General features: G+C 42.5%; 2 protein-coding genes across 8 annotated transcripts; one reads left to right on the forward strand and one right to left on the reverse strand.

The window, feature by feature from the left end:
• Positions 1-20,331: 20,331 nt before the first annotated feature.
• RBM47 (RNA binding motif protein 47) lies at positions 20,332-96,271 on the forward strand. Of its 7 annotated transcripts, none has more exons than XM_065737127.1 (6): positions 54,983-55,001; positions 55,599-55,652; positions 89,639-90,798; positions 91,840-92,046; positions 94,499-94,701; positions 95,537-96,271. In XM_065737127.1, the coding sequence occupies exons 3-6, from the start codon at positions 89,670-89,672 to the stop codon at positions 95,789-95,791; spliced, it is 1,794 nt and encodes a 597-aa protein (XP_065593199.1). In that variant the 5' UTR covers positions 54,983-55,001; positions 55,599-55,652; positions 89,639-89,669; the 3' UTR covers positions 95,792-96,271. The 7 variants fall into 7 exon arrangements, with proteins under 7 accessions (XP_065593203.1, XP_065593200.1, XP_065593199.1 ...); XM_065737125.1 differs by lacking the exons at positions 54,983-55,001; positions 55,599-55,652 and adding exons at positions 55,460-55,598; positions 76,709-77,418; XM_065737131.1 differs by lacking the exons at positions 54,983-55,001; positions 55,599-55,652 and adding an exon at positions 20,332-20,491.
• A 25,140-nt stretch (positions 96,272-121,411) lies between these two features.
• On the reverse strand, positions 121,412-125,316 carry CHRNA9 (cholinergic receptor nicotinic alpha 9 subunit). The gene is made up of 5 exons (XM_065736134.1): positions 125,247-125,316; positions 124,019-124,164; positions 123,095-123,249; positions 122,427-122,959; positions 121,412-121,968 (listed from the first exon to the last, which is right to left on the reverse strand). The coding sequence occupies exons 1-5, from the start codon at positions 125,314-125,316 to the stop codon at positions 121,412-121,414; spliced, it is 1,461 nt and encodes a 486-aa protein (XP_065592206.1).
• Positions 125,317-144,179: the final 18,863 nt, after the last annotated feature.

The raw sequence follows: 144,179 nt of genomic DNA on the forward strand, positions 1-144,179 counted from the left end.
GCTGATCCTGCAATCACTGCTATTGTAACCCACATTGTAATCATTTGAGTTTTTAACTTTGGAGATACCTATTGATGGTGACATTACAAATGAATATTTCCCAAGGAAGAGAGAGCTCGCCTTCCTAGTCTGTTCCTCTCCAGGTCAAGAGGAGGTGGTTAGAAACCACTCAGAAGTTGTGACACCATAAACCAGCTATAACACCCTCTGCTAAGGAGAAGAGGATTCAGGAAACCAGTGTGACCTTCTACCCCAATCCATGGTGAATTTGAATTATCACTAAGTGTGTCCATGAATCTGTGTTGGTTGATCACAAATATTTATTAAATATATCTGTCTGATACAATATATGCAGAGAAATAATAGAAAACTATGTTCCGGAGCCTTCCCATAACTGTTTGTCTTTGTGTGCTTTCCCTGCATGTCACTATGGCTCTGCTTTGAAGTCTTGGACTGGAATTAACATTACGCTGATTTCCAGATAATCTGTGCTACATAAAGAAGTTGCTAATGATGCCAAATAGGACTAGTAAATTATTAACTTCACAAAGTGGAATGAGATAGGCTTGAAAAAGGTTCCCATTCAAATGTGTCCTTAGGAAACAGGAGGGACTTTGCATTTGAAGAGCCTGTGTTCAGTATCAACCAGCAACGAACAGCACGCACTTCACTTTGCACTCAGAAATCCACAGGCCTGGTTTCCTGTGCATTTAAATTGTCTGTGATCTGATGCTGGTGAGGTAGAAGACCTGCATTACCTAGCTCTCATCATAGTTTTTGACAGTTTTCTAAAAACATGAACTTATTTAAATATCTGAGTATCAGAGGAAAGACCCATTTTTTTTACAAATTAAGAGAATGAGATGGGGTTTAGTACTATGCCACTAGTACACTATATGCCTGAGAAGAACTATATTTCTAGTAAAGTTTGGAAATCTACTTGCAAAGCAGGTTTACTGAAACAGAGAATGTTTCATTTTACATTTTCTGATGTTTTGAATCAATACAGCACAGCTCCAGAGGAACAGAAATTTTTAATTGGATCTAATCTGCATTTCAGATTTTCTTCCTGCAGAGATGTAGCATCTGCTAAATAAAATTAAAAATAAAAATATACTTGTGGATACTTGTGTTTAACCAGACTTTCCTTTGTCATGGTCATAAATGCATTCATACTGGATTTAGCCAGGAGGGAAAGCAAGGGAGAGAACAGTTTGGGAAGAGAAGGAGGCAAGGACTATCAGTGCTTCCATTCTACTCACTGTAGGAAAAAAAAAAAAAAAAAAAGAGAGAGGGAGAAAATCTTGTAATCCCTTAGCCTGTGGGTTTAAGGACTTTACTCAGGGTAATCTGTGCTGGTTCAAGCAGCTCCCTCTATCTCCCTCACAACAAATTTCACAAAACTTCCTAAAATGCTGAACTGTATTCCAGTTCATCAAAGCATGGTGACTTCTGGAAAATAATGAAGTCACTTCAAGTCAAAATTCAGGGATATTGATTCAGCATTATATTATGGCAGAATTTTGCCTTGTTGGGTAGCACAACAACCCCATAAGCAAAGGCAGACTGTTATACTACTAATCAATGTACTTAACTTCCAGTATGTAGATAGGAAATGAAAAATGGTAGCATGCTCAAGGAGCTATGAAGGCACTCACTTAGCAAAGCTCCCACTGGCTGTATGTGATGCAGAGTGACACCTCAGGGCAGTGAAATCCTCTCACCTGCCTGTGTATGTTGGATGCATTTACACATTCTGTTTTCTGAACATTGTTTTGCCTGCAAAATGCTGGTTAGTGCACTCCTACCATAGCAGAGAATCCATACGGCCTTCACTGTGGGTTCTAATGTACAACAGAGGTGATACTAAAGTTTTGGGTCATTCTGACAGCTCCCTCAGCATCTTACTTCATTTCTCTTTTGCAGAGTGTCCCTCCTACTCTCAGGCCATCTCCTTGGAATGTCAGCTGTGGCTGAACTGCCAAAACTGACTGACAGCTGGTACCCAGCCTTGAACCAAAACTTCCAGGAAAAGCATCCTGTTCTGAGAAATCACATTCCAAAGCTCATGAAGAATTGTGTGTGAGAATCTCACACTGAGGCATATGACATTTTTTGGCGTTACCGATGTGTTTTCTGCAGTTCAAGACGTCAAAAATCTTCAGTTTTATGGATTCATTTTTTTACTCTTTTTGTGGAGGAAAGGTAAAGAATTTCTTGACCCATTTTGCCTGACATTGATTGACACAACATGTGCTCTTCTTCCATTAAACTTTATCTTCACTACTTTTGTATAGGATGTAGCAGGATGTGTGACAAGGCCTTTGCTACTCCACTGGATCAGAGGAATCTGTCCTAGAGCTGTCTTTGAATAGTTTGCTTGTCTGCATTCACCATCTATCTTTCAACAATCAGCAGAAAAGAAAAGAAGCCGAGTAATGCTGCTGATTAGAAGTTTTCTTTACTGTTCAGTGAAAACGAGCACATAGCCTGAAGCCAGCTGAGAGGTCTGAGGAGAGTGAATACAGTCTGCTAAATTGTATGTTCCAAAAAAAGAGGTGGCAGCGTAATTTTTACAGCCCTGAGAAGTAATTTAATAAAGGTATTGTATGTCTTGTGTGCCTTTTGTTTTTCTTTCAATGAAGCTTCCCCAAATACTTCACAAATACTTTCTTTAGCTGGGGAACTTGACACTATTGTTTAATACAATGATGTGCTTGCCACACTGGAAAGTAATGTTTTTCTACAAGGAAGGGGTTTTTTGCATGGCTGTGTTTTCACTTTTTGATGTGAGAGAGAGGTGATCTATACCCAGGTCAATGCTTTGGAATGCTTTTTAAAAATGTTTAAAGGAAAAAAGAAAAAAGAAGAAGAAGAAGAAGAAATAAAACCCCATCTTCTAGATTTCCTATATAGTAGATCCCTTCTACTCCTTTGCAAAATGCCAGGAACCTAAACAAAAGCCTGTCTATAAACAGAGCTATCAAGCCAAAGAGGGCCCTACTGAGCTTTTATTCACCTGTTCTGTTTCTCTATAGTCCCTCATGAGAGCCATATTTCTGAGTTCTGTCATTCATACACTTTATGGGAATGGCTACCTGGTTATGGATATGCTGAATGCCTGCAGAAAAGCAAAGAATGATCATTTTAACAAATTATTTAAATGAAATATTAAGCTTGTTGTGTTGGTTATATTTCCCCTCTCTATCTAGTTAATGGCATGGGATGCAGGAGGCCTATCAAGACTTAGTGTCTACTGTTCTGGTACTGGATGTCTGGGTGTGGCAGAACACCTGGATGTGGTAGAAATCTCACCTTCCCATCAGAATGGAGGCCTGAGATCTCAGCTTGCTTTGGCTGGGCTGTGCTTACCATTCCCTCTTCTCGAGGGTAGTTTTGAACCTGAACAAGTACGTGCTTTCACTGCAAGAGACATATAGAACAAGATTTCCAGGCTTTTATATTTTCCCCTGATCTTTTTCCATTTTCTCTTGTATTTGTATTTCTGCATCTGTTTGTATTTCTGTCCTACAAAACTTTTGAATCCAAATACAAGTGTCATTAGTGTCTGCTAGTAACAATTTGGTGAGCGATGTGGGGAAGAATATAAGAATTTTCAAAAGGGCAGTGCAGTGGTTTTCTGTTTTTTTCCTGAAAAAGGTGATGGCTGGGATTTGGCGCATGGCTTCAAAACATGAGGCCAGAATGCATGGAAAAAAATTACAGCACTTTTTTTTTTTTTTCCAAAATGCCTTTCTATTTAGGTAATTCAAATGAGATTGCATTCCAAACATGAGGTTTGTATAAGACAACAGGCTCAGATGAAGAGTCTGTACAGGAGACATCAAGTTCAGCTGGAAGGAATTTGAAAATGGATGTGCAAATCAGCAGAGACTCAAGACAATTTCCCAATCCAAAAATCTTGAGGTGCTTGAAGTTTGGACAGCACTGCTGGATCTTTCTGTTCTTCAAGTCATCGGATGTTGCTGGCATTATAGATTATACATGCAAATTTCAAGTGGTCAGGTTTGACTGTACTGTGGTTTCAATTCTCATACCAGCCCGCTAAGTAAATTAGAAGTTATACCAGTACTGCTTGATGGAGTTTGACTGGTGCATGCCCTTTAAAAGACCTTGCAGTTAAATGCATGGATTGTTCTTCATTTTTGTGATGTTTTTAAATATAGGGTGGCATTATATAAATGAACAGCATTGCTCAGCAGTTTTCCACAAATAATAGGCACTTTATTAAAAAAATTCCAGTTCAGATTACAGCTTAACCTCAGTCATTGACAACTCTCATTAACAACAAATGACTACTTTTCAGGGAATGGGACTTATGCATAATATTGAAAGATCAGGTCTGTGACTGACATACTTTGTAAAAGTCTTAAAAATTAGGTACTTCAAATATCCTCTATGAGCTTGCATTAGGATGTAAACGTGTTGAGTTGCAGATTCTCTTATTGATGTAGTTTGAAGCAGCTGGGTTCTTTTTTTTCTGGCATGGTTTATAACTTGAGAAAAACAATCTATAGATAGTATATAGTCAAATAGAAAACCAAGAGTCAGACTGCTGGTATAATTGCCAAACTACTGGCTTTTACTCGCTCAGGCTAAGTCATTACTTTTACACTTCTTAAAACATAGCTAAACTGGCAAGAGTTTCAAACACCATCTATGCTTGTACTTACTTAAAAGATAAAGAAGAAGCATCAAAAAAAATCCTAAGATTTGGAAAAAAAAAAAAAAAAGCCACTGATTTAAAATATTTACTAGCCCTTCCTTTACCTTTTACTTGCATGCGTTCCCTCAAAATCAGTATTTACTTCAAGCTTTTGCAAGAAAAGTGTAGGCATAGAGGCCTTATTTTCACACTGAAGCAAATGGTTTGGCTGAAGCAGGCTGTAGCATTGTGAGATTTTGGATAACTGAAATGTAGATGGTCTTTCTACTCCTATTCTGACAACAGGACCACATTTGTGGTGAGACCATTGCTTGGCAGGGTAGCTGGAGGAGGAACTGCTGGAGAGGGATCTGGGGGCTGAATCATAGAATCGTTAAGGATGGAAAAGACCTCCAAGATCATCTAGAGCAACTGTCAGCCCATCCCCACCATGCCCACTAACCATGACTCTCAGTGACACATCTATGCACTTCTTGAACAGGAACAGTGACTCCACTGCTTCCCTGGCCAACTTGTTTCAATGCAGTACCACTCTTTTTGAGAAGAAATGATTCCTAATATCCATCCTGAATCTTCCTGGTACAATGTAAGGCCTTCATCTCTCATTTTATCCCCATTACCTAGGAGAGGAAGCTAGCTCCCACCTCTCCACAACCTCCTTTCAGGCAGTAGTAGAGAGCAATCAGGTCTCCCCAGAGCCTCCTCCCCTGAGTCTCCTCAGGTTCAAACCCCAGCTCCCTCATCCGCTCCTCATAAGGCCCATGTTCCAGACCCCTCACCAGCTTTGTTGCTGTTCTCCAAACACGCTTCAGAATGTCTTTCTTGCAGTGAGGGGGCAATTACAATTACAATTTCTCTATCTCTTCAGCAAGCTTTGATGTAAATAGAGAAAGTGTTAATTTCTTCACATGGAAACTGCTACAGGCTCAGCATGCCAAAGGGTGGATGTTTCTGCCTTCACAAAAGAAAGCCAGCAATCCACAGTAGTTGAAGGCAGTGGCTGCACTTCTTGTTTTTATTTCTTTTCCAGCAGTGCATCATTCCCGGAAACATCTTGTTCTTGGAATAATCCCAGGAGCCAAGGAGACAAAAATGGCTGCCTGCTGGATGGTGTCCCTGATGGGCTCAGCCTTAGCAGGCCACTGGTGCTACCATTTACAAGGCCTCCCTCTGTGGACAGGCAGTGGTGATGGCTTTGGTAACTCCCAAGTCTTGAACCCATCATTTCTCTTTGAATTGTCAGCAGCGAAAAGCACTGTTCTTCTAGTTTTTCTCATTAATTTAATGGAAAATTAGAAGTAAATTTGCAAATGCAGTTTTTATTCTCAGAAAGAAGAAAACTTCTAGTGTAAGATTTGAATTCATGTTTCCATTTCTGCAATTAATCCTAATTCAAACCTCTTTCGTTAGCTAATAAGTAACTTCAAGAAAATTACTTAGGTACCTGGATATTACAGTGCCTACATACTTCAAGCTTATAGCCTACAGCTGAAGTATAATTTTGGTCACACTTTATGAATGTGTGAGGCCACTGTGTTTCTTTTTCAAGTTCTTTAATAAGAAATTATGACAGTAGGTCGCAGTATAGGTGCTGTTTCTAAGAATTATGAACTTTATCTTCCATTCTGCTTATAAATCTACAATAATATTTCATTCTATTTTTATGTTCTCCCATTTTAGAAATATGACATTGCAGCTCCCTATCTGTCTTTGCAAAGAAGTTCATATATTGAAAGAATACAGGGCAACCTCCTCACAAATTTTGCATTTACAAGGTTTCTAGAAATACGTTTTACAGAAACATCTGTAATTCAGATAAAAGCTAAAAGTTTCATTTCAAATGCATCTAGCAACTCTGAATATCTGCCTTTCCCTGGATGGGCTTTTTCAGGGCAGATCACAGGACCATTTGCTCCTCCACAGCAGCAGCAAAGCAACCAATTCCTGTTGTACTATCACAACCACTTTTTGTCTCTTCATCAGGAAATCTCTTCCCTTGGTTTAGCTGACTCTTCACTTATAACTGAGCAGCTGAGAAAACTCATGCTAAGAGAAAGAAAAAAAAAAGCATATGTATTTCAATGTAGGCTTCAGTAGAAAATCTATACACACTCAATAGGATTTGTACAGTTTGCCATCAGAGAGTTGCCCAGGGAGTCAGGACAATGGCAGAGAAGGGGCAGAGAAAAACACCTTTCTTCCCATGTAATGAGTGCTGAGGGGTGCCCAGAAGCAATTCTGACAGCAGTGGACTTCATGGTCCCCTCTGCTTGCAAGCCAACTCAGTGCAGCATTCAGGCCCTGGTTCTCTCTCACCCCTGGCTATGGCCTCTCTCTGGCCAGGGCAGTGCCATCTGACAGATCAGGGCTTCTGAGCATGCTAAAGAAGCTAAAAGAGCACCATTTCCTGGAGTGAGTACTGGAGCGATTCAAAGATATGCTGTTCCAGTTCCCCAGCATCATTCATTGTCTCAGGTGGCACCCATGTCTCTTACCTTTAGTATCAGATTTTACTCAAGGTAGCATTTTCTCCATCTCTAAACTGGGCTTTAAAAAGAAAAAAAAAAAAAAAAACAGACTACAAGACAAAATCGATCAGTTCTTTAATTACTTCTGGACAGCCAGACTCCTCCCCCAACACCTTACAGCTTCAGCTCCAGCCATGCCCACTGTGCTTGTTTGCTCAGCACATCACACATCCCTTCTTCTGCATCCCTTCTGTGATCTGTAGCACTCTTTACTAAGCAGCCTCTTGTCTGCCCGATATTCATGCTCCCAATCTCCATCAGCAACATCTCCTGTCCTCTTTATCATGGGGAATCAACACCAATCTGTTTGCTGTCTAGTAGCCTCGACACTCCAAGATTACTCCCAACTGTGGGAGCTGTCCCAGAACACCTCTTCTGTTGTGACTGCATTAGCCAGCATCTCTTTGAAATGCAGGCTCCAGGTGATTGACTTCCAAGTAAGTGGAGCTGAATGGGTTTAGGCAGATTAACATTCTAGCAGTGAGTGGCAGTCATTCCAGAGAGCTAAATAAAATTCTGAAGTGCTCATTAGCAACAGAGGGAAAAAAAAAATAGTTTGAGAACATATAAAAGAATCAACACATAGTGAAGAGATTTGGAAGAGGCTATTTTCTTCATTAGACTTTTTCATTGATGGCCATCTCCTTAAAACACCAGGTCATGTGGCACTGCTGCTTAGCATTTTTTATAGCACAGAGCATGAAGGTGCAGCTGAACCAGGTTCACTCCAAGTTCAGAATCAGCCTGGTAAGGTTCGCATGGCACAGAGCTCATTAGCAATACTGTATTTCAGCAGCAGGATGGAAATTGCTGCAGCTCCCATTTGCTGTCTAGTGTTAAAAGGAGTATTAAACACCCCTGAGTAACAAAATAAAAGCTTGCTGTGATGATTTCACTTGGGTCATCCAGGGCACTGTGTGTGCTTGTAATAATTTGTCTGTTTGGAGTGTCCTAATAGTACATAATTGCATAAATCGTTGTGAGGAGGAGGTAAAGAGGATGTTCACCACTCAGCAATCCAGACTCAAAATACTGCTCTGGTTCGGGGCATGCAGGGACAGTGGTTGCACTGCAGGTCTGTAAAGGTGTGGCAGTGCTAACCATTTCCCAACAGCATGCTGGCAGTGCTGAGCAGTAATGAGGAGCAGTGTCTGCTTGCTGGCACTCACAGCCTCCCATTGACCTGCAGCTTCACCCCAGCATTGGCCTCAGTTTCTGGTGGCCCATGACATAAGCGTGAGTGCTGTGCCTGAGTCTTACAGTGAGTGGAGCAGTTTACATTAACTACAAATATTTACTGTTTCTTCTTAAGCTTGTTTTCCTAGAGTTCTAGGAGATGTGCAAACAGATTTTTTCAGTTTAGGCTGCAAAAGTTCACCTGTTCTCAAGAAAACATAATTAAAGACATAATCAGGAAAGATTTGAAATGATTTGCAACTTATCCTATCAAAGAGAAATCGTCTCTAACAGGTTAAGGTGTTCCATGCCCAGCACAGTGCTGGAGATATCCTTGTTTGCCTTTCCCATCTCAGGCCTAGCAGAGGGAAATCCTGCCTCATGCTCTCCCTTGCTGCTCGGTGCACTCCCAGAAATATTTCCTCAGACCACTACATGTAGACAAAATGAGTCCAAAACACTCTGTTGAGCAAAGCCTGGGCTATGCCCAGAATCCCCACTGGCCTGGAGGAGAAGATGGAAATAGCTGAGCCATGGACACAGTCTATTGCCTTCTGTTATGGGCTGTAAAATCTCCTCGGAGATCTTCAGAAATCACTTGGCCATGGGACTGGGTGCCTGCTCTTGTGTCCCCACTGGAGCTGGGGCTGGTCCAGAAGGGCTCACAGATTCCTGCCAGCCTCATCCTTGCTGTGCTTCTGTGAATCTGCCTCAGGGTTCGACCAAAGCCAGGTACTCAAAGCAGATTCTCAAAGCAGTTCCTGCTCCCAGCCTTGCTGGGCTCTCTGGGGCTGCATCCTCCTCCTTCCCTGTGCTCCCACTCCCTACAACAGTACTTGGTGCCAGCAGAGCTCTGCCTCTGCACAGAAAATGTCCCTAAGGGAAGTACCAGGATGCTGGTAACGGAGTCAGTGTGAGACCTAGAGATTGCTTGTTTCCTGACCAGCATCAACATTTTCAGATGCTTTTTTTGAAAGCTGCTTTAGCTTTTTAAAAAAAGCAGTGGAGAGAGCAACATGTCAGGAAATGCTTTTGCTGACTTGATGTGAGGAAAATATTGCTTTTATCCAAAACAACAGAAGAAGCTGAGTAAGCCACTTCACCTTCCTTCCTTTCCTGCTCTCCCTCACTAGAACTTCTGTCTCTGTAAAGGACATTTCTTCAACCCCTTGACATCCTTTGTAGCACTACTCACTTAGTCCTTTTCAACTCCTAGAACTATTCAGAATCTGATAGCATCCTTTCAGTATCTAAAGGGGTGCTGCACTAGACAGACTTTTCAGCAGGGCGATAGTCTGGAACTGGAGCTTGGGTGGCAGCAACTGTTTGGTTAATAGTGCTTGTAAGAACTCAGCACAAGTGGTGGTTACTAGATGGCAGCTGTTTCTCAAGAGCAGGGAAACACTTTTCCTGCTGCTCCTGGCAGCACCAGAGGCTATTTAAGTTGAGTTAGATGCCTTCATCTGAACTACATTTGGCAGTGCTCATGTGATACCCTTTGTTGCCTTAACTTCAAATTGTACTGAAGTTTTGGTAACAGCTGTGAGGGAACAGGTACCTCTTAGAATCCTCTAAGTTATTGCATTTTGTCTTCCTACAATCTTTCCACAGCTGCTCAAAGCCCAATTATTGTTGTCTCCTCTTGCTCTTGTGCAGTATCTGTGACTGCTTTCACTGCAAGGGGTCTGTGATTTACATCACCTCCAACTTAAACTGATGAATTTTGAGATAAACTTAGGTTTGATGCATCTGTCTGGGGAAGGGGGGGTGCAAGGTGCAGAATAAGAGAGAACAAAGACATGAAAGATGGTAGAGATTACAGAAATAGAAGAAAAATGAATTGGAGTATAGTACTATGCTACTCTGAAAACAAAAGAAAAAAAAACCCCAAAACATTAAAAAGTACCTTGGCCATTGTGGTAGCAAGTGCTTCTGGTAACCCCATCACACCAGCATTGACATAGGGGGAGGAACCCCTGCCTCTGGGTGTACCCCACTTTTCTCAGTCTATTTTGCTTACAACTCTCTATAATACCAGTAGATGTTTTGGCTTTGTCAAGGTTATTATTAACAAACCACAAATTACTAAGCTAATAGTATAAAAAAAAAAAACAATTAAGGCCTATAAAATTCATATAAACTCTGTTTTTGTAGGAACAGCTTGGCAAGTGTGGCAGAGTCCATTACTCTCATGGCATGCTTCCAAGCAGCATAAGTCATCAGGTCTGTGGCAACTTCTGAACAGAGCTGGGAGAGAATCTGGGAAACAGGTCAGTGCAAGACTATAAGAGCTAGCTTTGGGTTTATGTTTTGTGTTATAGATGAAGAAGATGCTCAGTTTTAACGCACTTTGATTAGTATTAGGTCTGCTGTAGCTGAGCTGAAGCAATTCCTTCTGATCTAGTTTTCCTTTTGATCAATTTAATGAAGACATACAAGTGCTAATCCAGTGAATGAGCACAGGTAGCTAGCACCGGCTTCTTTTTGAACTGCTAAATTAAATGTAACCACCTTGGCCTCATCTTCTTTGTATTTCTTCTGTATGTGTGTCCATGATGTGCCTCTACTACTGCCTGGACCAAGAGAATAATGTAAGAAACAACTCTTATGCCAGTGCAGCACTGCATTTGCTGGTAAGAAACTATTTTGCAGAACACAGATGTTTGTCCTTTTCTTACAAGGGCTAATTTCTCTCTTAGTGAATCCCATTAATCATCATGACAAATGTTTCATCAGGATTTCTGATAGGAAAACCTATATAGTTATCGCTATCAGTAATCTAGCTTGTCTTGCAGAACTGGAGGGATGTGGTTGTTGATCTGGACCTTGTTGTGCAAAGTGCTGCAAAATGTGGATCACACCCCACGTTTCTACCCACAGAACTTATCTTCTGAAGATAAAATACCTTGTGCTTTGTCAGTCTTCCTCAGGACAGAGTAAACCTGGATGGGAAATGGTATACAACAATAATTACCTTTTTGTTATTATTTATATCTATAAATGTCAAACCAGGAGTGTCTGTGACTCAGTTTGTGACCATGTCATGAGCTGTTCTAGTTACTATGTATAGAATGAATCATACAATCACAGAACAGCTTGGGTGGGAAGAGATCCGAAGGACCATCAAGTTCCAACTCCCCTGCCACAGGCAGGGCCACCAACCTTCCAGATCTGGTACTAGACCAGGTTGCCCAGGGCTCCATCCAACCTGGTCTTGAACATCCCCAGGGATGAGGCATCCACAGCCTCTCTGAGCAGCCTGTTCCAGCACTGCACCACTCTCTCTGTGAAGAACTTCCCCCTGACATCCAATCTAAACCTTCCCTCCTTGAGCTTAAGAGGGCTCAAGAGAGCTATGTATGTGTCAAAAGTCATCCAAAGCCTAAGCCATACCATTATTTTGATCTTGTTCTTATTCTGAATGAATTGATACATGCAATCCTCATCACTGCTTTAAGGTTTATTTCTTGAAGAACAGCGAATTGCAGCAAAGTGTAAAATAATGTATGAATATTAGTGGGCTATGGTGTTTATTTATGTATCTATAACTTTTGGTTCTCATGTTGTCTGGGGTCCATCTCTTCTCCCAGATAACCAGTGATAGGTGGAAAAGTAATGGCTTTAAGTTGCACCAGGGAGGTTCAGGTTGGATTTTAGGAAACATTTTTCTCTAAAGAGTGGTAATGAAGGCTGCCCAGAGAGACTGTGTTCCTGGAGGTGTTCAAGAAACATGCAGATGTGGCACTGGGGGATGCGATTAAGTGGGTATGGTGGAGATGGGCTGAGCAGTGTCTGAGCAGTGGGCAACCGTGCAGGGAGACAGTCCTACCTGCAACCTCAGAGCCTCCCTCCAATATAGTGTGATCTCTTGCTGCAGAGAAACTGTTCTGTGATTATACCTCCCTCGTCCAAGAAGTCATGTGATTTTATATTCTTGCAGGTAATCTGAATAGCAATAAATGTTCTTGGATCTGTTAGAAGTGTTGGTTCAAAAACAACAACAAAAACAAATGAACAAAAATTCCATTAATATTAATGAGAGGCTCCTGCAGGACAGAGACCTCATGTATCTGGGTGACCTTCCTGTTTCACAGGCAGCTTCCCCCTGTACAGCCCTGCTGCCTGCATTCACACTGGCTTTTTGTACATCACATGTTACTGCTGGAGCACTTCTGACTATCGAGAGTGCAGGGGGTTCAGCTCTCATTATTTTTGAGTCACTGAGCCACTTGCCTGCACATTTTCACCCACGACTATTATGGGATGTGTGCAAACACCCCCTGCCTCCACAGGCACAGGCCTTCCTCCTCCTCCTCTGACCTCTGCACAAGCTCACACCCACTGAGTGCACAAGTGTGTACATGTGTATGGCAATACCTGCTGCTGTCTTGGGGCCTCTCATTAGAGAGACAAATTGTGAAATTAGGCAGTTCCTTTTGTTTTCCTTTCCCTCTTTGCAGAGATTAACAAATGGCTGAATTCTTGGCTTGATTTTTTTTCTGTTCTTAGAGCTTGCTTCAGTATGTTATGATAATTTCCTGCTGAAATGCTTCTGCTGCACTTTGCCTGTTTCACTTCCCTCCAACTAGAAGTGACTGTGGAGCACATGGCAGTCCAGCACTCAGGACGCCTCTCAGCCAGGGTTAAACCTAACCATATCGCCTTGTGATTTCACCCAGCTTTCAGTTTCACCAACTGCAGCTTCCAGTTTTGAGCTAGAGTTCCACAAGGCAGAAGACATCTCCAAAATTCTGTGTGCAAACTACTCTTTTCACTAGAGAAAAATGAGAGGAACAATATCACGTTCAGAAATTTTTATCTGATTATTTTCATGTTCTCATTTGATTATAAAGCCTGGAAAACTTTTTCATGTATGTGAGAAATCTCAGCATGGTAACATCAGAAAGGACAGTACTATTATTTCTGTGCTGGAGGAGGTACATGAAAACACAGAGCTGCCTTCCTCCGGTGCCATACTAAAAGCGAGAGGGATAAGGAGCAGCCGCTTGCTGCATTTCCTGGCAGCTCTAAGGTTAGAGGTGCAGTCTGGGTTATCTCAGGGCATGTTTATGTGGAGCAGAGGTGTACCACGCACAGGGCCAGAGCTGAAATGCCCTAATGTGATTCCTCACTTCCTGGGGCCCCCAAGAAGTATTTAGTGGCCAAACGCAGCAGGAACACAGACCAGCTGACCCCTGCTCCCTTGGGCACAAAAGACAAGATAGAGCCTTTCCTGTGGAAACATCATTTCTGTGACATCCCTGGTGCCGCAGCTTGCATGGTGAAGCACTTAAGAACAAGCCAGCATTAGATTTCTTACTTTTAGCTTGGGGACTGTATTTGATAATGAAGTGCTAACTGTAGAAAAGTGAGTATCTGTGTGATCTACACTGGCACTGCTGGAGTCCTGGCAAGGCAGAGTGCCAAGATGGGCAAAGAGTAAGAATGTCTGGGACATGGAGGGCTTAATAGAAAGCCTAAGTGTGGGAAGTGTGCATATAGAAGGGGTTCCTGGGAGAAGAGGGGTCATCAAACTGTCAGGAAATGAGAAATTTCTGCACCCAATGAGATGAGGTATTTTCTTGACCACATGAAGACTTTTTTCCTACCCATGAAACCATGGAATCACAGAATCACCGAGGTTGGAAAAGACCTACAAGATCATCCAGTCCAACTATCTACCTATCACCAATCACTCTTTAAACCATGAACCTCAACACAGTGTCTAAAAGTTCCTTGAACACCTCCAGGGTCTGTAACTCCACCACTTCCCTGGGCAGCCCATTCCAGTGCCTGACCACTCTTTCAGAAAACTAGTATTCCCTTATGTCCAGCCTGAACTGTCATGCCTCCCCTGGCACAGTTTGAGGCTATTCCCTCTCATCCTATTGCTAGTTACATGAGAGAAGAGGCTGACCCCCAGCTCACTACAACCTCCCTTCAGGCAGTTATAGAGAGCAATAAGGTCTCCCCCCTAAGCCTCCTCTTCTCCAGACTGAACTATCTCAGCTCCCTCAGCTGCTCCTGACCCCTCACCAGCTTTGCTTCTCTGGACACACTCCAGGGCCTCAACGTCTTGCAGTGAGGGGCACAAGATTGAACATAGTACTCAAGCTGCAGCCTCATCAGTGCCAAGTACAGAGATATAATTACTTCCATGTTCCTGCTGGCAATACTATTTCTGACACAAGCCAGGATGCCATTGGCCTTCTTAGCCACCTGGGCACACTGCTGGCTCATGTTCAGCCAAGCACTGACCAATACCTCCAGGTCCGTTTCCTCTACACAGTCTTCCAACCACTTCCCCAAGCCTGTAGTCTTGCCTGAGGTTGTTGCGGCCAAAATGCAGGACCTGGTACTTGGTCTTGTTGAACCTCATCCCCTCATCAAACCCAATGATGCAACCTGTCCAGATCCCGCTGTAGCACCTTGCTACACCAAGGCAGATCATCACTTCCAGCCAATTTGGTGTCATATACTAACTTACTAAGAGTGCACCCAATGTCCTTGTCCAGGTCATCAGTAAAGATACTGAAGAAGACAGGCCCCAGTACTGACCCCTGGGGAGCACCACTCGTAACCTGTTGCCAACTGGATTTAACTCCATTCACCACCACTCTCTGGGCCTGGCCCTCCAGCCAGTTCCTTACCCAGAAAGATTGTACCTTTCCAAGCCATGGGCTGCCAGCTTCTGCAGGAGAGTACTCTGGGTGTGTCAAAAGCTTTGCTCAAGTCAAGGTAGACCACATCAACTGCCTTTCCCTCATCCACCAGGTGGATCATTCAATCATAGAATGAGATAAGGTTGGTCAAGCAGGACCTGCCCTTCATGAACCCATGTTGGCTAGGCATGATACCCCTCTTGTCCCTCACATACCATGTGATCTCCCTCAAGACAATCTGCACCATAACCTTTCCTGGTACCGAGGTCAGGCTGACAGGCCTGTACTTCCCTGAATCCTTCTTTCTTGAATATGGGAGTTACACTGACAAGTCTCCAGTCTTCTGGGACCCCTCCAGTTGACCAGGAACGCTGATAGATATTGGAAAGCAGCTCAGCTATCACCTCCACCTGTTCCCTCAGCACTCTCAGATGGCAATATTTCTGAGCAAATCCTTCTGTGGAAGTTTGTGGTGTTGTTTGTGAATTCATGTATCTGTATTTGATCAGTGAAAAAAAAAACATTATTTTATGTTACATTCTCTTGCTCATGGCAGAAAATAACTTGAAAGCAAGATGGTTTTGTTAGTAAGAGACAGTGTCCTGGCCACATCCCATGAAATGGGAGTTTAATAATTCTGGATTGTTACAAGTAGAAAATTCAGTACATAAATTCTGAAGAGAAGCCAAGTATTCACCAAATAGGGATCTCCATCAAAAAGAGATATCTAAGCCTGCAGGCAGAGCTAGCTCAAGCCCTTCAGCCATGCCAACAAACAGGTGATTTTCAGGCCATGCTGGGCTCAGTGAGCTGGCGGCACAAAGGCTGGGTGCTCCTGAGAAGAGACTGAAGACCTGCAAGTGTTTCCTTGGGCTGTCTCTTTCCTTCCACTGTTATCAGCTTGAGCTAGCCCTGCCCTTCATCCTTTCTCTGAACCTCTGCACCACCTGCACCGTATGGAGCTCCTCCCTTCCTCCGACATGACCAAGGTAAAGAACCTCCTGTTTACCTGAAAAAATGCTCCCCTATCTGCCTTCTTTGCCAGTAGAGCTGGCATTGTCCACATAAACACTTCTCCTAGTGCAAAGATGCAATGTCTATGGGGTCCCAAGCAGGACCTCTGTGGAAGAGAAGAAATTGCTGTTCACAGTCACATTGAGATCTTATATTTTGGAAATGACAGTATTTCACCATCTGCTTTCAAAAATGCTCATCTTCCAAACTTCAGCATCCACTTGGAGAAAACCAAACCCTAAAAATTGAGGTAATTACAGCATGTTTTTGCTTCTTGAATTGTGTACAAATATCTAATCATGTACTAGGAAATGTTTTGTTTAGAAAGCTTAAACAAAAACTTAGAGTTGAAATAAAGATGTCTTAACTATTTTTTTTTATGAGAAGTAACAAAGATTCCTTACCTCTCCTATTAGTTTTCTGTTACTAAGAAACATTTCATTTCTGGGTGCCACGCTTCTCACTTGTGATTTTCATAGTTTCCCATTTATTAAAAAAAATAAAGAGAGGGGGAGGTTTCACAATGTCCTGAATGAAATGCAGCCACCAAACCTTCAACATGTGGTTTCTTGCTGCAGTAAAGTCAGCTCTTGGCAGTAGTGATAAACTGTAAAATAGTTATTACACAACTGGCACCACAATAAGCCATGTATAAAAGGAAATGTTACCAACCAGGAGGACTCCCCCAAAACACACTTCAACTCCCAGCTCTATAGCCTGAAATTTTTTATTGCAATTGTAAGATCCGTTTTGGAGTATACCTTCCTTCATCAAATACTGCTCCCTTTAAAGATTAGTGCTAGTGGCCTAATTATGCTGCACTTAGTCGAATTTCTTTTGCTATGGACTCATTAAATTCTTTTATTTTGGCTTGAAACCCTACCATGGCTTGGCAGAGAAACAGGAAATCTCTGCTGGGTGCTCTGGGGCAGTGACTGCTCTTCCGTTTTAACCCACAAACTGTGGGTGCTGCAGAAAACTGAAGCTGGATTGCTCTTCTTATGTAAAAAGCTCACACTAGCCAAGAGGTTGGGACTCACAGAGAGAGAAAAAATATTCTGATATAAAACAATGGCTCAGCAGATCAATTAGATCTGATGTTTAACTTTAGATGAAACATAAACTTAGATCAGACCTAAAAAGCCAATGGTAACAAGCTACTGATCATAAATTTTAAGAAGTGGTTTAATCCCACCTCATCCTGTGATAGGTCCAGTGTGGTTCATGGTTAAAAAAAAAATAGTTGGATACAAGGATGGGAGAGTTAAATACAAGGAATAGTTTTTTACAGCAAGGATGGTGAGGCACTGGCACAAGTTACCTAGAGGTCTGGTGGATGCCCCATGCCTGGAGACATTCAAGAGCAGGCCAGATGGGGCTGTAGCTGTAGATGTCCCTGTTCATTGCAAAGGAGTTGAATCAGATGAACTTTAAGGGTCCCTTCCAACTCAAACTCTTCTATGATGGTTCTGTGATGGTTCTAAGAGATTTTCTTGAATCACTGCTGTCATCTGATTGGGTGTTTGATTGTCAGGTGAGCTACTGCCTGGCATTGGCTCTAGCTGTAATCCCCATGCTGGAATCCCTTTACCTGAAGACGAACTACATTAGGAAAAATGACAAACTCTTTTTATCTTTGGTAACTTCAAAGCAAACTCAACCCAAAGCCTCCACCAGAAAAAAAAAGGCATGAACTCACCTTCAGAAAGGGATCTGAATTCTCCCCAGCCTGCCTGGAAGGATGCCCCATAGTAGGATCGCTGGCACAGCTTGTACTACAAAGGGAAGTTTTTGTTTTCCAGCATTCTGGCTTAGGGCTACTCTTGGAATTTTTGGACAGAGATACATCAGTCAGAGCTGCACTTCTAGCAGTGTACCTTACGGAAGTTGTTTGCACTGCACTGGTGCAGCCACAGCTCTTGGTAATGGAGTTGCATTCTGGATGGTATATTCATATTTCTTTAAAGTTTCTGTATCATGTGTTGTATTTTAACAAAGAATCCAAGTTAAAAGAAACAATCTGCATGTGTTGGCAAAAAACACCCCTCTGCCTATAACTGCTGCTCCCCTGAGCAGAGCAAATGGAGCATGAGCTGTCCCTACATCAGATGGATTGTCTGGGCACACTTATCCAACAAGGACATTGTGGGAAGGCCTTGCTGTTGAACAACTGGATCAGGTTTTGAGGAAGATGCTAGAATATTTCAGAGATGATTCTACTACTGAGACAATTTGCTTTCCTGGACTTCTTTTCCTTAGAAAAATGTAACTGCATAAACGTTTACAGATAATATTGAGTTCTCATTTCAAGTACCTGATGGCAATTTCCCCCATGATTATTTGCACACTGGTACTGGTAAGTTCTGAAAGATTTTTTATTCTTGCCCCAATTGCTAACACTGGAACTGCATCCCTGTATCAGCTTTGAATGATGATAGTTGGGAGAGAACACACTGCTAACTTTAACTTTGCAATGTTTGGCTCCTTGGCTTTGTTATACCCACAGCGGTTTGACTCTTCAGTTCCTGTCCAAAGCAAAACTTTCCTAGGGAGTCAAGCATGGCTGGCTTAGGTAAAGCCAATGAGAGTCTTCTCATCTGAAAAAAATAAATAAAAATAAAAATGAACACGAATATACATTTCAAAAGACAAACTGCTTTCAAAAACTGTATGTTGTAGAATAGTAATAAAGCAGTATACCGTATACTCAACTCTGAGTATTTCTTTCAGAAAAGGATTGAGTTGATAATTATACAAATTATCAGGAATGGAGAAGAATGATTTTGTATCACTGCTTTTATCTCCAATATTATTTATTTAAAGATGTGACTTTCAGGACTGCTGACCTTTTGCTTGCTGGTGGCTTTGTCCGCTCTCCTGGATCACAGGACTGGTGAGGTGCTGGAACAGGATGCCCAGAGAAGCCGTGGATGCCCTGTCCCTGGAAGTGTTTAAGGCCAGATTGGATGGGCCCCTGGGCAACCTGGTCTAGTACACCTTCCAGTGGCTGGCAGCCCTGCCTGTGTCAGAGCTGGAGGGTTGGAACTTGATAATCCTTGAGGTCCCTCCAACTCAAGCCATTCTATGATTCTATGATTATGTCCCTCTGCCTGGTCATAAATCACAGAAGTTCACTTGGGGGGAAAGCAACAATAAGCTGAAGGAACATCCTCCATGGGTAAACAAAACAAAAATTTTAGATGACTGCTTAGGGGAAATGTTGATCTATTTGCATATATATGACTAAACATTTCCTGTATTAAGCTTTCTGGCATCAAGATTGCAGTCCCACTCCCTTGTTTCTATAGGCATTCAAGGCAGAGGGCAGAGGGATCACTTTAAGGAAGGCTCTGTTGTTTTTGTTACAAACTAGTTTCTCTTTTGTTCCTTCTCTAGGAATCGGGTGTAACCTCAGGCCAGAAAAGGGTAAAATGTGGCACTCCCACGAGCTCTGCAGTGGGCTGAGCAGATCCCAGCAGCGCGAGGGCTTTGCCCCCAGTTCTGCTGGATGTGGTGATGCTCTCCTGCCAGTGCATGTGGCTTCATTTTCCCTTCAAACCTCTGTCCTCCTGCTGGATGTGGATGGCCGAAGGGGAGGATTTTCCCTAGCCTGAAACTAGCTGTAAGAGGAAAAATAAAAATAAAATCAAAAATAAAAACTAGCACTGCTTTAGCCCTTAAAGATAAAAAAGAATCACTACCTCCCATAATATTTTCAGTAAAGCTGCTCTGGAAGTTCGCTTCCTTCCTTCCAGCTTTTGCATCTCTACAGGTTTCCCTCTATTTTTTCATCTGCCCTCCTGAAACAAGAGAAATGCGCTGGCCGGGTGCCAGCCAGGGCTCAGCGCGGGGTAACGTTTCACTTCAGATTTACGGGAAGGTGTTGGGAGTAAGAATCTGGTTTGGTGAGTTTGGGGCAGGGAGTAGCCAAGAGACAACCTTGCTACTGTGAGCGCTGGGAGAAGGGGAGGAGAGGGGGGGGACGACAAAAAATAAAACCGCCCCACTGCTGGAGGAGATCCCGATTTTTACTCCCCGGGGTCCGGGTGTGCGCTGAGCTCCTTAGAGGTGAAGAGGCGAGTCGCTGCCCATCCCCAGCCCCGTCCCAGTCCCAGCTCTGCTCCGCTCCGCGCAGGAATGTGCGGCTTAGCGCAGGGGCTTTGGATGAGCTACTGAGCGCGGGGCTCTCCCCACGTCTTACTTCTCAAAAAAGTCTTCTTACGAAAACAAAAAAAAAGAAAGTACAGGGAGCCAAGAGAGGAGGCTCGGCTCGGCTCGGCTCGGCTCGGCTGTTGTTGCGAGCGGCAGCGTTGCGAGGAGTTGCTCAACTCTCACTTAGCAGCGGGGCCGAAGGGACAATGCGCTAGGTCGCTGCCCCGCGGCTTCGCCTTCCCCGGATGGTGCCGGCGTCGGCGGGGCTCCAGGTAGGTGTCGCGTTTTGCTCTGTCGGGACGGCAGCGGAACGGGACAGAAGTTTGGTCAGAATGCACATTTGGAAACACGGGTGTTGATTGTTTATTTATGTATGTATATATATGTACTTATTTTTTTTGTGGGCTGGAGGCAAAGCGAAAGTATTGCTAAGGAGTTCCGGGGGTCCCTTCTTGAGCGTCACTGCGAGCAGGTGGCAGATGAAGGACAGCAGCAGGTACTAGAGGGCAAAGAGTGGGTCACCTGCGGGAGAGAAACTCTGAAACTAAGAGGGTCGTTCGTCCGTGTCAAAGCAAACCTGCAGCCCCGATGTCTTTGGAGAACCTCTGGGAAGGAGTGTTCGGTTGTTTTGGCTGTTCCTTGTTTCTGATACAAAAACACGGCAGTGTGTGCAGCACGCTCAGGGCTGGCAGGTGGGCTCCGGGAGGCTGCTGCCCGGCAGCCAGCTCCGTGCCGGTAGTGTAGTAATGGGATCTGTCCTGGGAAAAGTTTCTGATGTCCGTTTGCAATCTACAGATCGACCGGGGAGGGGGTCAGGCCCCTCCTTTGCTCTGAGTGTGTGTGCCTAGATGGGAAATGCCGGGGGCGAGTTGCAAGTAGCCGCTGTAATGTAAGTTGGTGTACGTTGTTTTGTTTCAGGGGGAAATCTGCACAGCTCGTTTCCTTTTAGGAATTTAAAACAAACCTTCACGCTGAGGCAGTCTGACTGCGATATCTTTCCAACGTTCTCAGCTCCAAAGGGCAGGACTGGGAGACGGGGCTGCAAGCCGCCCACCGGTGCCTCCGAGCCCCCGGGACGGTGCGGCCCGGCCCGCAGTCGCCGGGCTCCGGGCCCCGCAGTGCCGGGGAGGAGCAGCGCGGGGCGGGCGGCCGCTCCCGTCCCGGCGCCCCGATAAGGACGGCCCGCGTGTCCGGCCGGCCCGTGCCAGCGGGGCTGTCAGGCCAACAAGCTGTCTGGGAGATAAACGGAGAGACAAACACTCTCCTTGCGCGCTTGGCCTCCCCGTTCTCTTCCCGGCACAGCTTTTCCCCTCCGGTTTGTTTTAACCCGCCGGAGCCGAGGGCAGGTGCTGCTGCCCTGCATCTCCGCGGTGCTTTCTGTGGGGCTGCCGGGCACTGCGGTGTCCTGGGACACGGCACAACACAGTCCCGCTCTGGGGGTTGTTAGGGAAGCAGTTGGAGCTGACTGCCGGGTCAGTACAGTCGCTAATCGCGGCAGCCTGGGACGGGAAATCTTTGTTTGAAGTTTTAGAATGTGAAGGAATGCGCTGCCTCCAATAAAGCGGATTTAAAAATGTCGAGAGTCTTGGAATTAAAGTATTTAATGTAAGCAGCCTTTGGGGAGCGTTGCTTCAATGGGATCTTGCACTAGGATCTGCATTCAGGGACGGCCACTGTTTCAGGGTGTAGCTGGGCAAACTGTAAAAACAAAACCAACAAATAAAAAAAACCCAAACCACTTGGATATGATGCAGAACAGCCTTTGCTAGTAGCTGTTAAAAATATTTAATCACAGAAAACATATATGGCAATGCTTACTTCTGCCATCATAAATGTATTATTGGCTCTGACAGCCATTCAGACTGATTGTTATGGATTTAAATGTGTTCTGAAGTTGTGGGATTAGGCAACACCGTATTCAAAATGTATTAATGTGTAATTTTTTAAAGAGCAACTGGAGAAAATGGTCTGAGGGTTACTTCAAACTGGGTCTCCACTCATAATGGTCCAGCAGATACTGCAGTCCTATGGGGAAGCAGGAACTTACTATCAGCTTTTCATTCAGTCTGCTGTTCTTGACTCTGTGCACAAGTTTCCAAATCATCAGTGCTCTGATTTAGTGAGGAATTCATTATTGTGCTTTCTGTGAAGAAATAGTGATGGGTATCTGAGTTGCCATATCCTCTTTCTGCTGAAATTAACAGATATCAATGACTATGATGAAAGTAAAGATCAACTTTGCTTCATAGTGTGGAAATAAATCTGATGGTTTGACCATGGAGGGCCAATTCCCATGCCTGTATATCAGTGTATGTAGCTGTCCCCTTAGTCAGGAATTTAGACATCCAAATTGCCTATGACCTACACCCACAAGCTCTCTCAAGTCACTCAGAAATTTATTTCTTATGGGGATTTTTAGGTGTAATTTTCAAGGTTCTAAAGTAGATCCTGCAAACAGGATATTTTTTTGCACAACACTTTGGAAGAAGGAAGAACTCTGACCTTTATCTTTCCAGTGTGAGGCCTAAAATAATATTTCTCTTCTGTTGCATTTTTTTTTTCTCCAATAAAATGCTTCTGGGTACACCTAGCTCTTGCCAAGATCAGGAACATCTTCTCAGTAGCCTTGCAGACACAATGTAGGCTTTGTATAACTGTGGCTGTTGGGATTTTGGTGACACAGTAAACTCAACAGAGCAAAGCAACTTCTTAATAACTGCAAAGCTGACTACCTGATATTTGAGGGCATTTTTGTCCTTTCCAGTCTTTCATTTACCGTGATCACAAGCAAGCTTTCATTTGAAAAGAAGAGAGAGTTTTTTGTTATGTATTTTTGACGGCAAGGAGTATGTTTTACAAAACATACTTAGAGGCTGGGTGTTGTGTTTTACTGAGTTAGGTCAGAAAGCAGCGGCTAAATCAGCAGAGATGGGCACATTTGGCATGACATGGAAAAAACCTACAAATGCATGAGAAATCTCTGCCATGTGGTACAAAAGAATCATGAGACAACAGTAACTTTCAGCTGTTTCTAAAGCAGGCAAGGCTTTAACAGCCACCTCAAAATGGAATGCTCTCTGTCCTATTCATCAATACAAGGACTATCTGGAAATCCACTCTGCAGAAGCACCACCCCAAGTGATGTTGTTCAGGGTTCATATTGACATTTTGCCCCTGAGAAACAAGTGAATATGCTTGAATTTTACCCTGAAATAAACTGAAAACCTTTATTTTTGTTTGTTTGTTTTGGTCAGAGAAACCCATCCTGGTTCAGGGTGTAGGTTCAGCACCAGCAAGTTGAGTTCTCAGTAGAAATAAAGACATTATTAATTATTGCATGGTCATAGTCCTGGGGTTCCTGGCTGGGGTGTACCCAGATGCCACTGCATTAAATAGCTAGTAGGGCAAGGCGGGGCGGAGGACGAAGAATGGTAATCTGGGTTGGCAGGAGGAGGGGTGACTGCTGCCACTGGCTGCTGCTGTGATATTTCAGCAGCACTGGGGCAATGTATTTTAATTCTTAGAGAATGGAGAGCTGACAGAAACACGAAACTGAACTGTTTAATCAAGGCATAAGACTATGAAAATGACCCTTGTTATAGCATTTGGAAGATGGCTGCAGTTACGAAAGTCAGAGAAAAGGATGTTCCCATCATGAAAATAATGAGAGAGCAAGGGTTCAGAGAGGAGTTTTAACTATGAGAACAAGCAACATCTTGTCCAAGAAAGCAGAAAGCTTCAAGGGTGCACCTTGAATGCGAGGCCTTCTAAATAAAAATTGTGCCCTGCCTGGCATAAGTACAGTGATTGTCACTAAGGAAATGAGAGAGGAATCGAGGGTATCCCATAAGATATTGCATGCTTTATGCACATTGAGCAGGAAGCAATGGCTTTGAGCAGATAGCAGCAAAAGTGGGTGAGGGGTATCAGTTGGGTTGGTACTGATGGGAAAGCAAAGCAAAAGAAATCGAACTGTGAGGAGTATTTGCTGATAAACTTGGTAGAAAGAGGGCTGAAAGCAAAAGAGAAGTCATCAGGACTGATGGAGTGGAAATCACAGGAAGGCTGAATGATGAGAGTCTAATGGAGGGTGCTGAATAGGACCACTTGAAAGTTAGTGCAGAGAAAACTCAGCAGTAAAGAGCCTGGAGTCCGAGCAGTGCATGTCAAATGAACAGCCTCTTAATGAGCAGAAGAAAGGAATCAAGGCAGTAGGTGAGGCATATGGGGGTTAAGGTGGACCAGTGACATAAATCCACCACACTGTGAGGAAAGGAAAAAGATGGAGAATCAAAATCAAAGGAGGAAGGTGGAAGAACTGTGTGAGTGGGAGATGTCTGCATGGCAGGGAGGAAACAGTGAGAGATCTTCATAGAAATACTGTAAGAGGTTGGGGAAAAAGATCAAACCACTGGGTACAGTCTGGTCCCTGGTAGGGAAAATCTGAGAGGAGACGCTTGGTTAGGTTTGGAAAGTCTTGCTGTTGGAGCAACAAGGAGGGAAGGGACCTGAAGGGAAGGAAGCACAAAGAAGCTGTGGCTAACAGGCCTTTAAAGCTGGAGTGTGTGCTGTAGTACACACAGAAATAGCGGGTGTGAAGGCTGAGCAGGCAGTATGCAGGGCACAAATGTGGGTGCTTCCAAGGCAAGCAGGGAGGTGCCTGAGTGGGGAAAAATAGTACCAACAGCAGGGAGAGGACATAGAGGCAGACATGAGTTTGCATGTAGGGACCTGTTCCCAAGGTGGTTTTACAGTAGAAGAGCACATTCAGTTTACCTTAATAAAATATTCACGCTGTTATCATTACCTTAAGCCATGTCCACACTACTCTTGTGCTTTTGGCAGTAAAATTCCTGTTGGCTGTGGATACTCCAGTTCATGCTCTGGTATCCATATCCTTATGTGAGTGCTGCTCCTCACAGGCAGCATCGCATTTTCATTAGGATTCACATTAAAGATAGTGCTAACAAGGTGCCTGAAGCTCTCAAGATCGTCACAGCAGGTACATCTGTGAGAGGAGAGAGATTTCATGGGCAACTGTGTTCAGTCTGTTGGGACTGCAGTACAAACTGTCCTTCACTTTTTGGCCTTGTGAAGTGGGCAAGAGCAGGCCTGGCATGTTGGATGGATGGAAAGATGGAAGTGCCTCAGGTTGGATCAAGGTGATCTGCAACTTGTCTCTGCCCTGTGTTGTGTTTTAAATAGGCATTTATGGCATAACTAGATGGTGCTGACAAAGCTGTTTTCACTCCAAGGGCCTACAAGGCCCAGGAGCAAGATTGGTACAGAGCTCCCTCCAGGTAGAGAGGCTGACCTCACAGCTACTCCTGCAGTTCCATGGCTGGGAGCTCTGAATTCAGCACAAAGGCTGAGCAATTAGGCAGGGCTTGGGAAGGAGGAGAGCTGCAAGGCAGGGAGTGCTTTGCTGCAGGTCCCTATAAATGGCCTTAAGTTTCACTAGAAGAGGTTCAAGCTGGATATTAGGAAACATTTATTCTCAGAAAGAGTGGTGAGACATTGTAACAGGCTGCCCTGGGAGGTGGTGGAGTCACCATCCGAGAAGTGTTCAAGAAACACAGATGTGGCAATGAGGGACATAGTGGGCATGGTGGCAATGAGTTGACAGTTGGACTTGGTGATCTTAGAGGTCTTTTTCCAACTTCGATGATTCTATGAGATCAGGTCTCCTCTCAGGCAAACAGGCTTGCTGAGTGTGTAGGACGGTGAGTGAGACCTGCAAAGCACCTGTGTTCTGCAAGCAAGAGACAACTAAGTGACTTCTATAAGAGCAAATTTTATCAAACAATCATAAATAACAAAGCTTCTAGGTGCTCCTTTCACAGCTGAATTACTGAGTGTCATCTTACCTGCATGAATCCCAGGTCAGGCTGGGTGTGTGCAGAATGACTGGTCCCAGACACCACAGGGATGGCCGGGCTGTCTGGTATGTGAAGGTATGGCTCACTCTGGTGTTCATAAGTCCTTCTTTGAGATGTCTTTCCAAGTTCAGGATGTTTTTTTCCCTTGAGAGTTTTTTTTTCCTGCAGGTATCTCTCTTCAAAGTCACACTCTCAGTATGCAGCAAGACAGACTGATAGCCAACATTAGTTTTTACTGTCTGCTAACTGTATGATTCTAAGTAACAAAATTCCTGTGGAAATTCCCAGCCATCCGCACAGACACCTGCCTAGGGAAAGTTTATTGGTCCCTGACCGGACGATGTATGGGGCACGGTACAAAGCCTACAGCTCTCCTGGATGCAGAATTAACTGCCAGAAACCCTTAGTGCAGTTAGGTATTGCTAAACTGAGGCACCACTGGCCTTGGCAGTTGACATTCTCATCACAATGATAAAAGTGCAGGGAAGGAGCTGTTTTGCTTGTGGAACAGTTCCAGGGTGTTGTGGGTTTTTTTTGTTTTTTTGTTTTTTTCCTGGTGGCCTTTCTTATACACTCTTATCAGTGATCACTGACTTCAGTGAACTCGAAGTACTCTCATTACGTCTGTATGTGAAGAGGACAAGGTTTTGGTAAATTTAGCTCTGCAGCTGTTTGGGGAATACCTTGTTTCTTTTAACCATATGTAGACTTCTCTGTATATGCACAACTGTCAATGCAAATGAGTTTCAGTTTTGTATCTTTAGTTCCCAAAGCACTGCCCTTCAGCTGTCAGTGTTTGGTTGCCAAATGTTTGGTTTGATCTTGAGGGATCCTTTTCCACCTCTATGCCATAATTTCCCAACAATAGGTAGGAAATATGTATGTTTTTCTTTCTCTTCATGAAACACTAGAAATGTGTTCTAGAGGAGTGCTATAGGAGGCAGGCTGTTAAAGAACATAGTGCTTATATGTGAGAGATGATAGCAATGCACTTGCCTCTAACATGAAGCATCTTTTCTTCTGAATTTTCCAGTAGACTCAACACCATTCTGTTGTGATTTTTTTAATGTGTTTTTCAAAAATATTTGAATTTCCAGAGAAAATGAAAGCAAAACTGTTGATTGTGTTGATGAGCAGAGTAATAAATGTAGTTTTATGAAAAATCCCATGTATCCAGGGACCTTCTGTAAAATCCTAGAAGTTTAGGCTTGTAATAAAACTTCTTGCTGGTAACAGTGAATATCAGGCAAAGGTCAGAGCTCACCATGAATACTGTGAGTTCTCAAGGCACAGACTGCAGAGGGAAACCAGTGTGCTGTAAACTGGGATGTAAGTTTGCATATCTTTGGACACACCTTCATATTTTTAATATGCAGGCAACTGTATGTTCCTTGGTCTTGCTCTCTAATCAGGAAGGATCCTGCTATAGTTCGAAGTTGTAATCATGCTGCCATGGCACGGGCACAAGACTATCTGCCCCCATGTGCAGTCATGCCCTAGCAAAATACCCACAAATGGGTCAGACAAACCCTTTCCAGAGCTACGGCGAGTGCAAAGAGGATCAGATAAGCTTGGTAGTCATTGTGCAACTTTCTTTCTGAGCTCTGGATTCAAAACAAAACTCAGCCAAAATCACAGGGCTGAAACTCTCTGGTGGACTCCACACACAGCATGCAATATGGCAGCCAGAATGCAGCCCATACTGCTGATTCACTGCTTCTCTGCCCTTCCTTGCCCACCTTTGCTTTCTGGCACGAGAGTTTCTGTGGCCACCGTGTTCTTGTGTCTCTCTGCCTGTGTATGTCGGTGATCTTGGGTCCGTGAGTGTGGCTCCCTGGTCCTGGAGAAGGATGGGTGTTTGCAGTGATTCAGAGCCTAGGGTTGCTCAGACGTGCTCCATGGAGTGCATGGCATACCTACACTAGGACAGTGTATTGCTGGACACAGAGCTGGTACAAAGGAAAAGCAGAAGGGGTAGACCTCCTTCCCACCAAGTCTGGGAATGCTGAGTGGCGTGGAAGGTGAAGGAACAAGGAATCAGGCTATTATTTTCAATTTCTTTCTATACTGATCGTATCAGGGTTCCATATGCAATGCCAAAATTCAGAGGCATGATACCTCCAACCAGAGTAGCTCCGACCACAGACTTCACGTCTCCTAAAATAAATGCTACAACATAAGCTGTGCAAGAAGAGCAGTGTTTCACTGCTGCTTCTATAGATCCAAACCATTCCTATTGCATTTCCTCTTCATCTAATCTTATTTGTTCTGTGTTGCAATCCTCGCTGTGCTTCCCTATTTCCAAATCAAAGCACAAACTTTCTGCAAAAAATCTGAACCCTGCCTCCATTTTGAAACGTGGCCTGTTTTAAACAAAAGGCATCAGTTTGTTAATTCATTGTTAATCCTTACCTGGAAAGCAGCTGGTGCCAAAGCAGTTGCATTCTCAAAGCTCTTGTGAATGTCAATCACAGTTGAAAAGTTTTCCTCTGAACTCACGCACACTATTGTTTGTATATGCGCAACAGGGTGTTGACTGAGCCAGACAAGAAGAAAATGAAAAGCATACAAATGACAGGTTCTGCAGGAAGGACACCAGCACAAGGCTTAGGAAACCCAGCTTCTCAACCCTACCTTTCTAGGGTGATTAGACCCTCTATGAAAAAAATGGCATTTAAGCAGAATATAAGTCTTCGAATATCACAGTTTCCACGTACTCAGTGAAGATTTCAACTGTTCACATCCAGCTCCAAGAATATATTGCTCACACTGCTGTCTGAGAAGACTTTAATTGCCACAGCAGTAAGGGCCTGCTAGGTGCTCTGCAGTTTGACAGCTGTATTTAGGGCACCTAAAAGTAAAGGAAGCAAAGATGCTGGTGCTCTGAGGGTCAGGCTGGAAGAGCAAAGGAAGGGAAGAAGGAGAAGAGGCGTGGTGGTGGGAGACTGTCTGGAAAAGCTGACAGGTAGCCAGAAGAGTGATAGGAAGATATTATTTGATGAGAAAACTCAAATGGATGGGACTGAGAGTTACTGGATGGGCAGGGAGACAGCAAGTACGGACGGGATCAGAGTCCTGGACCTGCACCAGTCTGATGTCTGTGTGTGGCAACATCTCACATGCAGCCCCACCATGTGACACATATCATTGGGATGACACATTTGGTTGTGGATGTTTTTTTTTTTTTTTTTTTTTGTACCTGTTTGAAACAACAAAAATACACCAGTGTAAGAACCTTGGAAGCAATGCACAGATCCGCCACAAATAATCGAGCAATAGAGTGTAATTCAGATCATGTCAGATTTATAGACTTTATAATACTAATTTTCCTTCTGAGGTATATTGTTATGGTATGATCTATTTCCTTTGAAACATTCAGTGCTGGTTTTTGTTTGCTTGTTTGTTTGTTTTGCAAGGCTCTTGCCTTTTAACATGTATGAGGAGAAGGGTACTCAATGAGTAATTTACTTTAGGTTTCTTTCCTGCTGTTCAGTGTGTTAATGGTTCATTCTCTTTCATTGCTTTTGTCTGAAAAGAGTATTATTTCTTCTTGGCTTTTTATATGGGGTTCATCTCTTTAGCATTTAATTACTTCACAAACAGTAATGAGCTAATCTGCAAAATAACCACTTGATACTGAGTTACTAAAAAACAACAGAGACACAGAACGTAGATCGAGAAGTTTACCTTTGTGTTGAGTGCAAAATTTAGGATGCCAGAGACAGGCACAGGAGAAGTTTTTATTACTTAAATATTTTCTATATTGGGAAATGTATTTTTGGACTAGTTACAGATTAATGTCAAGTTTAACAGGCTATTTTGGGTGAACAACAATAAACATATTCCAGTATATTAAGTGCTATATTGATATGTTGAAGTGCTATTTCCACTTTTCCCAAATAAGATCTAGAATGACATTTCATTTAAAAATCTGATTAAATGTAGCAATAAGAAGCAGGTAGATAATCCAGAAATTAAATGTTTGATTTGCGGCAAAACAGATTTCCTCTTTTTGTGCGTGTGTGCATTGCAGCTAGCTGCATGAGTCAGTCACACTGCTCGCCTTATGACTTTCCAGAAAACTGACTTTTGTTTAAGATTTCCATTTCTGAAGTGCATTTCCTAGTGAGACCACTTATAGTTCTCATCCTCCCCGCATCTGTAAGAAAATTGCACATCAGAAAATGTTCCCACACCAAAATGAGGAACAAGCTGTCAGTGGCCATATGCACAAAGCTTGGTTAAAATGACTTGGCCAGTGACAGACAGGAACTGGGTGCAAAGTGAGGACAGAAAGCAGTTATCTAGAGCCAGCTCATCTGCCTCAGCTACATGTTCCTTTCTCACAGTTCACCCCCTGCAGTGTGTCTGGGATGGTGGGGATGGTGGCCACTTGAGCAGGGCCACGAATAGAGGAGGGTGGCATCTGGTTTGCAGCACCCAGCTTTCAAATATTGGGTGCTCCTTCCAACATCTGGTAGGAAGAGCATGTGTGAGGTGCATGTCTAGGGACAAGAGGTAAGGGAACACCAGCCCCAGGCTACTGCATAGTCTGGAGGAGAAACCACAAGAGGTTTCTTCAGTATCACTGCTTTAGGGCTGGAAAGGGGGAATCCAGGCTCTGGTATCATTAGGTCATTGTGGACCAGAGAGCTGCTGAGTTTGACCCAGCAAGGGCCAAGTAGTGTTTTCCACTGACACTGCTGTGGCTGAAAAACAGCCTGTGGAAAAGATAAATGTGTCTGGTGTCCTTAGCAGGGTAAAATAAGGAGGACAAAGGAGACTGAGACGGAAGAGGCTACAGAAGACAAACTGTGGAGCAGGTGTGGTGCCCTGAGTATTACCTTTGTGGGCCCCCAGGCATGAGATATTTCCTTCCAGAGAGAACATAGCCAGCACAACTCTAACCACCACGTTACGCCTCTGCTAGAGGTCTGTTTAGTGGAAGTGGTTTGCAAAAGCTGGAATTGGATGTATAAATCCACTCTGTGTGGCTGAGGTTTGTAGATCTCCTTTTCTTTATTGTAGATCACAATTGCCTGTAGTTGTTTTCAGGTGAGGAACAGAATGTTGTAAGCATAACCATTGCTCTTATTTTATACAATACATCGTGGATGAGACTAGACTGGGGCAGGAAAACCTAAAATAATCAAACTCCCTATACTGCCCTCACTGACTGAGTGCTTTGGCAGATGCGCCCAAAGACTGCACTGTTCATATTGCCCCTACCATGCATGATTTGTGCATTTGTTTGGCAAAGCAAGATGGGTGGCAAAGGGCTTTTCAACTCCTCCTGCTGACTGATTAAGGGGTCAGCAGGAGAGCAATAGGCTGTGGCTGTGGGTGCAGAGGTGCCCATTGCAATTCTAACCCTGGGCTTTGGCAGGGTTTGTGTTCTGCCTTTGGACAGGTGAGAGCTTCCCCTTCTCTAGAGTTGTCCTCAGACCTTGCATAAGAAAAGCCTCGCTGACCTGAAGGGCACATGATCTAAGCTTCTCTATTGATGTTAAATGTCCCAGTGCAAACTAGCAGAAGTTCCTTCTTTCAATATATTCTTCTAAAGCAGAAGTGGACAAATGAAAGATATCTGTTGCACTGGTTATCACAGACTCCCCAGGAAAAGGTGGCCTTTGTTCAACCAGCATGAAATTTGGAGTCAGAAAAGAGGCCTCTCCAGTAAGTGTTGAGGATGAGGGTGAAACCTACTGCTCCTGAGTGGGCTGCAGTGCAGCAAATCACACATTTGTTGAGTAAGCCCAGGTTGTGAACGTGCTTATGACAACTAGTGGATGGATGATTCACAGGCAGAGAGAAAAGGACATAAAAAAAAAAAAAAAAAGAGAGAGAGAGAGAGAGAGAAAGAGAGAAGGAAGAGTTTGCTCCCTTCTAATAGGCGACATGGTGTTTAAACTTTCCCAGCCAGGTGTGGCAGCAGCATGTCCCCTTTCACACACCTGTGCACACACCCATGGGCACTTTCTCTGTTTTTCTGCAAGGTCACCAGCTTTGAGGGCCACAGTGCATTGTGACAGCTTTATAACACACAATGACAGCTTTTCAAAAAGTGCTGGCCTGATGTTATAATTTTATATTTACCTATTCTTCTGCTCACTTAATGAAGCATTTGTAAACAAGGCAAGACTGCTACTTTTCATATTCAAATCTTTGGTCCGGCCTGCTGTGAAACCTTTTGGGTATCCAGTTGTATTTGCCAGACCACGTTTAACTTCTTCTCCTTCCTCTTTTACTTTCCTACTTCCCCATACCAACAGAACCCACCTTACCAGGAAGGAAAATTTCTTTGTGCATCCATAGTTGCATTGCCCAAATTATCTACCTTCGGGAGAATTATTTCACATAGAGGTAGAGGTTCTGGGCAAACTCTGCTGGCCAGATTTTGCATGTATTTTTTGAATGGTACATCACAGAGAGAAACAGCTTGAATTTTATGTGAGCAACTCCAATTTGCAAGAGTGGTTGTCCTATAGCAGCTCGCAGCCTCAGCTGTACCATGGTGGCAAGGATCGTGTCTGAGCCAGCAGTGCCTGGTTATTTGGAATTTGTTAAAATCAGCATGTGTTTTCCTGTCTTTCCAGGTTGATTTGGCATCAGCACCCTTGGAGATAACCCACATTATTAGGGTTGTATTTGGACAAGTTTGTTCCCTTTGTATTTTTTTTCTGTCTGGGCTTTGATTTAATATCCCTTCTCTCTCCCTGCTTTGGTTGCTTTGTGTCTTAGTGCTTAGAGATTTCCTGCCAGTATACTGTGAGTTTTTAATGAAGAATTTCAGCAACGCCTGGCGTTTACAAGTAAAAACCCTCTTCAGATTTTGACAGAAGGAGTTATATGAAATTAATTCTAATCTCTTTATCCTTGTCACACCACTCTGCTATGCAGTAATACACCAAAGAATTTCCAGAAAGCAAAGGCTGGCAACTTGCAATACTTACCTACTTGGCTGAAAGAAATGAAGGAACGGGAAAGGTGAATTCAATCTGCTGCTTTCCTGTAGATGCGTTAGCTGGGGGACAAGAGAGGAGAAAAGTTGAAAAAATAAGTACTTTCTCAGTTGTTTTCTAATAATAATAATTATAATTATAAAAAGAACCTTGAGGCCAAGCAAGCCATTTCCCTCAGAAGCTGAGATCATGTTTTGAAAGTTAAAAAATGGGGCATTTTTGTTGCCTTTATCATGGTGGCTATCAATGGTACATTGTTAAACTAGAGTGGCAAAGCTGCAAAACAAATAACAGTATGTCCTTGAGTGCACCAGATATGTGCCTGACAGGTTTTCATTTTTTCACCCTGTTGCATAATGCTGGCTTACACAGACGACACGTAGCATATGAAAATTTCTGGGTAGGGCTTGATCCTCCTTCCATTCAAGTCAAGGGCAATATTCTTCCAGTTCTCAAAAGATGCAAGGTCAGAGAGTGTGCTGCAGCCTACTTCACCCAGTTTGAAGCCAGGCAGCTGAGCTAGAGAAGAGGTCGGCTGTCTCCCACTCCAAGACCAGTCCCACAAGAGCTTGTGCAAGGGTTTCTCTTTTGAAATCTGATGGCAACTAGTAGCTTTTACCACTTGCCTGCTGTGTTCTTAGACTTTTTTTCCTTAAAAGAGTAAAAAAAAAAGAATAAAAATCCCAGCCACTGCTTCATCCTGAGATGCATACACACAGAAACCAATATACTGATATTTTTACACTTTATGTTTGTCAGTCTTAGTCAAGCACTGTATGTAGGTGTTGCGTGATTTAAAAAAAGAAGATGAAATGTGGGTGGGACTGAAAGTGCTGTTGCTATTATTCATCTATTTATGCCATCATACATGTGTGATCAGACAGTGATCTTGTGTAGCAGCCTAGAAACCTACATACTGTTTGAATCATCCTTCTGTAAGAGGGCCAGGAGATGTGTTATTTAATCCTTCTAGATCAGCAGGACCGGTATATACCAAATCGGTATTTCTTACCTGCAGCCAGCATCAACCCACATGTGTGATGAAACATCAGCACGGAAATCCATAACTGTACTTTTTTTCCCTTACAATATGCAAGATCATCAGAATTCCAATGGGGGGGGGGGGGGGGGTGAACTGTGTAAAGAGAGCTACCAAAAAGTGAAGTTCTTGAACAAATAAAACTATCTGTTTGGATTAGCTTAGTGAAACAATCTGATCTGCATACAAATACAAATTCTAAGGAAAATTTCAGTTTGGAGCACATAATGTGGAAATTGTAGGAAACAACTGAAAATCAAGACAGAAAAAAGAAAGAATAATCCAGAAAAACAAACAAACAAACAAGCAGAAACCCTGAAATTGATTTTATTTTCTGAAGAAAAGCAAGGAAAAAGATTATTTGATTCTTTGCTGTACTTTTTTCCAATGGCAATTTGTGATAGAAAAAAAAAAATAGAAAAAAGAGAGAGAAAAAGGCTGCTTTCCCAAAGAAGTAAAGAAAGTAAAGACGTGGCATTTGATGGCCAAGACATCAAATTTGCACATGGGAGTTCAATCTTGAATGCTCTTTATGCTCTGTGGTAGTGTACCTGTGATATACATAGACCATCTAAAAATGTTAGATACTGATCTGTTATCACGACTTGCAGGCTCAACCACATTCCTGTTCCCACTGAGAGCAGTTCTTCTAGCTGCAGGCAGTACAAACTTGTTGCAGTACTAATTATTTGATCATCTTCCTCAATATTTCCAGATGTAAAAGATTTCTTTATTTTGGTTGCTGAAGAAGGAGTTCAGTTTTCTCTCTCTGTTAGTCATCTCTGATAGTAAATTAAACGTGCCCAGAATTGCACTCTGGCACAGACTCTCTCCACCACCAGAGAAGGATGCTGCCTCTCCCGCCAAAACCAAATGGCTGCACCCAAACTGCATGCGAGGAGCAATCCAGAGCTCATGCCAACCCAAACCAATGCCTGGGAGAGTGGCACTCACTCTCAGTTTGAGCAAATGATATTTACATGACGTGGGCCAAAAGTGTGCCAGGGACCTTATGAACCATTAATTGGAGCAATTGGTTTTCAGCACCTGGAGATGCTCACTGATGCTATTTAATTCACTTCTCTGAAGGTTGTACATCTTTGCCTTCCTTATTGGCATTTATCAGCAGAATGCTCTTCTTTCAAAGGCTCCAAGATCAGGTGTATACTTATTATGTCCCCAGGCAAAGTATTTTCATTCATATAAAAGCATAATTAGTGCTACCAGGATTATCAAACACAATAGAATAAGGATTGTACAGGAGAATGGGATGGATGATCAAGATAAAACCCTACCATCTGTGGGATCTCTGCCCAGGAAGCAGCAGTGAAGGAGGGCAAAATGATAGGTAGCCACAGATGCTGATGTTGAGGGCTGCTGTCAAAATGTATCGTCTCACTGGGACTAAAGTCATGAATTTCTAAGCAAGAATAAAAAAAGAGTGCATTTTCAGAAGGGAAGGAGGAGTATGGAGGCACTAATTTCCTGTTTTGTTGTCTTCTAGTAAGGAAGACAACAATATACTGTGGGTCTAAATTCCATATTGCTTTCATCTACCCCTACTGGGGAATGCAATTGCAAGCAGTTCATTATGAGCAGAAGAAAACAATAGAGTTCTGATTCCCATGGAAACACAAAACAAGCCAATTCCTTATAACTGAGTTCCCCTGGAAGGACAGGGTAGGAAGTTGCTGAAGGTCACTGACTCCATGGCTGGTCAGCATGACATTAATGAGACTCAGCCACTTGATCGGTTTACTAATGAAAAATGAGGAAAATTGGGTGTCATGATGTCCTTATCAAGATTTTGGTGCTATTTGTATATAACTACACCGAAAATGTCTACATAGTAAACCTATAGAATAGTATAAGGTATGTACATTTCCTTCACATGAAGAATGCTGGAGTTCAAATCCTTTCAATTTAAAGCTGTTTTTTCAAAATAGCAGCTTCTGTATGTGGAACAAAGTATTCCAGTGCTACATGGCAATATTAAATACAAGGAAGACACTTTTTTTTCTATGAAGTATGCCTGCCGATTTAACTACTATTTGAGACTTTTGTTTCACAGATTAATTTCTATTATCCACAAGTTTTCCCCGCACGTACTAGGGTGGCATTTTTAAGAACTAACAGCAACAACTTTGTTTCTCAGTTATGTCTAGTTTAACTAACATCTAATCCTCTTAGCTTTTATACCTTCACAAACAGGGATTTATTTGGCTCAAAACTTTTAATTAGCCCAATCACATGGAGCAGGCATTTAACAACCCCAAGGCAAACCTGCTTCAGACATCAGAGGTGTCTCTCAATCAGATTCTGAGAGCTATTTCTGGGAGACCTTTTTTGCAGAACTTGAATAACAGGGTGGGTGAGTGGTTGGCACCCAGTTTTTCTGCATAAGTGGGCAGCATTCTTTCATGGTAGCTTGCTGGCTTCCAACATTGCTCTGTTATCCTTTACTAACTTCCTATCTCCGCTCTCCGTCCAAAGCAGCCTCTCAGTTTGTGCTCACAAAGTCCGTCCAGCTCTTGAGAAAGCCAAAAACCTTCCCGTGGATTTTGCAGAATCATAGAATATTTTAAGTTGGAAGGCACTCTCAAGGATCATTGAGTCCAACTCTTGGATCCACACAGAACCACCCAAAATTCAGACTATGTCTGAGGGCACTGTCCAAACACTTCTTTAACTCTGGCAACTTGGGACTGTGACCACTGCCCTAGGGAGCCTGTTCCATGCCCCCTAGTGAAGAATCTTTTCCTAGTACCAACCTGACCCTCCCCTGGCACAGCACCATGCCATTCCCTCAGGTCCTGTCACTGTCACCAGAGAACAGAGCTCAGCACTGTCCCTCCACTCCCCTCATGAGAAGCTGTGGTCTGCCATGAGGCTTCCCCTCAACCTCCTCTGCTCTGAGCTGAGCAAACCAAGGGACCTCAGCTACTCCTCTTGCCCTCCAGATCCTTCACCATCTTTGTTGACCTTCTGTGGGTGCTCTCTAACACGTTTTTGTCCCTCTTATGTTGTGGTACTCAAACCTGCACACAGTTCTTGAGATGAAGCTGAACAACACAGAACAGAACAGGATAATGCCTACCCTTGCCTGAGTGGCAGTACTGAGAATAATGGACCCAGGGTACAGCCCTTTTGGCTGCCAGGGCACACTGCTGACTCATGTTCAACTTATCATCAACCAGAATCCACAGATCTCTTTCTGTAGAGCTGTTCTCTAGCCACTCATACTCTAGACAGTGTTTGGCACGACTGTTGAAGAACCAATGGGGTGGGCAAATATAAATGAAGTAGCAGGCTGAGCAAAGAGATCAAGGATTGAATCAACTGGGCTTTTGATCTCAGTGATGTGAATTACTTGGGCAGCATGGAGGTCATATCGAGGAACTATGTGGTCACAGCTGCAGACAGGAAAAGCTGGGATGGAATGCTGGTGACTGTGGCACCCATGCTCCTGATGTGCATAAAATCCAGGGGGGAAAGGAGTGGCTAATACAAAGTGGAAGAATGGACACAGATAAAAAATGAACGAGCGGGTGCTTGCATAATATGCAAAACATGTAATTATTAACTTGAGACAGAAATAAACACTAGGAGGGATGGTTAAATCCAGCTTGATATGATAGAGTTGTGGAGCTACACAGGGTGCTATAACTGCCCCACTGGTGGTACTTTAGAAAAAATGAGTGTGGTAGTCTGAAACTAGAGAGAAAGACTATAAGTGATGGTTAGCAGACCAGCCTTGTACTATTCCAGGAGTAAAACCTTCTCTGCTGTGTCTGTCACTGCCAAGTTTTCAAAATGCTAGTGCCTGTAGGAGTGATGTTGAGCAAGTCACTCCCATTAAGGGCGTTGCCATGCAGTTATTTTTGGTTTCTGTTTTAATCTCAAACTCATTTTGGAACAACCCAAAAAACTGCCCCATGGCAGAAATCTATAAATTAGAAATAATCTCAGTTCCAGTCATTTAACTTTCTTTAAAATTTCAAGGAGGTGAGCCTTCGGCATCTGCCACTTGTTCTAGCTAGATCTAAACTAATTTTTAAAACGAATCATTATGATGAATGGATTCAAAACCAATAAAAAATATGTTGCCTGAACAAGACCTGCATGATCAGGCAGAATTTCCATTACAAATCACTTACTGAGCAAAGAAAAGTACAACCATGGAGTATTAAAAGTTGCTCCTCAGCATGCCAGCTTTTAGGAAAAAAAAAAAGTCTGATCTCATCCTGAGGTTTAAGCTGTCAGAGGGCAATTGAAAAGCTCAGAGGGTCAAGTCAGTTGGGTCATTTATCTCAGTAGCATCAATTGCAGACATTTCCAGACCATGATAAGTGTATGAATGCTCACAGTATTGGTCGCTTTCATATTGCATTATTTCATATCATCATTAAAAAATTCCACTTTCTGGCTGACTCTTGCAGCTAACTGGAAGTAAAATATGAGCAAAATGAAGGTCTGGAAGAATGATGTGATGGAAGAGAGACATGATGTTGTGCAGTGAAATAGAAATCTAATGAGTGCATCTAAATGATAGAGGAATCTTAGATTTAATAGCCCAGGTTTAGTACTGCAGTTAAAGCAAAATCTCTGTGATTTTCCAGAGTACCAAGACAAGAGAAATTGTGGGAATTCAGTAGTCACAGTGAAACGAGTGAAATTATCTTTGGAAACATTATCAAGTAGATGGGCTATCTGGGACCCATCCAACAAAGCTGCAAATCCCATATTCAGAAAGAAGATAATATGCAATATTCATCAAAAATGGATCGAAACTGACACTGGATCAAGGCAAAACTCCCTGTTTTTTCAAACGTTGATTCAATTTTCGGAAAATACATGCTTTAATTTAGCAATCTGAGCTCCCCAGATGAGCACTCCAGGGGGCAAGACTGACTGTGGAAGTGGCTTTGAAGGTCACAGCTTGTTTTTGGGGGTTAGACGTCTGCTTCAGGCTCACTGAGGTGCAGGTGGCTGGAACACTGACTACCAAAACAAGAGGTTGGATTTCTACAGATTAAATATTTGGGACACACCAGGCTTTTTGTGACTGTTATGTTTAAGAAGTTCAGTGTCCAACCAATAAATGTGGGCTGAAGTGTTGTGCTGAGGATATGTAATGAGCCTGGGCAAAAAGAACATTTTGCTGAATTCCCTAATCCCTTAGAAACAAGCAGCCAAAACATATGTGTGAATGCTCAGCTTCTGACTGATAGGCTCATGCTCATCAGCCTGGAAAAGAGACCACCAGGGGGGTGAATTGGCTCAGGTCTGTAAAATCCTGAGTGGTGTGCAGAGGATGTGGGGGGGGGGGGATTGTTGCTCACTGTCTCTTCCAAAGCAAGAAGCAGCAGCTGCTCTCAAAATGAATAGAGATATTTCATCATACAGCACAAACTAGATTTGTGAAACTCCTTGCCAAAGGGTGTGATAATTGCAAAAGGTTTTGCACGCACTCAAGGGAAGACTGGGCAAGTACATGAAAGAAATATCCATCACTGGGCAAACGATATCAGTCTCAAGGAGTGCCTAAGCTGAAAATGGTTAAATCTGAAAGAGGGCTTGAAGAAAAGACCAGACATGCTTGTCCTGTTCTTACTCATCACCAGGTTTAGGCTTAAAGTAAACTTAGGTCTAAAGTTTAGGTCACTGCTGCATATTACTGAGCTACCCTGGCCAGATTAATAAGTTATGCAGAACCACAACATTTGGAAAAAATAAAAAATAAATAAACACTTTATGTTTAGGTGGTGAACAAGTTTTGTGCTAGTATTCTGCATGAGCACAGGTGAATTTGAAGCATTCTGCCTTCCCATCTGCTCCTGAGTTGGACAGGGGAATGGTGCTGGGAGAGATGTTCCCATAGTACTTGTGGGGAGAGAGGTCACTCCCACTACCATACCATAGCTACAGGTGCTGGATGCAGAGTAAAAGAGCAGGACCCAGGAGCAGGAGGAGTGTTGCATAAAGGCGTGTTGGCTGGGAGTCAAGCAAAATTCAAGCTAAGCTGCCTGATGCCGTGCTACCCAGATGTGTGGTAGTGCTCACAGTTACTTACTGAGTAACTGCTCACAGTTAGGAAGGCTTTATAATGCTTAAAATTAGCCTGACATATTTGTTGTAGCCAGGAGTACCTTTTCCTCTGTGTCCCCTGCTCACTTTTGCACCTCTTTCTGAGGACAGGGAGATTCGAAATTGAGCTCTGTGCTTTCTTTTGTAAAACTTAAAGAATTTTTGGAGAGGTTCTGGATTAACAAATGGTGCCAAGTTCTTCCTTTATCCTCTCAATAAACAAAACACCCTTCACAGTGATAGACTGTAATTTGTGTTCTTCTTATGCTTAACAGCATATAGGAGGAAACATTACGCTCGCTAGTTTAAATTAACTTAACAGACCACCAGAAAAAGTAACATTATATATCTCTCTCTGTTATACTGCAGCAATGGCCAGCACTTTGTTAAAGCATATTGCATCACTGCAATTGCATTGCCTTAAAGTGTGAAGTTGTGAGAAGAGACTTTGAGTGGCTGATTCTGGCCCACTGTGTTTTGTAGATTTGTAATCTGAGTGCTATATGTTATGATCCAATTTAATGCTAGGAATATGCATCATGAAAACAGAAAAAATAGGAAAAATCACTCAGATGTTCCCATTGGTTGAAAAAAAAAACAGTTATTAAAACGCAAGAGAAGTGATACTGCTGATTTTGTGTATGTATATGTGCACAAATGTATGTGGTCATCAGCCTTGAGTTTTCTTTCTGTGACTGCAAAGAGTTAGGGTGTGTTTTCTTACTAATTTCTGTTTGATTTCCACACATATCTGTACTGCCCTCAGAACAGATTTTTATAAATAGTTTTGTAAATAGCATTTGTGTTCTTGAAGTTGTATTAACTGCTGTAGCATTATTTCCCTTTGTCTCAGAGGGGATAAAGCAATTTATTGCTGATGTTATTCATTTTTCTTAAAACTCTCATGAAAAGTATTCTGATGCTATAATGGCAAGTGTGGTACAAGAGCATATCTGACATAGTACAGCTATGTTGATTGTAGTGGAATTATGCTAATTGGGTTCAACAAAGAATGCAGACTCATTAGGTTTAGGGACACTGTCTTGAACTAAAATCTGATATCACGGACATCTTGGTGGATTCTGACTTATACAGTAATTTGCATGATTGAGCCCTGTATTATTTTTCTTTTTTATTAGAAAAGCGAGGCATTTGTGTGACTGGGGGACATGGTTAGTGGGCATAGTGATGACTGGTTAACAGTTGGACTAGATTATGTTAGTGGTCTATGATCCTATTATTCTACGACTTAACTTAGATATTGCTTTCATGCCTCAGTCAGAAAGAAACATAGGCCTTAGGCACACAGGTTTTCACAGAATCATAGAATGGCCTTTGTTGAAAAGGACCTCAAAGATTATCAAGTTTCAGCCCCCCTGCTGTGGGCAGGATCGCCAGCCACTAGACCAGGCAGCCCAAAGCCACATCCAGCCTTGCCTTGAATGCCTCCAGGGATGGGTGATTTACAGCTTCTCTGGGCAACCTGTTCCAGTCTGTCACCACATTCTTAGTGAAAAACTTCCTCCTGACTTCTAACCTGAATCTCCCCTGTCTTAGTTTAAAACCATTCTCCCTTGTCCTATTACTATCAACCCGTGTCAACAGTCGTTATGTTCACAACAACATGGAAGGAGTGAAATCTTTTTCTGTAAGACTGAACCATTCTTCAATTGACTGGAAAAGAAACAATAGAAAACTTCATTTTTAAAAATAAGTTTCATGGGATTATATAGGATATGCTGGCTCATCCCACATGGCACCAAATGGGGCCGGACAGTGATGCTATTCTCACACATGGGACTTGTCATACTGTTGTCTGGAGATGAATCACCTACGAACACCCACAGGCAGCTTCAGCAGAGCCCCAGGAGCTTGTAGAGATCCCAATAACCAGAAGCATCACAGGTCCCACGAGGATGGATGCAGTTTTGTTTAAACTGTGGCAATTCCTCAGCAAAGTCCTGGAATTTAAAATCCGTTTCTCTTTTCTTTCTTCCCCTCCTTGTTGTCAGTCCAGAGATACATTATCAAGAGTGGGAGATCTGCACACCAAAGGCGTTACGAGCTAATGCTTTGTTTTTTGATCTTTAATGAAGAATACAATCAGCAAGACCTAACACTGAAAGCATTGACTAACACATGATGAAAACAAAGTTTCAGTGAGTGCTAATCCAAGTGCCATTTTCTGCAGAACATCACTGCAGGCTCTGCAGCACGGTCTGTAGACTGATTCACATCCTGGAATTTCAAGCTAATACGTGATGTGATCCTTAACAGCCGTGCCTGGTACACACTTTGTTTGGAATGTACACGACTAGGATTTAGCACCATAAGAAAAAGCTGATTGACATGGATAGTTTACTTAACCTCAAGCCAGTTAAATTGTATTTGATCTATTAATAAAGATGCATTGGTCAAGAACTAGAAGCTGGTTCCATAGCTAGAATTCAGTCAGTAGCTGAACTGCAGTGTCCATCCAGATAGCATCTAAGCATCATACCCACATGTTAAAAACAGAAATAAACCTAACATATCTTTTTTCCTTCCTCTGTGCTTTTATTTGTTTGTTTATCTTGGCTGAGTTGCCCTTATGTCTATCTAGCAGTGACGTTCCAACATGCCATTGCCTTCATTCCTGAGAGAAGCTTGGCATGAAAAACCACCTTACTTTCTCCCTAAATGTGCAAAGGGCTCTTCCAGAATCCTCTTGACCATGGTGGGAAGAAACACTAGGGTGGGGGAAGAAATGTCCCCAGTTCCTCTCACACATGTGCTCAGGACCTGGAAAATATCCTGCAATAACCCTCCTCACCGAGACTCGATCAGACCCAGTGCCTGGTGGGAGATACTGTTATATTTTGGTGCAGCAAAAGCAATTGGCAATTTGGAAATTTACAGACACAGCCTAGGACAAGTAACAAAACAACAGCAAAGTCACTGTTCTTTGTTGTTCTGGACATACTCTTATTTTCTAGTGTCCTTCACTCTGTTATATTTCACAGAATCACAGATTCATAGGGCTTAGAAGGGAACTCTAGACATCATCCAGTCCAACCCCCTGCTAAAGCAGATTCCTGACAGAAGGTTGCACAGGAAAGCGTCCTGGTGAGTTTTGAATATCTCTAGGGAAGGAGACTCCACAACCTCTCTGGGCAGCCTGTACCAGTGCTAACCCCCTGCTAACCAGTGCTAACAGTCAAGAAATTTTTCCTTTCTGAGTAATCAGTATGGAAACATTTTTCATGGCCTAGATCTCTTTTTTGTTTTAATATTGAAATAGACGAGAGTTTTCTGACTTTTCCTATGATTAGGAACATTTCCTGCTAGTACACCTAGAGACAACACTGTACTTTATTGAAAAGATTTTTAAAGACTGCCAAGAGGCTGAGTTTCCCAAGCATAATCATCCCTACCTTTTCAATGAGCAGTCTGCTAATGTGTGAGGTCAGATAAATGTGTTTTCTCAAAATACTCACAGTAACCTGAGCAAAATCCAGTACTGTTTGAATATCAAACTTTAATCATTTCACACTGTATTCTTCTTCAGAGTTGTATGAAAATCAAAAGAGAGGATTCTATATGAAAATACTTTAGCAAATGAGCTGGGATTCCTTCATATAAGGGCTGTGCAACCATAAGCCACTAATAGTATTTAAAAGCCCACAAATATGTAAATGTATATGAAATACTGACTATCCCTGCACAAGACTTCAGGATTATTCCAAAATATCAATCAAGTTCAGGCTTAGAATAAGATGGTAGGTTGCAAATGAAGAAGTGTGATCTGCCATGAAAAGTCACATTTTCAGCTTTGCAGTATCATTTTTACACTTGTTGACACTGCTGAAACACTAACAACTTGTTTGGTTTCAGAAAATGATATTTTATTAGTACTGGGCGAATCTCAAAGAGCTGCTTAGCAGTCTTTCCTGAGACTCTATTAGTCTTTTCTCACAATCCAGTGATGCTTAGAGATTTGGTAGTCATTAAAATAGGATTTGTCATCTCAATTCACAATGACCTTGTGACATCCATTTAGCCCTCTGAATGTGTGTTATTTTGGAGCAATAGAACCATAGAATCACTAAGGTTGGAAAAGACCTACAAGATCACCCAGTCCAACCATCCACACATCACCAATAGTTCTCACTAAACCATGTCCCTCAACACAACATCTAAATGTTCCTTGAACACCTCCAGGGTCTGTGACTCCACCACTTCCCTGGGCAGCCCATTCCAGTGCCTGATCACTCTTTCAGAAAAGATAGTTTCAATACATAAATTTTTATGTGTTTAAGAAACAAGAAAATATAGCTGTTAATGAGTGATGTGCAGTGCCACAAAATGGCCTGGCTAGGAATGCACAACACAGACAAAACTTCTCCCTGAAAAATTAACTTTATATCCACATGGAATAAATAGAGCTGTGTTGAACTTAATACATATTTTCATTTCAGGCATTTAAATCCACACTGGTTAGGAGACCATTCTGAATCCACACAGCTGAAGATCTGTCTCTAGTACAGATGTAGCTCAACTCTAATGCAGACTGTTGTTCTCAGAGAGGTTTTGTTCAAGCAAAGCAGAAATCTTGCAAGAACAAGCTGCTCCTGAGCGTTCCTCTGTCACATGCAAAGGTTACTTAGAGCAAACTGTAATTCCATTTCTAGTGTAAATCAAATCCAAGCCTGCCAAATCAGAGTTCTAGCCTGCAGGTGAGCCAAACCGAAACCCAGTCAACCGCAAATAGCTGCAACTGTACTCAAAAATAGTCAGCACTTTTTTTCCCCCTGAAATAAATGTATACATCAGCTCCCACTTTCATGTTAATGACTACAAAAGAGTTCAGCTATCAAAATACAGTGTCTGCATAATCTGAAACACAGATCTGAAACATCTGAATCTTGCAACATGAATTTTGCAGAATCTTGTGAAAGGCTTTTGAATTGTAAAAATGGATGTAGGTGTAAAATGTATTTTATAACCTGAATCAGAATTTTCCCACCAGTTACACTGTGATCCTCAGGACAGTTATACTGCACAGATCATTTGGTGCAGAAGTTGCTATTTACCCCTGCTCTCAGAAAATGCATCAGTGTGTTTTCTGGAGGTGGCATTACAGATTTTCCCTTAAATCATTTATTTTCATGGAAAAACAGATCCAGTGAGTCACTTGAGCATTAATGGAAGATCTAAAAAAAACAGAAATACCATAAAGCTGCTCTGGGAAACTGATACAGTGGCTAAATGCTGCAGTTTTCTGGTACAGAACATTGTGTTATTCAGTTCTTCAGCTTTCATACAATAGATGGGAACACTGAGAGCATAAAGTATTACTGGTTGTGTGTGCATAGAAGTAAACGATATCTGGTTTTAGCCTTTACATAGGGGAAAAAACAAGTTTAGCAACGTATTTTTACTGCACATATGATGTACAGAGGGTATTGCTGGTTCTCCTAGGCTCCTTTTATGTGAAGATTTTTGGTAAGAAATTCTCCTTGCAGCTAATTCTGTCACAAACAGGAAAAAGGTGCATTGTTTCCTTCTTGCTGAACCATTACCCCTTAGGTTCCCGCTCCCCCTTCCCCTGGTGGGACAAGCTCTGGCTCCCCTCAGCCCTCCCCACTGCTTTACCAGCAAGACAACCCTTATCCTTCTGTGACTGCACCGCAGGTCCCTTCAGTACCCAAGAGTCACATACTTCTTAACCTTGTTTTTCTCCACTGAGTTACACCAGTCACAAGCATGTCCCCAGCCATTCAATTTCCCCTAGGAATCTTGAAACACCTGAGCTATCTCCACTTGGACTTTTTCATCAGTGCCTCTTGGATGTTTGCCCCAGAATCTGTTTTTCCCACAATTACTTTCCCTTCAAATTCATGGATGTCCTTTGATTGCCTCTACAAACAAGATACTTTCCCAGCTGTGCTCCACCTTCCCTTCCAACTACCACCACACTATTCCAGCTACTACTGGAGTCTATATCTCCAGTCTATATCTCCTGTTCTTCCTGAACCACTCTTGTATAGCTCTTAATTTCTCTCCAGAAAATGATCAAGTCCTGACTACATTCTGAACTTCCTAAGCATTCTACATTTTCTTGTGCTTGCCCATCAAGCTACATCCTAGCCACACATACTAGCCACAAATTTCATCTTTCTGTTCTTTTAATTGGTGATGAGGTGGATATGCTGTAAGAGGCACCTGTCTACTGAAGCTGAGGGATATTTTGTTGCATGGAGATAATTAAGAGCTAAATAATAGCTTCCAAATATTTAAGCATAGCCCTCAGGAACTGGCCTTACAGAGATCTGAATCAACGTATCTGCTGAGATTGTCAGTAAAACAGATAAGAAGAAAAGATATGTCACAGAATCACAGAATCGTAGGGATTGGAAGGGCCCTTTGGAGATCATCTAGTCCAATGTCCCCACCAAAAGGGCACCCTGTTGGCTCATGGTCATCTGATTGTCCACTAGGACACCCAGGTCCTTCTTTGCAGAGATCATTTCCAGCAAGTCAGCCCATAATCTGTACTGATCCATACAGTTTTACCTCCCCACGTGTAGGACTCTACTGCTCTTGTTGAACCTCACAAAGTTCCTTTGCACTCAACTCTCAAGCCTGTCCAGGTCTTGCTGAATGGCAGCACGACCTTCTGGTGGGACAGCCACTCCACCCAGCTTCACATTATCAGCAAACTCACTGAGAGTATGTTCTATCCCTTCATCCAGGTACTAACCCCTGGGAAACACTATAGCTACAGGCGTCCAACTAGTCTGTACTGCTAATCACAACAGTCTGAGTTCTGCTGGTCAGCCAGTTCTCTAATCCTCCTCACTGTCCACTTGTCTATCCCACACTTCCTAAGCTTATCTATGATGATATTGTCAGAGTCAAAAACCTTGCTGAAGTCAAGGTACACAATATCAGCTTCTCTTTCCTCATCTACCCAGCTGGTTATGACATCACAGAAAGCTACCAGCATACCAGGCATTATTTCTCATTGATGAATCCATGCTGACTACTCCTGACTACCTTTTCTTCCATTTGCTTGGAAACAGCATCCAGAATAAGTTGTTCCATCACCTTAACAGCAACAGAGCTGAGGTTGATGGGACTGTAATTTCCAAGCTCTTCCTTCTTGCCCTTTTTGAAGACTGGAGTGCCACTGGCTTTTCTCCAGTCCTCATGCATCTCTTCCTCTCTCCATGATCTTTCAGAGATGAGGTAGAGAGGATCCTCAGTGCCTTTTAACAGAGAGTCACCCACTGTAAACAAACAGCACTTCTTTTTACTATATCCTCTTCAAGCTGCCAGTATGTTTTTTCATGCAAATCTTGGTCATGGGTGTTTATATCTGTCTGAGCTTTGTATCTGTTTCTGGTAGTGAAACTGAAGGGTGGTAATTGAAGTGGAGTCCTGCTTTTGTGGGTCACCAGGGACCAATATGCTTCCTACTCAGTAGCGTCTGCTGCTGGAATATAATAATTAAACAGCCCCTCTCTCTCTCTCTCTCTCTCTCACACACACACACACATTCTTAGCTTTATCTGCTGGAAAGGCTGATTCAGCCCTAGCTTTTCCATTTAGTTATAAAATCTCCATATGCGCTATCTTCCCCAACACTATTTTAAAATAAAGATGTTACTTGTCTCCTGGGGTTCATTCAAATCAACTAGCTGCACTTGTGGGGTTCCATAAAGCCACGTAATCAAATGTTAAGCATGGAATTAGATGGCAAATTTTTGCCTAAATTTAACATTGGGTGCTAAGGACAGTACTAAAAAGACTGCTTACTGCTAAAATGGACACAAGATTTTTCAGTTCCAGTGTTAAAGCCCATGAAAGTAGACTTTAAGTATTGTTAGCAACATATTCATTTTAAATTCTTAAATGTTACTGCTCCACATAGCCAGTCTAAGCTCCTAGAGCATTTTAAAATCTAATGTAATGTTACTAATGTAAATGTAATGTTAAAATGTAATGAAAGAAAGAAAGAAAGAAAGAAAGAAAGAAAGAAAGAAAGAAAGAAAGAAAGAAAGAAAGAAGAAGAAAGAAAGAAAGAAAGAAAGAAAGAAAGAAAGAAAAGAAAGAAAGAAAGAAAGAAAGAAAGAAAGAAAGAAAGGAAGAAAGGAAGAAAGGAAGAAAGGAAGAAAGGAAGAAAGGAAGAAAGGAAGAAAGGAAGAAAGGAAGAAAGGAAGAAAGGAAGAAAGGAAGAAAGGAAGAAAGAAAGAAAGAAAGAAAGAAAGAAAGAAAGAAAGAAAGAAAGAAAGAAAGAAAGAAAGAAAGAAAGAAAGAAAGAAAGAAAGAAAGAAAGAAAGAAAGAAAGAAAGAAAGAAAGAAAGAAAGAAAGAAAGAAAGAAAGAAAGAAAGAAAGAAAGAAAGAAAGAAAGAAAGAAAGAAAGAAAGAAAGAAAGAAAGAAAGAAAGAAAGAAAGAAAGAAAGAAAGAAAGAAAGAAAGAAAGAAAGAAAGAAAGAAAGAAAGAAAGAAAGAAAGAAAGAAAGAAAGAAAGGGAGGGAGGGAGGGAGGGAGGGAGGGAGGGAGGGAGGGAGGGAGGGAGGAAAGGCAATACATTTTAATACTCTCCCATACAAAATAAACAATTTCTTTTTTATCTTAAAGGAACTATAGGGGGGGAAAAATGACCTGTACCAAGCTGTGACTTACATTAATGTGATTTGTATGCATAATAAATATATTTAACAAAGTAATTAATTATATTCTTAGTTGAAACATAAGCAGAATTCTGTCTTCCTATTAGTACACTTTAAAGAAGAAAAATAATACAAGCATTATACTTAAGTTATACTTGTCTAATTTTACAAACTTTTCCACTTTGTAAGCAGCAGTCACAGACATCTATATCCACTCTAGCCCTAAAAGTTTCATTTTTATCTCTATGCCTGGTAGAACATCCCTATAGTAATAGCACCTGTTGGGAGGGAATCCATGTGGTCTTTTGCACTCTTCACTGCAGTTGGTTTGGCATGTCAAACCCCTGAGGCCAGGTTGGCATAATATAGGTTTACCATGGCTGCATATGGTCTACACAGTGGTTCAGCAACATGCTGAGGAGCATTCTGAGAAGCATTTCTGTCACTAGTGCAGCATCCGTAGCTGCTCCTTCGCATGGGAGCTTGCCAGGCAGCCATATCTCTAGCCACGAGTGCATGGGCAGACACAAGGGTTTTGAGGAGTGCACCAGGAACATCTCCCAAGCACCCAAACTGCATAGATTCCTGACTGCCTGGCAAGAAACTCAACTAAACCAGCAGTGCCAAAGCCTGTTCTCCTTGTCCAGTAACTATTAGAATGAAAACCCAGAAGCAGCTTAACTGGGGGAGCTTTGTATTAACATCAACCCCGTGCTGAACGCATGTCTGTGATTTTAAGCTGTCACTTTTCTAATAGTCCTTTTCTAAGCGTGACTGTTGGTGGCACCATGCAATGCAGCAGTACATGTAAAAGCGGTCGAACAGCTACAAAGAAGGGAGCATTTTGAAATATTTGTCTGCAGTAAAAAGTTGCTAAACCACAAGCACAGTGTGTTCATACAAAACACAGTAAAAAAAAAAAGTCAAAACAGGTCTCAAGAAATCTTTGGGTGATAAGGTTTTGAAATGTCATTTTTGCAACAACAACAAAAAAAAAGAAAAGAGAAAGAGAGAAAAGCTACAGAGAAGTGAGTGAATGGCAGAAGGTTGAGGGAGGAGGTGGTTGAATGATTTTTGAGCACAGCTTCTTCTTTTAGGGAATTTTCTAACCTGGCATTATATAATTTTCTATAAGCATTGTCCATACCTTGCTAGCTGAGTATTTAACAAATCAGCTCTACTGAAAGTGCTTGCATTTTTTTTCCTACCAATATTCAGTTTCCCTGTGAATCATGAACAAGTTTTCCTACATATCTTGGGTATTTTGCAAGGTCTATTCCCTCCTAGAGAACAGCAGTGAGTGAAAGTGCCCAGTTAAACCACTAGCAAAACAGTTCTGGGATCAGCCAGCGAGGCATTTTGTAAATAGTTTTCTTGTTACCTCTTGTAACTGGGGAGCGCTTTATCTGTCTAGTGCTGAGGTCTCGTTCTGCAATAGATGAAGATTTGCAGTGCATTTTGCTCAGCCCAAAACACTAAATGATGGGCCAAAGGGAAGGCAGATCAAGGCCGGTAGGATTTCTGAGAGCCCAAACGCCCAACCGCAGGCACAGCTGGAGGGAGAGGCGTCCTCATGCATGCCACCTTCAGGCCACTGCTGAAAAACTCTCTCAACTGACATTTCTCTGCTGCTTTCCTGTACTGCAGAGATCGTCCAAGATTCGCAGGGATGACTTTCCTCTTCCACCTATTTTTATTTCGCAGCAGGCACCGGTAGTTCCTCTGTCCCAGAGTGGGGAGCGCAGCTCCAGTTGAGGGTGATCAGCACAGCTCCAGCATCTCTGAGGAGATGGTTTTGAAACACAGCTTCGGGATGGGTCTGAACATATTCCTCTTTGCACCATGTGCTCAGGTACAAGAAGCTGTTAATGAGAATATAAAATGTATAAAATCTCTGCAACAGCCTGTGCTGCCTCCAAAGTGAGTGTTAATACCATACAGGATGAAATACAAATGCATCTGTTGAAAGGAAACTATAATGAAGTTAAAACATGCTTCAGATTTATTGGGTATTGCAGAAGAGAAATTTCCCCTTCTGATCCTCGTGTTTTAGTTTTGTTGCTGATCCCTTTGTTGTTAGGGCTGCTAACACTTCACTATTAAATTGACATTTTCTTGAAAATGCTTAGTCCCAAAAACCTATGTATTTAAGGTGCTGGGGTTTTTTTCTACTTTTAGTATCCGTATCTTTTATGTTGGTTGCTCCCAAGCCAGCCCAAGGATATATAGTTTCCATACTAAATTGACATTTGAATTTACAGTCTGTATGCTTTGAAACCCAGCACCTCCTCCTTTTGCAGTAAGTAAATACTCAAGTGTTATGTTGCCCTTGAACCCTGTGCTCTGTGATAAAGGTTGCACACTGAGGGGAAAATAAAACGCCAAGTTTCTGTGGGTCACAGTTCCCTCTGGCAGTGGTGCGTTAATCACAAACTTGCCCTCAGTTATCGGTGAAAGCATAGTGTGGGGAACTTTGGACCAGATGACAAAGAGTCAGGCTTGGCCTCCAGAGAAGCATCCACCTCTGTGAGAGCACCTAGTCTGCTGTTGTGAAAAACTTTGAAAACAGAAAATAAGGAGATGCTTGTTAGGCTTGGGCTGGCCAGAAGCTGTCTGTATTTGTTTGAGAAGGGTGGGCAGCGATACCTGCAGGTCTTGTTGCAGGCTGCATGGCCTCTGCGACATTACTCTCTCAGCCTGTTCCAGTCTTTGAGAAACTAGAGGTATCAACACTTGAGGGAAGTGCCTCTCAGTGGCACTTACTTCAGTCTTCGTGTTCATAACTTGCCTTCAGATGTAATGCTCTGTAAAAACTCTGATTTTATTTCATTACAAGGAATCTGAAAATGCATGGGTTTGGGATGACTTTTATTCAGAGGTTAGTCTTCGAAAAGCAGAGAAAAGGTTGCACAAGCTTACATGAATGGGAGAATGAGCTTTCAGAAAGCAGTAATTATATAAATGCACATAGGGAAAAAAATCTCTTTCTTGTTGCTTGTCAATAATCAAAAGAAATTTGTTTTGTATTATAGCAGCTTGTCTACCAGGGCAGATTAGGTGGGAGGACCGATCAGATTATCAGCATCGTATTAGTCCAGCGTGGCTTGATACAGCTTCAGCAGTAGTAAGGCAGAGCCTCCATTCTTCTATGATAGCTACATCTGGGAGTTATGACTGATCACTAAATTTTCTTGTGAAATCTGAGTGGCTCCTAGGCCTGTACAGGGCTTCCAAGCAATGCCGAAGTATTAGCACCTCAGAGAAGTGAGTAGTTGTGCAGCCTTCCCATAGCAAGCAGCAAACAGAGGCCTTGTCTGCCCTACCAGACAAAGAAAAGCTGAGCTGATCCCATAACCTGAGTACCAGTGTAGCTCTCTGCCACTTCCAAATCCTATTGCTGCTGCCTCAGCTTCCACCCTTGCTAGGGCCCGTGCAGCAGTGCTGCTACACAAAACACAACAGTGATAAAATCTAGATCTAATGCAGATGAGTGAGCTGCACTACTTTTAAGTCTTCTGTTGAAATGCTTCTACAGCCCAGAAATACCAAAGAGGCTGAAAAGAGACCTTTTGACAGAAAGGGATCTCCACTCCTCCAGGTGTTGTTAGTAGGGTCTGTGAGATCTTAAGTGGAACCCTTCAGCAGAGACAGCATTGCGATGTTCCCCAGAGCTAGTCAGGCAGGGCTTCCAAAAAGGATAAGCTCTTTCAAATAAGGCCCCTCTTTTTGCATGGTGATCCTACAGCTGATAGCCATAGCTTTGTGGGGCTGCTGTTGTTATTTCCACTTGCACAGGTGGAATCAGTGAAGCACCAAGAAGTTAACATGATGTGGCAAGCATCATGCTGCAAACCTGGGAAGAAGGTGGCTGCTGCTGGTGGGTTTCCCCAGCTGTGTGCTAGTCACAGTGCTCTTCCTTGCATTCAGGAGCAGATGCTAGAAAGCAGCTGTGATTTTTTTTTTTCTCTAGAGGGAATTCAAGCTGATGAATTAATAAGGTACGTGTAAAAGACATGGCCAGATAAGGAAGTTTGTCCTACTTCTAGCTGTGTAGGAGTCCATATGGCTTCCATACTCATGCCAAGGGCCTGTCCTGTCAGAGTCACAGGCAGCAGCTATGGTGGCCTTACATACCAAATGCGTGAGATTCCCCATCTGCTTCTCCTTTCCCTTTCCCAGAGGAAGGGGAGGGGAAGTGTGTGTGGGTGGACCAGCAGGAGGGATGCCGGACCTGAAAACACCTGCAGTGATTGGTGGTGCAACATAGAGCTGAGAAGGCCTGGAGCATGTAGCATGGGCTGCAGCCACAAGGCTCACTTCACCACCATGGCAGACTGAGCCTTGGCATCCATGAACTCACCTGGGGAAACTATCTCAGGGGTCATGGTCCTCACCAGCTCCAGAGGCCTGGCATTGTATCACTTCAACAGGTAGGACTACTGGGATACCTGGCAGCTCTCTGTCTGAAAATCTGAGGACTGCAAAGGTAGATGTGGGAAGCCCTCTACATTTATATTTTAACTCCCTTCACTTACGCTGCTCCCCCAGGAGCATGTCATGAGAAATATTCATACTTCTCACGCTACTGCTTGAATCTGGGTGCTGGCACCTGTGGTGCCACACGTGTGGTGAGCTGGGTCTATCTGTACCCCTGCCACCAGTTACAGAATGCAATATGCTAGCAAGCAGAGATAGCCCCTCCAACCTCTTGAGATTTGGCTGGCAGCCTTCAGTCCAGTGTCACTGAGCATGGCCGGGCAACCTCAGACCCATGCTCAATCATGTGTGAGGTCCAAAACAGCAGCAAGTCCACCTCATGAAAATGCTACTTGCTGTTCTACTAGCAAGTAGCTGTTCTACACAGCTAGAGCAGCCATGAGGTAGACTTTCTTCTCAAACAAATGCCATTAAAAATACATTCTGCTCAAGTCAGAGAACCTAGATTTGACAAAATGAAACAATGTTCCTTAAACCAGGAAAAGGATCTGACAGACCAGGCAGTATCACAAAACCAGGACACGTAGCATAGCCCATATATCCCTCTTGTCCCTCCATGAACACACACCTGCCAACCAGGCCCCCAGAGGTTCTCTCATGACAGATACGATCTAGACAGTCTTGAGCAGTGGGCCCAAGTGAACCTCATGAGGATTAATAAATCAAAGTGCAAGATCTTACACTTAGGTTGTGGCAACCCCCACTATCAGTACAAGCTAGAGGATGAAAGGATTGAGAGCAACCCTGCCAAACAGGACTTGGGGATACTGGTGGCATGAGCTTGCAGTGTGCCCACGCAGCCAGGAGAGCCAACTGTATTCTGGACTGCATCAAATGCAGCATGGCCAGCAGGGTGAGGGAGGGGATCCTGTCCCTCTACTCTGTGCTGGTGAGGCCTCACCTGGAGTGCTGTGTCCACATGTGGAGTCCTCAGTACAGGAGTGACATGGACCTGTTGGAGTGCATCCAGAGGAGGTGAAAAAAATGATCCAGGGGATGGAAAACCTCTCTTATAAGGACAGGCTGAGGGAGCTGGGACAGTTCAGCCTGGAGAAGGGAAGGCTCAGGGGAGACCTGGTAGCAGCTTTTCAGTTATTTGAAGGGGAGTTACAAGGAAGAAGGGGGCACGTTCTTTAGCAGGGTCCGCTGTGATAGGACAAAGGGCACTGGTTTCAATCTAAAACAAGGGAGATCTCGATTGGATATAAGGAAGAAATTTTTTATGAGAAGGGTGGTGAGGCACTGGAACAGGTTGTCCTGAGATGTGGTGGATGCCCTGACCTTAGAGACATTCAAAGTCAGGCTGAACGGGTCTCTGAGCATCCTGTTCTAGCTGTAGACATCCCTGTTCATTGCAGGGGATTTAGACTAGGTGACCTTTAAGTGTTTCTTCCTGCTCATAAGATCCTGTGATTTGATGTTGGGAGCACCCCCAAGGGAAGATCTCGGAGCCTTCCCTCGTCCTGCAGTTGCCCTCTCCTCACAGGGAGTGGCAGTGGCACCTTGTCAGCACCATGCACTGGTGCCAGCCCGTTTCTGCTGTCCTCTGCTTGTAATTGTTAACCTGCTGGGAAGGTAAAAGCTCTGTTATTGCTGGTAGAGCTTTAACTTTGGGCACTCCTGAGCAGCTGAAGCACGTTAGCAGCGACTCTGCCTGAAGGTAAACCATTTGGTGTTTCTTTTGCTTGCTTTTCTGTTTAGACTCACTCCATGTTATTTTGTTCTATGGTTTCAGGGTACAGCAAAAAGTCTCCTTGCTGCCATTTTGTTTTTGAAGTTTTAGCTGTAATTTGAATGCCTGTTCTCTTAACGCTGAAGATTTATTTGGAAATTTGTGTACTCCCATAAATTACCTGTTCCCTCTCAGCTTTCAGCTGGCACGCCTAGGCTTGCAAGCAGTTTCAGAACAATACAGAGAAAGGTTATCATGACTTACCTGCCATTAATAATCTATAATAATAATCTATGCATTTATTTAGTTTTGTTTTTTCTTTTTCTGTGGCGCGCTTACCCCCACTCAACAGGTTTCCCTCTCTGTGCTTTGCTTTCCTGGGGGAGCACGAGGCAGTAGGAGTGGGGCCATCTTCCCAGCGCCACGTCCCCATATGGTGTTTGCAGGGCGGGTGGGACAGAGGCTGCCTGGTAAAACATTGACCTGTGCACAAAGCCGTGGCTGTGGAGGTACAGGGCTGTCTGGGGACGAGAGGGGAGCCTGGCAGCCACCAGCACACACAGGAGCACTTTGACTTCTCCACAGGTACTGTGGTCTGCTGACCTTCCTTTGGTTTTCAGAAGCAAAAAGGAGACAGAGGTTAGTTATAACATTCCAAAGATTTCCCTGGTAGAAATCCGGGGAGGGAAAATGCTTGGGTGGGGAAGAGCACTGTTCTTTGTTGCTTTTTTTTTCCAGATAAATTTGAATGCGTCATCTCATCTAACGCTTGGGTTGGTTAGTAGCTAATTGTCTTGATTTTGTTCTGCTCTCATTTAAAACAAAATCTTCTGCCATTGCATTTGAGTGCTTCATTCATGGTTTTCTAATTAAGTTCATGTCAGCTGGCTTCTGCTCATCTTCTACCCAGCAAGCAAGAAAACAAATCAAAGTTTCTGAAGAAAATGTGTAACCAAATTATTGCAGCAAGAATGTGGTTGGTGACTCACACTGAAAAATACTTACTGATAGTTGAAGGAGCTTTGCAAATATAGACTAATTTTTCCAGGACTTTTTCTTGTAATCTCTACATTCCAAGAAAGTAGACATAAAAAAGATTTCAGGATTAAGTTCCCAGTAAACTATTATGCATATGTTACCAGGAGAAATAAAGCTGAATAGGTTCAAATAATTGCTTTAAGTTTACCCAGTGATTGAACATCTTTAACACACGGAGGAAGGTGATTCATCCATGCAGGATCTGTTCCCATGTGTAATTTCCTGGTTTGGATTTGTCCTTACATAAGTCCCTATGATGGCTCCCAAAAATCACCTTTCACACCCCAGGTGACTATCAAGTAAACCCAAAGGGGATTTTTCACTGCATGCTAGGTGTAAAGTGACTGATGTGTATTCAGTATTCACAATGGAGCTACAGTGTGTTTTGTGTGCAAAACAAAATGAAGGAAAGAGATTTTTTTCTTATGTTTGCTTTCAGTTTCTTCTTGTGGAGAGTGTCAGTGTCAGGTCATGGCTGTGCTTGCTGCTTGCTCCCTGATCTGACAGATTTTCTTGATCTGTTTGCTAACTGGGCTTGCACATTACACACTGTTTATGCTTAGTAAATTCTCGATGGAGTTATGCAGCACTGAAGCGTGGTAACACATTTACTTCATTAAAAGTAGTCTAAGTGAAGTGTGACTTCTATTCTTAGCAGCACTACATCCCCTCAAGAAAAGTTGAGGGAAAAATTACTGGAGAACAAAGCAATCAGATTCCCACAGGCATCTGCTGTAAATAAATGAAATATAACTCAAGAAAAATGCTGGTAAAGGCTGCACAGCGCTTCAGTTTGTTGGTGAATTCTTAGATGTAAAGCACTGATTATGATTGAAGCATGCGATCTTCATGTATGTGATTCTTACTTTCTCCTCCGAGGAGCACTAATACCAGTATTAGACAGTAAACTGGACAGATGTAGAAGTTTCCTGCACAATAACTAAATAAAGAGTTCAACTGTTACCTCAGAGCTCTCAGAAACTGAGTTTAAATAGAAAAACAAAATCTAAAACAAAACTGATTAGAATGTTATCTCATCTGCTTTTGTACAATGATAAGGTCCTAGCTGGTGACTGTAAGAAAGATTATGTGGCTTAAATGGAAGGAATAGGACATCTGGCAAGATCTGTTCAGTCTTTGACCCCTGTTTACACAATGGCAGACTGCTTTCAGAGCAGCTCCAACCCTTTTCGATCTCCAAATCAAGGAGTCAAGGAAAAATGTTATCAGATAGACTGGTTTCAGGACAAGAGGGCCATAACGATTTAAAGGCAACTGAATCAAAGGTGGTACAGCACGTGCTTTACGACTAAACTAAGCTTCAGATGGTTGTTGTTCCTGCAACAATTTTATTTTATCCTGAGGGATTATGACTGTGATATCAACAGCACAACGAAATTGAAAGAAGTCTGCTAAGTCCTCATCCCCTGACACGCTGTGGTCATGGCACTGCACATGCAGTATGCCTGTGACAGTGGGGAGTAATGCAGCAGCATGCAGTGGAATGGCTGAGCCATGCATTTACAGCGACAGGGCAGATAAAATTTGTCAGAGTTGTAGGAAAAGTTTTTGTATTTGTGCAAAATACCCTTTTCTTTCCCAATGTTGGAATATGGAAGAATCCACTACATCCGCAAGACCTGTTTAACCTGACCCTACTAGTTGCTTTTTGGAAATGTGAGCAAATTTTCATTAGAGAGCTGACTGTGCTAGTGGGAGCCCTCAGCAGTTCTTCTCTGTTGCAACTGGTTTTGAGGCACATTTCATTTTTGTTTTAAACAATCTGATAATCTATAGATTGTGAACAACTTAGACTATTGCCATAAATAACATATTGCTATTTGCTAAAATAGAGCAATCAGATTTCATTTCATGGGCTGTGTTTCCAGCAGAGCAGTTTACCAGGTCTTGGTTAGTTAAACTTGAGTAAATACGGTAAAAGAAGCAGCTATCATGAGGGGCAGCTTTGTCTGTGAAACCTTTTTCTGGATATACAAAGTGGAAAGTGCAGATTAATGCTTAGTCTGGGCTGTTACCAGAAATTCTGTTTAGAAAGAAATTGGTCTTCACTCTTAAAGGGAATTCTTGTGGCATAGACATTAATGCTAGACTTATGCACAATAAAATGTCACAGATCCTACAAAAACCTTACAGAGACACTTTCCAAATTGTCACTGTGGTAACTCTTCATGGCTGAGAAGATAGGTTTATATTTGAAGAAATGGGCAGAGTAAATGGATATACTAAAAAGTGAATGATCTCAGCAGAAATTTTGTCAGGAAGTGATGCTTTCTCTGTAGAATTGACCAATACTTGGATGGCAAGTAATGAGTGTTGCCAAACACAGTCTTCATATAATCAGTACTAGAGATACCATGAAAAACTTGGGCATTTCTCCCCTGAAATTATCTTTCCTAAGTGAGCCTGGTCTCAGAATCACAGAGCAAGAGGATGGCTGAGGTTGACAGGGACCTCTAGTCCTCTCAAGCAGGGACACCCACAACAGCGTGCCTGAGACCATGCCCAGATGGCTTTTGAAGATTTCCATCGAGGAGATGTGCCTGGTCCTGTGAGGTTTAGCTGGATCACAGCTGTACCTGTCAGTGCCTTTGTAAAGGAATGCCTGTGGACTTTCCACATCCAGCAGTTCTAGGAGGACTGGCTGTGACCAGCTTGGGAAAGAGCACTGAGGAAACACGTGGCTCCTGTGCCATGGAGTTGGAGTTCAGCTGCTCAGCAGGCAGAGATGGTGGGAGCAGGAGTACTGCTCTGCCTCCTGCCCAGGGATGGACCTTTTTAAAGACATCCCCATGTGGAGATATTCATAGTCAACAGTTATTTTTTCATCTGATACAGGAACTGTGGAAGGCAATTGCTAATGTTTTGGGCTTGAGACAGAACTACCTTAGAAATAACTTCATTTCTTCTACAGTGATGCAGCTCTGCATTTTTCTGTCAGTGAGTGCTGGAGAAGCTTTTCTCTAGCTGCCCACTTGTACAATACCCACATGGCAGGAGTAGCTCCTGCACATTACTCTAGGAACAATTTAAACAGTTAGCATCTAATTCCCTTTCTGAAGGCAGAAGTGTGAATTTTTCCAAAGGTATTGTGCCTTTTATAGAAGTAAGAGTTTTCTAAGGGGAACTAGCTTTTAAGAGCCAGATTGCAGAAACATATTTTTGTGACATTAAACTGTTTTTCCTCTTTCTGTTGCAGTGAATGAAATGATCAGGAAAAGTGCAAGCCTTAAAAGGCAGTGATTGCAGGCAGGTAAACGTACTCTTGCACACTTCCAGCTGAGCAGAAGAATTTGAGTTGCACTGAAACCTCATCTTTTTTGCTAAGACAACACAAGGTGTTAATCCATGAATTACAGCTGAATATGAAATATCATTTCAGTGAAATGAAGTTAATTCATTATTTTAATTAACAAAATTATTTTGTGCTGAGTGCATGTGTATACAGTTCCCACTGATTCCAATGAGAAGTGAGTGCTAAGATCTTGATTTAGTTTTTCTGCCCTGTGATGTGTTCTTCCAATGAAAGTACTTCTTTCTGCGATTTGTTTTCAGTAGTAACTTCCATAACTTTTGATCTCACCAAAAGTCAGATGTTGCCCAGATCAGAGTGCAGCATGTAGTTGATGATTAAACATACCTATCCAAATGAATGACAGCCCTGCCTCCACACTGCTGGGTCACAGTGTTTCTCTTTACTTGCAATATTTAACAATAACTGTCAATAAGAAACTATATTTGCTTACACACTGGGAGGCAAAAGTAGAAATAACAGTCAATACTCGCAACAGAAATATTTTTCTAAATGCCTGACTATAAGAAGGCTCAATTCTCATGCTGCAGGATCCTAACTTTCAGTTTTACTGATCTTCTGCAGGGTTTCAATGCATCTCCCAGGATATGAGAGCAAAATACAGCAGACACTGAACAAAAGCTAGAAAGGCATTTAACTTTCATACTTGGAGCGAATTGAGTTAGAGAGGTACACAGGTTGCCTCTTGTGCATCTAATATTTGGCTTAAAAGGGAACCCAAATTTCCCAAACCCATGCCTTTTTTGGTTGTTGAGAGAAGGAAGCCATGTTTTACAGGTGTGAAGTCTCTACTGGCTTTTCATTCTTTCTGAAGAGCTGTAAGAACAGTCATCATTCCAGTTTTTCCTGTCTCCTGCTAAGATATTATCAAACAGTGTGGCACTATGGCAGTGATGTATTTTCATAACAGTCACCAGTAACAGTGCACCCCTTGCTTGGATCTATAAGCAGCCTTTAGGCAGGCTTCAACTGGGATGAGGCTTTACTGAGCCAAATACTTTCACTGCAATAATGGGGATGCTTTGAAGGGAAAATTGCTCTATTAACATTCAGTAAGGCCTAGAAAGAGCTTTTTCTAACCCGGTCTATGTCACTTCTTCATACAATACTTGGGGCAGCCACTTCATTACTTTTATTGTGATGTTCTTCCTTTTGAACAGTTTGCAAAGATGCTCAGACCGTACCTGTAGTTAGCTTGGTTATGGTAGTGTTTGTTCCTGCTAATGCTATCCTTGGGAACTACATAACCATTACTGCATACCAGAGGAGCTTCATCAGGTTATGCTTATGAGCAAATTCTACAACTGATGTGGCCCTACATGACTGGACCCTTCACAAAACATAACAGAAAGGATGACTCTGAATGGAGCCAAGGGAAAGCTCAAGCTGCAGTACTAAGAAGTGATAGGATGTGCCTAAGGACCTCTCCAACTGTCTTCACACACCAAATCGACATAGAAATGTAGGAAGAATGCCTGGGGTTGCTGCTAGGAAACTTGTGTGACTTGATGGTGGGTACCATCAGCATGGATGGAGGGCAGTGTATCAAGTAGTGGTTACTGAAAGTATTATCATTGCTTTATTTTTACTTAAAACTCCTCATCAGTAAGTCTTGAAACATAAAGCTTAGTTCTGCATCAGTTGTGAATCTGCAGGCAAGGAAATGTTTGAAACTGCAATGACATGGGAGGTAACATCAACACAGATGGAGAGGAGAAGGTAGAGAGGAAGTCTGGAAGTCAGAGATGCTGCCTATCATGCCCTGAAGTGTAGGCTTTCAACCTAAAATCAGCAAAATGCCTCCTGGTCCATTTTGTACTGTGCAGTTTCTTTCCCATCTTCCTTCTTTATCTCTCTCAGTGAGGTTCACAAGAGGACAAGATGTCCTGGGAACTGGGAGGTCGGTGGTGAGAGTTCCCAGCCTCAATATCTTCCATTAGGAATAGAGAAATGAGGAGAAATGTGACCACAGCCATGAAACTGTAAAACTGAACTTGTCAGACATTTGAAGAAGTACAACACGTTTCTCAACCAAAATGTCAAAGAAACTATTAAAACAATGTCAATGCAAAAAGTTACAGAGAATGAAATCTTGGTGTTGTACATCTGACTTGCAAAGAAATATAATCAGTGACTTTCTGCTGGAAATATAACAGAGTTTAATTATCAGAACAACTTTAATAACAATAATGATAATAAAAAGATAAAATACCTAGCTGGGGAGTATTCTTCTTTCTGGTGTAAGGAGTACAAACAAGTATTTTCCAAAGAAGCTGAATAGAAAAAATTATTCCTGATTAGCTGGGGTAAAAAATGTCAATCTGATTCTCTACAGTCACCACAATTACATATAGCTTTAGTAAAAGTGGAACCATGCACAGTTCTATATTATTGTGCCGTTCTATGTACTAAGCTTTTTTGCTCTAGTTAGTAATCTATCTTCTGTTGTGGAATATTTTGATTTAAATTGCTGTTGAGTTAGTGCTGATGTTGGATACAAGTACTACAAATGTCACTAACTGGAGTAATGCACGTACCTAATCTAGTGGCTGGCAACCCTTCCCATGGCACAGGATTGGAGCTCGATATTCTTTTAGGTCCCTTCTAATCTTAGCCATTATATGAAACTTTGATTTGAGACATTTTCAAAGTGACTGCTTCCTGCACAGTGACTTTAAGATGAAGAATTTGTTTCTTCTATGAAAAAAACAAAAAGTGAGAAGTCTAGATAGCAAGATACAGAAAGAACTTTCTTTTTAACTTAATGATGATGTGTGTGGCTTTATGGAATAATAGAGGGAAGGAATGGAATTTAAGTCTGGTTAAGGGGAAAAAATGTATTTCAGTTTGTTTTCATTTAACACTGTAGGATCAGCTCTGATCTTCATTTGAATTTCAGACAAGGAAGTTTCAGTAAGGAAATCATTGGATTCCTTGGGAGTGTCCTCAAGACAGCATGAAAGCAAAGGGAAAGCTCTTGTGTTGGCTATAATGATAGGAGTTACTGGGAGTTTTGTCTGTGTTTTGGGAGAGGCATGTAGGTTCTGATTTGTAATCTTAAACACTTTGTAATCGTGTTAATATAGATGTGATGTAAACTGTTTTTACTTGCTTAATGATTTTACTGGTTTGGTAATCTAATTAAAGGTCTGTTGTAAAAAATCAAAAATGAAAAACTAGGTTAAAAAGAAGACAGTGAGAAGAAATGATCTTGAAAGAAGTATGCAGAATTATTGTTTTCTCTTAGAATGTTGAGTGACGTTAGCAAAACTGGCAAACTCCTGCTCTCATGAGCTCTTCCCTTTCCCCCATGGTGGAGGCATGCAGCCTTCCTGCTCACTCCCCATGGACCAAGGGGTTCTGTCAGGTCCTTGTGAGCCCCGGGTACATGCAGATACACCTTGTGTCCAGAGTCCAGAGTTGCTCTGCTTGGCAAGTTATTAATTGGCATGCAAGTTTATCAGAATGCTGAACTTTGAGGCCTGACAGATTTGATCTTGAATATACTGAAAGTGTATAAAATAATTTTTAAAGAAAAAGGAAAAATATTGTTTTGCAGATGTCAAACTTTGACATCATTTTAGGAAGTCTAAATTTGACAGCATTATGGAATTGGAATTGTGCTAACATGCCAGCCTACAAGAGATAGGATCTATGTCTTTTGTTTTGTTTTGTTTTGTTTTTCTGCTTCCCCAGTCCAGCTTAAGGGAGTTTTCTATTTTGTTTAAACTTGGGTTTTCCGGAGTTGCAATTATGTAAATTACTTTCAGTTAATTCTGTTGTACTGAAGTTCAAATCCTCCTAGTATAGTTCCTATGTTAAGATGGCAAGCATGTCTTTTATAAGGGAAGCAAGAAACTGAAAATATCTCTGTTCTGTGTCTCAGACCATTAGCACGTGAAATCCCTAAGTTTGCATAAGGGAGATGGGGAACATCTGCAAGGATCTGACAAACAGATTTACAAGCAAGCCAGTGACTGTAACCTCTCTTGCTCTGACTGCATACTTTGACTGCAAGAGTTAATGCTCTGTACTTCAATATCTGCAGGCATCAGAGATTAAAGCAGTTCCTGATGGGGTATTGCACATAGTTCAGCAGCTGGAGTTTGGCCATTCCATGTCAAACTTGTCCCTGATTTAAAATAAATAAATAAATAAAAAATAAACAAAAATAATAATAATAAAAACAGAAGTAAAACATCGCATTTTTAGTGTAGCAACTTCAGAACTGTTGAATATTTTAGCTCTGGGGGCAGTTTTTTAAGCCTCAAATGGATATTATATTGGCAGTACTTTTGTGCAATAGATTTTCCTATTTGCTTATGACAGTATTTGGGAGTAGCAGTTTTTAGTCAAACAGCTGTCAGTTAGAGATGGATAGGGACAAATTTTATACATTTATTAATTTTTAAGAAAATTAGTGTGGGACAGATTAAAGAAGCTGAGATATTTTTTAAGAAAACCATCTCCAGAATGAATGTACCAGACTGGAGCACTTGTTCAAGTTATCTTTCAAACAGGTTATGTTTCTGATCCATGCTCTACATCCTCTGATGGCTCATGTGAAAAAAAGCAGACACAAACACCAGGAAGATGGACCCATGCCATGGACATAGAAAAAAAGTGAAGTGAGCATCAAAGAGGCAGGAGTGTAGGGCTCTATTTCTGCATCCATCATCAGGTGGGCTGGGGAGAGAGAAAGCAGCTTTCCCTCACAGAGGGGGACACATCTGGGCACACAGATGTTACCCATGTTGGATGATTGGTACTGGAGGAGAAGCACTCAAACCTTTGCAATTTCTCAGATTATTAGATGGCAGTTAAAGTAACTCCTCATGTAAAATGCAGTCAGGTAACAGGACATTCCAACTCATTAGATATATGCTTGCCAAAGCTTTTTCTCATAATGTTCCACTTTCTTGCTAGGTTCAAGATGTTAAACCACTACTTGCACCAAAATCTATGAGCCAATGATTTGCTGTGTGAACAAACCAGGATCCCAAAACACAGCTGTGCAATCAGCTGCCAGTTGGATGGCTCTTCCTTCCACCCCAGAGCATTTGTACAGTAACCTGTTTCTTCTGCACAGCCTACCATCCCCAAGGCAAAACGTCTTGCTAAAATCTGATTGTGAAATACACCTGCTACCATCAGGATGCTTTCCTGTACAAGCTGGATGTAGTAGCATAGCACTTAATTTGTTGTGGTCAGTGGTTTTATGAGCTTAGCTGCAGGCTCTGCCATGAGGCATCTATGTGTGTATGTGCACTTTTGTAGCAGATTTCTTGGTTTTGCAGGGCTGGTTTTCAGCAGGAGTGGTGTGGGCAGTTTTGGGCACAGCATTGAAGAAGGGCAAGCCATCTTCTGGGTGCTTGGCTTAGCAGTGCTACCTTGAACACAGTGTGCTGACATCACACACTGATGGGGAGTTAGATGTGCTCATCACACTGAGTGATGGGAGTTAGATGTGAGTTTCTCAGCATTTGTAACTAAAATAACTGTTTAGTTATATTCCCAAATTTCAGATCACTGCTTTACCTCTAAGCAACCAGAAGGAAACAAGTTTTTCCTCACCTGAGCTTGAGGCAGGTTTCAATAGGATCACACAAAGTCTCCTGGAGATAGGAGAGCCAAATATCTGTGGCTTGCATCTCCAATTTCTGAATTTATTTATTCTACTGGATACAATTCATGCTTGGAGAACTTTTGTAACCAGTATTTTCACTTGCATATACTAAAAGTTCTGCATTGCTTGAAGGAAAACAAAACATAGCTAACTGATGATTTATTGCAAGGCATCAGATGCTGCCTAGAAGAGCTCAAGCTGAGGAGGACTTCAAGGCTGGAGGGTGAGAGGCCTTCTGACCCCAAACATGACCCCTGAGATAGTCACTGCTTTCCGCTTTGGAGTATGAATGAGAATATGGCCACAGCAGGGTCTCCTGACTGAACAACCATCTGTACTGCTTCATCCTTTCCCATGGAGTATATGTCAGATGGATGAGGGTAAGAAGAGGGTTGTGATGACCAAGATCACCCCTTATCTTCTAGCAGCTCTCACTGTGAGCTGCTTGCTGTCACTTCTGCATGAGTGGTACATGGTGCCTGCCCAATTAACCCTTCCAGAGCAGGCTGGTTCGTCCATAAGATGCTTGTCCTGGGACTTCTCTGGCACCTGTGATGTTCTTCCTAGTCCTAAGGTTTAATTAGCTTTTCTCATATACTTTTGTTTAGCTCTCACCACCTGAAGTATAGCAGAGGAGTGTCATGAAAATGAGGGTATGTGTTTGGGACACAGAATGGAGTCATGTAGGGATGCCTGTGCATGCAGATGTTGCATCAGGTCAGGCAACCATGCCTGGCACAGCCTAATCCATTTTGCTTGTTAATGGAGTCACATCTGGGCTCTTTTTCAGGAAGAATTAGTTGGTTCCATCCAAAAGAGGACTTGAAATTAGACAATTATACATTGTGGGTGCTCAGCAGACCAGGACAGAGCATTATCTGCAGGGACTGAGCATGGTGCAGATGTGCAGAGCATGATGGGACCAAGGACCAGAGTGTGCAAAGCATTTTCCCAATAGGGGCAATGTAAAGAACATATGTACCCTCTTTGTGATCTTTCTCCAAGCCAAATGAAGCAGCACAGCAGCAGTCCAGCCCTTCCTCTGCTGGTGAAGTTTTCAGGCTTCATTGGATCTAACTGGCTTAAGGCAGGCAGCTGAACTGGCCTCCTGTTTAGGATGGAAATGGTCTTAGACTGCCTCAGGTCATGTTCCCTTCCAGAGCTTCACTCCATGAGAGTGCAGTGTGACCCACATCACTCTCCCTTCTAGAAATAAATGTGATCTTCCCTTAGAAGGGAGTATCTGCCCTGCAGCTCCTCCACAAGAGACAAGAGCTATGTAGGGGGTTATGTTGTGACTGGTTGAGAATTTTTTTAAACCAAAATACTGTTTGGCTGGAAAGCATACATGATTAGAAACAAAAGTGCTGAGAAGAGCTCTCAGTTTTAAGTAAAATTTCGTGTGCAGTCTGTAATTTCTGGGTTAAACCATAAGAATTCCTCCAAACCAGTCAGGAGGATAAGAACCCCAGCAGTACCACATATCCTGTCTACAGCACCCAGGGCTTTAGCGTGCAGCTAAAACACAACATATTCGTCCTCCGCACACCGAATCTCCGGCTGTCAGTTCCTCTTTCTGAGCCATGAACTCACAACAGAGTTTTGTGAAAAATTTAGGAACACTCTTGACAGGTAATGATAGATTATCCATGCTCCTATTATAAATTTTCCCTGTTTTCATGTGGTTCCTTATTTTCTTTGATAAGCCCAGTCTAAATTTATGGTTATATTCATTCTGGCTGTACAGTTGAGCAAGCATTGGCTTCCCTGTTCTAATGAGAAACAAGAACATTGTTTGGTATTAAACAATACAATGTTTTGGTGCTTTTGCTGCTTTTGAGAATAAAAACATCAGACACAAAGCTGAATAATGGGGTAATAAATAAACTGGCTTTTCCTTTCGCAGAAATAAATATGCAACAGTGCACAGCACATCAGCTTTCAGGGGTTTCCAAAATACCAGCCAGACAACCAGTGGGATTGCCTTATACATCCTTATTAGAGGATATCCTTCACTCTTCAGATTTCTACTTGTCATAGAGTCATACAATGGTTTGGGTTGTAAGGGACCTTTAAGATAATCTTGTTCCATCCCCCCTGCTATTGGCAGGGATGCTTCCCTCTAGACCAGGTTGCTCAAAGCCCCATCCAGCCTGGCCTTGAGTGCTTCCAGGGAGGGGAATCCACAGCCTCACTGGGCAACATGTTCCAGTGTCTTAAGTGTTTCTTACTGTTTTATTAGCTCAGTTCTTCCTGAATATGTCTCCTTTGTTATTATTGCTTTAAAATTAGCCACTGTTACAAAGAGTAACAGAAAAAATGGGAGAAGATATGAGGAAAACAACTCTTTCAAACCATCACATTCTTTCTGTGCACTGTACTCTTTCTGGAAAATGAGGGAAGGAAGGAAAGCAGCTCTCTTTGGAGCCAATAATTCTACAAATGAACTGAAAAAAAAAAAAGCCACAGCCAGGGTTCTCCAAACCGAGCACATCTCCCCCACCCTCCAGTGCAATAATCTGATTTTATATCTGCTGTAGGTCACACCATTGCATATTTTCACTATTTCTATGACTTCCCAGTAACTTTACATTTGTATCTGTTGTATTCTTAAGATCAATTAAGCCTAACTTTAGTGTTTTGAAGGAAGAAGGACCTTTTCCAGAACCTGGCTTTTAGACTTAACAGTTATATATTTATTAAGTTATATGCTTAACAAAATGAAAATGTAGCATAGACTGGGAAATTTGATTTCTACTCAGGGTTAGAATGTAACTGTGTACTTTTTTTGTGTAATTTTGTTGATAAAGCTTCTGGTCGTTGGGCAATGTAATGATTAAACTTTGTGTCTGAAAGATAGAATTTCTGTTTTTTTTTTATATGTTGCCATTTTCAGTCAGACCTCCCTGGACCAATACCTAGGTGCTTGCAGAGTTTGCAAAAGCCTTGATCAGGCTTAGCGCCTTCTTATCTCAGTGTGAACTTGACAGACAAGGACTGAAGGATTTAACATCATTATAATTGGATCATCTATGAATAGAAGAATTCATAAAGCCTGGTTTTCTACAGTGCTACTGTAGGAATGCAGAGCAATTCCAGCCCTGTCCTGTGTCCCCCAGTTTGTCCCATCCTCCCTTCCTTTGTGTTTCCCCTTGCTCTGTCCTGTACCCCTTCCTCTGCAGCTGAGCAGCTCTGGAGGCTGTCAGGGCACGTTTATGCTCAGCCACATGTCACTCAGCATGGCTGGACACTGCTTCTCAGGGCAGGCAGTAGCCTTGCCAAAACAAGCTCTCACTTAGGCAGAAAAGAATTTCATTCCTCAGATTTAGCCCTGGTTTTCAAGAAGCTGGTCAGCACGTCTGGCAGTTGTAAATAAGGAGAATGGGGACTGGCAGTCATGGCACAGTTTTGTATGCCTGCAGTGGGGCACGTGTCTGTTTTTAGAAAACCAGAATGAGAGCACCAAGTGTTCATCACAAACAGGAAGAGTGTGCAAGAGAATCATGGGAACCATAAGCAAATAGGGAAATTATCTCTATGCAAAGACAGTGGGGTATATTCGTTGCCTTCTTGTTATGGTGACAAAGAAATGTGCTGAAATGCATTTTCTGCCCCTTTCCAATTATAAAATTTTGAAGCAGTCAACAGCTGTGAGCTCGGAGTTTCACAGAAGCTTTACTTAAAGAGTGCCTGTGGTCAGCTGGGGTGGATTTAGGCATTTCACTGTGAGTTGCTGCTGGACTTTGTTCACTTTAACACGCTGACCTTTGGCCAGCTGAGGTAGGAGAGATGCTGGTTGTTCTTAGTGAAACATGATCACAGTGTACTCACGGAGGAACCTTTGTGAAGCGTCCCTTAATCAGCTCTGGTCATCATTCAGATAATTTCCGTGAAAGAGCATGTAAGAGTATGAGTATGAGACTGCTATAGATCTTAGAAAATGTTGTTTCTTTGAAGCTATGCTCGAAGTACAACTGAATATCTTCATTAGAAACTGCCAGGCACTTGGAGTCTCCTGTCCTTGGCTGTATCTGGTAGTAGTAAGATTCATGATAGATGTCTTGTCTTCATAAATTTAAAATTCATTGCCTTCCAGCTTCACTGGGGGAAGCACTGAAGTTATAATACTGTTAAAGTGTGCGGAAATGACTCATAGCCAGAGTTGATGTGTGGTCCATCTTGTCTCTGCATTGGAAAGGGCTAACCTTTAGAGAGCATCATGCTTAAAACCAAGTATACAACGTGAAGCTTGGTTCAGCTTCCTATGATGTGGGCACAGATCAGTCACACTCTAGCCAGCATCTGCAGTGACTCTCAGGAGTTGAGTCCAAGCCAGTGTGCCACTGCAGCCACCATCTGTCCTCTTGCTCATGCAAGTAAGAGCATTAACTCTCTCCTTGTTCCAGGTCTCAAGTGGTCCATGGCTTGCATAACAACCATCACACTGCGCTCAACAATTGCTCTTTCAACATTATGTTTAATCTTCTGAGGGGTTCAATAGCAGGTCAAAAGCAATCTCTGTATGTGCAAAATGGTCTTTTCAAAATTAAATGTCTGAATTCAAAATATTACATTTTTTCCCCTCTCAAATCACGTATCTCAGTGATTGCAAAACAAAATGACCTTGCCTTCATTGACATCATCAATATACTTCAGAAATTAAATGCAAGATAATTTTAATCCATTGAGGTTTCATTTTTAACATTCATTGTTCCCAAAAGATCATAGAGTTTCCAAAGACTCTCCACTAAAATGACACAAAAACAGTCTAAAGCCTTACTGCTTTTCATTGGTTTTGTGGCATATCCTCTGGGTAAGATTTTATGAAGGACAAAGTTCAAAATGCAGACACTTCATCACCTGGTCACTTTATCTTTATTTTCTTGGAATGCATTATCTTATGCATGTCACCAGTTTCATAATGTGAATTACATGAGAATCAAATCTCTGATGTAACTTCGTTCATGTCAAACACGATGATGTGGCACTAGGAATGATTGGCTTCATTCATATTAATAAAATTTCCACCAATCAAAATTTGATGAGCTCCTCACATACACCCCCAAACTAAGCAGCTGATTTCCGTTATAGACGGAAAATAACTTCTTAAAATTTTAATACATACGGGACGTGTTCAGACCTCAGAGGTGACACGGAATTCTAAGTATGTGATGCACAGGTGACAACCTGCTAGATGCTACATTAATCTGCATGCTAGACAACATGTCACACTCAGAGATTCCGTGCTAAATCATTTTATTGAGTCAGATTTGGTAAGACTGGAACAGTTTGCACATAAGCACCTTCCTTTTTCTTTAGGAATAGTCTCCCGTAACATAGTGGAAAGAGAAATGTCTTCAAGTGCAGATCTCTGCCTACCTTCAGTGTGCTCTAAAGATAACATGCAGCCATAGAAAGGTCAGATTTCAGCCATCACAGATGCCTGCAGACTGTAGCAATTTTCACCAATTAAATGTTCCCTTTAAAAATTTACCTTGCATATTTGTGAAAAGGGCAAAGGGTAAAAATTTACTGCCCTTTTTGTTCCTGAGATTTTAGCTAGTTCTTCAGAAAAGGGAGTATCTCTCTTATATTAAGGTCGTTTGTCACTTGGTTAAGTCGCTGACAAACTGCCATTTCCTGTACAATTGCAAATGCTACCTTGCAAACAACTATGGTCTCAGATGCATGGTGAACATTATTTATGTCCAAGAGCCAAAGGACAGTAGTTCCCATCAGTTACATATCTACCAATGAATAAAACATTCCAGGGTCTCCTCCTGGACACAAGAGCAGCACAACACACAAGATTCTAATGGAAGTCGTCTTCTTCCCCCAGAAACCAAGTGTGCACACCTGCATCAACTACTCTGTACAGACCCTGCCCCATTCTCTTTGAGACTGTGTCCAGTGCAAGTTGGTTGGCCTAAAACACTTTCAAGGAGCATGTGAGCAATTAAACAATGTAATTGCACAGTCCCAAAGCCAAGCTCTGTATGTTATCTTGTACACATGTAGGCACAGAGCCCAAGGAGACTGAGTAGAGGCTCAGGGAATCTTGGTACAATGAAGGAGTGGGGGTACAGCCCGAGGTACCAATATGTGAGTGAGTGGGATAGGTCCCGCAGGAAACGAGAAATATGAGACATCAAACAGGGAAGAGCTGAGGGTATGGATGTTGCTCAGAAGAGCTCATTTTGTGCTTCTACCCCCTCCTTTAGACAAAAGAAAGGCTTCTTGCTGTCTAAGGACATTTTCATAGAGCTTCCGAGTCTAACCCCAGAGATGCACTGCGTGTTTGGAAATGTCCTCTTTAAAATACTTCAAAAATACTACTTTAAAATACTTTAAAAGACTTCCCATTAATAATAGAAAATGTGGGGATTTGGTGTGTCCTGGATGGGATATACTTCCAACTTAAGTGCTGTGAGTGACGCAGGGTCTTAGGTCATTGCAGATCATTTTCTTAAGCAAGAAAGGAAGGAACAATTTAGCTAATGGATTTAGTAATTACACAATTCAGACCATTCTTCTCATTCCTAACCATTTCAGCTATTACTGGCTTTGAAATCGTGGACACTTCACCTGTTTTATCTTGTCAAATATCTGTAGACATAAGTTATGTCAACAACTCTCTTGGGTCTTTCTTTGAGAGCCATATGTTTTACAGCAGAAGCGTAGTCCCATAACAAAATCACCATACGGTGGGCTTTGGTTACCACTGCCCATTAACATAATTGTTGAGCACTTTCATGTTTAATTAGGGCAGCTCTACCCAGCAAGATGACCTGGGGCTTCTCCGGCTGTTAGAGGCATGACCTGCCAGCAAGGCCATGCCAGTGGTGGGCCCCACTGGAGGTGCAGTTGTGGAGGTGAAAGTGCCCTTTTACTGTTGGAGTGTGTTTGGTTACAGGGGTGGTATCAGCGCAGGGTTCCAAAGTTCATCCTGGGAGTTATACTCACATTTCTGTGCCACAGAAGTGGCTCTGTAGGGATGTAGGCTTGCTTAGAGCAGATTTGGTGGAGTAACTGTTGATAGATAGGCAAATACATCCTACTTCTTCCACCATGGAAGCCAACCTTATTCTTGCAGTACTTTTGTTCTTAGTCCTTAAAACCAAAGGAATCTTGGGAATGGAGTTTCTGATACATCTCTGGCAAACTTGTAGCTCCCTCCTCCCCTCAGAGGAGGTGGTGGCTGGGGAGGAGCAGGCTAGAGGCCTCTGTGGGGAGGAGGAGGATGGGTGCTGGGGTGAGGTGAGGTGAGGCAGTGGCACTCGATGGTACAAGCAGATCCATCCACACTTGACCACATGGACAAAGTGCATTGTGATGGGGTGCCAGGAGGTGGAACCGTACTTCTGGACTGCTGCAGCACACAGTGTCACCAAAAGCTCTCCTCAACCTCCTTGCCACTCCAGCATCAGAGGACAGGTGTCTGGGTGTGTCATCATCTCTTAGCCCCTTGGTAGATTTTAGTGTGACTTGGTCACATCAGCATTCTACCATAAGAAATTCATTCTAACTATGATATAAAGCTTATCTGTTTAACACTAATACTCCTTCAATAATGATGCCTTCTCTGCACATAGGACCGCAAACTCTGCTTAACTTGCATTCTGTACTCTTGACAGTGTATCAGCATTCCATGACGTGTCACTTCTGCTATAATGTAAAGGCCAGAAACTAATGAATGCAGGCAAGCAGTGTGTGCACATGGTGTGGCCACTCAACTGTTGAGGCATCAATAGAAAGGTGAGGAAAAGTGCACAGTGTGTCTGTGGGGATGCAGTGGTCCCTTACATTGGCTTCAGCAATTTACAATGTTTGTGAAAACATGATGTGGTCACAAGCAGCCACATCAGGCTGATGAATGCTACACCTTTTTCCCATGGAATGTTTTATTTGCCAGTGAACCAAAAAGCAATCACTGAATTAATCTCCCTTGTAGATATGTCTATCCAGAACCCAACCTGTATTTTACTGGAAAGCATACATCCTACAGAAACATTATGGTTGTGGTGATATAGAAGCTCTTTGGGTTTCAGTGGCTTCTTTCCTTCTGTTTTTAATGTCCTAATTGAAAGCAATTATAATCAATGGGTTTACTCAGTATTCAACTTCCTAAATTTTGGAACTTAAAATCTTCCTTCAGGCTTAAACAAAAAGCACAGAATCTTGCATGGAGATTCCTACAGGGAGTTCCTCTGCACTGACGTTCCTTGCAGAGTGAAAACTGAAGTGTTTGCTAAAATGAAAAACAAACTTAGTCTAGCAACTGTTCAGGTTATCACGGCAAATCTGGCTACCTGTGAACCGGAGACACCTGAGATTAAAAGACAAAAAGAGGAAATCCTGTTGTGCCCATGGCCACCTGCACAGCTCTACAAGCCTCTTTTTGTCAGGTCCCAAAGAGGATCCTATCTCCCACCTCATCAGCTCAGCTGTCCTCAGCCCATGACCACACAGCACCTTGTCCTAGCAGCAGAAGGATTTGAGACTGCTGCTCTCCAGGAGTCTGGCAGGCTTGTGTGGGATGACGTTGCATTTAAGAGCACCTCCAAGGACTGTAGTTTTTATCTGGGAAAAGCTCCTGGTTAGAATCAGAGCCAATTTTCCTGGTGGGACTCCACCTCCAGGGCTGTGACGTTGTCCTCTCCAGTGGGGACACGGGAAGTGGCTGGGGCTGACAGACAAAAGGGGAGTCTGCCTGTGCAAGGGCATTTCCATGCTCCCAGTGGCAAGATAAAGGCCAAAGAACTGACATGAGTTACACACTGAGAAAGTTTCAGTCTTAGAGAACCTAGAAAACTGTTGTCCTTGAGTGCATGCTTGGGTGTCTGAGCACCTCTGAAAGCCACTTGAGATGATGTAGGAAAGCTGTTATGAGACATATAATTATATATCTGTTTGAGCATTGTATATGATCCATCCATAAAAAAATGAAAAAAGTGTTATGGTACCTACTACAGGCTGCATGTTCTCTGAACAATCTTACCAGTATTTGATCTGCATCAGCTTTAAGTCAGGAAATGGAGAAGTGTGTTTGCACACTCACATTGCCTAAGAATGAGAGTAAAATAACGTGTTACTCATTTCAGTAATGTTGTGTCATTAAACATTCAAATGGGCAATAAAATTGTTCTACAAACCTGTGGGAACCTGTTAGACCAAACACAAAAAGGTTTTGTTAAAAAGACAAGGAAAAGAAATAAAAGGAAGGGGAGAAAAGAAAAAAGAGGCTGGTAGTGTTAATGTTATGAGAACCTGAGATCTAGTGGTTGGCGACCCTGCCCATGGCAGTGGGTTGGAACTAGATAATCTCTAAGGTCACCTTCAACCTAAGCCACTCTATGATTCTGATATCCTACTTTTTTGTGGCTGTACTGTGGCTGATGCAGAGCATATATGTGAATATACTGATAAATTGTAAAGGCTCCTCAGAGACCTTGTGAGCTGCTCATTAATTTGTGCGTCCTTTTGGTAAAGGTTTTACCTGGCACATTCCCTTTTCATTCCACCACTATTTCTAAGTAGTCTCTGAAGACCAAATATGACCATAAAATTCAACCCTCTGCTCACTCCTTACTGTCCCTACTCCTTTCCTGTTCTCACATCTGCACCATCACAGTGTGCCACACTGCCAACATGAAATCCTTCCTGAAAGCCTGCTTCCTACTATGCTCATCAAAAACGCAAGCAGTCACCCAGCTAAAGACTCTCCAACAAAATGCTGAGCCTGTGATGCATCTCTGGTTCTCCAAAAGCACTGGGATTTGATCTTTAGAAAAATCTCAGAAAGAACTACCAGTACTTTATTAGGGCTTTTCATCACATGGAACATACCTGATTAGCAGAAGCAGGAGCGTGTGTCATTTCCTAGAATGGACGGGCAAGGGAAAGCTCACAGTCTCCTTTTTTGCATCAGGGAGCAGTATTCATCAGCATGTTCCAGTGCATCTCACATTTCTTTCTAATATCCTTTTTTTTTTTTCTTTCACAGTGTTTATAAGAGTTATTTAGGAAAAGCTTTTCACATATAATCCCATGCAGGAAAGAGTAAGAGGAAATAGAAAATCTTTTGGGAAAAAAGCATGGACAAGATGGTATGGACCCTTCTCTGTAAAGTTTCCATTCACAACTCGTGAGATTTTGCCCCTGCTTAGCTGTCAATCATCAAGAAGAGGAAACAATTAAATACGTATGGTAGTATTGTAGTGGAGAGACACTATCATTGAGGCAAGCTATAAATTAGGAGGCAAGGTATGCTTCTATTCCCAGAGCAGCTCAGCAGTGTTGTATGAGGAGGGGAGCATGTGTGCACATACGAAATGTGTCCTCCTCCCACTGAGATACCTGCTGTTAATTCTTTTCCACTCTGGCTTAGGTGTATCCCCTTCATGATGCCAGAGTCATTATTAAGAGGTATATAAAAAAGAGGCCATACAATCACTATGAACAGCGTGTATGAAGCCAAAGGGTGAATAATGCTAGAAAAGTTGGTGGATACACAGATAAAAACTTGCACAATTCTGCATAGCTTCCTTAGGTTCCCACTAAAAACAGCAAGACAAAATAATGTATTTTCTGTTCCTGCTATTGAGAATGCTAACACCTCTGAACACCACGCAGCAACTTAATCTGCTGATTTTCACTACTTTAAATGATAATGGGGACAGATCTTGGAAATGAACAAGCTGGAGCTGAAAGTGAAAGTGTAAAAGGAAAGCCAAGAGTTTGAGCCACCTCCCTACACATTCCTGATTCACATGGTATGTTGAAACACTTTCTACAAGTGAGCGTACTACATATTAGCCCATCACTCTGCTAGCAGAAGTGTGTTCCACTTACTACTTTTCCCTGTGCACTCAAGTAGGTGATAGGATTCACTTTATAATGCTTCAGTTAAAAGTTAGGATCAGCTTGTTTTCCAACAGAAAAATACGAAGTCAACTGAAGAACAGTGACTGAAAAAAGATAATAATGTGGTTGAAGGGAGTTCTGTGAGTTAATACCAGCTAAATGACATTTATACTCGCTTACATACATACATTCATGAGACTGAAGCATGGGACTGATTTTGGCAGAACCTCCTGGATTTTAACCCCAGATTTGAGACTGATTTTTTCTACAGTCATGGGCAAGCCACTGAATTTTCGTGTGGCAGCTTTCCTGCCTGCAGAGCATCTCGTGATGGATGAGTTATGTTTGCAGAGACGAATTCCGAAGATAAAAGCCCTATGCAGCGCACTTGAGCTGCAGGCATTTTGGGACCAGGATCCGGACTGCAGGTGTGTTTGTACAGTGCCTAACACACCGTGGCCACAGTGCTGTGGATAAACAAGTCTAAAAGTCATCACAGATTGCTAGCAATCACCATTCAGGTTTGCTCCCAGCAACTGTCACAGCAATGCTTGTTTTGCCAGTCTTTGTCACCCTTCAAATTCCTCTCTCCTGGAAGGAGTCTTCCATCTTTTTAGCTGTTTTCTAACTTTGACTCCTCTATCCCTTTTCTCTCTTGCCCAGTCTTTGAATCTGAGTATAAGGATGTTTCTAAGTTTGGCATGTCCAGACTAAGCCACTCAGAGGATGGGACAAACAATTATGAAGGACCAACTGATACCATCTGACAGCACTTCCTCGACAGAATCCTTGTGCAGTCTGTCCTTGGGAGGTTCAGACACTTCTCTTTCCTCACAGGGATGTCTTGATGCTGTTGGCTGCATGCTGCTTGGCTAGAGCTTCGGAATGAACTCTGCCTTTTGGATGAAGAAGAGACAGAAGACAGGAACATATACACCAGCTAAAGAACAACCAAACTGCAAGCTTGTTGTTAAAATTACTGATAGATAGTAAAGGTAGCTTCATAGGAATGTAGGACAGTGTGCATGTGCATGTATACATGTATATACAAATCTTCTAGCCAGACAGCTTTTGGTTTTTAGCTTGCTACAACATGGATGCACTACCTACTTTCTTGTTAAGGAGAATTCATAGAAACTTCAAACTATCCCACTTCACAAAACTCCCCCAGCAATCGGGTCAAGCCCTAGATCTTGGGTGAAGCCACTCAGAAGTAAACCATGTGTTGCCTCTTGGGGAACCGTGCACTTTGGGATCCTTTAAAACCTTGAGAGAAATGGCTCCTGCTCATCCTTGCAATACCCTTCCCTTCTGAGCCATCACTCCAAGGTCACGGCCCGGGTGGCCCTTCCTAGAGCCAGTCTGGGCTGGGGCTGTGAGCTTCCGTCATTCTCCTGCGACATGCTGCTTGCTTTCTGTCTTCCCCACGCTCAGGCAGCTCCCACCTTCTCCTCCCACTGGCAGTTCTGCTTGCTGCTTGCCAAGCTGCCGGATCCATCATCCACGGCGTGTTTCAGTTTGGTTTCTCCTCTTGACCGCTCAAGAAGGTGTGTTGTTTGCTTTGCCTAAGTGCTCCTGGGGCCTAATGTCCCGTTGTTATGTACAGACCATTCCTGCTGTCATGAATCATGTTTTACCACCCCTTTGCCTTCACTTCTGCACCAAGCTTTTTTCTTCCAAGCAAACACGTTTGAGTTCCGTGTTCACAGCTGAAGCAGCACGCTCCAGGTATTCGACGCACAGCTCTCTCCCCAGGAGCCACCGACCATTTTTCTTGTGACTGAATGTAAACGGACTCTGTGCAGCCTGAAAACAATTTTGCCAGACACGTATGAAGAAAAAGATTTTGCTGAAACTTTGTGCCGTCAAGCAAAATATGCCCTTTTCTTATCTTATCTGTTGTAACTCAAGTTATTTGCACAACGCCTTGTGCTAGGAAGGAGTTGTTTGTACATGTTTCACTCCCTTTTCTCCAAGTTTTGAATTTTGAATGAAATCTTTCTGCTCAAATCTTTCCCCCAGCCCCCCAACTGCAACTACATCAAAGTTTCTCTTGTCCGTTCTTCCTTAAGGTTCGGCCCAGCCCTCTCAAAACCCATTAGCTTCGTACTTTTTGAGATTGATTTTCAAGCTGCCACTAAGAGCTCTCGGCGTCTGGCAGCGCTCACATCTCTGTTCCCTTCTGTCCCACCCACTCGGCCTCAGCCCGAGAGCCCTTAACAAATGACTCCCAAGGAATTTAAATGGCTAACTCTGGCTGACCAATAAAGCGATGCATAAACTCCATGAGCAGGTTGCACAGCTCGTGCCATTAGGAAGAAGGGCAGCTCTGGTGAAGGAACAAGCCCTCAGCCTGTTGCACTTGGATCGTGGGACCAGGGTGGTAAGGGAAATGCTGCTTGCCCCATCAGGGCTTTCTGTCTACCTCTGGTTTATTGGGTGGTTGGGACTGGACGTATGTCAGAGCTAGGGTGTTGGATTGGGGCTTTTCCTTTCTTTCGAGGGGCTTTAAGAGCTGTGTAAGAAGGAAATAAAAAACATCTAAGCTGGAACTATGAGCTGTTACAGATACCTGCCTGAATTTGCATTGCAACTGGCATAGCAAATATCAGAACTGTGAAAACCAAAATGCCAGTGTTTTAGACAGAAGATAGAAAATAAAATCAGATTTTAGAGCGGTTCTTTCTATTATCTTTAACAAAGTGCAAGATGTTTTCAACTGTTGTGTGCTTTGTTTTCAATGGGATTGTCTCTGCCATCTCCTTTCTTGTTGATTGCTAGTGTGTTTGGCTCTTACTCAGGAGACTGACACCAAAATGGAGCTTTAAAAGTGGGTTACAGATTTAGGTGAGAATTTGGGATTGAAAGTGGCTTAGAATAAGCAAGATACATGTATGTAAACATTGTTAATACAAATGAGCATATGTAGCTCCAGCACACTGACTACTTGGTAACATTTTAAGAGAATGAGAAGTTCGGTATTATTTTGTTCACCTTCTCACTAAGTAGCCTGTAAAATGTTTAATGGTTTTATGACATAGGACATGTGTTAATCCGTTCACCTTTATATATTTCTTTGTTCATGTATTGCTTTATTGAAGTCAATGCTGATAGCAACAGCAGAGTTTGAACTTAAAACATGGGAAAAAAATCAGTTGACTCCAGAATCTTTTAAAATAATGTAAAAGCAAAAGTGGAAAACATATAAGGTTCAGCTGTGTGCCAGCTTAAGCTGATGTTCAAACTGCTCCTTGTCACAAGGTTCAGACACAGCAGCTGTGTATCATGGTGTCCTGTCCTGAGCTGGGTGGTTCTGAAGCCATGTGCAAAGCACTCCATGAGTTTCACACACCTGAGCTTGTCATGGATGGCAGCCAGAACTCAGAGTGCATGAGGGTTGTCACAGGAAAACTTCACTTGTGGCAGTTCCCATTGTGACCTGGTGGCCCACGCTGGAGCCAGCTGGTGGTGCTGATCCTAAGGCTTTGGCAGGTGTCTGAAGGAGCTGAGAGTTTTTAATTAAATGGAGTGAGCATAACAGCCTGCAGAACGCATCTTTTTTGTTCATCTAGATAAGGCTGCAGGACAAACTTTGTTGTATTGTTGTTGGTTAGATTATTTCTCCATGAGTTTCTCATTTAGCTTTGCACTGTATAACTAAGATTAGGTAATGTGATGGATAAAAACAAAGAGTAAACAAAGGAGGCTTTTTGCTAGTCTTTTTAATAATTTCAGTTCTGTATTTTGGTTCCATTCTTTGTTGAACAAATTGCATTGAAACAAATGTTGCTTGTCTTCTTTCTTCAGTCTTTAATCAGAAAAAATATATATCCCAGTTAGGTCAGCAAAAGGTGAATCTCAAATGACTTCTGTCTCAAATGCCATTTCTTTCCTGAAATGCACAAAACTATCATTTCCAAATGATGGATATTTCCAACTGAGCCATAATTTCAATAGACTTGAATTGTCTTGAATTAACTCAGCACAGGAGCAGTGCTTCCTGAGAGAGTCCCTGCCTCGGTTAAATATTTTTTTTTTATTATTTATAATATTAACCCTGAGCATGGTACAAGTACTGGAAATCTCTTCCTTGTGCTTGTAAACCTTGTTTCTCTATTTCAAACCAAGGTTCAAAGGTTTGTACAGGCCTCTTAGATCAGAGGTCAGGTACAAATTGCTGCACTTTGCAGCTTCGTTCTGCCGATATGACAGAATTTCACAGCAGAGACAATTACCTTCCATCCCCCTCTCCTTCATACACAGGCAACGCCAGGCAGTTAAAAGCGTGATATGTACAAGCCAGCCATTGGTACCTGAGTTTAATAAATAACTAACTGAGTTTCAGTGGTGCAAGGTGCACATTATAAAAAGGGGTCAAATGTCAGTGCACAAAGGAAAAAAAACATGCAGTCACTGACTAAGCCAAATGCTTTGAGTTTAATGTGCTTTCAGCAACAAACATTCACAGCCCACTTCATGCTTCTCTCCATGCTGATTTTCATTTCTGTGACCTGGGGGAGAGGGAACACAAGTTGGGCCACTTTCAGTTTTCCCTTAAAATCACTGTCAAAATCAGAGCAGCAGACTGGGCACCCAGCAGTGAACTGTGAGAAGGTGAAAATAACAACAGCATGAAATATTAGTGCAAACTGAAATTTCTTATACTATTTATAACATCGACATAGTTTAAAGTCTTTGTGTTAACAAGCCACATGTGTTGTGTTTCTTTCTGGGATCTCCATAAGTGTTGGCTGAAAAAAACAATAGATCAGAAAAGCTGAAAATAGAACTTTAGTTTCTGAAACTTACCAGATATTTTTGCTCACGATGTAGAGTGGAACACATTGCAGTGGTGTTACATAGATAGATGGATAGGTAGATAGAAAGACAGATAGATAGGTAGATAGATAAACAGACAGAAAAACAGACACAGGCAGATATTCAGGCATAGCCAGTGTTCTACGTTCTAGTAACTGACCTATCACAACATCCACAGTTCAGTAACTCATTTCACAGACATTTGCACTCACTGAATTAGACAGCCCCCTTATATATAGGAACTGGACCAGATGATCCTTATGTGCCTCTTACAACTCACAATATGCTATGATTCTGTAGAGTTTTTTTCTTAGAAATAAGAAGTGGAATAGATTAATGTCTTATTTTTCCTGTATGACAATTAATAGATGTTTCTGCTTTTGTTTTTGCTTGTCAACTGTCAGAGATCCCTTTTACAGTCTTTCTTACAGAAAAAACTTGAAAACTTATAGTCACACTAACTGAGATATGACTTCCTTTTCTGGAATGCATGCACTCTAAAGGAGACAGTTGGTAAGGAGGACACACATTTCTGTACCTGAATCTCTGTAGAGACCACTACTCTGATAAACTGACTCTGGAAGACATTTTCCATACATTCTAGCTCACCTACAATTGGGAATACTTGTTACATACAAAGTGATTATGTTGCACTCTATTTATATGTCATACATTTCCTGTCTGACAGTGGTAACAATAGACTTTGTGGACTAGACTGAAAAGTGGGAATCTCTGGAGAAGTGGAGGGTTGTGTTTCCTGATTTGGAAAGCTGATAAGAGTGATTACATGACCCATCTCTCATTTTCTCAGCCTTTCTCAACATGTGACTTCAATATCGTGCAGGATAGTAACTGCAGGCTCAGATAGTAATGGCCCTATGGAAATAGCTAAGAGTTGTGTAATTATTTTGAGTTGGACTGGATAAAAGACAAGGCTGGGATGAACTGTACAACACACAGGTAACACAGCTTGTTGGGACAAAGTTCTGAATGACTTGAAGCAAAGTGCGTCATACAATGAGAGAAAAGTCTGAGTTTCACTTACTCAAATTTTCTTCAGAAGTGGTTTAAGTTGAGATGGCTGGTTTCTCACTGGGGTAGGTTAAAAGAAACACACTTTCCAATTACCAGAATGTACGTTGCAGAAACAGAGGAATAAAAATTGTGTTGGTGAGATGCTGTAGGTATTGGTATTGCTTTGTCAGATACAAATAACTTCTTCATCAATATTGCAGGCTAAGCTCCAGGCTCAGGAAAATTTTCTGGCTTTGATATTTGGGTTATCGTTTTTAATATGTAGACTGATTTGCTTTAATAGTCTTTCAGAGTTTTCTAGAATAGGAAGTCAGATGGTTGAGGAGCCTCCATCCTGTGAATGATCACTCTTGTATGCTGATGGTGCTGATGAATTATAAAAGTGGAACTTCTGACAGGCTTTGTAGGGTCACACTCCTAATTAAATATGCCTTACAAGGATGCAGAAAGGGTTGGTAACTGAATAAATAAGAAGTTGGCACAATACAAACTTATTATGTAGGGGAATCATAATTTAGTTGCATTTCTTTTTTCTGTATAAAACTGCCATGACACAATAGTAATATGACTATAAGAAGTGATATAATATGGCTAAGAGAATAAGGTCTGTTGGACTTATTATTCTTAATGACAGTGATGAAAACAAGCTTAACCTTGAAATTCTACTCTCAAGTTGTAGCCAGTAGTTGAGTTGACTCTGTAAATTGAGGCAAATTCAAACTCCCTGACTAGCACTGAAGTTTCAACCTGGGAAATTCCAGCTTGTTATCTTCCAGAATAATTTCAGATGTTTTCCTCATAAGAAGGTGCAAGTAATTAAAGAATAGATTTAGAGGAACTTTACTATCATTTTTTTAAGCTAAATGCATTGGTTTTATTGGTGCCTGGGGAACACAACCAGTCTTTGCAAGATTTTTAAGGCAGGGATTACAGTATCAGATTACAGAATACATTCATAGAAGCATTAGTCTCACAACTGATATCAGGGGGAGTAGTGCTTCATGCTGATTGTGCTCCTTTTTGGAAGAGTCAATGAGAAACAGGAATTGACAATAAAAAAAGTCAGCCAATAATTTTGAGCATGTTTGAAATTAAACTAACAATTGTTAACATGCTTGAGCCACTTAGTACAAATTTAAGAACCGAGAACTGTGTACCAACCCCTGCTCTGCAGGAGCTCCATGCTGAAAATGGTTTCTCAAGCCTTGAATATTGATCTAGTCCATACCAGAAAAAGACAGACTGGTTGTAATAAATTCACAGTTTAAGCTTGAAATGTGTGGCAGGATGCCTGCTGGTCAAGATCCCTGATGTCATCATTAGCAGAAGTGGGAATTTCAGCAGCTAGTCTCAGGATTCAGTAGGTCAGAAAATCCTCTGTCCAGGAAAACTTTATTCAAGTGAATCATAGAATCATTAAAGCTGGAAAAAAAACCACTAAGATCATCTAGTCCAACCATCAGCCCATCCCCACCATGCCCACTGACCATGCCCTTCAGTGTTGCATCTATATGTTTCTTGAACACCTCAATGGACGGTGATTTCACCACCTCCCTGAGCAGCTTGTTCCAATACCTCACCACTCTTTCTGGGAATAAATGTTTCCTAATATGCAACCTGAACCTCCCCTGGTACAACTTAATGCCATTACCTCTTGTCCAGAGAACAGAAGTCCTCAAAACGTACTAAGCAGCTCCTCTCCTCCAGTTGACTCTTCCTAATACAATCACCAAGCCTCTAGTATTTGACTTACTTAGTATTGGCCTTACTTCTCCACATGCCAGTCTGGCTAAAAGAGAGGTGGCTGGAAAGATCTGACTTGGCTAAGAGAGGTATCAGCCACTTCTGTTACCCTCCTGGCTCCTCTGTCCCTGCAGGGACCTTAGAGCTCTGCAGTAGTCCTAGCAGCAGGATTACTCACACAGACAACATGTCCTTGTCAATAACTACACAGGTCTGATCTACAAGTTTACTCTCCCATGTTGTTCACCGCAAGCTGCTTACTGAGTTAGCCACTTTCTCCTCAGACATCTGCCTGAATGACCCAACATGGGAAGTCATCTCTTCACAACTTTTAAGCTTTGGGCATTTAAGCCTGGGCAACTTTTTCACCTTGCTCAGTTGCAGGTGAATTGACATGTCTGACACACTGCAGATAGCAATGATGGTCTGTTGGCCTCAAGTGTTTCTTTTTTGTTAAATGTCCAAAGACATCATCCATCCCTCTGCTGAACAAATAGACTTTCCCTAGAGACTTTCCCCTTTCTGTAAGGAACAACTCAGGCTCCTGACCAAAAAGCCAAGCTTAAAGGACTCACTCCCTCTTCCACCAATGCAAAACAGATCTCAGCTTCAGACTTTTGCATTTTGTGAGTGATAGCAGGTGACAAGCAGGTGGAAAACCATGGTGAGGATTAAAATCTGACTGCAGCAAGCAGTAGGCAAAGCAGAGCTGGAGGCTATGGTGAGGCGGGTTTCTACAAGAGGTAGGACTGTTTCACCACCAGTGTGGGAAGGAGCACTGTGACACTGTATACACAAAATGCATAGAACAATCCCTGGAGGTGTTCAAGGCCAGGTTGGATGGGGCCCTGGGCAGTCTGATCTAGTTGGTGGCAGCCCTGCCCACAGAAGGGGGCTGGAATTGGATGGCTTAAAGGTTCCTTCAAACCCAAACAATTCTATGATTCTATGATTGTAGGTAAACTTGCCATTAGAAAAGTGACAGCTTTAAAAAAAATAAAGAGGTTTAACTGCTGCAGGGTGTCCAGAGCTGCTACTGCAGGCCAGCAGCAGGATTACTATTTGCCCTTATTATTGCAACCAAAAAAAGTAGGAAGGTCACATTTGAAACAGTATCTGATATTTCACTCTGTCAACATGGTGTATTTAGTTAAAACGTTGGTGGCTGACCTTCCCTCCACAGCAGCAGAGGCTGCAGCTCACAGTGTAAAGCTGCAGCAGTTCCTCAAGCAAGCAGGCTGATGTGTCTCCATAAGGGCACATGCTGTAATTTCAGCAGGAATTTGTGTGGTCCAAAGCATCCAAAAGGCCATCACAAAGATAGCTGGCATAGAGTTCAGGGCTTTCCCTGGAGAGGGGTCTGGCACAGCACCCGCAGGTGAGGCATAGATGTCCCCTGTTTTTGAGGAAGGCTCTGGGTGGGATGCTCCATGCACTGCCTAGGCTCATCATGAAGCAAATGCCAAAGTTGCTTGGAGCCCACAGGGGTCCCCAGGTGCTCCTGCTGCCTGCCAGGGTGCCTGCTAGTGACTCTGTGGCCAGTAGAAGGCAAAAAGCAAAACTATATGGGTGAGTTAATGTAGACACAAACAAAGACCTTCATTAGGAAAGCAAGAAGAATTGGCAGGTAGTTGCAGCCACAAGGACACCAAGTTTTGTCTCTGTGTCCTTTTTTATCATAGATGGCTGAACAGAGGTGCAGGGGGCTGCATGGGGTGATTCTGAGTGCTCTATGGACTCAGGGATAAGGTCGTACAGGGACTGCCCTTTCTTGAGTGATGAAGTCTGATCAGTGAAGCCTTCTAGGAAAACAGTGGGATTCCTTTGCTTTGTATCATGCAGTTATTTCCCTTTTTATATTTAAATGAACTCTCAGTATACAACTAGCATTATTTTTTCACCAATTCCTGGGTACCAGATGTAGAAAATACTCTCATTGTCATCTCTTGAATCTGCAGACCCAGAGACATGTCTTAAAATGCAGATGTGTTTCTTCAGCCTCAACCCTTCTTAGCATCACAAGCCACCCCAGAGACAAAAAGACCAAACCTCTCTAAGACACAGGAAAGAGAAAAAACAACAGCAAATTGGGAGCAGCTCTTGCTCCCAGCAGGCACAGAGGAAGAGAGACTTTCTGCTTCCCCTTGTGGCAGTGGTCAGCTTCTCTGCAAACCCTAAGGAATCACCTTCTCACTGGGGCCTTGAACTGCCTCTGTCCTGGCACATGAGATCAGCACTTGGCCCCATGCTGTTGTTACTCGAGGTGTGGTGTTCCCATTTAATGAAAGTGCTGCTTGCTACTCATGGTATGCTTTAGCTCAGACACTGTCAGTGTAGTAGGTTTTCCATTTAATATTCTCAGATCTGATACAAAAAAAAATAATAATAATAATTAAAAAGAAGGAAATTAATGTTTAAGTCAAGAACTATTTGCATACACCTGGCAGCAGTGAGGGAGTTTCATAAGCAGGAGGAAGTGAAATCTGACTGGTTTCGATGAAACATGTACATCTGAGAGTTCACCTGCAAGTGAAGGAGAGTTCCTGCAGCACAGAACTGAGCCAGAAGGGCTCAAGACTCTCAGTATGCTGCAGAAGCCAGTGTCCACCTAACTGGGCTTTGAAAATCCATCAGTCTTTACCTTTTTCTGTTAAAAAAGAAGACTGCCTTTTTTCAGCCTGGGTAATAAGTCGTTTAAAAATTCATCATCTCCAAAATACAACATTTCTCACTGAAATATTTTTTTGTCTATCTTTCTGTTTTATGAATCTTTGTCACAGAGATCAGGTGTAATTTCCTCTTCATAGGCCAGAAACCAAGCTCTCATATTTCATATGACTCCACATTGTAACGTAACTTGAACTTCTGACTCTGCTCTTAGCACCAACCACACCTCACGGATGCACAGGAATCCATCTGCCTTCACCCACACTGCTAAACTTGCAGCATTAGCTCCTGCCCAGGTACACCTACAACATGTGATAGCAAGTTTCCACCATCACTTTACTGCAGACTAAAAGCATGCATGAGTAGTGTTGAACGCTTCAGAAAGAGGTCATTTTGCAAACACTTTTCTTGAGAGTGACTGCTTTTTAGCATGAGCAGGTGAGGTAGTGCTGGCAGCACAGGAAGCAGTAACAGGAGGAAGGAGCGCACTGGCTCTCCTGCATTTTTTCTCATCAAAATAGGTGATCTCTGAACCCTGTGAAGGTGTTGACAGTGTCATGTGGCAGTGACTGTTACATGTGTATTTATGTATATCAAGTAGGGCTTCAAGGGCCCTACATAAGGGTAAAATTCATTTTAAGTTCACAATAAGTTGTTCAGTAAGATAATGTTTGCAGTTGAGGTGGCCACCAGCACTTAGCAGCAGTTTCAGGTACAGATTCTGATATTAAGGGTTCAGGAGTTGGGCTCCATGATCCTTACAGGACCCTTCCAACTCAGGACATTCTACGATTACACAGAATCACACAGATCTGTAGGGGTTGGAATGGACCTCTAGAGGTCATCGAGTCCAACCCCCCTGCCAAAGCAGCTCCCTACACCAGGTCACACAGGTAGGCGTCCAGATGGGTCTTGAATATCTCCAGAGAAGGAGACTCCAGAACCCCCCTGGGCAGCCTGTGCCAGTGCTCCGTCACCTGCACTGTGAAGAAGTTCCCACGCACATTCGTGCAGAACTTCCTAGGCATCAGCTCTATGATTAGAGATCATCTTGCTAATGCTGTGGGACATGCAAAGTGCTGGAGGACATGCCAGTTCCTGGACACCACTGGCAGCCCCAGCCCAATCCCAGAATCTGGTTCTGTCAGGTCAGGGAGACTTTGCTCTATCACTGCTCTCTCCACCCTCCCAGTGCCCATCTGCAGCTCTCTAGACTACAGCCCCATTGTCTGAGCCAAACCCACAACAGTATTCAGAGACTTTTATTTTGTAAGTTGACCTAAAACTGATGGTAATTACTCATTTTTGGACTTTCCTACCCCTGGGACAATAAGTAATTCACTTGCCAACAGGTGGCCCACGTGAAGGTAAAGACTATTCCCCAGTAAAATGTCTGCTTACCAAGCTTCGCTTTTACTCAGAGAAAGGTAAAAGCACATCTTTAGGAACAAATTGTCTAGTGAAAAAAGATGTTTTTCTCTGCTTTAATTTCTACCAACTATGTCAAATAATTCCCAGAAGCAAAACTGAAATGTCTGGCTCTGACACATTAAAAAGAGAAAAGTTTTTATAAACTACATTTAAAAGCAAGAAGCTATCAAAACTGATGCATGTCTATGAAAGATATGGCTTCAAAGAAATTGTGCTTTCTGAAGAAAAACACTGCCTGGACATCACCTTCAATATCAGTGGCCCTCCACCTTCTCCATCTCTCCCTTTGCTCTCCATGTTCTTGAAGAGAGAATGGCTGTTCCACACCAGGAGCACCACTGTGTAACACTCATGGCCCAAACATGCCAGCAGGATCAGACCCTTCCATAAACCAAGGCTCAGAGACACACAATTTCCTAATCCCAAATGTAGTTTCAACCTGCCCACACAGTAACCAGTGTGACACAAATGATCAAATGCTGTCACTAAGAGTAAAATAATATGACATCACACAAAACAAATAAATTTGGCTGAAGCTTTGTCTCATATACAGGCCATCAAACACAGACTGTGGCAATTTCTGATGGTAGCCTGCTGTGTTTCCTACAGGGGCCAGTGTCCTTTGGCAGTCAAAATAAACCAGTCATAAATGCAAATCGTGGCAAATAAACAAGGGAATGATGCAAAGGTTGATGGAATTGTAAACAGAAATAAGGAGGGACCAACTAAGTAGCACTCAGTAGGTGGGATCTACTTACCAGGAAGTCGAGATATGGCCAACACAAGATTTTGGCACTTAGGAATAACAAACACAAGACTTGCTTGCTGGCTGCTACATAACCCCAGCAAGCAGCACCTCTGGAATGAATTGGAGTTAGAACTGACAAAGATGCACTGCTAGAGAGGAGAGTGGAGAAATGGGACTCGTGAGACAGAGGAGTGGGGAGTAGACAGGTGGTCTTCATCCCTATGCCCAGCAAGGATGAGAAAAGGCAGAAAGTGTGGAGGATGTGGAAAGAGACACACAAAAAATTCTGTTTAAAAAAAAAGGACCAATTGTGAAGGACATAAAGAGTTTGGCCTGTAAATTTTTATTAAAGACAGAGCTGTAGCCTGATGACACAGCTTGAATACTATCATAAAGCAAAAACAGAGGAATATTTACTCAGAGAAAGGCTTAATGTAATGCGAGATGGAAGAAAAGACAGACAAATTCTCAGGAGAAATAGCATGCACTTACTTGTCAGAGGGAATGATTAAGAAACAAACCTTAAAGGGAAGCACTAGGTTCTGCAGCTCCTTGATGCCTTAAAATCAAGGCTGGGTGCTCCTGTGGAAGATGTGATTTACTCAGATAAATGTCACAGGACTCAGTGTGCCATTAACAATACAGTGTAAAGGTCTGTATCATACACAATCACTGATATTAAATGGTCTGATTGTCCTTTCAAGCTTTAAAAGGCCATGAATTTACTACTCTGAATCCCAAAGTGTCTTCTTTTATTTGTGCCCAGAGGGAGATCCCAACGTATTAAAGTTGTAGCAGTCGCATTTTCAACCCCCTGCATTTCTGCATTTCCTACCTCTGCCTGGGTTTTAATGCAGAATGAGATTTCAGAGATTTACATTTCCCTTGCTGGCTTGCAAGGCTGTGCTGGCCAATTGTTCTCATTAGGCTGCCTGTAATAAAGGGCTGATTCTACTCAGCTTTTGTGAAGTGCTGGTATTACAAGGAAATAGACAAGCACAACACGCACCATGCTACAAGCAGCAAGCAACTCAGAAGCTTGACAGGCTGTCCTTTGCACAAGAGAATAAGAACCCTTTTCCCCTGGTGTGAAGGTGTACTTATTATCTCCTACTTGACTGTTCTTATGTAGGACTAGAGGAGCCTAGGGGATGGCACAAAATGGGTGCTTCTCATGCAGTCGGGTATGGCTTTTTCATCTGCATTTCTGCAACCTTATTCTCTGTGTGAAAACAAGTTTGCAGAACTGCTGGAGGTCAGAAAAGAAGGGGTGGTATTCTGGTGGTAGCTAGCAGCTTGTAATGAATGCTTCTTCCTTTGCCCAGGTTTTATCAGGCTTTGAATGAGTTTGACATCATGACCGCTGAGGACTCTGCTGCAAGGATGAGCAACGATTCCTCCAATGTGAGCACCACCAAAGTCCCTGAAGGTGTGGCCGGTGCGCCAAACGAGGCGGCCCTGCTTGCACTGATGGAGCGCACCGGCTACAGCATGATCCAGGAGAACGGGCAGCGCAAGTATGGCGGCCCACCACCTGGCTGGGAGGGCCTGCACCCTCCTCGCGGCTGTGAAGTCTTTGTGGGCAAGATACCCCGTGATGTCTATGAAGATGAGCTTGTCCCCGTGTTTGAATCTGTTGGCCGCATCTACGAGATGCGTCTGATGATGGACTTTGATGGGAAGAACCGTGGCTATGCCTTCGTGATGTACACACAGAAGCATGAGGCAAAGCGGGCTGTCAGGGAGCTCAATAACTATGAAATCCGCCCAGGCAGGCTGCTGGGTGTGTGCTGCAGCGTAGACAACTGCCGGCTCTTCATCGGAGGCATTCCCAAGATGAAGAAGAGAGAGGAGATCCTGGAGGAGATCGCAAAAGTGACAGAAGGTGTACTGGATGTCATTGTGTATGCAAGTGCTGCAGACAAGATGAAGAACAGGGGTTTCGCCTTTGTGGAGTACGAGAGCCATCGAGCAGCAGCAATGGCCAGGAGGAAACTCATGCCAGGAAGGATCCAGCTGTGGGGACACCAGATTGCTGTTGACTGGGCGGAACCAGAGATAGATGTGGACGAAGATGTCATGGAGACTGTTAAAATCCTCTATGTGAGGAACTTAATGATTGAGACCACAGAGGACACCATTAAAAAGGTCTTTGGGCAGTTTAACCCTGGCTGTGTAGAGCGGGTGAAAAAAATACGTGATTATGCCTTTGTGCACTTTACAACCAGGGAAGACGCCATCCATGCCATGAATAACCTTAATGGTGTCGAACTGGAAGGCTCGTGCCTGGAGGTTACCTTGGCCAAGCCAGTGGACAAGGAGCAGTATACTCGTTACCAGAAAGCAGCGAAAGGAGGGGCTGCAGCAACACCCGAAGTAACTCAGCAACCTAACTATGTTTACTCTTGTGATCCATATACACTAGCATATTATGGATATCCATACAATGCCCTGATAGGGCCAAACAGAGATTACTTTGTGAAAGGTTAGTAAGCACAATCAGGGGACATGATGGGCAGGCTTGATTTAAGGCTGGTGTGACCCAAGGTCTGTCTGAGTCAAAGGGCAGCTGGTGCTTGGCTTTTTTCTTAACCACTCTTCTAGAGGTCTTTTTGTTATTCTTATGTTCCATCTCATTTTAATTTATGATTATGCAGAGATAGTTTCTAATGTACAGGCCAGCATAAAAACTATGTCATTCTATTGAATGTGCTATGTCCTTCATAAAGCCTATTAAAAACCATTAGCAGAGGGAATCACATCAGAAATTTAATGCACATTTCCAAACAAGAGGCTGCTTAGCATGAATATAATCGTTAGTACCTCATTTAAAACAACAGACATTTTTAACTATAGTTGATGAAGAGTTACAGCCTTAGATCAACTTCCAGATCTGCACTTGCAATGAACTACAGATGAGCTAAATGTCAGGCTGAGTGTACAATTCAACTATCACAGAGTATATTAATATCACAGTGTCCAAAGTATCATCATAAAGTGTGCAGTGTTGCAAAGATAAATGGAAGCAATATTTTTGGAGAGGGGCAGAATTCGCATATACAGAGAGAAAACAAAAGACATTTGTGAAAATAAATTCAGTGGTGTGACAGAGGTGGTTAAAGGCCAGATAAAGCTTTGGGCTATCCCTGCATTGCTGGGAGGTTGAGATTCCTCTGGAAGACAGTTGAGAGCAATTTCTATTGCATAGACACCACCTCTGGGGAGCCTCTCTCTCCTTGCTGACTGTATTATACCCATAAAACTGGACACAAAAGTTGCATCAGTACAAAAAAGCAGTTAATTTACAAACAGAAATGTCAAAAACAAAACTTGGGTAGCCTTACTGAGTGCACCCAACCACAAATTCATCTTTTCTGTAAGCAAAGTCCCTCAGAACAAACTGGCTCCAACAGCCTCATTTCTAAGCACGTGCCTCCCAGTTTCCCAAAGTCTGGGGCTGTTTATACTCCCCACATTGCTGCTACTGTTTGTTGTTCACCATCTTTTTCTGTGTTGTTATCATAAGCAGGCAGCATACGAGGCAGAGGGCGAGGTGCAGCTGGCAACAGAGCCCCAGGCCCCCGTGGCTCCTACCTTGGAGGGTACTCTGCTGGCCGTGGCATATACAGCAGGTACCATGAAGGCAAAGGAAAACAGCAAGAAAAAGGATACGAGCTGGTACCCAACCTGGAACTACCGGCTGTCAACCCAGTGGCCATTAAGCCTGGTGCAGGTCAGTACATGCAATTGTGAAGACCACATCTGCAGGGTGGGAGGAATGTGGAGGTGGCAGGAGAGTCCCTGCTCTGAAACCATAGTGGGCCAGCCTGTGTGGCAGTGGGAATGGTCTTATCTCTGGTTCTGACTTGGCTTCCTGCAAACCAGAGGCACACAATAGGACAGTGGGTCAAGAACATCTGGGAGCTCTTCAGATCAAAGGAAAAAGAGCTGGAACTGCATTCGTACTTCCTGTCACTTTTGTACTTCCTCGGGAAGTAGTCTTTCTTCTCTATGTAGTCAGGTATGATGGAACATGGTGACTAAGAGCAATCCTCCTCTCACCAAGTTTCTAAACTGCTAATTTCACCCTGGGCAATTTCCCAACCCAAATTTCCAGAGCTCTCTCCTGCTCAGTTCGTATTTCTCTACGAGGCTGGGAAAAGGAGCAGGTGCTTTCCTATTTCAGGAAAGTCCCTGGCTAAGGACAGCTCCTCCACCACCATCAGCAGCGTGGGGAGCATTGTGAGTGTACTACTTACAGTCACACAGCAGAGCTACAAACTGCTTTGCTGAGCTATGAGGAGCAGGCCCAGGGTCCAGCAAATTGTAACTGCACACCTAAGCAGCGTTGAATACTAAAGTTGCAGTAGATTACCAGAACAAGCTTCATTCTGTCAGTGGAAATTACAATGGTTATCTAACTAGGACTGTGAAGAGTTCCTCTTAAAAGTGGTATGAGATAATGTGAGAAGAAGAAGCATTGAGAAGAAGGAATGCTGTTAAAAGATTAGAGCAATTTCCAAAGGAAGATCTCAGGCTTCCTGAGAAAACTACACACTCACAAACAGAAAATATTACTTCTGTTCATGTTTGTAAAGATAGTCCAGCTATTACTAAAGGATGACTGAAAAGTTGTTCTTTTTCTTGAAACACAGACTTGTTTTTACCCTAGTATTTATCAGTGGTGTCCATGTAACTCCTTTGCTTACCAAACAAAAGCCTGACTCTCAAGTCTAAGTGTTTCTACGTTTCCAGCATGTTGAGATTCAGATGTCTTCATCTGGTCTTTCCCTCTACCACAGTTCCAACATAGGCCCTGAGCACTGAAGCACCTGGCCTCTTTTCTCCAGACAGATGAGATGATCAGTTAAAAAGGCCATGTGCAACACTTACCTCCGTTATCAAAAGGAAACTACTCTGAGGTCACCTACCAGAACAGAGAAGTAGAGGTGTACTAACTCTGGAAAATTCCAGCTCTTCAGAAATATCTTAAAGCTCAATTCTTCGCAAATGGCTAGGAAACTTCTGAGACATCAGCCCAATACCACAGCTGCTTATTTCTGATTTTCTTCCAGAAGATACTGCAGAATGGAGAGTGTGAGCTCTCTGCCTTTGCATCAGTGGGGCATTACCCAGGTTATTCTAAAGCAGTGGTAAAATTGGTTTGAGCTGACCAGCTGGAACTGATGAGAAGGAGAACTGCAAAAGATCGTGGACAAAGGTCCTTGCTTGAAACGGTGGGAGACCGTTAGTGGTGGAAACACCTCTACCTGAATGATGCATGATCAGATCCCCTATTAACAGTCTTCAAACATCTCTTAGTCCATCATCTATTAGTTACCCCATTTTCCTTGTCAACAACCATCCTGCTGAAAGACTCAAGAACTGAGACCCGAACTGCACATTGTAAGGCAACAGCAGAATTACAGATGTGATTATCCAGCAAAGCATATTTCTTCCCTAAACAGTGCAGTGAAGTTCCATGTAAGACCATGCACAAACTCAGTACCTCTGATACACATTCTGATTGGAGCATTTACCCTTTATCTGGAAGACAGTAGTTCTAAGCATTTAGTATTGTCCAATTTTGGCACAAAGGAGAATTCTCTTAAGAGCAATATCTTTTTTAGTGCTGTTAAACAGATTGATAATGAAGCGGAAAGATAGGATAAAATGTATTAAGCCAATTCAGTCCTGGGGAATGTATGACAGTAAATTAGCTGGTATTTCACATTGTTGGCCAAAGGGCAGCATATACACTGGCCCAGTGGCCAGCTGCAACTTCTGCAGTAAAAAATGCACTTTTCTTTCCTGAAGCAGCCCCATGTCCTTCCATATCAGCAGCTAGAGCAGGGACCTTGCCAGGACAGTATGTGCTACTCACCAGGGAGAGAATGGTGATGACCAGAAGGGGCTGCTTGAATCCAGAGCAAGGCCTGGCCCTGGGACAGCCATGTCAAGGGGAGATGTGCTGGGCAGAGCAGGCAGCACTGTGCACAGTTCAAGAGCATTGGCTGTGGTGCCCCAACCTGCAGGGAGGGCAAAGGTGCCCCAGGTCCCCACTAGCTCATGGTGCTGCTGGTTGTGGTGAGATCTGGCAGAACCAGGAGGAAGGTTGTGTGTTCTTTGAGATGAAGCTCTGAAGACTCTCCCAGTATGCCTGATGTATCTGGTCTCTCTCCTAGTGGCCATCCCCGCGATTGGTGCACAGTACTCCATGTTTCAGGCTGCACCACCAGCCAAAATAATGGAAGATGGCAAAATCCACACAGTTGAGCACATCATCAACCCTATTGCCGTCCAGCAGGACCCAGCCAGTGCGGCAGCTGCTGCAGCAGCCGCAGCCGCGGCAGTAATACCAGCTGTGTCAACACCTCCCCCCTTCCAGGTGAGTTCAGCACAGACACCCTGATTCCATATGTCCTGCTCTGTATACCTGGTGCAGGGAAAAAGCTGCCTGCAGCACTCACTGACTAAGGATGCTCTTGCCTGATGCCTGCTTCTGTGGGACTGGGCTGTTGCTCAAGCATGACCCCACTGAGCCCCCCACATCACACTGCAGCTCTTGGGTTGATTTCTATTCCCATTACTTTGTCTCTTCTCCTCAAGATACACAGATAAATTCATCTCACATAACCTGAGACTTTCACTTAGTGGTTATGTCTGGCACCTGAGCCATACACCTGCCTTTACATGGAAACCCTCCTTGGTAACCCAACCCAAACCACTCTGTGTGTTAAAGAAGAACAGGCACTCCAAATATGCAGTTCATCTGACCTGTCTTAGACATCTGCATTTTGGACAATTAATTTCCCTCCATGGGGGACCCAAATTTGTTAGGAAGAGGACAGTCTCCAGGAGACATGTCTCTGCAAACCCACTTAAGAAGGACATGTGGACTTGTGCATGCCCTGCCAAGTGAGAGAGATGAGTGAGACGCAGCGTAGTCTGGATTGGGTTCCCATGAAGGGCATCCAGTCCAACTGACACCATGACACTGGGGAGCCTGTTACAGTGCCCGTCCAACTTCTGGTGAAGAACCTTTTCCTAATCCCCAGCCTGACCCTGGCACTAGGCCTGCTTGTGCTCAAGTACTGTTTGGACTACGCTCTTGGATGCGTAGCTTGACTCTGAGGTTGCCCATTGTGGAGTCAAGAGTTGGAGTGGATATCCCTCACAAAGTGCCCTCCACCTCAAGATGTTCCGCAATTCTCTGATTCCAGGGTCGCCCCATAACGCCAGTGTACACCATGGCCCCCAACGTGCAGAGGATCCCTGCTGCTGGCATTTATGGGACAAGTTACGTGCCATTCGCAGCACCCGCTGCAGCAACGGCAACGATAGCCACGCTACAGAAGAATGCCGCTGCCGCCGCCGCTGCCGCTGCCGCCTATGGGGGTTACGCCGGCTACATACCTCCGGCCTTCCCAGCTGCCACCATCCAGGTGCCCATCCACGATGTGTACCAGACATACTGAGACTGTCGGCGGAGAAACAAACACTGAAGGAACACTTTACTATTTATGAAGAACACGCCTGCTGCAGAAGAGTAACGTCAGGACTCAGTAAACTGATGCAGAAGCTGAAAGTGAAGAATGTCACAGAAAAACATGTTCAAAATGTTTTCTACGCTTGAAGTTTTCACTCACTTTTTTTAGGCTATTTTTAAAATTTAACACGCCTGTATTCATACATTTCTAAACGACCTTGCTGCACCCACCCATCGCTTACGTGCCTTTATACGCATCACAGTGGGGTTGCACAGGGTTTTTTTTTTAGCTGTTATATTTTCAATATATTTGTGGTATGAAGGTTATTTTTAGTAACTTCTGCACTCCAGAGATGTCTATTTTGTAGTGCCTTTAATAATATATCAGCTATATATTAAAAAGCACACCTGAGCAGCTAGGGAAAGTTTAAACAATATATTTTGAAGAATATATTCAATATTTAAAGAACGCGTACCTTAGATTTTTTTTTAAGAAAGAAAAAAAAAACACAACAAGTATCTTATTTAAAAAATGCTATACTGGAAAGTGCAATTTGAAAAATGTGCAAGACCTTTGCGTTTTTTGTGCTGGCATTACTACAATCTGTTTGTTGTTGTTTGAAATCAGAAATAATTCGTATTGCCTTTTTAGGAAAAAAAAAAGAAAGAAGAAAGCCTCCTCACGCGGACCCCTTCGCCGTGAGATGAGCAGGCTTAGCAATGTGCAAAGGAAAGGCTCTGAGTTTTCCTCAACAACTGGAATTTCTATTTATTGAAGCTACCCATAGTTCAGCCTCGGAGCACGCACAGAAACGTGCACCTGATATTTCGCGTAAGGCGCCTCGACTTCAATCTTCATCCAGTATAAATCCTAGGCTCTTCTTAAATGCTCTTTTTTTATTCTTTGAAGTATATGCTGTAGTGACTGAGAATGTATGCTGTTGTAGGCAAGAGCATGCCTGCTCCTGGCAGCAGGACACGATGTGCTGCTTACCCATAGCTTCATCATGCCCCTGAGAGATGTCTGAGGTACTGGGGGTGCTGGTGATACTGGAATTGACACAGTGGGGCTGGCATCCCTCCTGGCCTCCCTTCAGCACCAACTCCAGCTCCCTGCACCTGGAGCTCTACGTGCACATCAGGGATGGGAAGGATGGCACCCAGCAATTCAAAAACGTAGAGCTTGTAAATACCTTTTAATATACTTTTTAAAAGTCATTTTACATTGCAAATTTACACGGTATGTGGTTTGCCACAAAACGAATGCAGTTTATTTCGACATTATAAAAAAAAAGTTTGTTATGTTTAGGAGTAAATATATTATTGCAGTGTTTTGTGGCCTGTTTAAAGGCTTTTATTTAGTAGCGCAGTGAATGTAAAATATGGTAAAATGTTAAAGAAATATCGTGCCCATTTTGTGAAGTGTATCAGCTCTGCAATCACAGCTCCAGTGAAGGGAGGTGTGGAGCAGGGAGTGAGTAAACAATTTTGCTTTTAGTGGTATAAATACCAGCTGAAGGGGTTTCATATAAAGTGTATTTTGACAACAGAACCACTTTCATATCATCTCCAGCTTAGTAAAGTGACCTTTTAATGTGTATTTTTCTTGCCTCAAAATGGAGCAGTTGCTTTTTAGGTGCTCTTACTCAGCAAAGCTGAGCTCTATTTAAACCTGTCCAACTGCTATCAAAAGCACTGTGAGGAAGTTAACCATTAAGTCGGACTCTGACCCTCCACGCCCCTTCCCTGGAGGCTTTTGCTCTGTCCCACCGCTTCTGAAAATATAATCCTTAGCCCCAAAACCCTCATCCTGAACTCCTTGCCTGCTTTTAGGGTAAGGGGAGGTAAAGCAGGCAAAGCCTTGCAGGAAGACCCCGGTGGGGGTACCCAAAAAGTGCTTGGGGCTCCAGCTAAAGCTTTGCCTCAATGCTAACTGCCACCATGGGTCTCAGCAGACCTCAGTGTTGTCCAGGCACTGCAGGCTCTGATGCTCCCTTTCCAGCCCCTCCATCACAACCACAGCCAACCCAGAAGAGGGTCAAAGGGCGATGGTTACCCTCCCACCCATCCTCTCCCCAGTAGCCCTTGTTGCTTAGAGCAGGGACAGAAAGGAGCCCAAAAGGGTGAGCCCCCAGGCCACCACACCAGGGCAGGAGCTGGAAGGACGTGGGGACGCAGCCTCCCACCCCCATCTTTTCCACTTGTTTCTAAACCATTTCATGTACACTACTACTGAGGTAAGTCTGATAACTTGAAATGTGAACATCTTTAGGATAAGAACAAACTATTCAAAGAAATATATATATATATATATATATAAATAAAAAACCTAGTGTGCCTTATTCTTGAAAGAGCTGATATTTTAGGAGTTTTATTGTATCTCTGTTTTCTGTATTGTCGGATGCCTCTGAATTTATTTAGTTCTTGCTCCATTTACGGTACATTTCTAGGACATAGTGAATAAAGCATTCTGTAAAAAGAGAGACTGTTAATTCATTGTAATATCCTACTGCCAGGTGGGCTTCCCTGTGAGCAACATGCCTCATCCTGGCTGGGTGGGTGCTTGGGGCACAAGGGGAGCAGGGAGCCACAGCCAGCATCCTCACAGGATCCTTGGGAGCAGAGATGGGCTGGAGATCAGTGCTTACCCCAACTCATGCACTGTGCACCTCCCTGATCACCCAGCAGTTATGGATCTAAATCTCTTTTTAAACCTAGTCCATGCCTGGATGCGGATGAAAAAGCTGAAGCTGGTGTTTCTCCATGCTTTCCACTCACTCACTGCACAAGACCCCTATATCTTTGGGCAGAAGCACTGGGAACTGGTGAATTGCTCTGTTAAGAAAAAACAGCCCAATGTTATTACCCTCACAGCATGCTTCAGCCCTCAAACACAGCCCTTTCATGAACAGATTGTAAGGCTGCACCTCCTGGAAGCAGCCCTAAAGAATACCTGTTTGTTTCTCTGCTGTAAGCCCATCTGAAGATCATCGGGTGCACATACCAAGCCTTGAGAGAAAAGCAGTGAGGGAACAGAGCTAAACCCTAAGGCAGGGCAGAAAGAAGGTGACTAAAGCAGGAATTACTGCTAGCAAATAATCCCCAAAAGGAGAACAGAACAAATACTGAACAGGCTTCTACATCCTTCATTGGAACTAAAGAGTATCTGGGACTTCCTATCTTTAAGCGTCATGAAGCACTGTAATTAGGACATTTCATCCTAATGCCTTGGTTTTCCTGGAAGATACTAAGAGATTTCCCTACTGTTTTTGTTGTTGTTGTTGTTTTGGTTTTGTGTGTGTGTGTGTGTGTGTGTGTGCTAGAAAAGTGAACGTGTTTTTTGTCTGTAGGTTTTTATTTTGGTAGGACTTGGGAATGGGTAGAAAGACAATTTTGCTTGCTTCGTCTAAACATTGTAAGCTTGGCTTAGGACATCTGCATGTCCCATTAAAAACCACCAGTAGCAGGTCCCAAAATCTTGCTTAGTAAAGGGGTAATTGTCATTATGTTAAAAGCAGCTTTCAAGGAGATACAGCCACATCAGAACTTCTCCTGTCAGGCAAACCATCAGGTCAAACAGGAAGCCTTCCCTGCATTTCCTTGTTGGACTCTCCACTCACTGCCCCTATGGGCATTCAGCTAAGCCATGCACTTCACAATCAGCTTTTTACAAGTGAGAAGAAGGACCGTGCCTCACTAAAATGTAGGCTTGGTTCTCTCATGGAAGTTTCCGTTTTCCCTTTATCTATCCTAAATTAAAATGAATCTATGCAGCATGCTCTGACTTTTTCTAAACAGACACTTCACAAGAGAACTTGTTATTTTCCTAGATTTATGGTTTCTTATTTCAGTTTCGTAAGATCATAATTAATAATTAATCCATCAAAAGTTCAAACATGCAAGTCATTCTGAAGATATTAACATAAACAACAGCAGAGAAATGCAATTGTGCTTTCAAGATGACCTTGCTGCCTCAGGAATGCCAGGAGCTCTAACAGAGGCCTTGGGCACTGTGACAACTCAAAATGTTGCCGAGTTGATCTCATTCCCTTTCTGACCATATTTCTTGATGGTCTTGAAAAGCAGATATGCACTGTTCTAGCTGGTGTCAACTGAAAGTGCTAAAAGCAGCTTTGAATTTTTTTTTTCAGGGAACAGCATACATTAATATCGCTGTGACACAGCAACTGTATAAACAGATTAACAAGTAATTCAAGTGGATTTACATCTCTCTGACATTGCAACATCTTATATATAAAACACTGGAGCTCAAAGCATATGCAAAATGTATTTTTAGTGCCTCTAAAAGGCATACACAGCATCCTATGTTCTGTTTTGAGACTGGTGCTACACGTGTAGCATCTCTGCTCCAGGTCCTCAGCAGCTACTGGTAGAGCTTGCTGCTCTCTTGCTGCCTGTCAGCCACAAAAGTGGCCCATCATGCTGATCTGTAAAACAAATAAATCCCAGACCTACTTCAAAGCAGGGGAAACTACCTCTACTGTGCATCTGAAAGTTAGCAGAGCCAAGTTTTATGCTTCAGTGTGTCAGTGAAATGCTGAATCACACTTGACTGAGTTTCAGTGCTATGCCCTGCTTAGAAATGAAACTGCACAAGGGGAGTTGCAAGGAGAAGCAGTAAGTGAGAAAATGAAAAAAAAAAAAGCAGTTTTGTGGCACACAGTCCTTCTCTCTTAGCACAAAGACAGGCTGCACCATCATACAAGACTCCGAAGAGCAAAGAGTATGACATACTCTTGAAAACATATGACATGTTTTTTTAGGAAAAAAACAGGTACAGGACAGACTGGAGAAGTACTTCCACATAAAATATTGCCGGTCAATTTGATGAATTAGCTCAGATTTTTTACCTCCAGAGAAAAGGCCAGGAGATTACTCGTTTTCTGATACAATAAGACAGGAGCTCAACACTGCAGCAAAATTACAGATCTGCTTGAAGGAGGTGAGCAGTCAAGGACTAACTCCTCATTAGGAGACTGGGCAGGAAACAGTTCAGATGTGTTCAGATCTGTCCCATGTGCACCAAACAGCCCTGCATTCCCAACACAATGACAGGATGACAGCTATCACAATCTGAAGAGGCTGCACTGGGAGCTCCATGGTGCAAGAAGCTTCTCCTCACAGTCCCCTTCCAGCACAAGAGAAGGCCAATGGCCTGTGTCCATCCCAGCTAAGAAGTCCTCCTATCAATCCTTCCCTGGGTGATTATGGAAACAAGATCACAAACTCAGCTCTGGGTTGTGGGTTTGTTCCAACCCTGACTGCTCCTGTGCCTATGTGCCCAGATTGTATGGTGGCCTCCAGTCAGAAGTGGTGGTCTAGCTATCCATGGCTGTACTTTTACTTTGAACCATGGTATGCTTTTGTTGCTTCTTTCTAAGCTCTTACCAACGAACACATTCAATTTCTGTCAGAGGTGAAAGAGTCAGGCTGCACTATGAGCCTGTCCTTATATGTGTTTGTATTGTCACTGAAGATCTGTGTCAGCTTGGCTGCTGCCTGCAGTCTGCTTGCTTGTGGGAAGTGGGATGCCACAGTTAACCAAAAGATCTCACTGAAGCATGAAAAAATCTACAATCTACACAAGCCACAGGAGAAACATCAAGCCAGCTAGCTGAGAGTCATGTTTAAATCAACCAGAAGCAGAACAGCTTACACTTATTAGCAGTTCCTTTGTTCCAAAGCTTTGAAACAATATCTGCAACAAGCAATTATCACTCCTGTAACGAATCTGCAGGATATGGACCAGGTTATCTTGCAATCACTCAACAAGGCATGCGATAACAAGGGATTACTTATTAAACTTGTACACAGGGCATCCTTAGTTCCTCCAGTCTTTGACTTTTCGGTTGCTGTCCCTCACCAGGGGAGGGGGGGGAGGGGGGGAAGAGGGTAATGGGAGGGATATTCCAGCCAGCCACGTGGATAAGAGAAGGATTCCCTCAAGGCCTGACCACTCCAGGCAGCCACACATCCTGTCTGACCAGCTTTTGTGTGGGATGCAGAGGGACACATCACAGCCACCAGCTGCCAGCTGACCACTCTGCACTGCAGAGGCACCCACAGTCCCTCAGGCAGCTATCACCCAGACTGAACATGAAATTTGGTGGTGGAGTAACACACTGGGGCCTCAGTCTTTGGGAGAGCTGCTCAGATGAGGGTGGGTCAGACTGTGGCAGGGCAGGAATCATTCCACATCCTCAGTTTGGGCACACATCCCTGCCCACTGGAGCTGCCTCAACGCAGAGGGTGTGGAGGACAGGACTGCCCACCCATGCACCTGACTGTATTCAGGGCTTTTTGCAGCTCTGGCCTTCAAACTCAGGAGTTTGGCTGGATAAGTAGGTGACATCCACAAAGGGATGCAAAACACTTTCATCTGTCTTGTCTGCTTCTCTCTCCTGAGCAATGAAACAGGTAGTGATATGAGTGCATTGGCTTCATATCCCTTTTTCCCCCCAGCAGCCCAAAGGGAGATGCACAGGAGGGCCAATATCATTTTTGCCGACAGATCTCATAGCAGCATTCAAGTCATCCCTCCTGAGACCTCCAGCTCCATCCCAAGTATGATGGAAAAAAATCATTCCTTCTCCCAAAAGCTTACTTCTCTTTTGCCAGAGCTATGACAAACAGCAAAGAAAATCTGGTTCATTCCAGGAGATGGGAATAGCCAAATACACATATGCAAAGCAACTGAATTCAAATGAGGACTTCACATTCACCACTGAAGTAAGAGGAGTGTTTTTGCAATGGCTTTGTTACTGAGCAGTGCCATATCCACGAGGTGACCGACACCACCAACAAGGGTACGATCATCACAGATATCATTACCATAGTGCAACGTGAAGAGCATCAGCGTAGAAAATGGTTCCTTCCCTGCAGGCACCATCAGAGGCTCATTCAGAGCCCGTCACACGCTTTTCCTAAATCCAGACTGTCCAAACCCTATCCAAAAAGGTGTTGTCAATAGAAATGCACATTAAGTAGTTACAACACACTGCAATTAGCAATGTGCTTTTCCCACTAGTTCCACTTTTCTCATACATGGGTTTCAACGGAGCACAAACCCCAGGCTGGGTCCCACATCATGGCTGGCTTTCACCCATGAGTGCTTCAGCTCAGACTTTATCTGTAATAACGAAGATTTCAGCTGTGCACAGTGTCAGCACATCTTCAGCACTCACAAGCATCACTACTGCTCAGAAGCAACGAATAAACACTTGCCAGCTGCCAGAGCTGGCTTCAGTGAGCTCCAGCCAGAGCCCAGAGCAGTGAAGCCCCAAGACCTGCTTCCAGTGCAACAGATGTGAGCCTGCTGCCTATCCCCTGGGGTCAGACAGCACCTTCTACACATTCCAGTATCTCTTTGGAAGCGCCAGTGAAAAAGGCTTTTTGTAAGAAAAGCCAAACAGCTTACAGTCTAATGCAAGAGCCCCACAGGGGACAAAAGAATCATTCAAATGAACCTCCTGCAACTTGTGTTTGTCAAGGAGATTCAAATCCTCAGCACCACATGATCTCAGAGACCCGGACACCCTTTAAACTAGCACACCTCATCAGCCCAATGCCCAGAGGCCAGCCCTCGCCCACCAACATCACTCCCACCCCAAGGGAGGAGCTGACGGGGTCTCTCATTAATTGTTGAGATCAAGATCCCACCTGTCTGGCTTGCAAGCCAGCTTGATATGCCCTCTGATGTCTTTGTTACAAGCCAGGCATGTGATTGTGTTCCACAATTTTGCTTTTGTATGTCTGAGAAGGAGTTTTTCTCAGGTTGTTTCTTTTCAGGCTTGGACTAGGACAGCACCAAGGTCTTAAAGGATTAGATTTAAGAATAATAAATGATGCATTACGTTACAAAAAAATCCACTCCCTTAGAAAGCAAACTTCCTTGTCTTTCTGTGGTGTCTTTGTGAGCGATACGCAGGGCAGAGAGAATAGGGAAATGTACAGCACTTGGCACTTGGCACCCTTCAAACCCGTTTTTCCACATTTTACAACCACCCTGGCCATGTGACCTATGTGGAAAGATAAACTGAGATATTTAATCCTTTTTTTTTCTTTTACCCACAAGGAAGAGAAATTTATGTGGTTGTGATCATTAAATTACAGTAAATGATTTGCCCACAAAAGAGAAAAAGCCATGGTTTAAAGTGGAAAGGCTGGGGAAGGGGAGCTGCTCACAGCCTGATGCTGTAGCCTGAAAACCCTCTCACAGGGAGCTTCACTTCCACCCTGGCTGTGGCATTCAGGCAATCAGTCTTGTAACCTTCCTGCAGGTGAGGGTTGCCACCGTTTGCTTTTGCAACCAGAATATTAATTACCACTTTCCAAAAGTCTAGCTTTCCCATCTGCCCTGCTGCAGCAATTACCCACAGGTAAGAAACTGGGGAATAACACAGTGTTGCTCCACCAAGCAGCGGCCTCCACAATTTTTGCTTTGTCTCTAGAACTCTAAAACTCCAGCTCAGCGCTGGGGCAGGAAAGCCAGGTCAGTGCAGGCTGGGTGAGAAGCGGCCATGTTGCTGTTAGAATGCAGATCTGCTCTGCAATTGATCCACAGGTGTAAAGGGCAGGTGCAAGAGTGCCTGTCACTGGAGATTGTTCCCTCCGGTACCCAAGGCTTGCATGCTCTGTGATTTTTGACTACCGTGGCTCTTTGCTTTAGTTTTTCCTGTTTGGCTACTCTCCCTTACGCTAACACGTACCGAATATTTCCTTTATGGCAACATTAGTTCAACTGTTTAAATAGCTGTTTGCTACAAGCTTGTCAGTTCAGGATGCAAGGGAGCCTTGGTCTGACCAAGAGAACAACCAAGTCTGAAAAGTGCCTTTTCACTGCTGCTATGGGACATGCCAGTGAAGCACCCACAGAGGCAAAGTAGAGTTCTTCACCTCGGGTGTTATAGGAGCATGATGCCCACATTTGCTGACCAGAGCTACAGCAGGTCAGCTGTGCACCCCATGCACCCACAGATGTTCACCCACCACCAGGAGAAAAAACATTGCCATCAGCACTGCTGCTGGCTCAGCCAGCCCCGGGTTAGGGCTCAGGGGAGGAGCAGAGGCTTGCATTTGATCAGGCTCAGCTTCCAGGTGTGGTCTGCCACATCCCCATGCAAACCATTACCCTGGCACAGGGAGGAGGCAGGAAGAGAACCACAGGATCATAGAATCATTAAGGCTGGAAAAGACCACTGTGATCTCCAAATGCAGCCATTAGCCCACCCCCACCATGTCTCACGAACCATGTCCCTCAGCACTACATCTACATAGTTCTTGAACTACTCCAGGGACAGTGACACCACCACTTCCATGGGCAGCCTGTTGCAAAGCCTCGCTACTCTTTCTGAGAAAAAATGTTTCCCAATGTCCAACCTGAACCTCCTTAATGCAACTTGGGGCCATTCCACCTTGTCCTATCACAAGTTACCATAGAGGCTGACCCCCACCTTGCTACAACCTCCTTTCATGTAGTTGCAGAGAACAATGTCTCCCCTGAGCCTCCTCAAATGGATGATTGAGTTGATCTCTAAACCCTAAAAGGTTTAAATCTCACAGGGAGCAGAAAGGGGACTACTAGTTGTCTGACAAAACTGAATCTATGTGTACTTCCAGAATATTTTGCCTTGGAGTTGAAGGGGGGGGTGATTGCCTGAGGTCAGTCTAGACTTGGAAGTCTCAGATCATGTCCCTAAAAAGTTTTCAATTTCTGTCACATTGGAATGGAGGGCAGAAGGAAAGAAAAAGTGCATAAATGCGTGTGGGAGCACACCTCCAAAAACGAAAGATGAAAGCTACTCTTTTAATGAAATAAGAAGGGGGAAAAATAAAGACAAAGTGGAAAAACCTGGAAGAGGTTAACTAAGGAAACAAAGGGCAGCTTTATGTAATGAGCTAATCCACTCTAGAAATTGTAGGGCTGGCTAAGGCCTGGGATTTTTAACACAGAAATTCTGTATAATTAGTGCTTTGCTGATACTAAGACGATAATGACAAAGAACCCAAAAGATAAGATTTAATAGTAGATGAGACTTGGAAGCGTGAAAGAAGAGAGAATAGACAAGAAACCCCTACCTCTCAAAAAGCAAGAAACCGATAAGGAAAATGGAGGGGATTTCTAAATTCAGATTTTATGCTTGGATCAGGTAAAACAAAAAGCTTTTGATGACTCTTACAGGATGTATTGATCAAAAAATGAGAGCCAGGTTCAAATGAGCTAGTGTCTGTAACAGAAGTGTGAATAGTTTACAGCATTCTACTAAGAAAGCAACTTTCAGACAACTAGTGACTGGCAAAAGCAAATTTTTTTTTCTAGAAATGTGAAGTTTAAAATGTGGAAGCTTATTTACGTTTAAATAGACCTAGAAGGATGGACCAACATCAGCACAAAAAAAAAAAATAATAATACAGGACTAGCAAACAGTAAAGCCAGGCAAAACCTTATGAGATTTTTGCAAAAAAAAAAAAAAAAAAAAGTATGTATCCACTGGATCTGTAGCACCTTTCCACAGCCCTTGCCCTTCACTTCTGCTCCCGCAGGATTGGTCCCACAAGTCTGAGCTGCCAACACCTCCTGCTGGTAGGATGACTTGCCCTGGCAGCTTGCTGGGTGACAACTTGCTGTCTGTCTTCTGCCAAAGTGACTGTTTGCAGTGAAATTTTGATGTGGGTTGGACGTTCCTAGTACAATGAGCCTCACATGATGGCTATTTTGGTCCAACATAGAAGGCTTTTCTTTGACAGAAGAGAGACAACTCTGCCTGCTTTAACCTCTTGCATTTCCTCACTTGCTAAGCAGCTTGATTTTTACCTAACTGGCTTGCTGCTACAAGGAATGAAAGGAGCAAAGATGTGTCAAAGTAGCCCAAGAGTAAAAGTGCAGATGCTGAGTCACAGTACCCATGTCCTTAAAAAATCTTTATTGCTTTTGAAAATGTTGGTATTGGTTGCAATTGATTTTAAGGAGAGAATTATGGATGAAAGAGCTACTTCCCACTAGGCAATTCAAGATTAGCATATGAAGAAATAGCAGCCATACTCTGCCCACAAGAGCAATTAAAGCTTACAACATACCTAATATTGCAGCAAGCTATTTGTATTGGCAGCAAGACTGCATCTTCAGGGGCAGAGGTTACCCTAGGTGTCCCAGTTATTCAGATCATGCCTGGGCACTGTACTGGAATATAGACCACAAGAAATGGTGATGTAATGGCCATACAATGTATGGCAGTGCTTTGTGCATCCTGTATGCCTCGTGCACTGTCCACAAGGCTGGCTTCAGATGGGAATCTCATCTATCCAGGACCAAGCACTTAGGACATGATGCGAGATGGGAGATGGTGGAGCAGCTGAGAAGTTAGGTTTTGGAAAAATTATGTTCATTGGGAGCATACAGTTGAAACTAGATGGTCTTTGAGGTCCTTTTCAACCCAAAGCCATTATATGATATGATTCTATGGCATGATACAGGTAGAGAATAGGGTTGGAAGGGCTCCCTTAGACATGCTCTAGAAAAGGAGGACAGGCAAATTAATTTTTAAGAATAATAAGAAATAAATAGAATAATAAGAAATAATAAGAAATATTTAAGAATAATTATGGACATTGCTCCTATATACTATTTGGGGACCATTTTTTATTAAATCTACCCTAGCTTCCACCATGTGCTGCCAGAAAAGCTGCTCTAAGGCACATCTGATCATTGTGTTCATGTTCTGTGCTAAAAGCAATCCAGCAAAGGGACTAACAGACACACTCCAGGGAGACCACTGAAGCCAAATTTCCCCAGCACAACAGGACACAGGTTTGCAGCGTACACTCCTCCTCCACACGCTCTGCATAACCCTTGCAGGCCTGGACCTGCAGAGATGCACCTGGGGACGCTTGGCACTAGGCTGCAAGTACAGCACCCTGTCTGAGGCACACGCAGCGTACTACAGCTGCAGTAACACATCCACAGTCTTTAGCAATTCACACTACTCATACCACACAGCTCTAACGTGGGGATACGGATTAGCAAGCTGCTAATTCATTAGTGCCAAGTATGTAAACAGCTACAAAGTGCTTTGAAAAACTATACATGCATTAATAGTTGCTTATCTTCAGTGAACCTTCATAAGCATTTCAGGACTCTCACCCATTTAATGCAATGGATTGAATCTTGCCTCTTGATTTCTATAGATATAAAAACACTTTGCAGCCTAGCTCTGTACTCACAAGCTAGACTTTACAGGCAGTATGGTGGCTTTGCTGCAGCTACCTCATGCAGACACTTCTGCCAGATGGCAATGCTCCTGATAGGAAAAGTAAGGGTGGGAGAGATTGCTAGCCAACAGAGACCTCAAAACAAAGGAAGAGATCACTGAGGCTCGTGTACAACTCTGGGCTGGCTGCCTCTGCAAGTAGAGGTCCTCTCCAGTACAGCTGCCCTAGAGAGCTTTCTAAACTTAGGTAAGTCTCCAGCACACCACACTGACCAACTATCCTGCAAGAGCTCCAACAAAGCAGTGATGCTATCTTGGCAACGCTGTCTCTGAGAGAAAATACAACACAACCACTTTGCAAAGATATGTTGAAGGGGACAATATGCAGAAAGGGCAGGGAAAAACAATGATTTCTGCACATCCTCACCCAAATGTGCACCAAAACTCTCACAAAACACGCGGTCACAGGACGGACCTCTGGAGTCCATCTGGAAGGATTTCAACCCTGCTTAAGCAGGGCAACCTACAGCAGGCCTAGTGGCTTTTGAATGTCTCTGGGGAAGAAGGTTGTGCCAGTGCTCCATCACTTGCATAGTAAGGAAGTGCCTCCTCATGTTAAGACAGAGCCTCTTGTGCTCCACTTTGTGCCCATTGATCCTTGTGCTGGCAGAGAGCACCACTGAAAAGAGCCTTGTTGGTCCACTCTGCAAGCTCCCTTCAGGTTTTAATGGACATTGATGAGACCTCTTCCACCAAGCCTCCTCGTCTCCAGGCTGAACAACCTTCAGGCTAAACAGTCTCCAGCTCTATGCTTCTCCTCACAGCAGAGGAGCTCCATGTCCTTCATCATTTTGGTGGTCCGTCATTGCACTCTTTCCAGTACATCCAAGACTCTCATACCGGAGCCCAGAATTGGACTCAGCACTCCAGGTGCAGCCTCAGCAGTGGGTAAGGAGAGGGGAAGGATCACCACTCTCAACCTGCTGGTGACAGTTTGCCTAATGCAGCCAAGAATACCATCAGTCTTAGAAGCTGGGTCACACTGCTGACTCACTGCTTGGTGGCCACTAGGCCCACTTCTGCAGAGCTGCTTCCAGCTGGGTGCCCCAGCATGTCCTGGAGCTAGGGCTGTTCCCTTTCTTCATGTGCAGGACTGCACTTCTCCCTGCTGAACTCCATGAAGCTCCTGCCAGCCACCTCCCCAGCCTGTTGATGTCCCTCTGGATGGCTGCACAGCCCTCTGGTGCATCATCAGCTCCCTTCAGTTGTGTGTCATCTGCAGATTTACTGAGGTGCACTCTGCCCCATTGTCAGATCGTTAATGAAGATGTTAAATAGAACTTGAATGAATACTGACCCCTGGGGTATTCCTCTCACTACTAGTCCCCAACTAGACTTTGCACTACTGACCACTAGCCTCTTGGCCTGGCTGCTCATCCAGCTCATATTTCAACTGCTTCTCTGTGAAGATCTTGTAAGAGACAGTGCCAAAGACCTTACTGTAGCTCAGGAAGACAATGTCCACTGCTCCCCCATCATCCATCAGGCTAGCCGTTTTGTTATAGTAGCTTATCAGGCTGGTTGTTCAGCAAGATTTGGGATTAACTCAGCATTACCTGCTCAGCCAGACCCTGCCAGCATTGTGCCCAGGAACAGCAGTGGGGATGGCCCTGTGCACCACTCCACATGGGAGCAAAGGATAAGCAGGAGTGCCAGGAGGAAGCAGCAGCGTGACCTGAGTTTTCTGTGAAGATGATCTGCTGCCAGCTGTTCCTGCTTGCCTCAAGATTAGTTTTGGGCACTGAATTCCTTGTCTATAAACAAGTAGGGCTTTGGAAAGCAAACTCAATCCTCACAAAGACCCACTTTCACAAGAGATGGAGCAAATGCTCAGCACTGACTGGTGTTGCATTGAAACACCACTGTACTGTCTTCAAGCTCTCATCTGTCTGGGCACATTCCGTGTTCCCCATAAAGCAAGAGAAGGATCCCATCCTTCAGACAGTTCAGGGACAGGTTCACAAGTGATGAAAAATTGTTTCTAGCATTCGACTATGCCCCACTGAAATTATAGGTTCCCAACCCAAGTTTGAGATGTCATGCAAAAATTAGATGGAAGCAAACTACAAAGGCAAAATAGTCTTTCTTTTTTATGAAACCTCGGAAGAATAATGCATTTAATCAGCAGCCTTCTGCACCGCCTTTCATAGCCTGAGAGGTACCATGCATTTAAGCCATAGAGGCCAAGTTATCTTTGTGACCTTAACCACCAGGAAAATTTACTAATGGCAATTAGTAGATTCAGAGGCCAAAATAATTAACCTAGATAGAAAGCATATAATAAACCTCCAGTATTCATCTCAAGGAAGCTGAAATAGAAGAACCAAGACAGAAATTAGGGTGTATAACAGCTGTGCTGTGCTACAACCACTGATCGCAGTAAAATGAACAAGTATTTGTCTTCTCATAGAAGTTTTGCAAAATGTCATCTAGTTGCTATAGTATCACAGATTACTGGCCAGTATTTAAGGCAACAAGAGCAAACTGCAAAAGACTGTATAGATTCCTGATAAGATACTTTTTCACCTAGTTTTACAGTGAACCTTGGATCTCACAGCTCAGTCTGAGAATGAAACCCTTTTCTCTCAATAGCACGCAATTAGGTAAATTACTTGTTATAGATAAAGTTGTTCTTTGGAGAGATATTACTTGCAGTGAGACACTATAAGCCATAGGATTGATAAGAACAGAGAAGGTTCATGCACCAGATAAACAGCAATGAAATTCTAACAAAGCTGAGGTTTGTGGAGCACCCACCTCCTTCACAAACCCTTCCTGGATTAAAGTAACTGCTCCCTTTTCCTGCAGATTTCATTCATTTTAAGATAAATTTTTACCTCTGTAATGCAAATTGCCCCGTTTGGTTGTTCAGCAGTAACAACTGAGTTACAAAAACAGCACAGCCCTATATAACTTTGGGAGACTTCCAAAGCAGCGGTGGCTCTCCTAGGGCACCAAGCACCCACAGGTGCCAGCATCTGGATCTAGATTTAAAGGACTGTCAGCAGCCTGTTTGCAGGCTCCTGAGCTTAGTCAAAGCAGCTGCTCTAGCAGTGCTATATTTCTATAAGTGCCATCTCTCCAAACTTGTCCAAAAGTACTTCGGGGAAAATATATATATATATATTAAACTAATCTCCATTAGGTAAGTAGAAGGAATAGGGAAATCACTAACAGGATACTCAGTTGTCCTGGCTAAGCAACCTACAAAACATACCAGGTGATAGAACTATCAATCAAACAAACAAAACCAACAATATTACTGTGCTGTGACTTGTATTTACTCCCATCTAGAGTGATTTATTCACACACACAAGAAAATCACGGAGTGCTTATCACAAGATAAACCACAACAGTGGCCTCAGTCCCAGCCAGACCACAGCAGCAGGACTAGTCTAGAGCTATAATGTACTCAGATGCATCCTCTCTAACATTCTATAGCATCTCCTTGAAACTAGATCATGGTCATCACCAGTCCTACTATTATAAAGCCCCACTGTTCGCATACAAAGCCTGCAATTTTAGGTACCATCCCTCTCTTTTGAGTTATGAACAGGAATTTTTGAAATCAGTAATTGCCCTGGGTTCCTTCACTATAGGCAGGGTTTAGCATACACACAATGGATTTCAGCCAATACTCATACCAATCCGGTTAATATTTACCTTTTTGTTCTGGCTGGATGTCTTTTGTGTTTGGGGTTTTTGCTTGATTGTTTTTAAAGAAAATACATGCCATAAAAATTGCAATTCAGCAGCTGTGGTACTACAGAAATGAACAGTGGCTTACATTTTGCCACTGCATAAATATGAAGCTCTGATCCCCACACTGACCTGCCAGCAGCAGTTCCCATTAGGGTTAGCACCCATGAACATTTCCAGGGCTGGGCTGTACTAATAATCACTAAGCCAACTAGTGCAAACACAGTTTGTAACCTAGTGTGCTGGGCATTTGCATTTAATTATGCTGAACAGACAAACTATTTTGTACTCTGTTTATCATGGTAGGTTTCTCCAAGTTGATTCAATCACAGTAGATCCTCATTTAAGGAATTCTGTTCACATCTATAACACCTTACAGTAGCACCTTCAGTCATTTTGCCTTATCACCAACCTGCCTCCTCCTTCTGCCATAGGAAGGGAGACATTCAGTTCTGAGTGCCCCTGGGACAGAGGGAAAGGGAAGAAGTCAAGCACCAGCCTGGGTTCAGGAGGATCACCTTCAGGGAACAGCTGGAAACAGTATCCTGGGGCAAGGTTAGAGCACAGGCAAGGACCAGGCTGCAATTTAAAGAAACGGATCACTTGAACTGAACCAAATTACCATCAGTCTTATTGCACTATTACACCTGTTACCCCATTTGAGTTGTAGTCTCTACTCTCCAGTTGTCTTCCAATGGGGGGATTGCAATCTGATGCAAAAGCAAAAGATTAAATTGGCATTTTGAGAAGAACCATTCTTGGGGAATAAGCACAGCCTTCGATTATCACAGTGTGCCAATCAGAGCAAGGAGGAAAGTCTATATGGTACACTCTACTTCTGGCTTCCAGAAGTTACAGATGGTACGGAATGTATCTGCATGTCTGTCTCTTGAAATGAAGCTATTATTGAACCACCTCTATTATTTCCCCTTCCTCAGCCTAGCTGTTTGTAGAGATGGTCTCATCAAAAACCTCTTTTCATATCAATACATTTGCAGTGAGCAAAGTATGAGATTAGTTGCAAATCAACAGTGTGAGCAAATAATCCCTCCTTCCTTCCGTATCAGTAACATTGCCCTACCCAGTCAACATTTACAGATACTGAACTCAAGGATACACATTTATAGGGCACAGGAAACAGTGCCATGATGCTAAAGTAGTTGCCTTAGATTATTACTAAAACTCATCATAACATGATTCTTCCTACTTCCCAAAGAGAGTATAAAGACTAAAGGAAATGGGCTGAAGAATGAAAAAAAGAGTGAGATGGTCCAGTCAAGAAAGATCAGAAGAAAGCCATTTACATGAACTTGTTTTTCAAAGCTATTTGGTTAGAAGCTGTAACATACCTCTGTTGACCTGGGCAAGGCTCCTATTGCTCCCATTGCCCTCAGCAGACATTTTCTCTCAATCTCAGCAACATGCCAGACCACACTGACCACAGTCTTGACTGTTCATGAAGCGTTAATTCCCTCGTACTTTGAAGACTAACAGATTATCTAAAGCCATATTTGTTCAAAAGACTATTGGCCCACTGTAAGCTAAAGCATATCTTTGGAGGAGATGAAGCTGCCTCTTGGAATAGTAGCCTTTGCAGTGGCCCATAGAACACATTCCTTCATCTACCTAGACCTTAACAAAAAGCAGTCAGCAGAAGAAATCATGCTAATAAGGCACCAAGTCTACATTGCTTATTTCTTCTTGAAGAAAACATCTAGATTTAAGAGCAGGTTTCTTTACTTTTCTTTTTTAATCGTTTATTTAAAATAATTGCTGACTAGCACTGCCTGGAAGCACCCAGGCAAGAAAAGCACTCGTATGACCCCTAGAGGTCTCAGGATTGAGTTGAGGAAGGAGCGAGAGGAGACTGCAAGGTGCTGACTTCTTTGGCGTACAGTTTGGTCCCAGACACACTGCCAGCCCTTCGCCACTACCTTCACCCCAGCTGGCCCCAGTTTTACAGTTCTTCTTAACCTTGTCACCAACTCCTTTTGGGCATCTCAGACTGATGAAGCCAGACAGTCAAGAGAGCAGGGTAATCTCAAAAGAGGAAAGGGCACATAGAGCAAGAACCAAGGGCCCTAGAGTAACACTCCATGTGTGACAAAACTACTGAGAGTTATGTGTGGGCTAAACAGTGCTGCACTCAATAAATGCACGACCAATCCATTCCACTTTGAACTGTAGTGTTTAGAAGTGCTCTTTGTTCTGATTCAAAGAACTTCTGCAGAGTACTGAGCATGGCATTCAAATACAGAATTAAGGCAGCATACCTGAGAGTGGGCAAATACATTAAGTGTTGCCCAAATCTGCCCAAATGAGTGACAAATTCAGCAGCTGAAAGCTGTCTTTAGTTTTCTCACCATTGACAAGTTCCTGCTATTATTCTTCAGTCTCTCCTCTTGTCTCTCTACAAGGACAAAAACATCAACTGTTATTGTCAGTTATAACAAGCTAGAAACACAAACATTTTCATTTCCAGGAAGACTTAACCTTCCTAGCTCTCCAAACAAGTAATGCTCCCCAAATCAACTCCAGCTCTCTGTGCCAAACAGCATGAAGTAGAAAAACTGTCCATAGCCAATGGCTTCTCCATCCCAGCAACACACTGAAAAGCAGGTACAAAAAGAAGAGGAAGCTAGAATCATACACTCAACACTTATGGAAGAAATGCACAGAATGTCAGATTTGCCAACTTAACGAACACCTCACCATACCCCTGAGCTCACTCACACTACATTACTGATTAAGACTGGAAGGGGATGAGGGACCAGTTTTCTCGTGGCTTTGCAATACTAATTTTAAGTCTTTCTGAAAAATTCCTGTCCTTTATGCTAGGAGGAAAGGATTATTTGTTTTGTGATCACTACTCTGTTTCCAGTTACAGCAAGTACAGGAGATAAAAGCAACACAAGTTTCACTTACCACAGCCCTCTTACTGGCTGTTACCTAGAGCTAACATGCTGAATAAAAACAGGCACAACCCACAGGACATGACAGCACATTTGAACAGCTCTGAACCATGTCAGGTATACTGTGGAGCAAACATTTCTGCCAAATGCCTGTGGAGAGACATGTGAGCTGGATTTGTATACTTACAGGTGCTACAGAGAACTTACCATGTGAAGTGTTTTCAGAAGTCAACCATCCATGTCATACAAATGACAGTCCTCATTCAGCTGAGGGCTCCTAGACCTTTGGGAGCAGAGCAGAGGAGCAAGGTGGGACTCATTTATCAGCAAGCAGTGACAGTGGCTCCTCAGGGTCCCACCTTTCCATCACTAGCTGGTGCAAGTCTGGACACATAAGCATGACTTGAAGTACGCTGGAAACCTCACTACTGAGAGAGGATAAACCCCTAACCTGAGCAGACCCACTGCTGCAACACAGACCCAGGTGGGAACACATCTGTCCTGCTGTCAGCCCAGGTCTTGATGCAGGCCAGCCAGCAAACAGGATGCTAAAAGGAAAATAGGCACACCACAGCAAGAAGCTGAATGAGGGTCTCAGTAATTTTACACCTTCCAATTCATTTTTATATACTTTTTCACCTCTTTCCTCACTCTCATTTTGCAAACCCCAAGTACTATTTTGCAACACAGGTCTGCCTGCTGCCTTCTTCTAACCAATTTCAGTCCTGCAGAGGCTATGAATGGCTATTATGCAGAGGCTAACTCCATATGGACTCCAATGTTTCACCCATGAGGGTCTTTTCCAACCTCTGAAGGCTACATTAGAGGACATTAACATCTATTTAACTTTATCACAATCATTCATTTTTGTTGCAGTGAAACACTAACAAAAGCATCTCCTCTATCACAGAAATGAAGTGAGTAGCTCGGTACCATTAGCCAGAGTTGAATACAGAATGAATAAAAGAGTCAAATTTACTGTTTACCTATGGTACACTAACAACAGAACCATACAGATGTGTGCATTAATCACAATATAAATCTTTATTTGTTCACATTATACTGGCTCAATAATTTCCTGCTAGTGTGCTCTTAAGCATGTTAATGGAGAATGTGCAAGCAAACAAAACAGAATACAATGTTGTTATAGAGTATTTAAGACCACTATCAATCAAATTTATTAGTGGTGACACATAGCGAGCAAATACACAGTGGATTCTAATTTACTCATTTTATTCACTGGAGCTCTGCCTACAGTTATCCAGGTTAGGTCTAAGCAATTTTAAAAACCATGTTGTTTTTGCTCCAGTGCTCTTCCTTCCTTTGCCAGCTCTGTCATTGCATTTGGAGTAACTGAAACCACTGCATTCGCTTAATCCAAAAGGAACACAGGCCAATCTTTGGCATAGAGTCTTCATGCAACTCCCATCACCATAGATAAAATCCTGCTCAATGTACACTGATAAAAATAATGGCATACAAAAAACTCTTACAAGTTCTTTTGCAATAGAGATGAGTATTTATTGCAAGTAGATGTATGAATGTCATAAAAAACAGAACCTGGTAAAGAATTGATGCTCAGAAAGGCAGAAGAAGCAAACAACAATACTTGTTTCCCAAAGGAAAACAAAACAAAACAGAACACCAGAAAGACAACAACCATAGAACTAGCTGGGTTACTTAAAGGCAGTAGTACTGAGTCATGTTTAAAGAAAATATTTTCAGGAACTGTAGTTGAAAAACTCTCTGTCCTTTACACTGTAGCTGCCTTCTTATTTTTAATCTAGATTTGTGCTTTCCTGATTTTTATTAGACTTGGTTTCTCCCTTGAAGAAGCATCCAAGAACAGACCAAGGAAAAACACCCCATACATACAGTTCCATACCTCTAGAATTAAACACAAACCATATTTTCCACTCTGCTACACTCCCTATCAACTGACATCTCTTTCTCCACAGCTGTAAGCAAATTTTTTCCTGTTGCATGGGTACCTCGGATTGTCTTCTCTATCTGAATGGCTAGAACCATACCTGGAGATGCAGCACAGCTATGGAAAGCCAAAGGAACACCACATGACCAAAAAACCTCATGACTTAGTGCACCACTAGCCTGCTGCAAGGTGAGGCCATGCACTTAGTTAACCAGAAGACACACTGTAACGCTTGAGACTCACCTACATGGTAGATGAACTTGATAACACATTGTATCCTGACAGATCCCAGAAGTTGACATGGAACTTAAAATGGCTTGCAAGACCCAAAGGAGTACTAGTACAATAAATGGTTCAACAAGTGCACTGCCTATTGCCATTAAGTGGTTCCCAAGTGGCTGGACAGCTTCTGGAGCTCAGACTCACAAATCCACAAATAGCCAAACGGGTTAAAACAGTGCATATTAACAGAACTGTTGGAATCCACTCTCATCAGCTCTGCAGACCTTCAGTGGCCTGTGGACAAGAGATAAGAATCAAATGCTCAAAAGCATTTAGAAAGAAAAAGCCCAAGCTGGAGTGCCTGCAATCTCACTTGCTCACTGCAAGCAATGTATAAACAGTACAGTTCACTGTCACTTTGTAGAAAGGAGTTCTTAAAAGGGGTATAATAGTTCATTTGGAAGGGCTCTTCTAAGATCATTAAGTCCAACTGTCTGACCACTTCAGGGCTAACCAAAAGTTACAGCATACTCAGGTGGACATTGTCTATGCACCGCTTGAACTCTGACAGCCATGTACTCTGGACACAATGAAGTTTCAATTTGCGCAATACAAAGGAAATAAACCCTCTCTGCTACCTCTTATTCCTTCCCCATAGCTGGATCTGTATCTAGCAAAAAATAAATATTCCTCCTTCATAGTGGACTCCAGAGTTAGTCAGAAAAGAGATGTTTGTTCTGCTCCCCTAACCGATCTCTATTATTCAGTTATTCACTCTGCTTGCAAGTAGAAAAGAGGTGGTTGCACAGAAACCACAGAGACTATCTTTGGGTTTATATCCTGTTGCTGATGAAAAGATTTTAAGAATGAAAACAAGAGTCTACACATTCCTCTATACAAGTATGAAAGCCTTTAAATGAGAGAATAGATGGATTATTCCCAGCTTTCAACAGAATTCTCTCTTGCCTCATGCTCTCTTCTTCCCATCTCCTAACAATCACATTACAGGTCTTCCATTTCTCAAACTGGGACAGAGCTGCACTCTCAGGAGTTCCTGCCACACTCTTGCATTTCTTGAGAAACAACTCTCAGACATTTCCCATGCTTCTGGCAGAGTTAGAACAAAGCTGTGTTAAACAGAGGGTGAAACCTGCAGATAGCATATAATGTCACACGCTGATTCCTGAAATTTGCAACTCACATCTATTCCAAGACATGGTTTACTGTCCAGGATAATACTTAGAGGTTTAGCTTGAATCCTCAGGCTGCAGTTTCCACAAAGAGATTTCTTGGCATTGCTAAGGGCAACTCCTACATTTCAGCACTGCAACCCAACATCCCACCGTGCTTCAGTTCTGCACGTGGAAGGGAGTACAGTGAAGGCAGCACAGGAGAGAGTTTGTACTTCTCCTCATTTTAACACTGTGGTGACTCAGTATAAGAGAGGAGAGGTAACCTCTGCCAAGAGATTAGACCAAAAGAAGTATGAACTTGTTCCTTTCCTCCAAAGCCACTGTAGCAAACAGACCTCACAGATGCAAATAGTGTTTACAGCATCATCGCCTTCTTCAGTAAATATAAAGTCACCTGATGCCTCCATGTTAAGTCTGCAGTTACTCAGACAAGTATATAAATCATTATTTTTCTGTTATTACAATCCTAGTCATTCATCATCTCCAGGTTTAATCTTCCTCCAAGATTACTGAATCTAAGCATGAGACACAAAAAAGAAGGAGGAACAGATCAAGACAGGTGGAATTAAACACTGCTGCCTCCACTCAGCCTTATAGATGCCACCTGAAGTTCTGATTGCTAACACTTGGCTTCATATTGTTCAGCAAGAAAAAAAATGCTCTAACACTATAACTAGCTACAGTTATACACAATAAGTACAAGAACACAGAGAGACACTGAACTATAGTCTCCTCAGTTTAACTAGAAACTCTCAAGGCAGCTTTAAACCAGATAGCCCTTGTAAGGCCAGCAACACTGCTGCTGCAGCACAGCCCTTGGCTCAGCCTTGCCACCAGAAGCATGGCCATCCCGTAACACATTAATGGTTGTATTCTGCAAAATTATTAAGTCCAAATATGTGAATCAGAGGGACTTTAGATGAAGCTTCACAGAAATAATTCATGTACAAATGTCTGCTTACATGCATCATCTGCTGATCATCATCTGTCCTGGCTTGCACCTGGTCTGAATTTACAAAATATTGTAAGTCAGAATAAAGGTCTGTCTAAGCCTAGAAGCTGTCTCCAACGGATACCACAAATAGGATGAAGAGCACAAAAAATAACATGAAGTAAAGGATCCCTAAAAATATTGATTTAGCTTTCAGCACTTTGCGTATGTATTCAGTTGGACTCTGACAGACTTAAATTCCATTTTCCCCCTATCTCTTTAAATCTGTATGATCTTTAAGCATTCACAAATTCTACTGCAAGGATTTTCTCAGCCTCCTCATACACTTTATGTTCAGCCTCCTCCACTGTCACACACTGTATATTTGATGCACCTGGCTCCAAAATTGGAAGAGACAGTGAGCAGTAACTTTCTGCTTTCTTTATGCCACCCATAAGTCTTGGACAAACACTCCCTCGGCCATTTGTTTTCCATGCTGAAGATTCATGTTCTGAATATATTACCTTTATCTTTAAGTACTTCACTCCCCAGACTTTTGGGACAATATCTTTTTTTTCCACAACAAAGAAGAAATCAGTTTCCTTGAACAGGCAGTATAAATGTCAAGCCTTGAACTCCATGGCAAGTGGCTGTGACCATTCTTCTGCAGAGTAAAAATAAACAGCTTGGTTTCTTAAACAGATATTCAAAGTTACCCCAGTTGACTGGGAGCTGATAATAGATAGGGAACACACTTGAGACTTTTTTCCACATACTGAGTTTATTCTTGGCTACCCACCCAGTTTATCTTTACATTAGAACCTGGACTTTAAAGCTTGCATTATTTATGAGATTCCAGATAAACTTACAGCATTAATTATTCCACACAAAAGAAAACCCTGCATTAAGAATTCAATGCATTGTTTACAAAACAATAATAATTACAAATCCCTTTCTTCCAGTAAATTTGGGCATGACAACTGCATCACTTTGCCACTTTGACTCCTCACTCTTAAGTTACAGCTTCACAGGTGTGCTTCTATTAATTGCAACAATTACGAAAACTCATTTTATCACATGAACTTTTGACTGGGATCCATTACAGAGCCTTACTGCCTCTCCCACTGCATCTAGAATATCATGGTTTCAAAGTTCAGGGTGCTTTGTAAAAGCAATTTATTTGCTGAGGGCAAACCTAGGGTATTAAGCTTCTCACTTTACCATGAGGCATCTTCCAGAACTCTGTTAGTATGAGAGGGTTAACAGAAATTAACACAGAGGGCTTTTGGTGTCGTCAGCAACAAACACATTCATGTACACCTAAGTACTAAGGTGTTGAACAAGGAGTTGACGATGGCACTACATTAATGATTGTGCTGTAAGATCGTGTTTTTGTGCTAAGTAATTCACAAAGCAACCCTGACATTCCTCTAGACAGCTTAAAAATTAAGTATTAAACAGGATGTAAAATTAGATAAGGGGATGGAGTGAGTATTGGTGAAGGTCAATAAAATGACCAGAAACAAGACAGAGTCACAGCCTGTTTTAGCAGCCTCATAGCTAACATTTAAAAGCCAATCTTGCACAAATGTCTAGGGCATTAAATATCTAGGGAGGACAGAAGAAGCTCTTCCTACTATTAGACTGTGGAAGAAGAGAATGGAAGGGAGACACCGTGACCAGCTGTGGAAGAAGTCCTGGCAGTCTGGCTTACCAGACTTGTCAGGACAAAGGAGCAATATTTAGCAGCAGAAAATGATTAAAAGGAACATCAAGGTAACCATCATATTTGGTAAATCCAATGCTATCAGAAGTGAAAGACACACTGAAGAGCAGAGAGACAAAGTGGAGCTATGAGCTGATATGACCAAACAAAGCCATTACATTTTAAAAAATAAAATGAGATAGAAAAAGCTAAGCAAGGAAAATAAGCTAAATAAGGGTAAAAAAAAAATTAAAAATAAAAAGAAGAAAGAAAGAAAGAAAAAGGCAATGCCACAACAGAAAAGAAATCCAGGAACTGCCATAATCTTCCAAATACCCCGACTTTGTTCTGGCAGAGAGAAAAGTTAAGCTGTCTCAAGGTGCAGAGATGCAGCCCTCAGTATGCATTGCACCCTGAAGAGCTGTCTGCTCCTTCATTGCAATGTTCCACCTGATCAGCATGCAGCCACGGCCTCCATTCATAGAGATGGAACACAGACTGCTTACCCAGCAGCCTCATCTGGTCTGTGCTCCCTTATTAAAAGCAATGAAGTCACTAACAAAGCCCTCAGTTGAGCAATGTCTCAAACACGCATTTCAAACTACTGAAACAGTTTATTGTTACAGAATGACACAAAGACACAAAGACCTAAAAAGCACACCTATCCCACAGCTCCACTGAAAGGAGCTAACTCAGTATATTCATACCTACAGTGCGTGCTCATCTGCAGCTAAGCTGCTTTCCCAATGATAAGCACGCTCATAAAAAACACCATGATAAAAAAAATCCACATGAAAAACCTGTCCATCACCTTTGCTACTTTTTTCCACTCAATTCCTTTGGCCCGGTTTGCTTTATGGTCTCGAACACAATTAGCAATGTACTCAATATTTTTAATCAGCATTTTGTAACAGGAACAGCAATTAACATTCTCCCTAACATTTTCACCATGAACTCCAAAGCTTTTCTTTAAATTTCCATTCAGATTCTCCTTGAGATCACTGTCAACTTCTCTATTAGAAAGGTGACTTTTTCTCTCTCTATCTCCCCCCCGACACATATCACCTCCCTCTAATTTGTGTTCTTGTTCCTTCTCTCTTTGCGGACTTGTACAATTTTCACCCACATCATAAACAAAAAAAATTTTTGACATATAGTCCAAGATTACCACTCTGGCCCACTGTGGAACAGGCTTTGCTTCCGAGCCGCAGTGATGGACGTTCATTATAATGATTGTCAGCGCAGTGGAGGCTGTGATCATGGTCATAGTTGCTATGTAATACTTGCCTGGAACACAAAATAAAATTGTATTAAAGATGCTACCCAATTTTTTTTAAAATCAATGCAGAAATAGAAAGTGACAGAAGGGTTGGATAGGTCAGTGAGGGACAGTGAGAGAAAGCAGACCGAGGCTGGGTTCTGTCTTAGACAGAGCAAAAGGTAGGTAAGGAAGGTACTCAAATACAGCAGGATGGGAATTAATTCTGGTGAGAAAGTTAGCATAAATAAATAAATAATAAATACAAAGTAAATTTAAAGAGCTTCAGTTCAACTGTACAAATACCGTTCACTCTTCAAGTATTTTGCTAGATTTTACAAGTTTTTTACAATTTAATTTAATTTACAAGTTTTTTACAAATGCAACACATTTATCTTCCCAAAAGCCATAAGCAGCATACAGTCTCTCTGATATACAACCCTGATTTTAATAAGCCATGTTTAAGGACAAAGCACTTAAAGCTTACCTATCAAAGGTACGTTCTCAGAAGGAGGCATAATCTCTGCAACCATCAGCTGGAACACAGTCAGAGCAAGAAGAACTGTAACACCGAGAGACACTTTTTCTCCAGAGTCTGCAGGGAGATAGAATCCCAGCGGAGCGAGGAAAGAGATCAAAATGCAAGGAAGCAGAAGATTAAATATGTAGAAAGATGACTTCCTTTTCAAAATCAGTGTGAATGTTACATCTGGATAAGGCTCAGAGCAGCAGCCGTAAGTGATTACATTCTTAACTGCCGGCATACCATGAATTTCCCATTCCACATCTTCTACAAAGTCAGAAAGGTCACCACTATCAAGAGAATTGATGATGTCTACCTGATTACCATTATATGTCCAGGAACCAAATGTAAGGTTGCACTGCTGGCTGTCAAAAGGAAAATAAGATACATCCACTACGCATGAGCTTTTTGTGATAGCAGGTGCATCCCAAGTAATTTTTCCATCAAATCTCAACACAACATTAGTATTCACAGGTTCTGAAAAGTCATCATCAGCCCTAAAAGACAGAAAAGCAACAGTCAACATTGATGTGCAGCAAATTAGTGCATGGGTTGAGGGAAGCTGAGGGGAGATCCTCCTTCTACCCTCTCCCTTACATCCATTCAATGTAATTCTCTCCAGACTCACTCACTTGTTATATAGGACAATATCTGGTCTCCAGACCAAATTGCTTGGAATTCTGATAGAATCCAATCCATCATATTTATCCTTATCCCATTTGAGGTATGCATCATACCAGCTTTGTCGAATCCATAAGTAAGCTGTCAAAATTTGGTTCCTTTCATCCTGCATAAAAAATTCAAAAATATTTCTTGCTGAAGGTGAAAGAAGTACATTCTAGATGCTGGCAGCATTTCTTGTACAGCTTCAAAGCAGTGCCAAGAGAAGGCCAGAATACTGACAGGCAACAGCAGCTCCCATACAGGTGCATACACACATACAACGTATAGGGAGCTAATCTGTTCAATCCTTCTCTTGTTCAAACATTCCTCTCAAAAGGAAGATTCTTTTCCCTCCACCCTTCCTAGCTTTAAATACAGTCACCTAAGGCTCTCATATCTCTAAAAATTTCCTTTTTCCAGTTTCAGAATAACAACAGATTCAGCTTAAAACTCTCTTAAAGCCTGTTTAGGCCTTGAAGATGTCATTCACAAGTAAGAAGTGATTTCTCTTTCCCCTTCCAGACAAATTTTCTTTTGCTTTAGAAGTGTGTCTGGCTGAATCAAGTTTATAAGAAGTTATTAGAAGCTAAACCAGGGAGCTTAAAGAGAAATTTCTATTTGGTAGCAAAAGTTGTCTATAAGCTGCAATACCAACACTTAACTGATACTAGAAAAAGACTTAATTCAGCAGCTGTAAGTTTGTAGACATGTAATGGAAGTTCTACAATTCCCATCAGATAAGATTCTATTAAGAACTGTGGAACATGACCCTTGTGAGGAATCATTACTGAAGTTGTCACAACAGTACGCAAGCTGCTTTACTACTTCAAACAAGCTTGCAGTTGGTACACTTCTGCACATTTTTAGAAAAACAGAACTGTATTTTTACTCACCATGTCTTTAATTTGGGACAATGTTATCTGAAGGGTAACATTCAGCACTTTATCTGTGTCTTCCACTGGTCTTAGTGCATTTGAATAGTCTTCAAACAGTTCATTGAACAGCATCTGAGCATATTTCCCTTTGGCTGATTCTACAGCTAGATAATAGATTTGTTCAGTACATCAGATTAAGCACCAAGCAATATCAGAAGCCATCCTCTTTCAATAGCTTCAAATACTGTTTGCTGTATTTATCATTCACATACTGTAGAACATAATTTGTTGCAGAAACAGAGTGAACCTGATAAAGTTATTCAAATAAAGACAGCATTCACCTGTAGTAAATGAATAGCTAGCCCTAGCTTTTCACACCTAGTTGAAAAAAACAAAAAGTCCCTGTATCCAGAGATTCTTCTCATTTTTGAAAGCAAATATCCTTGCATTTATTTGACTCATCTCTTTCATAGGCATAGAGATTATTGACTTAGACACATCTGCCAAGCTAAAATTAGAAGCAAAGTCTGAAGTCAGACCTGCACCCAAGCTAATAACTTGTGACATCTCCCTAAACTCAGCACTAATAGATTCATGATACTTTCAGAATTTACATTCCCATTTCTTTGTTTATTTATTTACTAAAGCAGCACTTGGAAATATTCCAAGCTGTTTTTCTTCACAGTTTAACAACTACATGACACATGAACACGTCCTTGGACCAGCACATTTCTCAGAGCATGTATTTGGAGACATTTCTTGCTATCCACATGCCACTGATTACACACTGAAACTTCAGGTTTTAAACACTTCCACTGTTCCATACTGCTTTATGCACCATAGTTTCTCCAGACAGGGTCTCTATTATCTTTAGAATCATGAATAAGGACAAGGATAGTGACATTCACAAGGCTTGTACAAATGCCAGCTGGCACAAGGTAAGAAGCAAGCGTTCTGTAGCACACTGCTCTTAGGTGACTCACAGTCACTTCCTGGGCTAACTAGAGTTCAAAGAAAAACTTACTGATTTAAAAAAAAAATCTTAACAAAGCTTCATAAGGAGCATTTAGATCTATGTGGTTGTACACAGTCTATACATCAGTAAGACCCAAAATAAAACCCAAAAAAACCACACAGGTGAAGGGGAACTTCTGGAGCTTAGCCAAGTATAACACATCAGGATAGCAGCTCCTATATGAGTAGAAACCTCAATGCAATATTTAGCTACCAAGAAGTGTTTTCTCACCTTGAAGCATCGTGGCTGTGAACAGCAACCAGAGAGAGACATAAGAGGATGACAGGCTATTTCTCTTCATTTCTGGACCTTAACTAAAACTGTTCACCCAGAAGCATGACAATTTTTATCACTATCCAAAACTGTAACAGAAGATGAGTTACTGCAGCACTAACGAACAGCTAGAAGCAAATCCATCCTCCTTCTGCAGCTGTCAGTGTCCTGGAGCAATGGCCTCTGTTCCTGCAACACCTGGGGCTCTGCTGAACCCTCCCTCCCTCTCTCCGTAACCTGAGAGCTGCCTCCTTGAAGCTATTGCTGTGCAAGACAACAAACGGATGGGGTATCAGTAGGAAAACTGTATTCCACCGCATTACTCACTAACATAGGATTATGTTTCTTCATAGATGAAACATCTTTCATTTCCCCAGTGGGTCAAGATTTACTGACCTTACATTCAGGAATAATTTGCTCAAAACCAGTCCGTGAAGTCTAGGAACCCTCATCAAAATAAATAAGTAAACAGGTAGATAGATTCAGTAATCATAGAATCACCAAGGTTGGACAAGGCCTCTACGACCATCTAGTCCAACCATCCACCTGCTACTTTAATACTGCCCTCTAGACTGTGTCCATTATGTACTACATCTACCCTTCCCTTAAACACCTCCAGGGACAGTGACTCCACCACCTCCGCAGGCACCTCTTCTAGAATCTGGACAGCCTTTCTGAGAAGAAATTTTTAATAATATCCAACATCCCCCCCACATCACCAGTTACCTGGAGAACAGATTGCTCCCCCCCCCCCCCTTGCCACAGTGTCCCTTCAGGTAGTTGCAGAGAGTAATAAGGTCTACCCTGAGCCTCCTCTTCTCCAGAATGAACAATCTCTGTTTCCTCAGCCACTCTCCATAAGGCTTGTGCTCCAGACCTTACTTGGATTTTGTCAAATTAGCACATTCTGAAGTGATAACTTGAGCCTACAGTACATTTGCCATTTTTGTCAGTGAGTGGCTATTGGTTCTTACTCATTCCAACAGAATGACCAGGGGTCATTCAGTGCTGCTAGGACCAAGAGTAATATTTCCTTGCCACAGGTTGGAGACAATCTTGGAAACAGCTACACTAGAAATACAGACCTGCTGAGTAGTGCAGACTGATGTGAGAATTCACATATAATCCTATATGTTAAAGAATCATGCTACTCTATAACACTACAAGGGCTGCTCCAAAAGTAATTCCACCTGAGGCAGATGGTGGTGGTACAGCAGTAGAGGCTGAACCTTTGCGCCAACGTTCTATTACATTTAGTTGCTATGGGGCAGATAACAGCAGAGGGGCACTGTGACAAAATGACAACTGACACAGAAGTCAATACGAAGCAAAGAGTGTCACTGAATTCCTCCATGTAAGAAAAACTTGCACCCCTTAACATCCTTCCATGCTTGATGAACATTTACATAGACCAGACAATGGCTGTGAGCACAGAGGGTGGTGTATTTCAGCAGTGACAATAACAACTTGAAAATTAAGCCATGTTCCAGACAACCATGCAGATTCCTATGAGCATAGCACACAGACTCTTGTCCATCTCTGGCAATAATGCATTGCCACTGGTACTGACTGCATTGAAAAATAGTGTTTTATAGTTCAGAATTTGCTTCAAACAGTGTTATTGTGTTATATTTGTATCTACTGTATTTTCCATGAAAATAAATAGGAGGCATTACTTTCAGGATAGCCTACGTAATATGATATTTCCAAAGGAAGCTGTAGGTTCTCAAAATAAGAACACAAGCAGCACACTTGTGTATGTTGATTATGCATGTATATATTTCATGTTATTCACTATAAACCTGTAATTTCTTCTCAGTCATTTCTTCTCAGATGTATCCAGGAGTTCTTTCATACATGATATACAGACAGTGAGCATCACGACCTCATGAGGGCAGAGCAGAGGGGGACAGTCACCTCCTTTGCCTTGCTGTCTGCCCACCCTCCCACCATGTTATGCAGTCCAGGATTCAGCCAGCCTTCCAGGCTGTAAGTGCACACTACTGAAACAGGAAAACGCTCGTGATGCTTGAGCTGCTACATAAAGTACACAGTACTAACAAAATATATATATAAAATACATCCAAAAGCCTTTTCAATATTAAAAACTTAAGAACTTTAACAATCTTAGTATGCAAGACCACTTGTCTTCTCTAGCTTTTTTCCACCCAGTAAATCTGACTTGAGATTTTAAACCAAACATCCCTAAAGTAGACATTTGCATGAAGGGTGAGTATTAAGATTTGTTATTTAATGATATGAGAGATTCATCTATACACCTACACTTCCTTGGAATATAGTTTTAAACTGTGCCTTAATTTGTAATACTAATACTCCCAGATGAAGCATTCAATTTAACTGTTGAACAGAGTATAAATTTATTGTCAAACAGTTCTGTTTTTCCCATAATATGTTCTTCTATGAAGACAAGTACAAAGCAGATTAGAGAGAGAATTTCAGTCACAGGTGTTTGCAAGTTAGAATCAGTCATTCTCCTAAAATTAAACTTTATAACTCAATGGAAACAAGTCATCTTGCTAGAGTGCATCTACCAGCAGATGGCCCTGTTAGCTAGCCCACCAGTTTATCCAGGCAGTCAAGATGATTTTTGTTTATCTTGCTTATAATGCCATCACTTTTAATACACTTGACTAATTCTGCTGATTATTTACCTTTCCTTTAATACAAGGTGAGCAAAGACAAGATATTCTTTCACAGAAGGTAAGTAGAAAGAACAGAACTACTTAAAGGCTAACTGTGGCCCTTGGGTCTGCCAAAATTACATACATGAGGTTAAACACGGGAAGGTCTCAGGGAAGCAAGTATAAATCATTGTTAACAAACGTTACAATGTGAAACCATATTTAGAGCACTGACTGCTTTTGGTGATGCAGAGAGAAGTTAAGGCACAACATCCAGCCCCCATTTCCCTATGATTTTATTCAAACATTTGACTAGCCAGTATACATCCTCACATTGTGCTTGCATCCACCTTCAAAGGGACAGCAGTGTGCCACTCATTCTACAGTACACTGAGCTCGTGTGATACTCTCATGACAAGCAACTTCATGTTTCTAGGCAAACACATGAGCTGCAATGTAGAAACCTGCAAAAAGTGAATGCAGTGTAACACCATGCAAGGTAAGTTTAACTTCACACACCCTTAATGGAGACACTGAAAGTAAAGATAAGCATTTCTCATATTAAATACCTAAATTCAGGAAGTTTTTATCTCAGGCAAACTACAAACAAAACAGGAAAGTTTAAAAACATTTTATAATTTGTTGTTTCAATTAAAGAAATCTTTCCTGCCTGACATAATCCTTAACTCCCAAGGCTAAGGTTTTGACATGTATGTTTTTTAAGCACATTCTCATCCTTTCCTGCATGAAAAGCAAGAGATTTTATGCCTCAAACTGGAAAAGCTACGGATACTGTATTATCACAGGCCTCAAGGCTGTCTGTACCATTTATAATCCATTCCTTCATCAGAGAACAATAAAGAAGAACAGATTGGTTTCTAAGCACAGTTTGTAAGAAGTGTCTCACAGTCTGCTTCTACTTGCCTTCCTGCCAATTTTTCTTCCCAGAAGCTGCTGTGTTCACATTCTTCTCAGCATTTGCTACAGAATATTATCTTGTAAAAGGGTCAAGGAGCATACTAACTCCTCAGAGTCAAACTTCTTTCCTTAGACTAACCAGTCTTAACAGAAGTAACAACTGCTCTTCTTGCCAGCAGAACAGCCTAGCCCAGGGAAGCAGAGTACAGCATTTCACTTAGATGCAGAATGTTTCTCTCCACCCCATTTTCTCACCCACCTACTACCTCCTCTTTCTTTCTCTCTAAAAATCCCCTACCACCTGAAACCAACATAATCATTCATATTTTCTTTTGTTGTACACACAAAAGACAGGAAATACATTAGGAAGTGTTCAGCACGTTAGGTGATGAGATAACGTGGAATATTTGCCACATTTTCCAGAAACAGTAAATCCTCTTAAATGTTAGTCATCTAAAAATAAATTTTATTTGGGTCCACTTATATATGGCTTTACTTATATAGGCAGCTTATATATACAGCTCTATTCTATCATCTTGCAGCATTTGAAGACAAGGAATCTTTTGTCCTGAGAGGCCTTGTATTGTTTAACATGATCTAAGATGCAACGTGCTCATCCTCATCCACTAGGACATGCTGCCTAGTATTTTATCTGTCCTTGAGAAACAGACAGTATCTGGCAGGGTTAAGAGCAAAGCTATTTCATAGCTTGAGCTGTCAAAAAGCTATTTTATATACAGCTCTTTATCACTGGGATCATTTCCAGCTTTGCATCATGTCTTTGAGTGACTGATCGCAGGATCCACACTTTGCAGAAAGACAACCTCTGGGCCTATACACTGTTCCAAATCACAGATTTGCTCTGACAAGCAGCCTCTAAACCAAACTGGGTTACTACAGAAATTTTTACCCTGATACAAGGTAAGAAAGATACAGAAAGATTCAGTACTTTCCTCTGCCTAATCACTCTCAAGCCATGAAAGACACACTACCCCAGCTTTCAGAAGCAGCAAGGAGTTCCCAGTGGCTGGTACAGGCTGAAGACAAACCTAGGTTCCCCAGAAGGCGATTCCTTCAGCTTGAGTGGACAGCACAAGAACAGTAAACTGCTATCTGAAGAAGCAGGACTAAAGGGTGAGGAACATTAGTTCTAAGATAGTATCTGAAGTTTCATTTCCACAAATGGAAGAGGGGGCAGAGGGGCCAGAAATAACATCCTTTTAAAGGAGTATCAGAAATCATCATATACACAAGGCAATCTGCATAGAGAATCTACCATCTTCTGAAAATATCTGCTTTCCTTATAAGCCCACATCTAACTTGCTTCACAAAATAAGTTACATCCAAACATTTGTGTCCTTATCTGAGTTTTCCTCAAAGTCTATTACTATGTACTTACACAGAGCAGCCAGCTGTAAAGACAGGATGCCAAAAGATAAAGACAAGGAACAATTCCAGACCATAACGCATCAATCTGAAGGAACTATTTTCAAAGGACGCACAGAACTCAATTGCAAGATGCCTGCCACAGCAATATTCATACTGCTACTTAGCTAGTGTCATATACAATTCTGCTTTCATTATAACACATATCTCCTAAAGCAAGACACTAAGTAGACATTTATGTGACAAATTGTCATTACCTTATTGTTTCTGCTCCATCTAATCATACAAAACAGTTCACCCAGGGAATTTCTCCACATTCTCAGAATTTAGAGCAACCAAGCTACTTTTCACAGAGAATAAAACATTCCCATCAATAAACCACTCCAAGAGTGGTTTTCTAAGCCCATAAAACCAATTTCCAAGCCCACACTTGCTGCAAAACTGCCCACTTTAAAAATCAAAGCAATTTCTTAATCATTCCAAAATAAAAACATTATGTATGCCTGACAAACCTCATCATAGCATGAGCCAGTTAGTACTACTCATCTCTGAAGGAAAATAACTTGTTGTAAGTTTTAGCTGTTAAAGCTTCAAATAAGGCACATGGGTACTCAATTATTTAGACTTCCCCTCCCTAGGTTGCATCTGGGAGTAGGAAAAAAATGTTGGCTCTTACCTTTTTGATTACTTTCCTGAAAATTAAGTTCTGATAGTAAGAAAGCTAGCAGAAATCCAGAGCAACTCTGCCTTCAAATTATTCTGAATTTATATTCATAGTAATATGATCATTAAAGACTTTTCATGATTCCTCTTGAAAGAACCATGACAGAACAGTAAAGGCTAAAAAAAAAAAAGAAATGCCCAGAGAAAAAAGACACAGATCACCCAGCCATGCTTGTATAGCTGGAGATTCTGCATTATTAAGCCACTGATATTATAAAACAAGTTGATCTCAGAAAAATAAGTTCTTGCTTCACCCTCAACAGCAAGGCACCTGTATTTTCTTGTAACAAAGAGATGACAGTTGGGTGCACTCCTTTTCCTTGAGAATTCTTGCAGTTTTTTGTAATAGAATCTGACCAAGTTGCACAATCAAGAATACATTGCCATATGTCATGTAACTCAGTCATGCTCAGCTGAGGTTGCCCAGATGATGGCTAAAAACCAGATGCCCACAACAGCCGCTCCTCAGGCACATCAGGCCTGAACACTACAGCCTGTGAGTAAAACAACAGACAAGCCAGCAATTAGAGCAGACTTTATCTGAGCTGAACAATATCAGACAGTTCTTGCACCTCTCATGCCCTACTTGTGTGCTCCAACTAGCAGTGTACTAGCCAGAGAGGTGACACAGGCAGCATTGCAACCAGACAGATCAGCTTTTTGAAATGCAGAGCCTGCTTCACTGCAGGTCCCCCACGTACAGTACTGCCAGGATGCAGATTCCCATGCAGACCTGTTTAAGGCTGCACTTATTTTTCCAGCTTTTTACTGGTTTAGGAATAACTGTATGTAACCTCAGCAAAGCATCTTTTAGTATGAACACAGCTATCTTACCCTCCGCAGCTACAGAAATTTGCCCTTAAGGGAAATGTAGTAAACACAGTTTTACTCAAAGCCTGCAACTGTGTTCATTCTGGCACTACATCATTGTTTAGATCATGTGGACAAAGCATCACAAGGAGCTGCAGACGGACAGTATCTCTTGCCTTAAGCACTGATGAACACAGTAGCTACTGGACAGATCTGAGAGGCTGTATTCATATCTTTGGTTTTCATCTGCAAAGTTCTAAATGATAGTCTAAGGCCAAGGTGGTATTGCACCCAACACTAAATGCACTGAAATGAATGCTCACTGCTACTTCAGTTGTCTGCACTGAAAAACATTCTCTTGCCTATAAATCAAAGAATCTGCTACCTAGAAGAGTTAACTGATCTGAATCTCATAGGCTTAACAGCTAATTCTGTAGCTCTGTAAAAGGAGATATGATGTTATAAAAACAATTAAGATCAAAAAACAAACGTGTGGTCTAACATCAAAATGTTTATGCATTATACCTGGTTGGTTTGTGTGCTTTGGAAAACTTTTGTTGCTTGTCTGCCAAAAACTTGCAGGGGGGCTACCAAGTATCTTTGCCAATTGCTCAGCAGCCTGGCAGCTTGATGAAGGGCATGAAAGAGTGTTCTACTCTGAAACAGAATTTGAAACAGAATCAAGATGTTAGGGGAAAAGCATGAGGGATTAATACAGGTAGCCAGTTGAGCTGCAGAGGACAGGCAAACCTGCAGCGATCCTGCAGTTACAGCTCTTGGAAAATCTATATGAATTTGCACATGCCAATTCCTCAAACTTGAATTAAAATTCAGCATAAAAACAGTTATAAGTAGGAATAATCCAAGCAACAGATTCATTATTGGCTGTACTCCTGGACTCCAGCAAAAGCAGCATATTAATACTGATACTTCAGGGAGCTGCTCTCATCCAAAGGCATTACTGATAGAGATACACTCAGGTCTATACTTCAATAGTTGATTTGCTCTTGATGGGAAGCTACACATAAGGAAAAAAAGCTTGGGGTTTGCAGTACACATTCTAATTCTTTCCCTTCTGCCAGACTTGTGTCACAGTATTGCAACACAAACCAGATCCCTCTTACCTACCTTGACCAAAAAAGCCACTGCTTTTTCTTTAGTGTCACTTACTGCTTCCAAGGTCACAGCCTTTGCAATCACAAACCTTTGAGATTGCAAAACATGAGAATATGAAATGAAATATCTTTACAGAAAGCCAGAGCTGGGAAAGAAAAAAAAAAAAAAAGGCAGAGTGCTGGCATGACATGTCCCACATGCTGGTACTAGAGCTACTGCACGATGTCTGGTGTCCTTTTTGCTATGGAGAAAAATAATAAAGTCTTTACAGTGTAGAAGTAAACATTTCAACCAGTGGATATACATATGTTATGGTCATAAATGTATCTTCCTTCTATATTATAAAAAAGAAGTCACAGTGACAAAAAACATTTCTAGGTATGCCAAAGGCACTTTTAGGCTATTTCAAGCAACAACCTAATGTTAACTTTTTTTCCTCTATGTTGCTCTTAAGGTCTTCTTTTGTCAGTTACATACCATTCAGGTGCTGATTGCAGACAGTAACTATATGGAACATGCAATCACTTGCATTTACAGACTTGAAACTCTCCTCTGAATTTTCTATATCAGGAATATTTCTCTATATAAAGCCAGTATACAAAGCCTAAAAAGGAAACCCTACATTGAAAGGCATTTGCTGTCTTTAGCTTTCTGGACTTTGGACTTTGGAATCAGATGATTCTGAATGTTGCAGTCAGAATAGCAGGGGATGTTTTTGTTCTACAAGCAAGAACAAGAAGTACTTGTGGATCATGGTGTGAAACCAACAAATATTAACTTAATTGCCTAGTTTACTTTTGGCAGATATGCAAAGGCATAATTTCTCACAAATTACATCTACTCAAGTAATAACAAATGAAGTACAAATCAACAGTGCAAAATATAACCATCCAGTGACATAAGATTGATACTCAAATAATAATTGCTGTAGTAGTTGAAGGGAAACTTTACTTTTGTCATTCTAAGGAATATATGTTTGATATAAGGCTCACAATAAGAACTGAATGAAAGGCATATAAATCAGGTGTACAAAGAAGGACTTCTAAAATCTGAAATGTATCACTACTTTTCTTCTTGAGAAGAGTCTAAATACAGCAATTAAAAACTGTAGAAATTGTAAGAGTTCAGGTTTCTACATGAGTACTGACTCATTGTTATCTGTACAGTAATTCATAATGTAGCACACCAAATACCTCCCCAGTAGCCTGTGATCAGTATTACAAAAGTAATACAGCTCTTTCTGGAGTTTGTATTTTTAGCCTTTCCACCTTACCAGGATAAAAAGTCTGAAATCGTTAAATAACAAAGAATTGTGACTTGAAGTCATTCTCCGTTTTGCTTCTTAAATAAAGCATCTTGCATCCCCCCTCCAGCTTCTATTCAGGATTATTTAGAACAGCTAAATGTTAAAAAAAAAAACAAAAAAAAACACAACACCTCCAAATATTAATATGTTAACTGCAAAAAGCACTTTAGGACTGTAAGCTGATGAGTTGTCCAACTCCTAAAATATTAAGGAGAAAACATGTTCTGTTTGTCACAAAAGCAGATCTATAGCTCTATCAAGTACAGATCGAGCACTACATTTATAATCCTTTTCTCTCAAAAGGTATGCCAGCCTATCAAAAAAGGAGGCTTTTAAATAAGAAAGAACAGCTAATTACTTCTATGACAACTGTTCTTAAACGTATTTCTGCTCATTTCAGTACTGAGATCAGAGAACTAAGTAAAATTGAGTCTCCATCGCCTCTCCAGCTACTTCCTAGATTTCACTTCCATTCTAGGGGTACCAAATGAAGAATTTGATGGTAACAGCTACATAATGTAGTCAAAAATAAGAACAAAGGTAGTTTTTCATCTTCTTCCTCATGTATCACACTAAAGACACACTACATATAAAACAGAACTACCTGCAAAGCTATCTTGTCTCCTCTTCTGGTAAGCAAAACTTACTGCTGAAATCATTTATGCATTAATGCCAACACATCTTCAATCAGTCTTTCCTGCCACCCTGAAGGAGATAACAGTAAATCCAAAATACCAGTTTAGTTCCCTTTTGAAGTCTCATGATCAACTTGAACACCAAGCTAGTTTTTCTATTGTCAGTACATCAGTTTGGCTAAAGACCAAAGGCTTTGGCAAGCTTTCTATTCTTCAAGGGAAAAGGAGATTGCTTCCTAATCACCATTTTCAATTACAATTATTAACAGCTCACAGCTGCCTTTATATTCTGGAACTTGACTGCTCAGCTCTATTTCTCAAGGTTTTGGTTCTGTTTTTCTTTTATTTGGTTAGAAAGATGACCTTGAAGGTCTTCCAACTTTGGTTATCCTATGATTTGCATCCTTCTGTGTCATTATCTCCTATAAAATTTCATCAAATATATCAGCCATCAGGGCTACCATTCATAATAAACACCCTTTTCAACTGTTACAGGAAAAACATTGACATAACCAGACCCCCATAGTCCAACATAGACCACTCAAAGCATGGTAACACAGGACTTTGCAGCTGGCACAACTGGCTACAGCACAAGAAGCTGGGTAAAACCTGGGTAAAGCCAAGAAGCAGACATCACATACACCAAAGGCAGCAAAAAACATATTAAAGTCTGCCCAAAGCAGATATGCTTCAAGCCTTTGCTCGGTGGGTAACTCCAGATAAGTACTGCCAGATGCCACACCTGCATCACCTCAGCTTTACTTAAGACTCTATGCAGAAATTACTATACAAACAACCATTAAAATGAACAAAGCCAGGCAGTGAAACACAAATAGCTTTTAACTAAAACGCAGTTAGAACAAAGATTTCAGATATGATAGCAATCACTGGAGATGTCTAACTGTAGTAAATCCCATACTGAACTGAGCACTACTCAGAGTGGTGGTATCCCGTAATTAGAAGACCTGAGAAACGATGCCTAATTACTCCCACAGAAATCACACCAGCATTAAACTTCAGCCAGCTCCCTTACTTCTGTAACCCACACTGTTACTAGAAAAGGTCATAGTGCAGTGAAAGTTTCAGAACTCTGCATTTGTCATCACCTTTGTTCCAGGCTTGGAGCAGTGAGAGCAGTTAGGACCATCATTAGGCCTTTTCACTGTAGTCCTCAGATCCACCATCTTCCTTTCCTGTCTAGCCATATGGATAAAACATATTCCACCACGTTCTTTAAGTGCTGCAACCACAAAATTAGAAACACTTGAGCCATTGCATTTCATGATCACAGCTGAAGACTCCCCAACGTAAGCAAGTATCTTCAAATTCACACAGATGAAAAGAGCAGACTGAATAACGGACAAGTAACATAACCTAAGGAAATGATTACCCATTAAGTGAACTGTGTATTATTTTGGTTACTTAAAATTCTAATCAGGCTAATTATGCTCAGAGGGAATTTGGATTAACAGACAAATACTTTCAGAGCCAGTATTTGCTGAATAGAGAAGTATTAGATACTGGCTTGAACAGATCTTACAAGTACCAACAAAAAACCCAGCCTTTGTTGTCTGTTCTTGGGCTAATAACATAGCTTCTGTTTCCCTTTTGACCTCAGTGACATCTTTTACCTTAGCTGTACACCTAACACCAACATATGTCAGTTTAACTACTATATTTTATAATGCATACTGCAAAGTCCTGAGGTTTTTTCAAAACCTCAAAATCATTTATTGCTCCAAACAAAGCCAAAGTGTACAACTTCTAATAAAGAATAATGTCACCAGTAAGCACAGACTGCTTTTTTAAAAGGAAGCACTTATTAACTGAATTTATACAAGATAAAAGCGTCTGCAGGCACAGCAAGTTTGACAGTCCCCCACCCTCAGCAGTACAGACAGTGCAAGTGAACTTCATAGACCATATCCACAGTGAGGTAGAACATTACAGATTGCAATGTTAAATTACTGCCAAAAACTATAAGCTATGTTGTTAAAACTCCTACAGAAAACAAACCACTAGCTTCTTTTGCCCACTGTTTCCATGGCTATGACTTCTCTGGGAAACATGCACAGACACTTTGCCAGGCGAGTGACATCTCTGGGATACCCACAGCGTGCAGCAGTGATGGTAGTGATGATAGCCAGAAGGAGTGCATACCATACTGCCCTGGGGGCAGCCCCAGAAGCCTAAGGGCTCATCTGAGAACAGTCAGAAATCCCCTCTTCGTTACGGGCATGCCATCCCTGTGCACAAAGAATGGCCCTTCCAGTCCTGAACGCACAGCCACATAGCTCTGGAGGGCCAGGACAGGGCACACCCACAGCTCTCCTGAGAGAGCAAGGCTGATGATGGGTCTCTCCTGCTCAATGGGACCGTTAGGCAGATGAAACATCACTCTGCTTTCTGTCATCTGCATGTCCCTCAGGTACAGCAGTCCAGGCTGCAGTACATTACGGTGCTTTGCCACCATCTCTCCTATTCGAAGTGCCCCAAAAAAAGCCACAGTGAACAATGCACAGAATAGTAAGCATTCATAATGGGATACACACACAGACTCCTGAGCTCCTAGGAGAGATCACAGCATCTCAATTGTTATAGGAGCATATTTTTCCCTCAGGATGCCCACTTGATGTCTCAACCCTATTATCATAAAATGGGTAACAGCATCTTCCAGAGGGTCACGGTTACCAGACAGTCTTGATAAGTAAGATGGCACTGCGTCTTTGAGGATGAGTAAAGAGACTCCACAGCTAAAAACCCTCTGACTTGATCCTCTGGAATGAGCCAGGCTGCAGGCGTTCACATGCCTTTCCTAAAGGTGATGAATTTCTTCAGCCCCTCAAGGTAGGCTTGCCAACACCTAACATCTCTGGAGCACTCCAACAACAAGAGCGTTTTCAGAGACTGAGGTCCCAGCATGCGTTTCCAAGGAGAACCAACCTCTTGTCCTACAAGAGGGGATCCACGTTAGCACAACCAGTACAAGAACACCACTGCAATAAGGGCAGCACTCTCTAGGGCAATGGTCACCTGAGCGAGGCTCTAGCAGTTTAACTGAGTGAGAAAGATGACAAGTAACACCTGACCCATCTCAGGCACTAGATCTGGCAGCACTCCAGGAGCTTACTAACTCATGGAGCAGTACCAGAGAAAGTAAGCAAAAAGCTAATGGCACCTCTTAGGCCTGCCCAACAGGAGGGTGGGTGGCATGAGCTTTCTTTGGGCTTTGATCCCTGAGTTGGAAGCCTGTTGGGAGCTGTATGCACACAGAATTTATGCATAGTATGTGTTTTTGTCACTTCCAGACCCTTGTGTGTGTGTTCACCTTGGTCTGGGGTTGCAGAACCTTTGGGGCTTGCTCAGAGACCCTCACCAGCCTTGGGGCACTGCTTTAAGGAGAAAAGTCACGTGGTGTTCTTACGCTTAACTCTTCATCCTTATGGCTCTGCCCAAGAGAGACAGAAAAATGCAAGAGACATTCTGTAGAATTTTTGTGGTGTTTTTTGTTTTGTTTTGTTTTGTTTTCTGGAGAATTTCAATAAAAAGCCACAGGGTGTTGTAAGGAAAGAAGCTTTTGTGTGCTGGTCAGTGAGACTGCCTTGCTTGCCATTGCTAAGGTAAGTTTATTTCTGCAGATGAACTCGGCCATGTTTCTGAGAAGCATCCCTTGGGTCCTTGTCCCCTGAGGACTTTTATGCTACTGGAGGGCTTAGGAAATGACCACCAATGGCAGCTCTACTGTGAAGGCTTGAAGAATTTTCTTGCCTTTAGAGAAGGCATGGAACTGCCTGCAGTTTGGCCAGTTCCAGTGGGTCAAGTGAAAGAGTTCTTGATCATCATGGAGTCCCGGGATCTGCCTCCCACAAAATTAATAATGTACATGGAAGGACTATCCTTCATCTCCAAAATGGTAGATCATCCTGATCCTCTTCAAGACCCCACTGTTTGTCACATGATATCAAGATTGAAATGTAGGACTGCCCTTTTAAAGGATAAAAACTTTCCTGTAACAATTGAAGTGTTAAGATCTCTCCTGGGAACTCTGGAGTCTGTGTGGCTCTCCTTATGAGCGTATATAATTCTGTGCCTTATCTACTGCTGCTTTTTGTGGGGCACTATGCACAGAAGAAATAGTAGCAAATCACAGAAACGTAGTGCAGCCAGAGCTCTTGCACTTGAGTGACCTCCAGCTGAGTGGCTGGAGCACAAACCTTTGTTTGCATACATCTCATATAGGTCAAGAAAGACCATTGGTCCAACTGGGACCTTCTAGAGAGATGTGGGTATGTCCTATTGAAGCTCTCTGTGTCTATGTGGCAGCATGGCCCCAAGGAGAGGGTCCTCTCTTTGTGCATTTGGATAGTAGGCCTGTGACAAAGAGGGAGTTCCCAACAGTCTTCCAACGTGCTCTTGGATTTGCTGGACTTCCTCCAAATCAGTGCAGTGTGCATTCCTTCTGGCTGGGGGCTCTTTTAACAGCATGGTCTTCATGGACATTCTGATGAAGCCATTGACAGAATATCAAGATGGTGATGAGTTAGTGGGAAGAGGACATTATTATTGCTATCCTTTGGAATTCTGGGGTAATGAATATGCAGAGATGTTTTCTACTGAATGTAGTTTCAGTACTCTGATAAGTTGTAGAAAAGAAGTAGCTACTACTTTTCTCAACCAAGATGATTTTGAGACTGTCCTGGTTTTAAAACTACTGTGACTTGTGGTTCTGTTGGCATGTATGCATACAGTATATTTGTGCTGACCGTATTTTGACCTTATGTATTTTTTTTATTAAACTGCATTTTCTTTTAATAAACTCTTCTAGTATTTTTGTTGTCTGCTGGTCAAAGGCTGTGATTCTGCCCAACACTGACGTGTTAACTTGTTATAAGCATGCGTCCTGTTTACAGTCTAATGGAATGAGAAGTATAGCTAGCTGATGGCTGACAATTGGAAGCTAAGTTGTGAATATGAAGGGAATTCAGCTGCTAACTGCATGTGACAGTAACAGAGAAGATGACATTGTTGTCCAGGCTGCAGTTGCATAGCAGCTGCATCCAACCTAAACAGCTGCTCCTGTTGTCTCAGTCTGAGTATGTGGACCTGCCTCTTGACAATTAGATCCTTCACTGAGCCCTTTTCAAAGGCAGTATAAGACCCAGATATTGAGTGAAAGAAACCTTTAATTGAAATGAAGTTAAGCTATCAAAGGTGACCTTGCTGAATTCAGAGGATCCCTAGTAGCAAAGAACATTTGGTAAGTGATGGCTAACATAAATAACCCCACATCTGCTAATTGGAGTACTTCTTAGATTCAGCAGCAATTAAATCATGTATCTGAGAAGCACCTTCTTAATGCTGAGTGTCACCTTCAATTATAACAAGGGCATTTGAAGTAATGGCAGCCCCTGCCATATGTCACATCAATGTGTTCAGGACCTACCCAGGTTAGCTTCCCTATGTACTACTATTACTTACTATTGCATTTTTCAGTACTCCGAGAGGAATTTTAGCTACAGCACTGTTGCTCTGCCCTACATGCAAAGTACAACACAAATATATGTGCAATAGGAAATCATAATTTAATAATTCCCTGTCAGGCATCTGGTAGATCCCTGCTACAGCTTTACTACAGTCTGTTGCAGAATGAGCACGGTGTGATGCTCACCCCGTGTTCCAGTCATCTTGCCTGTATTTATGAATAGTAAGTGGTGTGTCAGACTTCTCTAGATCTCCCTGTTGGATGGCAAGGTAAATAGTTAAAATTTCCAGCGCTCCCAAAGAACCCATCTTCCATGTTGTTCCCATATTTGTGTTATCCCTGGGAACCACCTACTGAGGAAATTCACTGCCTTACCAGTTGACATCTGACAAGGCACGTGCAGTGTTTGCTATAGCTCCCACAGCTCATTCGGAGGTGTTCCCATGGCTAGAGGAGCAGGTAGGAGGTAGTGTTTGGAGGGTTAGGAGCTGTCAGAGCTAGCTGGGCTTGAAAGACTCATGGAAAGGCTTTCATGGGCTACAGAGATCATCATCACCAGCACTGACAGTTGGATGGGCAACTTCTTAATGGGCAAAGCAGTATGCATAGAAGATGTACCAGATTCAAGCTGTTTGCTGAGAGGCCAAGTATCATCTCATAGCCTACTGCTGCATGAATGTAAGTTTGATTTGGGGCTTTTCTTCATACAGCCCTGTTGAACTCTCTTGGCAGGTGTTTCCGGTGCAGAAAGAAAACAGGTCCCTGTGGTTAAGCTGGTCGGTTTACCTCGGTTTACCCCTTACTTGCCAACAAGTGCTGCACATGAGCAGCTCCAACACATTATGTTAATCCTCGTGGAAAACTCCAGAATCAGGAGAGTATTTTAACACCCAACTTACTTCACAACTTAATGTTATCCAGAGAGAGTAACTTTAAAATGATAATAATAATGCTTGTTTTGTTTAGCTGCAAGAGCTGGGCTAAGACACTGGTGCTGGGGTTGCTTCCAGCAGCTTCTGAGCTGGCCCTTTCCATGCACAGTAATTGCTGCGCATGATCTTCATTACCAGACTGGAGATGAGCACTGAAAATATGGGAAGTTTGTGGAAAAACAGTCCAAGTCACTCCAGGTCTCATCTAAGCCTTGTGCTGTTAGGGCTGCAGAATAGCACCCACAGGCACCACAGAATGGGTCTGTGCAGTCCTCAGGGACTTTTAAAGGAAAACTAAACAGCAAAATTAAGGTGAAAAATCCAGCAATGGATTACATGGTAATACTCCCACTGAAAGGACACATCCAAACTCATGGTAGGTGTGGGAAACAATACTACCTGGGGGCATGTCTACTCCTACACCTCTAAGAACACAATAAATACTGAAGTAAGCTCAAAATTTATTTATTAATTTCTTGTTTCCACAAAATCTTCCCACTTTGTCCTGCAGAATCAAGTAGAAGTATTTTATTTTGTCCCTTCTGTGGCTACAAGAACACTCAGTTTGAGTGTCTACCAATTTCAATGGGAGTGTTGGCACCTGTGTTGAGGATGCCACCTTGCCCACTTTGGTTCCTGCTTCTGTAGGCGATCCCAAAGCATGCAGTTTTCCAATGCAGAGATGACTTGCTGCTGGTGATGCCTTGAGACAGCCTGAGACAGCCAGGATGGCAGGGAAGTCTACATGCACACAGTCTGTGGCTGTAAGGCTTCTCAGCCACTTGCTTTTCATACAACATATGCACAGAAGCAGCTTTGTTTTGACAAAGTATCCTCCTCACACCTCTCCTCTCCCACCATCCAGAAACAGGGTGTTCCTCTGCCTCAGAGCACGGGCACTTGAAGAAATTAACTGATGGTGTGAATTTACAGTATGTCATTTATTCCGTGGTAACTGCCCATGCCTACCCACTCCTTCTGAGCAAAACGTGAAAAGGTGTAAATGACTTCACACTTCATTAACAAGCAAGAGCATTAATCGAGGTGGAGGTATTTTAACCAAGTAGCTTACTCCAAAGCAAGCTTTGACTTCTTTGTGACTTAATTCAGACACTGTTAAAATGAATGGGTATATCTCTCAATTTCAGGAAATCATCTCCCTGGCAAAGATAAAGCTGTAATCAAATAATCCATCCTTATATAAAGTATCACACATATCCTGTTATATAGGATTTTGAGGGCTTTTAAATAGAAACTCGGTCAGGCTCCCACTCAATGGGATCTGTTATCTCCCACTGATCTATTAGCCAAATCCTTGTTACTTCAGGACTCACACTTTCACAGAATTATCTAGTGATTTTATTTATATGATGGTGTTTTTCTTCATCATAGGTGTGACAGAGCACTTAAAATTAGAGTTGGACATTTGGGTCAGAAGCTCTCAGAATACCTTCAGATTTGGAGTTCTACACTTGCAGATCAGGCTAAATTGAGAACTTGCCTATCAATTTAATCATGTTAATCTGTGTCACTTTGAGCCCAATGGCATCTCACCAGTTTCCCATTGCCATTGTTTTTCTGTGGATGTTGAAGTGGATAACAACATTGTTGTGAATGTAGATGACCAACTTCCTTGCCTAATGAATACTCCAGGTGAAGTTTTACCTAAAGACTAGTGAAAGTCAAAGGAATAAAATAGTGTTTTCTGGTAGCAGCACAAGGTGGTGCAGCACCCTCACCTGGAGACAGGGCTGGAGACTGCCAAACAGAGATGTAGGCAAAACCCAGTGACTTTCATCAGTTGACATCTTAACAAAGATGTCACAATTAATGCCATTTGCACAGCATACTGGAAAGGCACCGACACTGATTAAAAACATGTCTAAATGACAGTGATGGCACAGTGTATTGATCTTCATTTGCACATGGCAAGGGAAAGGGAGTGTCATCCAATGCTAAATGAGGGATTGTTCATCCAGCAGCTTCTCCATCTTCTCATTACGTCACTGAAATAAAGAATGGGAGTGATCCCTCACCTCACCACGTATTTTATACAGTATTGTCTGCCTGATAATTCAGGCCTCTTCTATTTCACTGTAGTGTCCTTGAGCAGTTCCTCGTGTATGCAGACCTGAGAGGAGACCTGTTCCTTTCTGCTTGCATCTCCCTTTTCTCCTCCATGAACGTGATAAAGAGGGTGGGTGGGAGGACCCAGCTCCTCTCTGAAGGCACTAATGACAGAATTATCAGTTGGACAGTGAGTACAATGCCCACTGTAGCAGCTTTGTCTCTCTTTCCCCAGAACCAAGAACTAAAACTACCAGTTGAATAGAATTTTATCATGACAATTCAGCTGGCATTTGATTCTGTAAGAAGACCACATCAAAAAGTGAAACTGCAGTCTCATGCGGTTGTTTGCAGAGTCGATGAGTCAGAGCCCTCTCTCTTCCCATGCAGCAGCTCACTAAACCTGTGCCTGCTTTCATAACTTCCATTCCCTTCAGGAGAGAGGGCCATGTTCCTGCTGTGTGGTCACATGAATGCTCTCCACCATGTAATGAGAGATTTTAAGACCGTTCATTTAAATTGTTAGGTTTAACATAATGAGTTTCATCATTATTTCTGTGGCCGTAATGAACTTTGCATTCCCTCTGGATTTAATTCCAGTCAGTGCTTTAGTGATAATGGTTGAAGAAGGAGTGCTCAGCTCCTCACATTATATTCACACTGCATGGCTCTACACCACATCAGTGTCCATCTCCATCTCAATAAATCCTAAGTATGACACTTACTACTTACCGCTGATATCATACCCTATCCACTGGGAAGCCTCTGAAGTGGCCAGAGTTGGACTCAACACTGCAAATCTGCAGGATGAAATACATCTGTCTTAGTCTCCACATAGCTTCAGACATTTTGGCTGAAAGCTTATTCTTGTTAC

The sequence above is a fragment of the Cyrtonyx montezumae genome, unplaced genomic scaffold (genome assembly GCF_038088225.1).
Source record: "Cyrtonyx montezumae isolate F1298 unplaced genomic scaffold, pur_monq_1.0 scaffold_2, whole genome shotgun sequence".
Classification (NCBI taxonomy): domain Eukaryota; kingdom Metazoa; phylum Chordata; class Aves; order Galliformes; family Odontophoridae; genus Cyrtonyx; species Cyrtonyx montezumae.

What these genes read in the sequence shown, in the direction of transcription:
- RBM47 (XM_065737125.1), top strand. Translation starts at nt 77,273, where the DNA reads ATGCTGCTTGCTTTCTGTCTTCCCCACGCTCAGGCAGCTCCCACCTTC. An exon ending in CCTCTTGACCGCTCAAGAAG is followed by an intron (nt 77,419 to 89,638) that starts GTGTGTTGTTTG and finishes TCCTTTGCCCAG; the next exon opens with GTTTTATCAGGCTTTGAATG. An exon ending in CAGAGATTACTTTGTGAAAG is followed by an intron (nt 90,799 to 91,839) that starts GTTAGTAAGCAC and finishes TGTTATCATAAG; the next exon opens with CAGGCAGCATACGAGGCAGA.
- CHRNA9 (XM_065736134.1), bottom strand. Translation starts at nt 125,316, where the DNA reads ATGAAGAGAAATAGCCTGTCATCCTCTTATGTCTCTCTCTGGTTGCTG. An exon ending in CACAGCCACGATGCTTCAAG is followed by an intron (nt 124,165 to 125,246) that starts GTGAGAAAACAC and finishes TCTATTATCTAG; the next exon opens with CTGTAGAATCAGCCAAAGGG. An exon ending in TGAGAACGTACCTTTGATAG is followed by an intron (nt 121,969 to 122,426) that starts GTAAGCTTTAAG and finishes TTTGTGTTCCAG; the next exon opens with GCAAGTATTACATAGCAACT.